The sequence below is a fragment of the Grampus griseus genome (assembly GCF_964374135.1).
Source record: "Grampus griseus genome assembly, chromosome: 16".
In the NCBI taxonomy this organism is placed as follows: domain Eukaryota; kingdom Metazoa; phylum Chordata; class Mammalia; order Artiodactyla; family Delphinidae; genus Grampus; species Grampus griseus.
Genome location: NC_139010.1, coordinates 40,536,133 through 40,678,898, shown reverse-complemented (window position 1 = coordinate 40,678,898; position 142,766 = coordinate 40,536,133). Strand labels below are relative to the sequence as shown.

Sequence of the window (142,766 nt, the reverse complement as noted above, 5' to 3'; positions counted from 1 at the left end):
TGGGGGACTTTAACACCCCACTTACATCAATGGACAGATCATCCAGACAGAAAGCCAATAAGGAAACACAGACCTTAAATGACACACTAGACCAGATGGACTTCACTGATATTTAGAGAGCATTCCATCTGAAAGCAGCAGAACATACATTCTTTTTAAGTGTGCATGGAACATTCTCCAGGATAGATAACATATTGGTCCACATAGTAAGCCTCAGTAAATTTAAGAAAACTGAAATCATATCAAGCATCTTTTCTGACCACAATGCTATGAGACTAGAAATCAACTACAAGAAAACAACTGCAAAAAACAAACACGTGGAGGCTAAATAATATGCTACTAAATAACTAATGGATCACTGAAGAAATCTAAGAGGAAATAAAAAAACACCAAGAGACAAATGAAAATGAAAACACAATTATCCAAAACCTATGGGATCCAGCAAAAGTAGTTCTAAGAGGGAAGTTGATAGTGATACAAACTTTCCTCAGGAAAGAAGAAAAATCTCAAATAAACAACCTAACCATATCCCTAAAGTAACAGAGAAAGAAAAACAAATAAAACCCAAAGTTAGTAGAAGGAAAGAAATCATAAATATCAGAGTAGAAATAAATGAAATAGAGACTAAGAAAACAATAGGAAACATCAATGAAACTAAAAGCTGGTTCTTTGAAAAAAACAAAATTGATAAATCTTTAGGCAGACTCATCAAGGAAAAAAAAGGGAGAGAGCCCAAATCAATAAAATCAGAGATGAAAAAGAAGTTACAATGGGCACCACAGAAATACAAAGGACCATAAGAAACTACGACAACCAACTATATGCCAATAAAATGGAAAACCTAGAAGAAATGGACAAATTCTTAGAAATGTACAATCTCCCAAAACTGAACCAGGAAGAAATAGAAAATATGAACAGACCAACTACAAGTATTGAAATTGAACTTGTGATTAAAAAACTCCCAACAAATCAAAGTCCAGGACCAGATGGCTTCACAGGCAAATTCTATCAAACATTCAGAGAAGAGTCAGCACCTATCCTTCTGAAACTATGCCAAAAAATTGCAGAGGAAGGAACACTTCCAAACTCATTCTATGAGGTCACCATCACCCTGATACCAAAACCGGACAAAGATACCACTCACACACAAAAAAAATTACAGGCCAGTATCACTGATAAACATAGATGCAAAAATCTTCAACAAAATACTAGCAAACCGAATCCAAAAATACATTAAAAAGAATCATACACCATGATCAAGTGGGGTTTATCCCAGGGATGCAAGGGTTTTTCAATATCCTGAAATCAATCAGTGTGATACACCACATTAACAAACTGGAGAATAAAAACCATATAATCATCTCAACACATGCAGAAAAAGCTTTTGATAAAACTCAACATCCATTTATGACAAAAACTCTCCAGAAAGTGGGCATACAGGGAACATACCTCAACATATAAAGGCCATATGTGACAAACCCACAGCTATCATAATCAATGGTGAAAAGCTGATTGTTTTTCTGTAATAGCTATTCTAGTGTGTGTGAAGTGGTATATCACTGTGATTTTGATTTTTAATTCTCTAATGACTAATGACGTTGAACATGTGCTTACTGGTCATTCCTGTATCTTCTTTTGAGAAATGTCTGTTCAAATCTTTTGATCATTTAAAAATTTTTTTAAATCTTGTCACTGAGTTGTAAAAGTAGTTTAAAATATTCCAAAAATAAGACTCTCATTGGATAAATTCCATACATATAAATATTTTCTCCCACTCTATGGGCTGTCTTCTCCATTTCTAGATGGTGCTGTTTAACTGCAAAATTTTAAATTTTGATTAAATTTATCCCTTTTTCTTTTATCATTTGTGTTTTTCTTTTAACATCTTTATTGGAGTATAATTGCTTTACAATGGTGTGTTAGTTTCTGCTTTATAACAAAGTGAATCAGTTATACATATACATATGTTCCCACATCTCTTCCCTCTTGCGTCTACCTCCCTCCCACCCTCCATATTCCACCCCACTAGGTGGTCACAAACCACGTAGCTGATCTCCCTGTGCTATGCGGCTACTTCCCACTAGCTATCTATTTTACGTTTGGTAGTGTATATATGTCTATGCCACTCTCTCACTTTGTCACAGCTTACCCTTCCCCCTCCCCATATCCTCAAGTCCATGCTCTAGTAGGTCTGTGTCTTTATTCCCGTCTTATCCCTAGGTTCTTCATGACCTTTTTTTTTTCTTAGATTCCATATATATGTGTTAGCATACAGTATTTGTTTTTCTTTCTGACTTACTTCACTCTGTATGACAGACTCTAGGTCCATCCACCTCACTACAAATAACTCAATTTCGTTTGTTTTTATGGCTGAGTAATATTCCATTGTATATATGTGCCACATCTTCTTTATCCATTCATCTGTTGATGGACACTTAGGTTGCTTCCATGTCCTGGCTATCGTAAATAGAGCTGCAATGAACATTTTGGTACATGACTCTTTTTGAATTATGGTTTTCTCAGGGTATATGCCCAATAGTGGGATTGCTGGGTCGTATGGTAGTTCTATTTTTACTTTTTAAGGAACCTCCATACTGTTCTCCATAGTGTCTGTATCAATTTACATTCCCACCAACAGTGCAAGAGGGTTCCCTTTTCTCCACATGCTGTCCAGCATTTATTGTTTGTAGATTTTTTTTTTTTTTTTGCAGTACGCGGACCTCTCACTGTTGAGGCCTCTCCTGTTGCGGAGCACAGGCTCCGGACGCGCAGGCTCAGCGGCCATGGCTCACGGGCCCAGCTGCTCCGCGGCATGTGGGATCTTCCTGGACCGGGGCACAAACCTGTGTCCCCTGCGACGGCAGGCGGACTCTCAACCACTGCGCCACCAGGAAAGCCCATATTGTTTGTAGATTTTTGATGATGGCCATTCTGACTGGTGTGAGATGATATCTCATTGTAGTTCTGATTTGCATTTCTCTAATGATTAATGATGTTGAGCATTCTTTCATGTGTTTGTTGGCAATCTGTATATCTTCTTCGGAGAAATGTCTGTTTAGGTGTTCTGCCCATTTTTGGATTGGGTTGTTTGTTTTTTTGATATTGAGCTGCGTGAGCTGCTTGTAAATTTTGGAGATTAATCCTTTGTCAGTTGCTTCATTTGCAAATATTTTCTCCCATTCTGAGGGTTGTCTTTTGGTCTTGTTTATGGTTTCCTTTGCTGTGCAATATCATTTGTGCTTTTGATGTTGCACGTAAGAAATAACTGCTTAACCCAAGATCACAAAGATTTACTCCTATGATTTCTTCTAAGAGTTATATCACTTACATTTAGGTCTGTGAGTCATTTTGAGTTAATTTTTGCATATGGAGTGAGTTAGGGAATCCAAATTCTTTTTTTTTTTTTGCATGTTGATATCCAGTTGTTCCAGCACCAACTGTTGATAACGAAGGAAGAGTTTCAGGCAGATCAAAAACCTTTGGGATAATTGTAGGTTATTCTGCAATTGTAGGTTATCCTACCGTTATCCCAAACCTCAAAGACTCATTTAAAATTAGTTACATGATAATTTTATTTTCCATCCAAAATATATGTGGTTTACAGTTGTCACTCTATATTTCTTGATTCATATGAAAGAATCTGTGTGAGAAAATCAGACAGAAGCATCAGATGCAATGTAGAAATCCAACACAAGGAAGCAAAGAGAGGTTATCGGAAATGAAACAGATGCAATGCTTGGGACATCTTGGTAACCTAAGGAAAAGATCAATGTAATTCTGAAAAGTCATAAACAACAACAAAAATCTATTCATGTAAGGCTACTACAAAGTTTGTCTTAGAACAAACTTTAGATTGTTACTGTTGATAATATTTCCTTTTCTCCCCTTAGTTTAAGGTATTATATTCTAGATATGTGGAAAGAAAAAAAAAAAGAGAGAGAAAACAACCCCCCCTCAGATATGTCCCACTTAAAGATGACAAACAAACTAAGGAATGGGTTAAGGGGTAAACTGGGATGGTTTGGGGAAAAACAAAAACCTTTGGTGGCTGCCATACTTAAAGAGAGACAGTAGAATTGCTGCATAGGTCTTTCAAGGCCTTCTTCACAGTTTGGCTCCAGCTTGCATCTTCTGATTTAACAATCTGTACTCCAGTTGCAAATGTTTCTTCAAATTCAAATTAATCCACTTACTCTTCTCTAAATACGTCTTCCTCTATACCTTTGTTTGGGCCCAATATATACAACCTCTTTTTTCCTTTCAACATTTATCTCCCTTTTAAACTTAGTGACATGTTTGGCTTTGCAAAGCTTTGCCTAACCTTTCTGTACCTTATCCCATAACTCCTTTCTGAGTCTTTATAGTAAGTATCATCTGAATACTATTTAGGCTGGTAAAACCTTTATCTCTCTAATTTTTTCCTATCGTCACTAACATTAAACAAACCAAAAAACCTCTCTTTTACTTAATTCTTCACTTGTTTGATTTAGCTCCCTGCTGGAGAGAGACCTCTTTAGAGCAGGACCTGGGTCCCTCATTGTTTCTCTTCCAGGATTTAGATCCACAGCATCTTTAATGAATAAGTGATAGATAGATGCTCACTGATCTACTATTACCAGTGTCTCAAGGAACCAAATGGATCCATAGATTTGCCTTTATGTGAAATACTCATTCATCTGTAAAATGGAGACATGAAAACTGTGTTCTGGAAAAACTACAAACTAAACATCTAAACAGATCATCTTAAGTGCATTTAAAAGCTGGATGTGGGGACTTCCCTGGTGGCACAGTAGTTAAGAATCTGCCTGCTTATGCGGGGGACATGGGTTCGATTCCTGGTCTGGGAAGATCCCACATGCCATGGAGCAACTAAGTCCGTATGCCACAACTATTGAGCCTGCGCTCCAAAACCTGCAAGCCACAACTACTGAGCCCACGTGCCACAACTACAGAAGCCCGTGTGCCTAGATCCCGTGCTCTGCAACAAGAGAAGCCACCACAATGAGAAGCCCAATCACCGCAACAAAGAGTAGCCCCCGCTCGCCACAACTAGAGAAAAGCCCGCACACAGCAACCAAGACCCAATGCAGGAAAAAAAAAAAAAAAAAAAAGCTGGATGTGTAAAACCTATGCTGAGGCTCTTGTACAGTGAAGTTTTTTAAAGGAAAACAATCATTATTATATATGCTTATATAATTTATAAATTTTATATAATTTAACAATCACTGTTCAATAATCTCTTATCTATGTGGAGTTTGTGTCTTCTGCTGTTCTGGTCAATCTTCCAGGCTAGACAAACTTGCAGGCTATTAGACACTTCTGAGTGACAGTGCAGTCTACTCCAGGAAGTGGGGGGCAGTGGACTGTGGTCAACAATAAGTCTGACGTAGACTTGAATCCAAGCTCTGCACATCCTGGCTATGGGATCCTAACAACCACCTTCACCGAGCCCCAGGTTCCTCCTTTGAAACTGGGCCCAAGGACAGCTATCTTGTAGGGCTATGGAACGAATAAGAGAGTGCTGTAAAGCATTCATCATGGTGCCAGCACCTAGTGGGTGCTGGTATAGGAGCCTCCACTTCTTTTTCCCCACTTCCGCACGTTGCAGCATGATTTTCTCCTCCCTGCTAATGCTCTGCTTTTTGCTTCTCACACACTTTACCCTCCAGTTAATAGTCCCAATGGCCCAAGGACTTTTGATACAATAAGGCACCTTTAGGTGCCAGGACAAGTTTATCTGTAAAAGTGAGAGGTGCCTGAATTATCCATACTAGATCTGATGCACTGTCTTATTTCACACACACAGGACCACTTAAGAAATCAATAATCATTATAATAGTAGAGTAGGACAAATGTTTTCTGCCACTTTTAAAAGCCCTGTGGGTTTCTCTGGCTCACCACTGAACGGATCCAGCCAGCTGGAAGACAAAGGAAGGCCTAGGACTGCACGACGACGGTAATCACACCCAGAGCCAGGATCCTGGGCAACGATTCAACATCCTGCTGGTCTGGCACACTGATCAACAGTCGTTATCAGAACACCAGACCGTTGATCCTGAGTTAGAACTGAGTTTTAGTTAAAGTGTGGCAGGTATTCTCTATCTGCCTTGGCTTTTCATGAGGATGTTTAAAAGATTAAACAGTTGCTACTCTGCCTCTAAGAAAAATTAATTTTCAGAAAAAAAAAAGTGCCCTTAGATTGAAATTTTCTTTTGTTTCCTTTCAAATTCATGGAAACTCCCACCCTTGGTGAGCAAACCTGGAGATCACTAGTCATCCCCAAAAACATATTTTCACTGTGAAAAAGGTCATCAGTAACTCTAATGTGCATTGAACACCCTGCCACTGATTAAACATCAGCATGGTGCCTGGAGAATATTCTCCCTCCTTCCTTGATTTCCATGCTTAGGAAACAAAGAAACATAAGTTCCTTAATATGGCAGATACTTACTGTCGAAATCAGATTCCAGCCTATGTTTCCAGTTCAGCCTCCCCTCTCAGTCAGCTACTTATTCATCCTACCGCTCCCTCTACTAGGAATTTCCTTCCCCCTCTTTTCAAACCAGTAAGTTCCTACTCATCTTTGAAGACCTGGCACAAACGTCACTTCCTCTGGGAAGCCTTCCCTGACCTTCTAAGCCAGTCAGTCCTTCTCCTCCTAACCCCATGCTACCCACAGCCCCTCACCACATGGGGCAGTGCTTCTAAAACGTTTGCGTTCCTATTGAAATGTAGATACTGATTCTGGAGCCAAGGACTGCGCATTTCTAACAAACACTCAGATGCTGCTGCTGCTGCTGGTCCACGGCAACGCTCCAAGTGGCAAGAATGTTCACAGCACAGGGTTTGGTTCTTACTTGTGTGTTATCTCCGTCTCCTCCTTCTGCTTTAGCAGGACAGTGACTGACTGTTTCATCTCTGAGTGTCCAGCAGTGAGTGCAAAGCCAACTGTGAAACTCTGAATATTTGTTGAAAGAGGATTCCTCCCCATCACCCTCACTGACATCAGCTTCCCCTCCTCCATCTACACAACCACTTCATAGATTTTTATGCTACTGTCTCTTCTTTTTCTTTTTGGCACATGTTTCATTGTTGGTGTTCTCTTTATTTTTAAGAGAGACACAGGCTGTTGGTTGCTTTTTAACTCAAGGAACAAAACAGATACTTAGAGAAAAAACACATGCACACAGCTCCACCCTCACCTGGTCTAGCTGGCTTTATTAAGGTGACGAGGCTAGCAGCTTCTTTCACTGAGATCCTTCAAGATTCCAGTGCCTTGTTTATGCACTCGATTCTCACTCCACATGCTTCATGTCTTGTGTCATTGCTTAGTGAGTGTGGCTCAGATCCAATGGAAGTGGGACTTCGATTTCATCCTCGTCAGATTCCAGTTAACTAATGCGCATCCTTGTTTTAGATGTTGTGCACTGAGGGTGATGGAAGAAGTATAAAATTTGTGAAGGATGAGTGGCCCTCATCCATTCCATCCCAGGACAGTATTGGGTTGCCTTGGCATGATAAGTAGTCAACAGTTAAAAGAGGTGTCATTTTCCACCCCAAGTCGCACACTCCCAGTCCATTCTCTTTTTTGTTTTTCTCTCTGGCTTACCCTTTTTTTTTTTTTCCACATCCACCCCCTTCATACTCTGCTGTTTACAATGGGTACACAAGCAAAACTAAATTATATCATAAAGTGATACAACAACATATACAGGGAGATAACCTGCAGTGAACATTTGCGGTGATGTAGTTTTGTACCACTTTCAAATATTAAGCAGCCATAGGATGGCCCACCCAGAAGAAAGCTTGCAGAGATCATCTGTTCTAAACCTATTTTCAGATAGGGAAACTGAGTCTGAGAAAATAGGCAGAGAGCATCCAAGCTAGGAGCAGAAACCAGGACTCCCACTAGCTCCTCTCTTGCATCTGGAAGCCCTTGCTCCTGAACGTGACAGTAAAGGCCAGCCCCCTGCAAAACACTTCTGGTGTACAGGGGACTCTGGGGTCCCTTCTGACCTCTGTGAGCTAATTTTTCTTCTTTAGGATACAAGTACTTCACTATTTACTATAGATTTCTGTTGTTCTTCTTCCTCTTGACTCATCTTATGGCAGCTCTAACTCCTGCATTAACTTCTCTCTTCTCAGGCCCTGGGCCCGGCACTTTCCACCAGATGTGGCTTATCACGCTGGGCCACAATTTCCTGTTTGCTTATGTGTCTCCACTGTACAGACTGTGAGCCTCTTGAGGGCAGGGGATCATGTCCTGTTCACTGTCCTTAGCACACTATCTGACACACAGTAGAGTCTCAGTGAAGTGAGAATCTACTCATCAGGAAAAAGAGAACAAGAGTACATTCAGGTGGCATTTACATTTTGTATGCGGGTCTCTGACAATCACTGACTAATGTCTGGCTGCAGGTTTGGCCTGGCCCTTTGGAGAAGGATGCTGGAAGGGGCTCTTCCATGATGACTCATGTATCTTGTAAACTGGTGTTCATGTTCAGACACAGCTAAGCTACAACATTCTCAGAAATAGCAAAGAAAACCACAATTCATCAAAGCAAAAGCCATCATACATCTACTACCCATTCACTGCAGAAGTGATCGGATCTTAATGACTAAAGATAGCATCTTGTAAGACCACTGCACAACTTTATCCCACTCCCTAGGCACAGAAAATACTTCACATTGGGTTGTTCCTTTCCACAGTTTATATTCTAGAGACTGTGACTTAACCAAGCTGACTCAGCGACAGTTCTGGGGCTTAGACTTAAGTCCTCAGTCACCTCCTTTATCATAGCTTTTCTCCTATGATAAAGCAATAGGGCACTGTGGTAAATGACTGGGCTTCCAGAAGTTTGGCGGTAATGAGTGCAGTATATCCTTAACTACCAAGGAATTAAAAGCACAGTTCCTCAGCCTCTCCAGAGATTTGTTTCTTCAGCCATGCCCTCAACAGGGGGACTGTCCACCTCCAACTGCAGCCTGGCCCCTCTCTCTGAGTTGGGGTCTGGTACATGATATCACCTTGAAAGGATGAGAAGCTGACGAGAAGAAACAGAGCCAGCCGTAAATGCTTAACAATAATAAAAGTTTTAAAAAATGTATATTGAAAATATGATTCAAACTTTCCTAAGGAGACATGGCTTGCCTATGAATCACACTCAGGCAAAGCCCTCACATTTTATATTTCTGTGAAATTCCAGAAAAGTCACAGTAGAGAACACTCCCCAGCAGCACTTGGGAGAAAAATAATCACCTCTTGGAAAGATGAAAAAGAAAGACATTCCCAGAGATTGGAATTCTTGAACATACAGTCATGATAGAGTTTTTATTTAATCTATTTAATAATCAAAAGTTAAGCCACAGCTTTCTGAACAAGGTGATGGAGTAGAATGACCTTGAGCTCACCTCCTCTCATGAACACACCAAAATTACAACTAACTGCTGAACAACCATTGATAAAAAAGACTGGAGTCTAACAAAAAAAGAAAGTCTACATCCAAAGACATAAAGAAGACCCCACAATGAGATGGTAGGAGGTGTGTGCTCGCGATATAGTCAAATCCCATACCCACCCCAGGAGGTGACCCACAAACTGGAAAATAATAATATCGCAGAAGTTCTCCCACAGGAGTCAGAGTTCTGAGCCCCACGTCAGGCTCCACAGCCTGAGGGTCTAGCATTGGCAGGAGGAGCCCCCAGAGCATTTGGCTTTGAAAGCCAGCAGGGCTTGATCGCAGGCACGCCACAGAACTGAGGGAGGCAGAGACTCCACTCTTGGAGGGTGAACGTGAGGTCTCATGTGCACTGGGACCCAGGGAAAGAGCGGTGACTTCATGGGAGCCTGGGCCAGACCTACCTGCTGGTCTTGGAGGGTCTCTGTGGGAGGCGAGGGGCTGCTGTGACTCACTCTGGGGACAAGGACCTGGTAGCAGAGGTATCAGGGAGTATTCATCAGTGTGAGCTCTCCTAGAGGCCGACATTTTGGCACCAAGACCTGGCCCCACCCAACAGCCTGTGGCTCCAGTGCTGGGACCAAACAATCAACAGGGCAGGAACACAGCCCCACCCACCAGCAGACAGGCTGCCTAAGGACTTCCTGAGCCCACAGCAACCTCTAGACACAGCAGTTGACACAGCCCTGCCCCACCAGATGGCCAAGACCCAGCTAAAACCAACAGTGGGCAGGCACTGGGCCCTCCCACCAGGAAGGCTGCACGAGCCTCTAGACCAGGCTCACCCACGAGGGGGCAGACAACAGAAGCAAGAAAACTACAGTCCTGCAGCCTGCGGACCTGAATACGCAAACACAGGTCAGACATTCCCCTGGGATCAGCTGGTCACTCGCCCTTGTGTGATGAGAGGGGAGTGTACTGCTGGGACACAGAGGAAATCCCCTATAGAAGGCCACTTCTCCAAAGTCGAGAAACATAACGAACCCGCTGCATACATAAAAATACAAGCAGTGGGACTTCCCTGGCAGTCCAGTGGTTAAGACTTCACCTTCCAATGCAGGGGGTGCAGGTTCCATCCATGGTTGGGGAACTAAGATCTCACACGCTTCACAGCCAAAAAAACCCCATAAAACAGAAGTAATACTATAACAATTCAATAAAGACTTTAAAAATGGTCCACAACAAAAAATCTTAAAAAAAAAAATACAAACAGAAATTTAGACAAGATGAGATGGCAGAGGACTATGTTCCAGACAAAGAAACAAGTTAAAACCCCAGTAGAATAACTACGTGAAGTGGAGATAGGCAAATCTACCCGAGAAAGAGTTCAGAGCAATGATCGTAGATGATCCAAGAACTCAGGAAAAGAATGGATGCAAAGAGTGAGAAGTTACAAGAAGTTTTTAACAAATAGTTAGAAAATATAAAGAACAGCCAGAATTAAAGAATATAGTAAGTGAAATGAAAAATACACTCGAAGGAATCAGTAGCAGAATAAATAAGGCAGAAGAACGAGTAAGTGAGCTGGAAGACAGAGTGGTAGAAATCACTGCCAAGGAACAGAATAAAGAAAAAAGAATGAAAAGAAATGAGGACATTTTAAGAGACCTCTGGGACAACATCAATCACAAATGACATCCACATTATAGGGGTCCCAGAAGGAAAAGAGAGAGAGAGGGCCTGAGAAAATAGTTTAAGAGATAATAGCTGAAAACTTCTCTGACCTGGGAAAGGAGACAGTCACCCACATCTGGAAAGTGCAGAGTCCCATACACGATTAACCGAAGGAGGAACACACCAAGACACATAGTAATCAAGTTGACAAAATTAAAAATAAAGAGAAAATATTAAAAGCAACAAGGGAAAAGCAACAAATGACATACAAGGGAATCCCTATAAGGCTATCAGCTGATTTTTTTAGCAGAAACTCTGTAGGCCAGAAGGGAGTGGCATGATATATTTAAAGTGATGAGGGAAAAACCTACAACCAAGAATCCTCTATCCAGCAAGGCTCTTGTTCAAATGTGACAGAGAAATCAAAACTTTTACAGGCAAGAAAAAGCTAAAAGAATTCAGCACCACCATACCAGCTTTACAACAAATGGTAAAGGAACTTCTCTAGGCAGAATAGAAAAGGCCACAACTAGAAACAAGAAAATTATGAAATGGGAAAGCTCACTGGTAAAGGCAAACATACAGTAAAGGTAGGAAATCACATCCACACATAAATATGATATCAAAACCGGTAATTGTGAAAGGAAGCAAGTACAAATGCAGGATACTTAAAATGCATTTGAAATTAGGAGATCAGCAAGTTAAAACAATCATGTTTACGTATAGACTGCTATATCAAAACCTCATGGTAACCACAAGCCAAAAATTTACAGCAGATATACACACAAAAAAGGAAAAGGAATCCAAGCACAACACTAAAGATAGTCATCAAATCACAAGAGAACAAAAGAGGAAAGGAAAAAGACCTACAAAAAAAAAAAACCAAAAAAATCAACAAAATGGCATACATATCTATAATTACCTTAAATGTAAACAGATTAAATGCTCCAACCAAAAGACACAGATGGGCTGAATGGACACAAAAACAGACCTGTATATATGCTGTCTACAAGAGACATACATAGACTGAAAGTGAGGGGATGGAAAAAGGTACTCCATGCAAATGGAAATCAAAAGAAAGCTGGAGTAGCAATACTCATATCAGACAAAATAGACTTTAAACAAAGACTGTTACAAAAGTCAAAGAAAGACACTACATAACCATCAAGGGATCAATCCAAGAAAAAGACATAATAATTGTAAATATATATGCACCCAACACAGAAGCACGTCAATATATAAGGCAAATGTTAACAGCCATAAAAGGAGAAATTGACAGTAACACAAAATAGTGGAGGACTTTAACACCCCAGTTACATCAATGGACAGATCAACCAGACTGAAAATCTACAAGGAAACACAGGCCTTAAAAGACACACTAGACCAGATGGACTTCACTGATATTTACAGAGCATTCCATCTAAGAGCAGCATATACACTTTCTTTTCAAGTACACATGGAACATTCTCCAGGATAGCTCACATGATGCAGGGCCACAAAGCAAGCCTCAATAAATTTAAGAAAACTGAAATCATATCAAGCATCCTTTCCAACCACAATCCTATGAGATCAGAAGTCAACCACAAGAAAAAAAACTGCAAAAATCACAAACACATGGAGACTAAACAATATGCTACTAAACAACCAATGGATCACTGAAGAAATAAAAGAGGAAACTAAAAAATATACCTAGAGACACAAGAAAATGAAAACACGATGATCCAAAACCTATGGGACATGGCAAAGGCAGTTCTAATAGGGAAGTTGACAGCGATACAAGCTTACCTCAAGACACAAGAAAAATCTCATATAAACAACCTAACCTTACACCAAAAGCAACTAAAGAAAGAAGAACGAATAAAACGCAAAGTTAGTAGAAAGAAATCAAAAAGATCAGAATAGAAATAAAGACTAAGAAAAGAGAAAGATCAATTAAACTAAAAGTTGGTACTTTGAAAAGATAAGCAAAACTGATAAACCTTTAGGCAGACTCATCAAGAAAAAGAAAGGGGGGACTTCCCTGGTGGCGCAGGGGATAAGAATCTGCCTGCCAGTGCAGGGGACACAGGTTCGATCCTTGGTCTGGGAAGATACCACATGCCACGGAGCAACTAAGCCCATGTGCCACAACTACTGAGCCTGCGCTCTAGAACCCAAAGCCCCAACTACTGAAGCCCATGTGCCTAGAGCCCATGCTCCACAACGACAAGCCACCGCAATGAAGAGTAGCTCCCACTTGCCACAACTAGAGAAAGCCCATGTGCAGCTTTTAATTTTTTAAAAAAGCCCAAATCAATAAAATTAGAGACAAAAAGAAGTTACAACGGACACCACAGAAATACAAAGGACCATAAGAGACTACTACAACCAACTATATGCCAATAAAATGGACAATCTAGAAGAAATGGACAAATTCTTAGAAAGGTACAACCTCCCAAAACTGAACTAGGAGAAATAGAAAATATGAACTGATCAATTACAGGTACTGAAATTGAATCTGTCACTAAAAACTCCCAACAAACAAAAGTCCAGGACCAGATGCCTTCACAGGCAAATTCTATCAAACATTCAGAGAAGAGTCAACACCTATCCTTCTGAAACTATTCCAAAACATTGCAGAGGAAGGAACACTTCCACTCTATGACGCCACCATCACCCTGATACAAAAACCAGACAAAGGTACCACAGAAAAGGAAAATTACAGGCCAATATCACTGATAAACATAGATGCAAAAATCTTCAACAAAATACTAGCAAACCGAATCCAACAATACATTAGAAGGATCATACACCATGATCAAGTGGGATTTATCCCAGGGATACAAGGATTTTTCAATATCCACCAATCAATCAGCGTGATACACCACATTAACAAATGGAAGAATAAAAACCATATGCTCATCTCAATAGATGCAGAAAAAGCTTTTGAAAAATCCAACCTCCATTTATGATAAAAAACTCTCCAGAGGGCTTCCCTGGTGGCGCAGTGGTTGGGAGTCTGCCTGCTAATGCAGGGGACACGGGTTCGAGCCCTGGTCTGGGAGGATACCACATGCCGCGGAGCGGCTAGCCCCATGAGCCACAATTACTGAGCCTGCGTGTCTGGAGCCTGTGCTCCGCAACGAAAGGCCGCGATAGTGAGAGGTCGGTGCACCACGATGAAGAGTGGCCCCTGCTCGCCGCAACTGGAGAAAGCCCTCGCACAGAAACGAAGACCCAACACAGCCATAAATTAATTAGTTAATTAATTATTTTTTAAAAAGGCAAAATTCCTAAAAAAAAAAAAAAAAACTCCCCAGAAAGTCAGCACAGAGGGAACACACCTCAACATAATAAAGGCCACATATGACAAACCCACAGCTAACATCATTCTCAACTGTGAAAAGCTGAAAGCATTTCCTCTAAGATCAGGAACAAGACAAGGATGTCCACTCTTGCCACTTTTATTCAACATAGTTTTGGAAGTTCTAGCCACACCAATCAGAGAAGAAAAAGAAACAAGAGGAATCCAAATTGGAAAAGAAGAAGTAAAACTGTCACTGTTTGCAGATGACATGATACTACAGAAAATACATAGAAAATCCTAAAGACTCTACCAGAAAACTACTAGGCCTCATCAATGAATTCAGTAAAGGTACAGGATACAAAATTAATACACAGAAATCTGTTGCATTTCTATACATTAACAACAAAAGATTAAGAAACAGAAATTAAGGAAACAATCCCACCTACCTTCACTTCAAAAAGAATAAAATAGGGCTTCCCTGGTGGCGCAGTGGTTGAGGGTCCACCTGCCGATGCAGGGGACATGGGTTTGTGCCCCGGTCCGGGAAGACCCCACACGCCGCGGAGCGCCTGGGCCCGTGGGCCGTGGCCACTCAGCCTGTGCGTCCAGAGCCTGTGCTCCGCAACGGGAGAGGCCACAACAGTGAGAGGCCCGCATACCACAAAAAAAAAAAATAACTAAGAATGAACCTACGTAAGGAGACAAAAGACCTGTACTCTGAAAACTATGAGACACTGATGAAAAAATTTAAAAATGACAAATGGAAAGATACACCATGTTCTTGGATTAGAAGAATTAATTTTGTCAAAATTACTATACTACCCAAGGCAATCCACAGACTCAATGCAATCCCTATCAAATTATCAATGGCATTTTTCACAGAACTAGAACACAAAATATTATAATTTATATGGAAACACAAAAGACCCCGAATAGCCAAAGCAATCTTGAGAAAGAGAAACGGAGCTGGAGGAATCAGGCTCCCTGACTTCAGACTATACTACAAACAACTACAGTCACAAAAACACCCTGGTACTGGCACAAAAACAGACACATAGATCAATGGAACAGGATAGAAAGCCCAGAGATAAACCCATGCACCTATGGTCAATTAATCTGTGACAAAGGAGGCAAGAATATACAGTGGAGAAAAGACAGTGTCTTCAATAAGTGGTGCTGAGAAAACGGGACAGCTACACATAAAAGAATGAAATTAGAATATTCTCTAACACCATAAAAAAAATATACCCAAAATGGATTAAAGACGTAAATGTAAGACCAAATACTATAAAACTCCTAGAGGAAAACATAGGCAGAATACTCTGACATAAATCGCAGCAATATCTTTTTGGATCTGTCTCCTAGAGTAATGGAAATAAAAACAAAAATAAATGAGACCTAATTAAGCTTAAAAGCTTTTGCACAGCAAAGGAAACCATAAACAAAATGGAAAAAGACAACCTACAGAATGGGAGAAAATATTTGTGAATGATGAGACTGACAAGGGATTAATCTCCAAAATATACAAACAGCTCTTCCAGCTCAATATCAAAAAAAAAAAACAACCTAATCAAAAAATGGACAGAAGATCTAAATAGACATTTCTCCAGAGAAGACATACAGATGGCCAAAATGCACATGAAAAGGTGCTCCACATCACAAATTATTAGAGAAATACAAATCAAAATCACGATGAGGTATCACCTCACACTGGTCTGAAAGGCCATCATAAAAAAGTCTACAACTAATAAATGCTGGAGAGGGTGTACAGAAAAAGGAACCCTCCTACACTGTTGGTGGGAATGTAAATTGGTGCAGCCACTATGAAAAACAGTGGAGGTCCCTTACAAAACTAAAAATAGAGCTACCCTATGATCCTGCAATCCCACTCCTGGGCATATACCCAGAGAAAACCATAATTCGAAAAGATACTTGCACCCCAACACTGCAGCACTATTTACAATAGCCAAGACATGGAAGCAACCTAAGTGTCCATCAACAGATGAATGTATAAAGAATACCTCTTTATCCAATATTCCATCATATATATGAATGAAATAATGCGATCTGCAGCAACATGGATGGACCTAGAGATTATCATACTAAGTGAAGTAAGCTAGACAGGGAAAGACAAATATCATATGACATCGCTTATATGTGGAATCTAAAAATATATACACAAATGAACTTACAGACAAAACAGAAATAGACCCACATAGAAAACACACTTATGGTTACCAAAGGAGAATGGGGGAAGGAGGCAGGGGAGGGATAAATCAGGAGTTTGGGATTAACAGATACACACTACTACATATAAAATAGATAACCAACAAGGACCTCCTGTATAGCACAGAGAAGTATACTCAACACTTGGTAATAATCTATAAGGGAAAAGAATTTGAAAAAAAAAGATATATGTATATGTACATATAACTCAATCACTTTGCTGTACACCCCAAACTAGCACAACACTGTATATCAACTATACTTCAGTTAAAAAGGAAAAGTTAAGCCACAAAGTTGGTCCCCTTTAAACATCCTTTTTATTGACAGCCTTACCCAGGGTCTAATTTTTCTGAAGGAAAAAAGCTGAAGGATTCTAGATGTTACAGAGAGCAGTGCTTCTCAAATTGAATGTGCATATCACCTGGGGATTCTTTAAATACAGATTCTGATTCAGTAGATCTGGGTAGGGGCTACTAATAAGCTCCCAGGTGATGCCAATAAGCTCCCAGGTGATGCCAATGGGTTTGCAGACCCCACCCTAAAGAGCAAGGACCCAGGCAATGATGGAGCCCAATTCCTGGAAGATGTTGAACACTTGTGCTCCTGGGTCTCTGAGCTCAAAACATAAGGCCTGTTCCTAAAGTTTCCTTAAAGGTCAGCAGAGCCCCTCTTTCTAGCTGTGATTCACAGTGTGAATAATGACAAATACCTCCTTCCCTCTCCTGGGTCAACCACTGAGAGTATGCTGCAAACTCTTTTTTTCTGGTGCAGTTTAAATAATGAGACAATGTCTCTCTCCAACCATGTCTCAATAGCTCAGTTCTTCCTTACGAGATCAATGTGAACACAACCTAGAATGGCACTGATTTTTCCCTAGGGTCACTCACCATCTCTAAACCACACACTTCATATGATACAAGACACTATCCCAATCTTATTAACTAACCTCAGCCCATACTTCATCCTTGCTTCCACTGGAAGTTATTTATACTGCTGTAGTTTCTAAGTCACTGTGCTTAGAGTTGCCCAAATCTTTTCCAGGAAAAAAAAACAAGGATTAATGAGCATTTGGAAGCCAGGTTTCTTAAATTCTGTTATAATGCAAAACACAAGTAAGCCAAGTGGCACTGCATTCATAATTTGTAGATTTACTGCAGTTTAGGCGTCAGGGATTAAGCTGAACCTGGCAGGCCAGGATTGGGGTGACCTGTTCAACCCTGCGATATTTAAGGTGACCTGGGAAAGTTTGTTATATAATGGGAAATGCCTTAGAGATATTCTTTTTGGGTTTTTTTTTTACCCGTCAAAGGAACAGATTTTTGAAAAGCAAAACAACAAAGTGTTATATACAACAGAATAAACCACAAAGATATATAACGTTGTGGATGAGACTAAGTGAAAAAATAAGTCCCAAAAGGTCTCATACTGCATGATAGCCTTTTCATAAAACTAAAATACCCTTCAAAAATTAAAATAAAAAATAAAAATATAAGGATTACATATAAATGCAGGAAAAAACCATAAAAAGAAAAACAAGGGAATTATGAAACATGGTTGAGCATAATAATTTTGGGAGTTGCAGAAACAGGGAGATAGGGTGAAGGAGGCAGAGACTATATGGTTAGAAATAAGTTTTTGTCAAGGTCTTAGCTTTTAGTTTGCTTTTCACAATGTTAAAAATAACTAAATTGGGACTTCTGTTGCGGTCCAGTGGTTAAGACTCTGCGCTTCCACTACCGGGGGCACAGGTTCAATCCCTGGTTGGGGAACTAAGATCCTGCATGACGTGTGGTATGGCCAAAAAGTAAAATAAAAATAACTAAATTAAATATCCAAACAAAGTGTTTGCCAAAATGAGACTGTGTTATGAACCAAGGATTGCGATTAATCCAGTTCTGTACACTTGAGGTCCAAATAAAATAGATAACCATTTATGATCCACATTAGGGAAACACACACACACACACACACACACACACACACACACACACACACACTAAACCTAAGTTCTTTAGGCCCACATTGTTTCTTTTTGCTTTTTTTCTTTCCAAGAAGAAGCCTAAATACTTCAGCATTTGGGAAGAATCCCTTAGTTAAAGATCTCACACATTTCACCCAGAAATTAGCTAAGAGTGCTGTATCTCCTTTTGCTATTATAAGCAGCTTATGAATAGCAAATAATGTGTCCTTTTGAAGATGAATTTTCAGCTAAAAACAAGATTAAATGGCAAGGTAGCATTGGAAACAATCAGTTGATCATAATGTACATTGAAAATTCATTCAGATCAATTGCATGGAGTAGATCAGTGTCTATCTGACATCTGGAAGCAGAACTTGGGTGATGTTGTCATGGCCAAATTGTCATCATTCTTTTTTTCTAATCGTGTTTGCATTGTATAAGGAGAGTCTCTTCTGTGTGTTCAGTAGCACAATTCCTGTTGGTTACTAGAGGTTTAAGAAAGTGAGAGCACTTTAATATTCAGATTCTACATAGAATGAGATGTTACCATTTAAAAGCCTTAAGAAATCTGTAGGTGGGGATTAAGGAAGCAACAAAACAAAGATCCCTTAGAGATATTCTTAAGTGAGAAGACACTGCAAGTTGTGAAGACAATCTAACCACAACTGTGTTAGAAGTTTGAAAACTATATAAGGAAGAAAGATAGAAAGGAAAACTGTAAATGATAAACGAAACTAAGTGGTTAAGTTTGAGTGAAAGGGTATGAATATTCTTCCTCTTATAATTTTTTGTGCTTTCAAACTTTTCTATAATGAGTATTTATTGACATCGCAATTAAAAAAAAAAATCTCGACTCTAAAATGCAACTCGGCTAAGAGTGCCTGCCTTCTAATTTGTTAACCACTTCAGTGTTACTTCTTTCTGTTTTATTCTTTTGGTTTCTCTGTTTTGCCTTCTCTGCATATTCAGGGCTGAGGGCTCCATGGACCTGCTGAGAGGGACCTATACATTCTGAAACCACCATGAAGGCAGGGACTGCTTGGGTCTCTCCTCCCACTGAGCTCATAGTAGTTCTCCAAGGGTAATGAGAAAACACAATTCTCTTGGCCTCAAAGAATATTATGGCCCAGAGGGGCATGAGGCAGGGCTTCCTAAGAGATGGTAACCGTCTCTCAGAGGCATGAGGGGACTTGGGGACACCTCCAGGGGCCTGGGATGCACACCTGACTCTTCAACACTATCCGCTGCCCGCAGACCAGCTGATCCCACTCCCATAATACTCTGCCACAGATAGCTCTTCCCGAGGCCCCACTGGTACAATTGCAGTTCACAGGCCTTACCGGTTCTCTCCTTGATTGGGGGGTTTTCTTCTTGCCTCTGCCTTGTTTCCTACCAGTCCTCCACCACCTTCCAGAACGATTTTTTTCTAGAAAAACTCTGACCACGTTCCCTACCTGAACCCTGAAGAGGCTCCACAGAGCTCTGAGGACTCAAGTATCAGCTAGAACCTTAGAGGCTGTTCCCTCGGGCCCGTCTGAGGTCTCCGTTCTGACTCCTGCTCTGGAGCACTAGATGCCCCACCGCGGAGCACCACCCCCCACCACCTCCCCAGACCTGCCCGACTCTTACTCGCCCTCCAAGCCTTTGCCCACAACACTCCCCTTCAGTCCAACATTCTTTCCTTCTTGTCCAGGAAGCCCTCCCTGATACATCCGTCCTCCACCCGAGTCCCCAGGAGGGCGAGCTTCACGGTCGGGCTGTTTTTCTCTCTGCCTGGGAGGGACCCGCATACGCAAGTGCTCACCTGGTGTGTGGGATTTCAAACTGCCTGTCTCCATTTTACAGGAAACTGTGGCCCCTCTTGAGAGAGAGTCGCGGCTTTCCCTCGGCGCTGGCCGTGTCTCCCCACATCAGGGGCCTGGACTGGATTTCCCCGGATACTCCTTGATGAAGTTCACCAGGAGTGGGCGCACGCCCGCCCCCCAGGCGCCCATTTCAGCAAAGGATTGGCGCCTTCCTGCCCCCACCTCCAAAGAGCTCGGCGCCCTACAGTTCAGAATAAGTGTGGCGCGGGGCCCGGCTCTGGCAGGAGAGACGTGAGGCTGCTTAGCCGAGCGTCTGCAGCAAAGCTGTGCCCGGGCTCAGAGCCTCCTTAGACGGGAGTTCTCGGCCCGGCGCGCTTGGTGTGGGCGGAGTGAGGAGGGGGAAGAGGCGGACACGGAAATGCCGAAAGGGTCTTTTATAGCCCAGACGTTGGGTCCTCCCCGAGGCGCACCGCGGGACGTCCCCGCCAGGGGGAGCCCGAGGCCGGCCCCACGCAGCGCCCCAACGGTCGTGCGGGACTCTGGCCCAGGTCCCCGCTGCTGGGTCCTCGTGCAGCTGTGTCCTGGATCGCGTCCCTCCACACGCGTGGGGAAGGGATGTCTGGCCCCAACCTGCCTTTGCAGCCTCCCCTCCCTTCTCTACCTTTTCCAGAACCCGCGCTCCAGAAAGCGACCCTGCATCCCTTAAACAACCAGGCAAGGTCGCCGCCCCGGCGCTTTCTCTCTTGTGGCTTCTTCTTGCTCACCAAGTCCAGGGTCTGTAAAACTGTTACTCATGGTTCTGGTTCCCCAGCCCAAAGGCCCTCTTACTTCCCCACCCCATCCCACGAGGGACTCCCCAAGCTCCCGCTTCCACCGACTGATATCGGCTGGCCCACTGAAGGCCAGCACGCAAGCGGCGTCCCTGAGGTCATCCGGAAAGACAGTGGTTTGCCTGCCAGAGGCCTACCAGGCGGAGTCTACACCCAGTATGGCAGGTGCGGTGATGATGAGTGGGTGGGCTGGGAGCCCAGCTGTCGGCACAGGCTCCCCATGCCCTCTGGACCCCCCCGCCCAGGAGGGGACTGTCACAGGACCTTGCCGAAAAGGACCCTGAGGAGCAGAAGCTCATCAGACCCGGAGAGCTGGGACAGAGGGACCTGAGGTGCAGATGCTGCCTGTGAGGTGACCGGACAGGTGTGCCTGAGCCAGGCACAGCGGCAGGTGTCAGAGCCTGGAGGGATAGCAATGCCTGGAACGGATGTTTCTGTCCTTCCAACAGCCAGGCTGTGATCTCCCAGGGGCTTGCTCTGGGAGGAGGGAGGCTTCCGATGCTGCTGGGAGGAGCCTGCATGGGTTTGGGGACTGAACTTGCATCTGCATCCAGCTGCTCCAAACAAAAGCCCAAATCACCCCAGTCTTTTTGCCCACTCCACCTGGCCTGGGTCAGAGTGTAAAGGGCCAGCTGGAGGAGGAACTGGTGGTAATGCAGAGGCTTGGCAGCAGCAGGTCCATCTTCCCAGGATGAAAACTCTGGCCTGTCCTCTGGAAGTTGGCAGCCAAGTCCCAATGCTGGGAGCAAGTAAGGTCTGTGGGAGGCAGCTGTGACTTGGGCAGCTTGTCGAAGTGCTTCTGGTGGAGCTGACCCCTCCAGGCCTATGATCAGACTACTGACACGTCACCGGCTTATCAGAGGAGGCCTGTTCTCCACTTTAGGGAACCCACAGACAATTTTTAGAAAGCCATAGGTCTTGGAACCATTTGTTTTTCTTAAGGTGGTAAAAGTTCCGCTTTTGGTTTCTTTTGGGGGTGACGAAATGTTCCAAAATTGATTGTGGTGATGGTTTGCACAACTCTGGGAATTTACTAAAAACCACTGAATGGTATATTTTAAATGGGTGAGTTGTATGGTATGGGAATTATATCTCAATAAAGCACAGCCCAGGGATAGAGCCATACAAACGTGCCTGACTGAGTTTGGACAGAGGTATAGAATCAATTCAATAGAGGGAGGATAGCCTTTTCAACAAATAGTGCAGGAGCAATTGGGCATCTGTAGGCAAAAAAAAAAAAAAAAAAAAAAATGAAGCTCAACCTAAGTTTCACCCCTTAAACAAAAATTAACTCAAAATGGATGATGGGCTTAAATGTAAAATGTAAAACCCAAAAACTCTGAAAAAAATATAGAGGAGAAAATCTTCAGGATCTAGGGCTAGGCAGAAAGTTCTTAGACTGAAAACCAAAGCACAAGCCATAAATGAAAAATTAATAAATTGGACTTCATCAGAATTGAAAACTTTAGTTCAATGTAAGATCCTGTTTTGAGGATGAAAAGAAACTACAGACTGGGAGGAAATATTTGCATACCACATATGCTCAAGGACTAGTATCTAGAATATATAAAGGACTCTCAAAACTCAACAGTTAAAAAAAAAAGCAATTCAATTAGAAAGGGGCTTTAAGACATGAACATTTCACTGAAGAAGATACACAGATGGAAACAAGCACATGAAAAGATAGATGTTCATTAGCTGTCAGAGAAATGCAAAATAAAACCATAATGAGATATCACTAGAAACCTATCAGAAAGACTAAAATTTCAACAACAAAAAAAGTGACAACACCAAATGTGGCTGTAAAAGGGTAACATAAGGGATTCTCCTGGTTTGACAGAAGATGTTGATACCCTGGTTATGATATTGGTTTGCAAGATGTTACCACTGGGGGAAACTGGGTGGAGTACACAGTATCTCTCTGTGTTATTTCTTACAACTGCAAATGAATATAGAATTATCTCAAAATAAGTTTAATTTAAATTGTTCCTTTTCCATATCACTGATTTTAATAAGTTTGCTATAAAACAACCATGTACAAAAAAAAACATGTACATAGATGGTTAAGGTTAATATGAATGTATCTTGAGAATGAATGATCCTACACTGTTTCTGAGCTATTGGAACCTGAATTAATGAAGCTTTCATCTATAATTCACCACCCACCAAGCGCCAAAAGGAGAGAGTTTGGAGAAGGTGGGAAGTTGAACTTCCCTGGGGTAGAGGCTTGTCTGGAGAAGTTCTTGGGAGCTGGGGCCTCCTGGATTGTGCCCTCTCTAGGAGAGGGTGTGAAGCATGTGAGAGGGCAGCCTGGGGCATGGAAAGAGCCAGAGTGAAGAGACAGGAGGCCAGGCTGTAGCCGGATAGGGTAGGGAGGTCCCTGGAGAAAGAGAACCAGGCATGGCTTTCTTGACATAAGAGTAGCTGTTTTAGGCTCAAGCCATTTTGTGATCTAAGCCTGGCCACAAGCTTGCCCTTGCAAAAGAATAGGCCTCGGTATTTAATGATTTTAAAGGAACAAAGAATGTAAGAATAAGCAGCTATTAGCAGACCAGGGAAATAACTTACCCATACTGGAGACAATAAATCAGTTGTAAAGGCTCCCAGTTCTGTTTCAAAGGTAAAGATTAGCCTGAAGCACATCCTTGAGCTATTTTGCAGGATCCAAGGATCCAAACCCCCTCAAGCACTCAACCAGCAGAATAACTAGACCCTAAGGAATGAAGATGCTGGCTTTTGCTGACCCTCGTGATGTCAATCAACTAGAGCCCAGACTCTGTTAAACTTTGCCTCAATTCTATGCTGAATTCTCTGCTCAATCCCCTTCATGAATATGTATGCCCTCCTAGCTTAAATCTTCCCCAGTTTTGCTGTTCTGGGAGACATAGCTTTGGCAAATATCCCTGGTGTTCTCCTTACTCATTACAAGTAATAAAATCCTTCCTTCCCCTGCTCTTTGGCTTGGTTGTGTCTTTTGGCTCCACATCCACCAAGAGGCAAACCCAGTTTTTGGGTAACAAGACTTCTTCATCTGGCTGTGTTCTGTGACCCTGTGCAAATATCAGCACCTCAATCAGTGTTCAGCCTTTAGTTCCACTGAATGAGTGTTGAGACTGGAGCTGGAAGTCTCAGAGTTCTACACTGATATTTCTTTATTGATACACAGAGTGTTACTCTGCCTCCATCTACATCTATAAGTGACCGCTGCAAGTGCCAGTTTCCTCATCTCTCAGTTGTTGGAAAGAATATATGGGATGGGGCTTCCCTGGTGGCAGAGTGGTTAAGAATCCACCTGCCAATGCAGGGGACACGGGTTTGAGCCCTGGTCCAGGAAGATCCCACATGCCGCGGAGCAACTAAGCCCGTGAGCCACAGCTACTGAGCCCACATGCCACAACTACTGAAGCCCACGTGCCTAGAGCCCATGCTCTGCAACAAGAGAAGCCACTGCAATGAGAAGCCCACGCACCACAACGAAGAGTAGCCCTTGCTCGCCGCAACTAGAGAAAGCCTGTGCTCAGCAACAAAGACCCAACACAGCCAAAAATAAATAAATTAAATAAATTAAAAAAAAAAGAATATATGGGATGACACCTGTTAAGTGCTTAGCACATAACCTGGCACTGTGGTGGGAGCAATAATCATGGTGGGAACAAAGCGAGCAGTGTGAAGTCTGGTCAGAGGCCACAGACAGAGAATGGCTTGTGTTGGAAAAAAAATCGTGCTAGAGGAAACACCCAAAAAAATATATCATTATATACTTGCAGTCATTAAAACCAGGTTTATAAATATTTTAAAACATGGGAAATGCTTAAGTTGTCCTGTTAAGTAAATAACATATTATCTCAACTGTGTTTGTAAAAGATGTATTTTTAAAAGTGAAGATAAAATCTACCCCAAAGCTAAGAGTATTTGCCTCTGAGTGATGATCTGTCCTTTCGGTATCTCTCTTCAAAATAATAATATAATGAGATGGGAGAGGAAAGAACAAAAGAAATGTACTTGTCAACTGTAAGCAGACTTTAGCGAGGAGCTGTATCAGAGGGTAAAATGGGGCCATCCCTACCCCACCTGGGGATAGAAGGAGCCCTGACCCAGGAGAAGCTGGAATTGAGGGAAAACCCTGGAGTCCTGAGTGGTTCTCAAATTAAGGAATGGAGCCTCCAAAAAGAGCACTGTATTCATTTCTAAGGCCACCGTAACAAAGTACCACAGACAGGGGAGCTTAAACAACAGAAATTCATTTTCTCACAGTTCTGGAGGCCAGAAGTCTAAGATCAAGGTGTCATCAGGGTTGGTTTTTTCTGAGGCCTCTCTCCTTGGCTTGCAGATGGCCACGTTCTCCCTCAGTTTTCACATGGTCTTACCTCTGTGTGTAAAGATGTCTGTGTCCAAATTTCTTTTCTTATAAGTACTTATACCCACCCTAACTACCTCATTTTAACTTAATAACCTCATTTTAACTTAATTAAGATCTTTAAAGATCTTATCTCCAAATATGATTATTATGATTCTGAGGACTGGGCGTTAGAACTTCAGCATATGAATTTGGTGGTAGGAGACACAATTCAGCCCATGACAAGTGTTAATTACCATATGGCTAAAACATCTATAAACAAAGTTAAAAGACAAGTGACAGACTGGGGGAGATAAATATTTTCAGTATTTATGACATACCAAAGTATTCTTATCCAGAATATATACAGAGTTTAGATGAATCAATAAGATGAAAACAACCCAATAGAAAAATGCGCAGAGAAAATGATTAGGCAATTCACAGAAGGGGAATACAAAATAAACATTAAAAGGTTCTCAACTGCACTTACCAGTTTTATACAAACTAAACAGTTGTTTTTCATCTATCATAGTGGCACAAATTAAAAAGACTGATAATAACAAGTCTTGGCAAGGATGTAAGAAAGTGGGAACTCTCAAATGTTAATGGGGACACATATTGGAATGGTCTTACTGAAGACAGTAACTATTAAAAATTAAAACATCCATTTCCCTTAACCCAGTGTTACACTTCTTCTAGGAATCAGTATTGCCAAAATAGTTGCACATGTGCTAAAGGATATACGTGGAAGGACTTCTTTTTTTTTTTTGCTGTAAATGTCTGTTCAATGCAAAAGAAGTTAAATATAATAATTACACACCCCTACAATGAATGCAATATACCCATTAAGAAATAGGTGATCCTACATGTACTGAAATTAAAATAAAGATCTTCAAGACAATTGAAAAAAGGAAGCAAATTGCAGAACTACAGTCTAGTGGATGCATTTTATGTTTTTATAAATGTGAATTTGTACAAGTAGACTTAAATAAATACATAGACACTTTTGTAAGGATGTTCACCCAGCTGTGGCCAGTAATTTCTGGAGGGGGAGAAAGGTGAAGCTGAGGCAGGTGGAAGGGAGATTTTCACACTTTGCTCTGTATCCTTCTGTATTATTTAAATTCTAAAGTCTATACAACCAGAATAAATACAAACTTGCATGCATGTTCTGTCAGAGAGAGAAGAAAAGGAAGGTTTCTGCTTCTGAAGATCTTTGCAGAGCCTATAGCCATGGCTCGAGGCTTCTCGAGGCTTCTCAGTCTTCTGAGAATGGCACACATCCTCGTGGGAGTCTTAATTGCCCCAAATGTTTGCTTTAATCAATGTAATTAGCAGAGCATCAATTAGGCTAAAAGGCTCCTACAGCAGCTGCTTCCGTTCACTGCCCCGCCCAGCCCCTTCAGCGACTCAGCTTCCCTCCATGGTGTGAGTCTCTCTCCATGGCTCTGTGTTTCCTCTCGTGACTCTGAAGACCACTGTGGGCAAATGGGAGGTTCTGAAGCCTATTGATTTGCTAGGGTTTTGTTCCTGCCTGCTGTTCTATGTCATACTCTTCATCTTTCTTAAGTGGCTCATTGGTGGCTCCAACGTGTATACTTTTTCTGTTGTTCTTCCCAACCTGCATCTCCTGTTTTGCAGCTCACTGAGAGGTTCCACTGTCCCCACAGTCACTAAAGCCAGAAATCTGTGAGTTATCGTTGCGCCCACCACTCATGCCTGGTCAACCGTTAAACCCTATGGAGCTGACTCCTAAATGTCTCTTAAATCTGTCCCTCACTCTCTACTTCTACTGCCAGCGAGTGCATTATTGCCTCTCACCTGGATATATTTTTGCTCTCACCTTTTACTACTCCATCTTCCCTCCAGTTGCCACAGAAATCATACTAAAAAGCAAATCTGACCATGCCCCTCACAGCTTAAAATCTTGCTGGTGTCCAATAGCCTACTGAATAGAGTCCAAACCCCTTGACATGGTAGACAAAGCCCAGTGTCACCTGGCCTAGGCCACCAGTTCCCTGTGTGCATCCAGGCAGTTACCATTCCTCTGGCCCTTCATCCAACTCTGCTTTTGCATATGGTGCTTTCCTGCTGGAGGTCTTCTGTGCACGTGTGCTGATTTGTTCTTTCCCAGCATCCACTCCTATTTCTTGTGCTACCTGCCTCCCATAAACCATCTGCCTTTCTTCTCAATCCATGTGTGTTTCATATGGGTGGCTCCAGGTCCCCTCTTCCCCCCTTCAGGCCAAGCCAGATCATTTAGCATCTCTCTTCTTGGAATTTGAATCTTGAACATCATAAGAGCCTTGAAGAGTCAGTCCATTTCTGGCTCAGCCCTGCTCCCTGAGACTAATTCTCCAGTTTTCCTGTGATTCTGAGTTGTCCTTTAGACAACCTTCCCATCAATTCCTTTTTCTTAAGCCAGCCAGATAATTTTCTGGTGCTTTTAATCAAAGAACTCCGAATGAACCCAGCCCTTCTGCATCAGAGAAACTCTTACTTATCCTTCAGGGTCCAAGTTAAGTGTCCACTTACTACTTCATTTATTCATTCAACAAATATTTACTGAAAACATGCTATGAGTTGGGCACTATGCTAAGTGCTGGGGATACAATAGAAAACAGATATGGTCCTTGGCCATATGGACTTTAAAATATCTCTAAATGAACAATTCTTTTGGAGGGGGGGGCTTTAGGTGCAGGATAAAGTTAATTATATTAGTCCATTCTGGCATCCTACCAGTACTGGTATGGACAATCATTTAATTACCCCATATCTGCATCCCTCAATCCCCTCCCCTAGGCAACCATATTAATGTGTTTGATATATATTTGAATGTGTTCAATATGTATTTGAATGAGTTCTTGTGAAATGTATGTTGTAGTTGTATGGGCCAGTGCTTTTAATTAACGCCAAGAGTATTACATTACATATTTCTTTTAGTTTTCTGATTTTCTTCATGAAGCATGGTAGCATGCACGAGATATTTGAAATGAGATAATGAGCCTTAGAAGCAAATGTTAGGATTTTGCCTTTTACTTTGAGTGAAGTCATTTCAGGGTTTTGAGCAGAGGGGCAACATGATTTGAATTGGTGTTCTACAAGGAAAACTCTAGTGTGTTGAGATTAAAATTCAGGGGTGCAAGTGTGGAAGCAAGAAGGCTGGTTAGGGGCTGTTGCAGTAATCCATGGGAAAGTAGATGGCGGTTTGAACCTCGGATGTATATGTTCCTCTTCCAGGAACTCTTGTATATAAACAAGAGAAAAATGCAAGACAAGTGCAGCAGGAAGCCCCCCAAACTAACAAACAACATGAGATACAAATCATTGATAAGCAGAGAAACGTGGATTAAAACAATGATATGACATTGCATCTGTTATTCTGGCAAAAATTACATGACCAGACACTGCCAAGAGTTGGCTGGGATATGAAGATTTAAAAATTCTCTTGCACGGTTTATGGGAATGGAGAATCAAGAAGCAATGTAACACTGCTGAGTCAAGTTAAGTATACACAAACCCATGACCCAGCAATTCAGCAGCCTGTTATATATTCCAGAAAAATTTCCACATAGGTTCTTAAGGGAATGTATAGGAAGGTGTTCATTGCAGCAACAAGGAGGTAAAGGCAGCCTAGGTCTCCATAATTTGGACAATGAATGAGTAAAATGTGTATCAGGTTTTGTGATAAGCACTTAATATGCATTATCTCATCTTTTCTTCAAGATAGCCCTAAGACTGGGATTTTTAATAGTATCTGTAAATACTGTTTACCGTCTGTAAAACGGAAACTATCCTTCCATACACACAAACGGCCGCTTTTTTTTTTTTTTTCCTGGTTCACTCTCCTTAGTGTTTGGACGAGGACCCCGTGGTTCAGGGGCTCAGCAGCGTGCCAGGTTTCCCAGACAGACGGGGTCATCTCTCCTTGAGGTCTGCAGGATCTTCACTCTTCCAGGCCCGGGAACCCTCATCCCTGGGCCTTCAGCACCGCGGACAGCGCCAACGGGGCAGGGCTGGGCGGGGCGTCCTCAGAGACGTCACGGCGCGCGGAGTCTCCCCGGCGCTCGCTCGCTGGCTGCTGGCGCCGCCACGTCACGTGACCCAGATAATTGGTACAGCTAGTCGCGCACCAACTGCTCGCCTCCCCTGACCTGCAGCCTCTGGACCTCACTGCCGCGCCGACCCCCCCACTGGCCCGGTGAGCGCGGCGGCCCCTCCCTTCCGGGTCCCTGCGCCTCCTCCTCTCCAGCTGTGTCGCGGGAGGCCCTTCTGCTCCAGTCTCCTGGGTCCCGGGGCGCCGCAGCCCTAAGCCTGGCCCGGGAGGTGGGAGGGGGAGTGAGCGTGACCTTGGCTTCGCCTTTGTTTGGCCGAGGCGTCCCCAGGGACCCTCAGCCCTTCGCGCGCATCCGACCCTGCGAGTGCAGTTCTTGTGAAGTGTTTTGCGTAAGGGAGCGAAGCTTTTAACGGTGGGGTTTCAGGCATCAGCGTGGGTTCTCCAGCCCAAAGACTACAGACTGTCCACGCCTTTCGTGGCCTGGGGAGGGGCCTGCTGCTCTTCGCCTTCTCAAGGAGCCCTGGCTGCGGAGGGCAGCGCTGGGGATGGGGATGGTCTAGCGTTATGTGCTTGGTGGGACAGGCAGGCAGCTTCGAAGTCTCAGGACCTCGTAGTGGGGGCAGGGGGCAGGGCCTTTACAGACGGTTTTAACCGGGTTTCCGCTCACAGATGGGGAGACTGAGGCCCTGAGGGAGGCAAGACTGACCTGAGGTGGCAGCCAGCCTGGGAAGTGCTTCTCCTTCCCTCAGGGAAATGTGCGGGGATGGGGTGACCCTGAGGTCCCAGCGGGGTGCCATGATGCCCCTCCACCATGGGCCCTAACCCATCCCTGCGCACCCTGCCCATATATCCTGTAGCATATTGGAACAGGCCCCTTTCACCTTTGTGCTTTCCCCACCTCTGGCCTTTAGCTCAGACCCTCCATCTCTGTCAAGGAAATAAGCACACCCCCTCCCTACCCTGCTTCCTACCTCGTAGTCTGCTTCCGTGGCTGCCTCTTGGGTTCAGTAAACTAGAGGTGGGGTTTATTCCTGAGAAAAGCCCACCCAGTTCCCAGCACGTGGGGCCATCGTAGGCCTGCGGGAGTGTGAGTCCAGGCTCTGCTGCTGCCCAGCTTCAAGGTCTTGGGATCTCTACAGTGGGCGTATTGCAGAGCAGCCCAGATAGGGCCTTGCGTGTGGGAGGCTTAGTGGCCAGGGATGTCTGTCGTCGTTATGCTTCTGAGGGTGGCGGTGGGGATGGTACTGACTTTATCCGTAGAGGGGAGGCCACCAAGAGCTGCCCAGAGCAACCTGCCTGTTAGTCCAGGGTGGGCTGGGCTGGTCAGGGGGTGTGCACAGTGCCTGACCCTAACTCTTCCCTTTCACCTGTGTGGGCAGGACCTGGCAGGGCAGGCTTGGGCTTTGGCTCCAGATACTGAGGTTGACTCTGTCCCCAGCCCTCTAGGGCTCCTGAGTCCTCAGGCCCTGCTGGGATTGGGGCAGGGGTGACTGGCTGGCTGTCCTTCCATCAGGCCGGGTGAAGGCCACAGCAGTGTCCAGCGGCTGCCCAGATTATTCAGTGTTTGTGAAACACAGTGTTCCTGCACTGGGCCAGGCTGGACACAGCCAGGCTTGTCACTACCCCCCCGAGCCATCCCATTCCCCTGCGGGGGTGGGTGCCAGCAGAGAGAGCAGCTCTGGCTGCAGCCGTTGGAAGGAGCGTTGGCATTAAGAGAAATCTGTGTTTACATCATGACTCTGCAGTGAGGAGGGCACAGGCTCCGGAACCACAGAGCCCTACCACTCACCAGCTTAGCCTCTCTATGCCTCAGTTTCCCTATTTGTAAAATGGGGCTAATCCAAGTGCCCACCTCTTGAGATTGTTGAGAGGGTTAGGTGAGCACAGTGCCTGCCCCCGAATCGGTGCTGACTAATTGTGCTCCTATTTTTATTCCCTCAGTGGATGATCTTGGTGTCTGCTTTCTTTGCCTTAGGATGGGGATGTTAGAGTTTCCCCATTGGGTTGTTTAGATTCTTCTCACATTCCAAGCCAGTAGCTCCTGGGCCCTATGGCCATCTGGGCCGGGGCAGCAACCCTGTATTTGGCCAGGTCTCAGGGACCATCAGAGGGAGAGCAGGGGTTGGGACCCCGGCCCTCTGACCCCAGAGCTCAGGCCTTGAGTCCCCACCCAGCACCTGGAGAGGTGCCACTCCAGGAAGAGCCAGCCCCTAGCAACCCTCAGTAGGGCCTGGTGTCACTGGCTGGCGGGACATGCAGCTGAGCATGTGGATAGGAAGCTTGGGGCACTTGAGGCTCAGGTTCCAGCTGAACCCACCTCCTTCCTCCCTGCAGTGCAGTATATTTTTGCTTTTTAATTTTCCTCTGTTCAGACTTGCTGCTGGTTGCCCTGAGGAGCCCACTGTCCCTCGCTCAAGGAGACCGCCTCCCTGCCCTTTGCCTCATGTAAGTTTGGAGGGAAAGAGGGAGCACGCGGGCTAGGGGGGCTGTGCCATGCCCTGCCTTGGGGCCTGACCCCTTGTAGAATAGAAGGTCCAGCCAGCTGGTTCTGGTGACTTGTTTGAGCTGGGGCGGGGTGTGTGCCCTGTGAGCTGGGCACATCTGGCCCCAGGAGCATTGACTCAGGCCCAGGCCCAGGCCCAGGCATAAAGGCACACTTTCTGGGACTGAGTTATGTGGGGGGAAGCAGGCCCTCCTGCCTGCATGGCCCCTGGTGGGGTGGCCCTGGTGCTGCACCCTACTCACAGGCTGGGATTCTCTGGGCAGAAGGGTGTTAGCAAGTATTCAGGGGGAGCCGTGTGTGTCCAGGCAATGCTGGGGAAGAGGAGGGGGCTCTGCTTACAGTTGTGTTGGGGGGTGATGTAGAGGAACAGAGGTTCTAAGAGGAGCCTCTTATCCGAGAACCTCTGTCTTCTGGGGGGAAGAGGAAGCCCCTCCCCCCCCACCTCTCCATATGTACACACGGATTCCTGAAAGCCCGTTGTTCGAGCATTTTCCCTGGGAAAGAGCAGATGAGATTGCGGGGGTGAGATGAGCTCCAGGTTCTTTTTCCTCTCCATCCTGAGTGGGCTTCCAGCCTGAATGTACCCCCTGAGCTGTTAGCTGTCCTGAGTGTAAGCTCTGGGCAGGGTATGGGAGCCAAAGAGGGCAGCTGCAACTGGGAGCTTGGCTGGGCAAGGCGCCTGCCTCTGGTCTGCCCTCCACTGTCCCCCAGTGCCCTTCCCTTCTCTGAGCCTCAGTCGTCCCCGATGTGAAGTGGGGCCATTGAAGCCCGTGTCATTGGCCTTCTGGCCTGGGAGGACATGCTGGGCCTATACTGCAGTCAGGGGAAGTCACTGGTCCCTTTTGGTCACAATGACTAGAGACCCAGCAGTGCCATGGGCCTCGAGATCGTGCAGCTCAGCCAGACGCCTTGCTTCCGGCCTTTTTCTGACCGGTCATGGAGCACCCAGTCCCTGGAGGACTCCGCTGCCTGAGTTCCGGGGTGTTCAGGAGGCCTGGCTGACTGTCCCTCTCACCTCTGTCTCGTCACTGCCTAGCCCAGGGCCACCTGCCCAGTAGGCCCAGCAAATGCCATATGAGTGGATGAGTGGCTGCCAGAGCCTCCTTCCTTCCATCCCAGTCCCGTGGTTTATGTCTCTCCCTTGTTGCCTGTGTCCAGAATGAGTCAGCTGAGGCTGCTGCCATCCCGGCTTGGGGCACAGGCCTCGAGGCTCCTGGCCGCACATGGCGTCCAAAGGTTCAGCTGGTACAGCAGGTCGTCTGGGCCACCGGCCACCTTCCCAAGCAGCAAAGTTGGAGGCGGCTCCAGTTACATGGAGGAGATGTACTTCGCCTGGTTGGAAAACCCCCAGAGTGTCCACAAGGTTGGCACCCCAACCCTGCCCTCTGTGCAGGAGAGAAGGTCCTGGGGCTGGGCTGTGGAGAGGGGAGTGGGGAGAAGCAACTTGCCTGCTGTGTGACCCCGGGCAGGTTTCTTTGTCTCTCAGGTCCTCCATCATCTTTGTGAAAGAGCTTGGTCCTCATATTGGGTGAGGAAAGTCCATTGCTGTCCTGTTGCTGGACCAGCCAGTGGGTGGTGGTCTGGCTTGAGAAGCTCTGATAATGCCGTGCTCAGTCACACCTGGTCTGAGGCCTGTCCCTGCCTCCTTTGTCATGCAGTGCCGTCTCCAGATGGCCTCTTGTTATATAGTTAGGAGCATAAGTGTTTACATATATAGTAAGCTGATAAAATAAGTACCCACTGATGGTAAAAAAAAAAAAAAAAAATCAAAATCAGATGCCAGGACAAAAGTGAAAAGCGTAGCTGCTCTCTCTCCTTCACTCACATGCCTCAGAGGAAAGTAATATGCTCACATGATCCAAAAACAAAAAGTATTAAGTTCTACAGTGAAAAACCTTCCTCCCATTCCATCCCATATCTGCTCAGCTCCTACCTGTCTGTTCCCCAGTCTATTCTTAATTTCTTCTGTATCCATTCAGATAAACTTATTGCAAACATAACTCTGGATTCTCCCCCTTTACACAAAAAGTAACATGTAACATCCACTCTTTTGCCCCAGGCTTTTTTCACTCAGCATACATCTCCAAGATTTTCCATGTCAGTACCTCAAGAGCCTCATTTTTCTTTTTCCCAGCTGTATAGTATTCCACTGTTTGGATGGATGTTCTACATTCATCCCCAGGGACAGGCATCTGCCTCATTTCCAGTCTCTGGCTGTCATGACGGGTGCTGTACTACATCATCTTGTACGTTCATCATCCTGCACGTGTGCAGCTAACTGTGGCATAAATTCCCCAAAGTGGAATTGTTGGGTTAGAGGGCATCTGTGTACATAATTTTGATGGGTGTTGCCAAATTGCTTTCCACACGGCTTGTACCACCTTATTCTCCTACCAGTACTGTATGAGAGGGCGTAGAGGAAAGCACTTTTGTATGTGTTCTGCTAGAATGTGGAGGTGCTGGTGCATGTGCCCATCTGCTTTTTGTTTCTGCACGAATAGTAGCAAAGCATACATCCTCTTCTGCTGTGTTCACTTTACAACATATCTTGGCAATATTCCACATCCACAATAATAAATGCGTCTTTTTAAAAAAGACTACATAATTTTCCGGAATCTAAATTTACCATCATTTATTTAACCAGTTTCCTATTGATCACTGCTTAGATTGTTTTTACGTTGTCATTTTTATAAACTCTCCTGCAGGGAACATCCTTGTACATGTAGGCACACCTGTCCAAGTACATCTGTAGAATAAATTGCTGGCAGTGGAATTGCTGGTTCAAAAGATACATGCATTGGAAATGTTGAGGGACTGCCTGCCCTTGACCTCCACAGAGCTGCCTCCAACCCACAGTGTGTGAGGGCATGTTTTGCCTATGGATAGAAGCCCGTTTCATACATAAAGCCCCTTGATCACAGCTTATAACCTCCCCCACACACTACCAAGCTGGGTCCTGGAGAGATCCAGAATTTGGGTGGGGGCCCTGGGCTGATTGAGAAGGGTATTGTCGGCAGGGTCCTGGGAGGGCCCTGAGAGCTATGGTGGTGAAGGAAGACTGATGTCCCCTAGGGCCCCAGCCTGGGCCACCCCGCGCTACTCCCAGGCCCTAACCTGGCTGTTTTCTTTCTTCTGCCCCTGCCCAGTCCTGGGACAGCTTCTTCCGGAAAGCCAGTGAGGAAGCCTCTTATGGTCCGGCTCAGCCCCGGCCCCTTTCTGTTGTCCCTGAGAGCAGGCCGGCAGTGTTGAGCCGGACCAAGACCAGTAAGCTGGTGGAGGACCACCTGGCTGTGCAGTCTCTGATCCGGGCCTACCAGGTGAGCGGCTGGGAGGGTACAGGCTCCTGGGGTGTGGCCAGGTGCTGACGGCAAGAAGACTGGCTCAGCTCCAGCGTCACTTTAGGGAGCTTGGTGGCTCTGACCCCTCCTCCTGCTCTTTGTCACGTTACCATTCACATCACTTACCACCCCCTGTATTTCTTGTGCAAAGTGGATTGTTTGTGGTCTTTCTCATCTGTCGCCCACACCACTCTGCCCCAGAACCTGGAGAAGTACTTAGTGAGTGATCAGTTTCAGTGAGTGTTGAATGAAAGGTGAGTAGATTGCCGCTTGTTAATGTCTGTTTTCTCTTGGCTGAGCATTCCAAGACGACAGGGGCTGATGTCCAGCAGGTGCTTAGTTAGTATTTGTGGAATGAATGAATAGTTCATTAAGCAGCTCTCCCCCATCAGCTGCTCTGTCCTGGAGACTTAGGCTCCCCTCTGCTGGGTTCCCAGGCTGGGCCCTTGCTATGTCAAAGAGTCCTGATGATGTTTCCTATTCTTGGTCTTGACCCAACAGGACTAACCGGAGGGCTGTACTGGGTGTTCACTCCATAAAAATGTAATCATTTGGGATCTGTCTGGGAATCAGTGGCAGGAGGTATTTCATAAGAGAAACTTGTCTTGAAGACATGCAGAAGGCAGGGTAGGGGCATCCTGCGGTCCTTGGTAGAGACTCCGTGGGAGGGTGCAGCCAGCCGCTGCAGGAACTCGGGGGAGAGGGAGGCCTTAGCAAATGGAAATGGCGCCTTGCCTCTGAACGATGCACTCTGTGTGGGATGGCAGCTGCCTGCCCAGGTGTGCTGGGGCGGAAGAGGAAAGGTGCACAGGACTGGGCTCCCTCACTGGCCTCAGGACCCATGGATCGTGGGCCACCTGCGAGGAAACAGCAGTGATTGTAATTATGTTTTTCTTGGTTGGCTGAAAGAGGCAGAAAGTGATCTGACTGTTGACTTTGAAAAAGGACAAGGAACATAAAACTCTGTATGAAACGTGGGGTAGCATTCAGAGTACGGCCTGAGGGCCTTATCTTCTAAGTACAGTCCCAGCTCTGCAGCAGCTCTTTGTTCTTTCACTGGCCAAGACCAAAGCATCCTTCCAGCAGGATGGTCTCTGGATTCAGGAATGTTACTCCATACTTGCATGATAAAAATCTGCCTGGTAGTGAGCACCTACTGGGTGGGCTGTAGCCCCTCACAGGTCACTTGGGGGCTGAGCTCTGGTTTGACTCATCTGCACATAGTACTGAAAAAAACCCCAGGCTGCTTCTTAATGCATGTTTTCAAGCATATAATAGGTAGAAGGATTATGTAGTGAACCCCCATCAATACAGGGCCAGTCTTGATTCACCTTACCCATCTCCGGCTCCACCCATAGGCCACTGATTATTTTGAAGCAAATCCCAGACTTCATATCATTTCATTCATTGAACGTTTCAGCATGTATTTCCAGAGGTAAAGCCTCCTTTAAAAATATTCAAATATGGGCTTCCCTGGTGGCGCAGTGGTTGAGAGTCCGCCTGCCGATGCAGGGGACACGGGTTCGTGCCCTGGTCCGGGAAGATCCCACGTGCCGCGGAGCAGCTGGGCCCGTGAGTGGTGGCCGCTGAGCCTGCGTGTCCGGAGCCTGTGCTCTGCAACGGGAGAGGCCACAGCAGTGAGAGGCCCGCGTACTGCAAAAAAAAAAAAAAAAAAAAAGAATTCAAATATACCGTGATAGTATTATCACACCTAAAAATAGTAATAATCCTTAATGTCACCAAATACCCAGTTGGTATTCATGTTTGCCTGTTTGTCCTAGGATTTCTTTTTACTGCTTGTTTGAATCAGGATCCAAATAAAGCCACAGGTTGTGATATGTTGACATGGCTTTTCAAGTCTCTTGTACTCTACTCTGCGGGTTCCTCTCCATTTCTTTTTGTGTTTCTTGCTCTGTGTGTGTGTGTGTGTGTGTGTGTATAAGAAACCAGGTTGCTTGTCCTATAGCGTTTTCTCGAGTGTGGATTTTGCTGATTGCATCCTCATGGTGTCACTTCATCTGTCCCTTTGTCCCATGTAATTTCTGTAAATTGGTAGTTAGATCTAGATGCTTGATCCAACATAGATTTGATTTTTTCTGTTGTTGCAAAATCAGCTTCCTGGTGGTGATGGGCACTTCATCAGTTAGCATCTAAAGATAATTATTTCCTGGACACATTAAGTCATTGGGAGTGGTAAAAGTGGTGATATTCTAATTCTTTCTTTCTTTGTTTATTACCTGAAATACTTCTCTCATGAGAACCTTCCCTTTGTCAGCTCTGTTTATCCTGAGGTACAAATGGTATAGGGAGGGCAGGATCAGTGCTTGACTTTTCCTTTTGCTGATGGATTTTCAAAATTATGACATGGTTTCCTAGCATCCTCCAAAGATGGCCAATACAGGTTTTTCTTCTTTTTCATAGTATGATATGAATGCATGAATTTAAACATATTTAATGAGTTTCAGTCTGCTATAGATATTATCCTTTTTGTTGCTCAAAATGTATCCTTATTCCCAGCCCCAGTAGTGTTTGAGCACCCCTTTGCTATCTGGTAGGACAAGATGCTTTGAGCTCATCTCGCACATTTCTGTCCAGCCAGTTCTCCAGGGAGTGAGCGAGTATTTACTGCTATTGGTTTGGTCATGACTTCTGGGTTCTTTTGATGGTTAGAGCCAGGAAATATGTATTTTTTTAAAAGATACCATACTTTATGGGTTTATACTGATGCTTCTATATACATCAAATGTAGGACTTAGTGTTTGTCCTTGACCTCATCAGTCTTATGTCACCATCTCCTTTTAAAGATACCAAAAATAGAGGTTCTCAAACACAGCAATACAATGACTTACTTGATTTTCCCACAATCCACACATGACAGTCTGAGAATACAATTCTAGTACTACCACTGCTGATTGGTACTGTAAATGAATTTATGATCTTTTTATTCCTGCAGTTCTGTTTGTCTTTGGGGAATATTCTGTTAGTCAGTTGGAATAGTTCCTCTCTATGTAGTTATGCCACCAAATGGATGCATTAATTCATTTGTTTTGTCTTACTTTCAATTTTTAAAACTTAATTTTGTTTTATAGTGATATAAAATACTTATAAGATTCCAAAGTCAAATCGTCAATGCAAGATATATTGTTAAAAGCCTAGCTTCTAGCCCTGCTGCTCTGCCCTATTTTGTCCTTTCCCTGTAGGTAATAATTTTCCTTATTTTATAGTTTTCTTATTTTACTGTATATTCTTCTAATGTATATATTTATTTGTAGACATGCAAATATATACAAATAAATGCAAATGCATGTGTTTACTTTTCTCTTCCCTTTCTTAGATACTGGGCAGTTTACCACACACACTTTTCTGTAATTTGCCCTTTTGCTTAATAATATTTTGTGGAGACAACCTCATAGTAGCAGTTAGGAATTTTCCTCATTCCTTTTAGCAGCTCTGTAGTATCCCCTGTGTGGATTTCCCATATCCATTTGCCAGTCTCCTGTTGATGGACATTTGGGAAGTTTTTAGAATTTTGCAATTACTAATAGTACCGTAGTAACTACTTTTGTGTACGCGTTCTTTCCTGTTTTTGAAAGCTGCATGTTGTACTTTGAAACAGAATTGAGCTCCTGCCACCTTAGTGGCTATGGTGGGGTCTCCTAGGCAACTGTTCAGTGGCTGGGTGCTGGAGATATGTGGAAACTTGAAATTCTGAAGGGGAACTTGAGGGGCCAGGGCCCAGAATCTCAGTCTTGGTGAGGGTCTGTCCAGCTGCGTTCCAGCTCCGCCCCGACCTTTTCCCCTTCTCCAGATCCGTGGCCACCATGTGGCCCAACTGGACCCCCTGGGCATTCTGGATGCAGACTTGGACTCCTTTGTGCCCTCAGACTTAATCACCACCATTGATAAATTGGGTGAGTCGGTACCCTTTCCTTTTGCCCTGGCGACACCAGAGCCAGCTGGTGCCTGTGCCCAGTGAGGGGCTCTGAGCCTACAGTGCCTCTGGGTCTTGGGTTTCAGCAAGCAGCCTGGGAGGCTTTCTTCTGACCCTTGCCCAGCTATGCATGATGTCCCTGCAAGGGAGGCCTCCCCGTCTTCCCTAGCTGGTGTGCCACGCTCAGCAAGCTTGAGACATCTGTCCAGGCCCACCCTTATGGCGGCAAGCTAGGCTCTGACTCATGCCCTGTGCCCTGCAGACAGAGGGCCTTTGAGCTTTAGGCTAGACATGGCGGGAGGGTCCTGGGGGCACTGTTGGGAGGTCTGGGGATACAGCTGGGCCCCACCTGGGCCTGACCTCCCTCTCTCCTCTCTGCTGCCCGGGCTCTGCCATATGTGCCTCCTAGCCTTCTACGACCTGCGGGAGGCTGACCTGGATAAGGAGTTCCAGCTGCCCACAACTACCTTTATTGGAGGCTCTGAAAACACCCTTTCTCTGCGGGAGATCATTCGGCGCCTGGAGGTGAGCACAGGCAGGTGTGTCGGGCACAGCTGATGAAGCTCTGGCGTGCGATAGAGGGAGGGAGGGCGCTGCCTTTTCTGTTCCAGATCCCAAGGCGGTCGGTCTTCTTCTTGGCTCCTCGTGGAGCGCTTCCCTTTCCCCCAGAACACATACTGCCAGCACATCGGTCTGGAGTTCATGTTCATCAATGACGTGGAGCAGTGTCAGTGGATCCGGCAGAAGTTCGAGACCCCTGGCGTGATGCAGTTCTCCAGCGAGGAGAAGCGGACCCTGCTGGCCCGGCTGGTGCGCTCTATGAGGTCAGGCTCCCAGCACCACCCCGGGCAGCCTGAGTGGCTGGGGGGCCTGCTCCAGGGCTGTATGAAATGTCCCAGGCCCTGGCTAAGAAACTAGGAGGGTGCCCGGTAAGAGAAGGCAGGGCTGGATGGTGCTCCAGGAGAACATGACACCGAATGAGGGTGGAAGTGGCAGAAAGACGTCCCTGTGTGGAGTGAGTGTAGCAGCGCCTTCCTGCAGGTGGGGCACTGCCTGGTTCTGCCCCTGAACTTCTCTGAAGCTGGGTCTTCCCAGGGCTACGGGGGCCTGGAGGAGCCCCTGGACCAGCTGCTAGGAGTAAAGTGGCTCCCTGAGCAGTGACGTGTGGGCTGGAATTTGAGTTGAGCCGTGAGGCATCTTTGGGGCATGAGGAGAGCGCCCCAGGGCACGTGTGTGCTGGAGGGCAGTGGTCTGGGAGCAGGGGAATGGCTAGTTGGAGCAGTGTGACTGGAAGGGGAAGAGAGGGTGGTAACTGGGAATTGATGGAGCCAGAGGTCTGTTGAAGTTGGGAGGACCCTCAGCCTCCCCGCCGACCTATGCTGCTTGCTGGTAGGAGCATCATGGTGTCTGTGCCAGGTCCTGGACTGCGCAGCGGGAGGTGGCTTTGCAGCTTCCTGTGTCCTGGCATCCTGCTCCGAGCCCTCATCAACAGCCCCCAGGAGCCCAGCCTCTCCACCCTTCCCCATCTCTCCCCAAGCAGGTTTGAAGATTTCCTGGCCCGGAAGTGGTCCTCAGAGAAGCGGTTTGGCCTGGAGGGCTGTGAGGTCATGATTCCTGCCCTCAAGACCATCATCGACAAATCCAGCGAGATGGGGATCGAGAATGTCATCCTGGGGATGCCACACAGGTGGGCGCTTCTCCTCCAGGCCCAGCAAGCTGAGGTGGATAGGAGGCTTTGAAAATCAGAGCAGGGGTGTTGGTGGGACCTGAGGATAGAGGCAGAGTGGTCTAGAAAGTTATCAGAGTCCCTGGGCCCTGGGCTGCTCATCACAGAAAGCATGTGGCCAAAGCCACATGGAACCAGGCTCTCTTAAACTGTTTCTCTCTCACCATGTTGCTGTTGTCCCCAGGAGTATTGAGGTTACAGAAGAGGGGTATATCACGCTACTTGAGGTTCCTGTGGACAAGGGGATGTGGAGGGGCACATCCCAGGGAAGTGAGGGCAGAGCCTGGGCAGGTGGCCTCAGGTTCGCATCCCCTGGTGGGAGGTCTCTGGAGGTGAGCCGAGGGTCTCTTTCCCCGGCTGCAAGCTGGCCACACATTTCCTGTGACTTTGATAAAGACTTGGAAGGCTGGTCTGGCCACTGGGCAGTTACCTCTGAGCTGGAGCCTGTGGGCTAATGAGGAATATGGCCAAGGTGGCCAGGGGTCCTGCTAAACGGGCTGGAAGAGGACTGCTGAGCAGTCTGGGGGGCAAAGCCCCTGCATTTCCTGTGCCTGTTTCCAGCTGCTCACAGGTGGGCCAGCCCCGGACTACATCCGCACCAGGGGCATCAGGATGCATTGTGAGGAGGGTCCCCACCCTGTGGGCTGGCCTCCCGGGAGCCCAAGCTTTGCCACACAGGCTCTGCGCTCTGGGGGCCCCAGAAATGCTTGGTGTCTGGTCAGAGGGTCGTGCAGAGCTGGCCCCGTGGTCCGAGGAGGCAGGGGCGTACGTGGCTTCAGTAGGACTGTGGGAGAGGATGGTGCTGGGCCGTCAGGCAGCTCTGGGGCTGGGTGGTGGTGCTGGCCAGGCTCCTGGCCTGAGGAAGGCTCCAGAGTCAAGGGCTGCCCTCGGCCAGGCCTCCGTGTTTGGGGAGGGGCCTTTGAGGCCGGAGGCTTTGCCCAGAGGGGCTGAGGGTTGTTCATATGGCTCCTGTGATCCCACAGCCCTGCCACCCCCGCAGAGCAGGAGAGGGGCCCGCTGGAGGAGCGCTGCCCTTCTGTCACTGGGCCGTGCGGGGCTGGAGGTCAGGGTGTGAGCAGGCCTGGGGCCGGCATCCGCTGGTAGTCTATGGGGAGCGGGCTCGGAGTCATGTCCTGTGCCCCCATCAGGCTGGTGCCCACCCCTGAATAGGTTGCCCCCGATGGGAAGCTCAGGCTGGACTGGAGAATCCCTGGGCCTGGCTGCTTTCCTCCCCCCACCCCTCAGTCCTCACTCAGCTCCTCTGGACAGGGCCTCTGGTGACTCCTGATCTTAGGGGCAGTCCAGTCCCCTCTTCCCTATCCTTATCACTTCCATGTCACTGGGCTGGGCTGGGGAGCCATGTGTGAGCAGCTGTGATTCGCTAGCAGCTTGGGGTCAAGGTGCTGGGTTGGGCTTAACTTTTGGTTGGGGAGAGGGGTGAGTAGACACCCTGCCATGAGGCTGGGTGGCTCCCTGCTCGCGAGGGCCTCCTGAATCTGAGTTGTAGCGGGGGATGCCTGCCTGCCCAGGGGGGCCGGCCAGCTGGACCCGCTCACACACCTTGTAGATTGAGGCGGGATGAGAGGGTGGGGCCTTCCAGACCCCATGCTAATTCTGATAGGTCCCAGGTGGGCAGGGAGCATGGTAAGAGCCCTGCCCCCTCTGGCTCCAGGGGCAGGCTGAACGTGCTGGCCAACGTCATCCGCAAGGACCTGGAGCAGATCTTCTGCCAGTTTGACCCCAAGCTGGAGGCGGCGGATGAGGTGGGTGCCAGGCCCAGGCCCCAGAGCCCCTGGAGAGCTGGGTATTTGGGACGTGGACTGGAGAGGGCCTGGGCCAGGAGCTTGCAGGCTCAGACAGACCTTGAGGTGGACGGACATGCAGAAGAGTGGGAGAGAGGCTGGGGGTGTCTGTGTGAGGCTCCTAAGGTGTTTTGGAGCCAAGTGCTATGATCTCCAACAGCTGGGAGAGCCCTCGGGTAATCTGGGCTAACCTCCCTGTTTCCAGCTGGGGGGACTGAGGCCCAGAGAGGTGTGCAGGGAAGTGCCTGAAGTTATTCAGTTCAGCTCATGTGGCCATACCTCTGTGCCCAGGGTCCTGTCTACCTTCCCTGAAGGGCTGCCTCACTCACTTGTTTGACCAGCACAGCATTGGGAGGTCAGGACGGTTTCCTGTGCCCACTGATGAGCAGAGAGAATATTTTTCTGCCCTCACCCCCTTCCTGGCACGTATACGTGTCATGTATGCCTCATACCCCACGCCTCTGCCCATGCTGGGCCCTCAGCCAGATGGCTTTCCTCTCTTCTGCTCTCTGCCTCTTTCCCAGCCCTACCCATCTCCTAGTGACTTTCCTGGTCCTCCAGGCAGCAATCCTGTCTCTCCCTCCTCTGTGCCTCCTTTCCCAGCAGGTCCGTCTCTACTCTGGCCTTCTCCATCATGCGCACGCACGTGCGTGCACGCGTGTGTGTGTGTGTATATGTCTGTTTTCCCTTCCAGGCTGGTAGCAGGGTGATGGCAGGGACCTCATTCCCGAAGCCCCAGCACTCAGCACAGGTGCATGGTTTGTTAAAATGAACCACATTAAATGACTGCTCCAAAATCATCCAGCACGTTAGGCCAGAGCAGGACTAGAATCCACATCTGCTGGCTCCCAATCCAGAATCTTCTCGCCATCATGTTCATTTTGCTCAAGCACTTTCATCTCTCTGAGCCTCAGTTTGCTTTTCTGTAAAATGGGGATAAAAGTTCCTGCCCCCAGAATGGTTGTGAGGAATCAGAGACAACATGTGAGTAAACTGTAAAACCTGGCCAAAGGACACTTTAAACAAATTTACTTTTTTTTAATAGAAAAAGTAATGTGAGCGTCGTTTGAAGAAAAGATTACACAATGAGTGTGTTTCCCTTCTGAGACCCCTTTCCTGCTCCCCATAGGCTCTGCTGTGGTCAGTTTTTGTGTTAAAGTGTGTACTTCCAGAAATGTTCCACGCAGTGCGAACACACGTATGTGTCCAGTACAGCTTTATTTGTAAAAAGCCAGGGGAGCAGCTCGTGATGCCGCTGGCCACCTTGCTGTTTTCACTTAACGAGCCGTCACTGTTTCAGAGCTGCACACAGAGCTCCCCGAGCTTCGAGTGCCCCTCTGCTTTCTGCTATCTCCTGTTGATGAGCATTAGGTGGTGGAATGAGTGTCTGCGCACACGTGTGCACTTTTAGACGGTATCCGAGAAATGCGGTGGCTGGAGCTGAGGAGGTAGGACTGAATTGCCTTCCAAAGAGCTTGCAGACAGCAGCGAGCCCACACGCTGTGTGCGAAGGTCCCAGGCCCCCGGCTTCCCTTACTCTGTCCAACCTTTCCATCTTTGCCAATGTTCTAGGTCCAAACGTCACTGCATTTGAACATATTTCTCTGTTTCGAATTTGAGCGTCTTTTCACATGTTTAAGTCATGGGTGCCTTTTTCTGTAAATTCCTTTTCCTGGCTTTTGCTCATTTTTCTATGGGTTTTTTGGGCTTTATCTCACCAGTTTGTAAAAGTGCCTTATGTATTGAAGGAGTTAGCCCTTTGCCTGCGTTTGTCTGATAAGTATTTTCCCAGCTTGATTTTTTTCCCCTGATACTTGCATGGATCTTCTTCCCACATGGCAAATATATTAGATTTTAGCTGTCTCATCCTTTATGGCTTCTGAGGTTTGTACATTGTTTAGAAAGACTTTCCCTACTCCAAGATCATAAAGTATGTCATGTTTTCCCCTGATACTATGGCTTTGTCTGTACATTTTTGGTTACTTTGGTGTAAGGAGTTAGGTACAGGTCCTGCTCCAATGTGTGCCCAGAGGCCTAGCCCGTGGTCTCAATGCCAATTAAGAGCCGCCCTTCATTTCTGTGCCTTCACTGCTGCTGGCTGGCCCCTTCCTACAGGTGCCTTACCCCTTCCCCACTCTGCCATCGTTAATGCGGAGAGGATGGTTGTTGGTAATGTGGAGGGGCCCCAAGAAGGGAGCCAAGGCCCAGGGAACCTGCCTACCTTTCTTAGGCCAGCCTGGAGGGCAAGAAGGGCGTTGTGCTGGGTTTGGGGGAAGGATGCAGGTGTGAGTCAGGGACAAAACAGCCTTCCCAGGGAGCAGAATCCCGGGAATGTCCCAGCGCCACTGTAAGCTTGCATGTCTGGGATAGGGTGGGGGGGGAGGTTCATCACAGGCCACGTCAACCTTCAGGGCTCCGGAGATGTCAAATATCACCTCGGCATGTACCATGAGAGGATCAACCGAGTCACAAACAGGAACATCACTCTGTCGCTCGTGGCCAACCCCTCCCACCTGGAAGCTGTGGACCCCGTGGTGCAGGGGAAGACGAAGGCAGAGCAGTTCTACCGCGGGGATGCTCAGGGCAAGAAGGTGAGCTTGCCTGGGCCCTGAGGTCCTGGGTTCTGAGGGGTAGGCTCTGAATCTCTGAAGTCCAGGAGCAGGGCTAGGCTGCACGGGCTGGGGCATGGGGGCCTCTCCTGGCTTATATCCTGCCCTGCAGGTCATGTCCATCCTGGTGCATGGGGATGCCGCCTTCGCTGGCCAGGGTGTGGTCTATGAGACCTTCCACCTGAGTGACCTGCCCTCTTACACCACCAACGGTACCGTGCACGTCGTCGTCAACAACCAGGTAAGGGCCTGGGCTGTGTGCTGGGCCCTGTCAGTGTCCTCCATCCCTGAATCCAGGCAGCACTTTGAGGGGACGAGTGAGGCATTTCTGCGTTTAACCCCCCCGCTCTGCTACTTACCAGAGTGTGATTTCAGGCAAGATGCCTGATCTCTCAGCCTCGGTTTCCTGGTCTGTGGAACTGGGAGGTGTATACATCTGTCTGTCTTTGTCTCTGTGTCTCTCTGTCCTTCTCTCTGCAGCCCCCTCCCCCCATATTATGTATGTGAGAAAGCAGTAAGGGCAGAGGAAGATGGGTATAACCAGCACCGAGGCTGAGCATGTAACTAGATGCTGCCTTGAGCTCCATGTGACCCAGGCAGTCTTCGAACACAACTCTCACAGCCTTTGCTTTTAAAAAAGGTAGCTGTGGTTAATAACAGCTCTTCTTCTGAGCCTGTAAAGCCCTGGGTTAACTACCTTATTCGCATATTAAGTCATTTAACCTTCACAGTATAACCCTGTGAGGTAGGAATTTAATGAGCCCTTTTAATCGATGAGGAAACAGGCTTTGGGAATTAAGTACCTGGCCCAAGGTTGTACAGTTAGTAACTGGTGAGACTGGGTTTTACCCCAACTTGCACTCCCCACTCCCACTGTATAAAAATGATTGCAGGAGAAAGAGCAGACACGATTCCCCTGGTGTTACCGCCATCCCCGTGGGACCCGCGGCTACGGCTGATTTCGAGGTCATTCACTGTTAGCCCATCATGTCCCCTGCACCTCCTGAGCACAACCGATGGACCTCGAGGCAAAGGCGCCTCTCCCCTGGCTCCCTGGCCCTCTGGTCTCCCAGGCGGCTGCTGCTGTCCAGCTCTCAGTGCCTCCTGCTTCTGCAGATTGGCTTCACCACGGACCCCCGGATGGCCCGCTCCTCACCATACCCCACCGACGTCGCCCGTGTAGTCAACGCGCCCATCTTCCATGTGAATGCAGACGACCCAGAGGCCGTGATGTATGTGTGCAGTGTGGCGGCCGAGTGGAGGAACACCTTCAATAAAGACGTCGTGGTGGACCTGGTGGGTCTGGGGAACTGAGGTGGAGGTGCTCAGACTGTCCCTGCCGTGGCAAGTGCGCCGGGTCTGCAACATCTTTGCTAGTCGGGGCTGAGCGGCAGGTTTAGAACCGCTGAGCACCATCTCTGCAGAGGCCTGGGGGTGGGGCATTTGGTGATGGGTTGTAGTGGGGGCTGGTGAGGCCTCACGGATGTGGCCTGCCAGGTGTGCCCCAGTTGTGCAGTGACTGCGCCAGCCACACCACCTGGGCGCGGGGACCCACCCTCTGTCCCTGCAGGTCTGTTACCGCCGGCGTGGCCACAACGAGATGGACGAGCCCATGTTCACGCAGCCGCTCATGTACAAGCAGATCCACAGGCAGGTGCCTGTGCTGAAGAAGTACGCAGACAAGCTCATCGCCGAGGGCACCGTGACCCTGCAGGAATTCGAGGTGGGCCGGTCAGCGCCTGGGATCAGCCTGAGGCGGCTGCTGATGTCATCAGCCCAGTGCTGGGCACTGGCGGTTTATAGAAGTAGCCAATATGGTCCTTGTCCCCACTAGCCCCCAGTTATCGAGGGGGACGGAGGACCAGAGACATTTACAGTCTGGTGGGGTACAGGGAACGCTGCGATGCATGGAAGCCCATCCTCAGGCCAGAGTCCAAGAAGGCTTCGTTGTAGGAGGTAGCCCTGAGCCGGGTTTGACCCCGTAGTTATCTGTGGATGTGCTTGCCCTCCCGCCTTCAGGGAGCTCTCAGAGCAAGGACTGTGAGTCTTTCCTGCGTTCCCCCAAGTCCCTTGCTGAGTGCAATCATCTGAACTCTTTCCAGGATCCCCCTGCACTCTGGGACTTTTATCTCTGGCCTTAAGGTCCCTGTGGGCCAGTGGGCAGACAGTTCCTCTAGAACGTGGTGAGAGGGACCAGGGTTTATGAGTCTGGGTTGACTCAGCCTCCGGCTGCCCAGGGCATCGTTGCCTCCATCCAGGCCTTCACCCTGATTTCAGGAAGAAATCGCCAAATATGACCGGATCTGTGAGGAGGCGTTTGGCAGGTCCAAGGATAAAAAGATCCTGCATATAAAGCACTGGCTGGACTCCCCCTGGCCTGGTGAGTGAGCAGCGTGTGGCTAAGAGTGATTTGCCTGGGCCCTGGGCTCTGGCACTGGGACCAGGACTGGAGTGATCCTGAATGAGGACAGTTGCTGCCCAGCCCAGAGGCTGTGGGCTTTGTCCCTGAGACCCCTGAGGCTGTGTGGGACTGCTTCCTGCAGGTGGGGTAGGCGGGAGTAGAGGGAGATAGTGCCGCCCTCGGGACACATGTGATGAGCTGCTTCCTGGAAAGGGCTGGGTCAGGGAGGGTGGACCGCAAAGTGGAGTGGGCCCTGGGGGAGGGGTGCTCAGCGGGCCTCTCTGGGGCAGAGCTAGATGGCTGTGACCCTGGGTCCAGGGAGGGGCCTCGCAGGTGCCGGAGGGGAGGATGTTAGGTGGGTGCTGTCAGCTGTCCCAGGTCCCCAGGATGGGCTCAGGGTTTGAGTGCCATTGGGGTTAAGGGAGTGATGGGCCCCTGAGTCCTGGGGAGACAGTCTGGCCAGGGGAGCTGAGGCCCCACTGCCACACACAAGTCACAGAGCCTCTGCCCTCTCAGGCTTCTTCACTGTGGACGGGGAGCCCAAGAGCATGACATGCCCAGCCACGGGTATTCCAGAGGACATGCTGACCCACATTGGTGAAGTGGCCAGCTCTGTGCCCCTGGAGGACTTTAAGATCCACACGGGTGAGGTTGCTGTGCAGGCTCCAGCATGGGCCACTGTCCCAGACATCGTGTCCCAAGGGAGATGGCGTCAGGAGTCAGGGAGGCCCGGCCCTCATCTTGACTTGGTCTTGGGTAGATCAGCGGAGCTCTCAGTGCCTCCCTTGTGCCCCATGAGGTGCCTGTGTTAACAGCTCCTCTCAGGGTGAGCAGGTGTGGATGCCACGCTCCCAGCTGGGTGCTGGTGACCAGGCTTCTGTGGGACACCTTGTATTTTCCCAGTGCCTTTGCCGGGGGCATCCCTGCATCAGGCAGAAGGAGAGCAGGGAAAGAAGGGCTTCCCATGGAGGGGGCGGTTGGGCCTAGAATGTTGGGCGGCAAGAGTGCTGGGCTGGGTGGATGACAGAGGGCGACCCTAGGCTAGTAGGTGGTCACTGGCTGCGCCTCTTGGCCACGATGGTGTCCATCGTGTCCTCTGCTCAGGCAGCCTGGAGGGCCCCCGCGATGGTAGTGGGGTCCCCGTGCACCCTCTGAGCAGCCTGTGGGCATTCCAAGAGGATTCCTCCACGTGCACGTGGAGGCCCAGGTGTCTTGGGGCACCGGCTCTGTGCAGTCACACAGGGTCTGTGTGGGTGTAGGGCTGATGGGAGCCCAGCCTGGACCGGGTGCCTGGGCTCAGATCCAAGCACCTTCATAGCTATGTGATCGTGAGTAAATGAATTCCTTCTTCTGAGCGTGTCTTCTCATCTAGGAGTGGGGGAGTTTGGTACCTCTCCCGTGGGCTTATGGGAAACGTCCCTGAATCAACGAATGCGGCGTATGCATGTGGCGGATGATCGCCTAACGGTGCCTGCTCCTTCCCGCAGGGAGGGAGGCTGGTGGGGATGTGGGCTCAGGCTGGCCCTGTGTGTTGGCTAGAGTGGTGATGCTGGAGGAGGGGCCTCCTGCATCCTGCCGGGGCCCTGCTCGGTGGGAGGGGTGTACACTGAGTATATACACACCCGGCCCAGGTCCCAGGGACTATGGCTGTCCCAGATGGGGTGGCCAAGCCCTGTGGCCCTCAGTCTGGCCCTCCCCTCCCGCAGGCCTCTCTCGTATCCTGCGGGGCCGTGCGGACATGACCAGGAAGAGGACAGTGGACTGGGCGCTGGCAGAGTACATGGCCTTTGGCTCCCTGCTCAAGGAAGGCATCCATGTGCGGCTCAGTGGGCAGGACGTGGAGAGGGGCACATTCAGGTGAGGGTGGGGGGCTCTGGGCCCTAGGCCCTATGGGCATTAGCCTTGTGCCTGGGGGGAGCTGAGAGCTCAGCTGCGCTGGGGATCTCTCACAGTCGGCCCAGGGCCTCTGGAGTGGAGTGGCCCTTCCTTCTCTTCCTAGACCTTGTCTGGGAAGCCAAGGAGGTGTTCTCAGGTAACTCTATCAGCACACTAACCCCCACCCTTGGGCCAAGCTGTCTGAGGGCTGCTAGGCTGCCTGCCTCTCTGTCCCCACGGGGCCAGCGTGCAGAGCTGACTGCTTGGCCCAAGCTCTTGGTTGATGTCAACCCTTGTGGTTATCTATGGTCCTCAAGATCCTTTGTTTCTCTTCTGTGAACTACTGTCAAGCCAGCTCCCTGCCATCATCTTGCTTGTTCGCAGTTCGGTTTTGAGTCCAGATGAGGGACTTTACACTTGCCGGTTGTCCTCATTACATTTCCTCTGTGTGGGACCCCAGATGTTTGGGATCTCAACTCTGTCTCTGCCATGTTAGTGAGTCCTGGAGTGTGGCTTCCAGTATTCGACAGGCCATCTTTCCCACGTCCCACTCCCTCATCACTGCTGGTCTTGCTCCAACCAGGGTACAGAGGGCCACTCCACTGCACCCTGAGTGGCATGTCAGTCCTCACAAGGCTTGGGGTTTGGCCAGGGGGGCCCCCCTTATGCACAGGAATTCCTGCCTCCTGTAAACCTGGACAGAGCAGGTGAGGTGGTAAAGGGGCTAGCAGGATGGGCAGGGAGATGGTGCCCCTGGGGTGTGGCCTCCTAGGGTCTCAGGCTCCACCCAGCATCTGGGAGGTCGGCAAGGCAGGTGTCATCGGATCCCTCCTTAGGGGAGAAGCTGAGCCTCTCACGCCTGTGCTCCAAGACCCCCGGGGCGTGTGTGAGGGCACCAGTGGGAGGGGCGGCTGCCCAGAGGAAGGACCAGATCGCTCTGGCTTTCCACGGCCTTCTTGATGTCGCCATCCTGTGGAACTTTGCCTGGTGTCCTGCTCAGTCCGCCCGCCTCCCCTCCCTTCCTGGTCTGTGTCTCTGCAGTCACCGGCACCACGTTCTCCATGACCAGGAAGTTGACCGGAGGACATGTGTCCCCATGAACCACCTCTGGCCTCACCAGGCCCCCTACACTGTGTGCAACAGCTCCCTCTCGGAGTACGGAGTTCTGGGTGGGTCAGAACTCTGCCTACAGGTCGGGCGGGCCCTGAGATGCTTGGGGACCAGAGAGGGTCTTGCACCTCAGGGTGTCTGTTTTTGTTGTTTTGACCGTGGTCTGGGGCTGGGTGGGGCCGAAGAGGCTCAGAGGCCCCTGGGTGGACCTGAGTCCTCGGACAGCCCTGAGGGACAGTGGTTGGGCTGCCCCCACCTGAGGCCACATCAGAGATGAGGTCCTGTCCCATCTGGCCCCTCAGAGAGCCCAGATGGGGGGTGGGGGTGCACTCTGGCCTGGGTGGGAGCTCTGGATACCAGAGCTTGTCCCTGGGCAACAGTGGGCCCAGACAGAAAACCCCATCGAGTCCACTGACTGCTGCTGCCACTGACCGGCCCTGAGCCTGGCCTGGCCACCTCCACGTTCCTGTCTGTCTTGCCCTCTGTGCCACCACACCCAGCAGCCCCGTCTCGAGGCCCCCTCCCTAGACTCTGGGCTCCCCAGACTGGCCCCCTGCACTCTCCCTTGGCTTGGCCTTTAGCTGGCCTGCTTCCTCCCAGAAACAGGAACCCACCGAGACTGGCCACCACTTCTGGGGAGCTGCCTCTGGGGCTGTTCCTGCCCGTTCCCCTCAGCAGCCCTGCCATATTTGGGGGGCCCCTTGGCAAATGGGCCCTGCTGCCTCCCCAGGGTGTCTTTGGAGTTGACTCCTGGCCTACATAAGGCTGAAGCTGGCTGTACGTGAGGTCAGGGCTGAGAGTGGCATCTCTGGGTGTGTTGCCGGCGGCCAGGAAGGGAGATCCTGATCTTTGGGCGCCAAGGAGTCCCCGGGCGCTTCTGTCCTGCTGGGAGGGACGGGCGGAGCAGGCAGCGCGTGGGAGGAAGGGCTGGGTCTGGCCGGAGCCACCACCACTTGGGGACCGTGTGTGACAGGCTCTGCCTCGGCGTCTCCCGTTTAGGCTTCGAGCTGGGCTACGCCATGGCCAGCCCCAACGCCCTGGTCCTCTGGGAGGCGCAGTTTGGTGACTTCCACAACACGGCCCAGTGCATCATCGACCAGTTCATCAGCACGGGCCAGGCCAAGTGGGTTCGGCACAATGGCGTCGTGCTGCTGCTGCCCCACGGCATGGAGGGCATGGTGAGGGCCGTGGGGGCGGGCCCTGGCCGGCCTGGGAGAGGATGGCTAGAACCTTGGCCACTTGCAGAGTTGAGGGGGGGGCATGTGCCTCCCAGTGCCCCGGAACCACATGGGTCTGCAGGGCGGGGCCTGCGTAGCTCTGTGTCACCGCTGCTGAAGTTGGTGATGCTACTGTTCAGCAGTAAACGGAACGGACATGCCTGAGTGCCTGCTTTGTGCCGGGACCTGTTCCCACTTTCCAGATGAGGAAACTGGGGCACAGAAAGGTGGAGTAGCTTGCCTAAGGTCACACAGCTAGTAGCTGAAATTTGAACCTATGTTGTCGGGGGAACCTCATGTGGGGGAGAAGAAGGATGTGCAGGCCCTCGGGGAGGGGAGGAGCACAGCATCAGGAGATGCCAGCCTGGTGAGTGTGTAGCCTGACCAGGTGGAGCGTGGGCAGGGCTGTGCTGGCTGCAGTGGATGGCCCCGAGGACCCACTCAGCTTGGACTGGTCACGTGGTCAGGGATTGATCAGTACTGCTCAGAGTCAGGTCTCCCTGTGCCGTGCACTTTACACGCCACGTATAATCCTGTGGCATCCTCACAGCTGGACCAGGCAGTCAGTTCTGTTCCTGTTTCACGTGCGAGGAGAGAAGGCCTGTGACTGCCCACGGTCTCCCAGCTGTAAAGGTGGCTGGCATCTCACTGGGTGGAGCGTGAGTCAGGCTGGTTGCGGAGGGTTGGGCCGGCCTGGCTGGTGCCTGTGGCCATGGGTCCTTGGGGCGTCCCCACTAAGAGAGGAGCAGGTCACCCCTGTCCCACGGAGAGCCAGCTTGGAGGACAGTGCGGGGGTCCTTGCTGCTCTTATGGAGCAGAGCAGCCCCGTGGGCCAGGGTAGGAGTAGGAGTCAGACCTGGGTTTGAATCTGTCCCTTTCTGGCTGAGTGACCTTGAGGTTGTTTCTTAATCTCTTTGTCCCTCGCCTTCCTCATCTCCATCACAGGGCTGCTTTCACAAGACGAGAGAATAATCTGTGTGGGGTCCGTAGAGCTATGTCTGGCGCACCACAGGCACATAGTAAACAGTCACTGCTGTAGGTCAGAACGTTCTAGAGAAAGAGCATCTTGGCCGTTTTGCTTTTTCCTTCTGCCCCACATGTTCACACATGGCTGTGGCCGGACCCTCATCTGAGGCTACCTCCCTCCTCTTGTCCCACATTCCTGGTGCTTTCCTGCGGTTGACACTCCGGAGTGAGGGCATCTCCTCCACGAAGCCCTTCAGACTCTCCCCCAGGCCCAGGGTCCCCGTCCAGTGTGACAGATCCCCAGTCCCCCCCAAACGCTGGCCAGCCTGGGCCATCTGGCATTTGCTTCCAGGGCCCGGAGCACTCGTCAGCCAGGCCCGAGAGGTTCCTGCAGATGAGCAATGATGACTCGGACGCCTACCCCGTGAGTATTGCCCGCCCTCCCCCAGGACAGGACTGCACGCTGCTGTGCCCAGCAAGGCCAGGGTGTGGATGCCACAGGCAGGCCACCTCCCAGCCGCACCCTGCCCCTCCAGGCGTTCACCCAGGACTTCGAGGTGAGACAGCTCTACGACTGCAACTGGATAGTGGTCAACTGCTCCACGCCGGCCAGCTACTTCCACGTGCTGCGCCGCCAGATCCTGCTGCCCTTCCGCAAGCCGGTGAGCCACCCGCCTGGTCGTCACCGGGACCGTACAGGGGCCGAGTGCAGGGCACCCTGGCCAAGCAGGGGCGGCTGGCAGCCAGGCACGTGTTTCCCTTCCAGCTGATCATCTTCACACCCAAATCTCTGCTGAGGCACCCAGAAGCCAAGTCCAGCTTTGACCAAATGGTTTCTGGTATGTGCCTGGGCGTGGGGGGGCGGCGGCTGATGGGGGCCCTGGTGGCCCACGTGTGGCCTCTGCTCCCGGGACTCTTCCGTGCTTGCCTCTGTCTGTGGCTCTGTTGGCCCTGAAGCAGCTTCTGGCATGATCCCCGCCAGCAGCTGCGTTGGGAGGTTGGTGCAGCGGCCGGGTGGCTGAACCCACATGGGTCACTTACGCGGAGCACCAGGGCCAGAGGAGTGCACTGGGACCCCGCAGCCTCCCAGCAGGGCCGGCCTGGCTGCACCAGAAGAGCTTAGAGGCAGGAGGCCTGGTAAAGGTCTGCTAGTTCGAGGGACACTGAGTATCAGTTCACTCATCCGTTGTTTTCTCTCATGAGCCAGACAGACATTTCTGGTCCTGGGGAGCCAGCGCCCCCTCCAAGAGCTCTCAGCCTCATTTAACTGGGAGTCGGAGGTCAGATAAAGCACCCGAAGGGCCAGGTTTTGGAAGTGAGACGTGACCCAGTGGAGGATCAGGGAGGAGCAGGTGTGGGGCCTTGAGGCTTGGCAGAGCAGAGCTGTCTGGGAAAACGGTCCTGGGTTGTAGGCGGAGGGGCAGGGGCTGGCCAGGAGGACCTCAGTGGCGTGGACAGGTGCTTGTTCTTCACGTGTGTGTGGGCATCCCCTCAGATGTGGCGGGCGGCTGAGCCAGCAGTGCAGAGCTCTGGCGTTGGGCTGGACCGCCTGGGCTGAGTGCCTAGTACTGGTGGGCCCTGGCAGCCAGTGACCCTCTCTGCCGCAGTGTCCTCATCTGGGTTGCGGGGACCCTGCAGTACCTTCCTCAGAGGTTTTTGTAGTATTTTTAGTCTGGTGCCTGGCACATGGCATGAGCTCAGGAAGGAAAAATGGATGGGACTTGGGGATGGAGGCTGGGCTCTGGGGCTGAGAGGGAGGACTGTGCAGGGTTCGCCTTCCAGCTTGGTGACGGGGTGGATTGAGTGTGCCTGGGAGGTAGGCATGGCTGGAAGGGGAGCAGGTTTGGGACAGTGACGCTGTCAGATGCGGGTGTGACATCATCACCTCTGTCCCCTTCAGGGGCTCTCCCCATCATCCCCAGCGCTCCCCCGCCCCATCACCTTATTGTTGATGCTCCCAAGGCTCTGCCCTTGGCTCCAGCCACTGTCTCCACCCTTGTCCCTGTCCCCTGCTCCATTGTTTGGCTCAAGAGGTTCCTATTGCAGCCACAGGTCTAAATCTGGGGCTTGTCTTAGTGGCCAGGGAGAGCCTGGAGGTGCCAGGGATGTGGACCTGATTCCCAAGCTGCTCTGGCCCCTCTGGGAGCAGACGCCCCTGCCATGCCCTATCGGTCCCCAGGGACCAGCTTCCAGCGGGTGATTCCTGAGGATGGGGCTGCGGCGCAGGCTCCCGGGCAGGTGCGGCGGCTCATCTTCTGCACGGGAAAGGTGTACTATGACCTGGTGAAGGAGCGGAGCAGCCAGGGCCTGGACGAACAAGTGGCTATCACACGCCTGGAGCAGGTGCGCCTGAGCCCCTCAACTGCTCAGAGTGACGAGCAAGGTCATATCGCCAGCCCCCTGGCCCTGGGCAGCGTGCCAGGGCTGGGGCCAGTGAGGGAAGCAGTGGCTGCTCTCCTGGGGGCCTGGCATGTGCATTTCCCCCTTCCCCTAGCTATTCCCTTCTTTCTCCCTGTCTGTCCCAGATCTCTCCATTCCCCTTCGACCTGATCAGGCGAGAGGCAGAGAAGTACCCGGGTGCAGAGCTGGTGTGGTGCCAGGAGGAGCACAAGAACATGGGCTACTACGACTACATCAGCCCGCGCTTCATGACCATCCTGGGCCGAGCGCGGCCCATATGGTACAAGGCTGGGTGCAAGGGGTTGCCCGCCGTTTACCCCTCACGTCTTCCAGGCCTGAGGCTCTGGGGGCTTGAGGCCCCATCCTGGCTCTGCCCACCCCATTTGCTGTGTGACCCAGCACTGGCCACTGCCCTTCTCTGGGCTGCATTGGAAACTGAGGAGTTGGGCCCCATAGTCCCTGCTGGCTCTGTGACTGTCAGTGACAGATCAGCTTCCCCATCAGGGATCCTCTTTAATACGGCCTTAGGGAGGGGAAACTTTTGTGTTTGTTCTGCAGCCAGAACTGAACTAGAGAACCTCCTGCGTGTCTCAAATCTCCTACCTTTGATCTTAGGCCAGTGACTTGGCCCCTTGGAACCTCAGGCTCTTCGTTTCTGCAGCTGGATTAGACCCGGTGCAGTCCTGGGGTAGCAGCAGGGCCGGGCTCAGCCCTCCGCTTAGCTTGACTCTCCTCCCCCAGGTATGTTGGCCGAGACCCAGCAGCTGCACCAGCCACAGGAAACAGGAACACTCACCTGGTGTCTCTGAAGAAGTTTCTGGATACTGCCTTCAATCTCCAGGCCTTTGAGGGCAAGACATTTTAGAGCCTGCCTGGGTCTTGCTGTGGGGTTGTTGAGGACGCTGGGGACATTAGGGACTGGCTGGCTCTTCTGCCCAGGAGAGGGACTGTCAGGGTCCCCAAGATAAAACATACCCATGCAGTGATTGAGGCCAAAGAGTAGGTACCGCTGGCTTCGGTATTATGCCACCTTGGGCCTTTGTGTTTATTTCAGAATCTCTTAGGGCTGAGAAAGCCAGAGGGGTCTGATAGATGGGCTGTAGTTGTAGAGTGTTTCCCCAGCTGCCCGGGTCTCTCTGGAGTGTTCGTGTGGCTTCTCCGTCTGTGTCGTTCATGTCTCTGCAGACAGCCAGCCACCCAGGAGCCCGTGTCTCTGGTCTCTCTGTCTCCCAGCCTGGTAGACTTGACTGCTGCTCACCCTGTCCTTGTTCGTCTGTGGATTCAAGAACTGTTCTCTTTTGTGCTCTTAGAAATAGAGATCTTAGCAATAACAACCAGGTGAAGCAAAACCATGCCAGGTGATTTATATGTGCTCTGTTTTATGGGGTGTGTCATAATAAAATATATGTCAGCTTCTGTGTGAAATACAGCCAAGGCTCACATGTACCAAAGTAGAAAACCAAATAACAGAGAAATTAGAAAATGCTTAAGGGAGACTTCCTGTTGTCACTTCATGTTGTAAAGTTGGGGGAAGAGGCAGATGGTTTAGAGACGGTGAGGGATGGGGGGAAAGAAAAACGAAACATGTAGGGGATAACTATCTGCCTCCTGTGGCCAGATTTTCCTTTGAGCACCAGGCGATGTTTGCAGATCTGTCGGCATTGCCAGTCTTTAGCCTTTCGTTGGTTTGCTTCCCTGCAAAGATGCTGGGGAAGCAGCAGCACAGGAGGGATGGTTTGCTTTCTGCAAATCATTTATTCCCCGCTCCCCTTCTCAGAGCACTTCCTCTGTGCTAGACGCTGGGACCCAGGGTGAAAGAAACGTGTGTCTTGGAGCCCAGCACGGGAGATGGGTAAACAGTTTTCAGTTGGCCCTCCGTATCCGTGGGGGTTCCACATCCACAGATGCAAAAATACTTGGGGAAGAAAATTCCAGAAAGTTCCAAAAAGCAAACTATGTTACGTGGTATTTACATTGTATTTACAACTATTTCCTGGCATTTATACTGTGTTCGGTATTGTAAGTAATCTAGAGATGAGTTAAAAGTACGTGGGAGGATGTGTGTAGGTTACATGCAAATGCTGTACCATTTTATACGAGGGACTCGAGCATCCGTGGAGTTCAGTATCTTCGGGGAGGTCCTGGAACCAATCCCCCATGGATACTGAGGGGCTGCTGTCATTCACTGAATTGTGGGTTATGTTGGAGGTAAGTGCAGAGGGCTGTGGAAGTCAGGGAAGTCTCCCTGGAGATGATGGTGTTTGAAGAAAAGAGTCCTACAGGACAGCTGGGAGACATGAGCCTCTTATAGAGCAGACCGGGAAATACTGATTGATCATGGGGTTAGAGTGGGGCACCCTAAAGAAAAACATCAACGTGAAGTTGGAGGATAGGGTGTTAAAATTCCATCTGCTCAAGTACAGCTTATTGGGGTACACGCTGAATCACACTGCAGGAGCGTTCTCGGTGACATAAAGTAAAAGTAATTAGAGCTGCCACTTATAGGATGTGTGTCCTGGGCCCTCTGCTGGATGTTTTGCATATATTACTAAATATTCTTTAACCTTCACCATGGCTTTGCATGCTGGGAATATACCCATTTTATAGATGAGGAAATCAAAGTTCACATGAATTTGCAAATAATTTCATGTGAACCTTGAAGTTGAGGGCCACTCGCCAAGTCGACTTGGCTTCTGTCTGTGAGGCTACACTGCTTCCCTTGGGAAATAACCTCTTCCCATAGCGTGTATTCCCGGCCCTGTGGAAATCTAGCAGTCTGGGGTCTCTCCCTGCAGCTGGGCTGTGGCAGTGAGTGGGGATGCCCTACTACACACTGCCCCTTCCTCACTCTCTGTGTAGGGAGGCTGCAGACAGGCTGGTGGGGACCAATTGCTGGGGTTGCCAAACTGAAGAAAACCAAACACATGAAACGAGGGCTCCAAACTCTACAAAGATAATAACTAACGCTGGGAAGTAAAATGGAGCTCATGGAACAAAGGCTTTATATGAACTGTAATAACTTCAGAGGGCAAGGGAGATCTTGCTTCTATGAAACAGTAATAGACTATTAAAAAAAATCAGATGTTTAGAAAATACCAAATATTGCCAAAACAAAGACATCAATAGATGGGCTGAATGAGTTCTTTCATTGTAAGCCACAGAAATGACCCCTGGAATTTGTATGTAGGAAGCCTGGGAGACAGCTCATGGGGTGGAGGGAAGTGACCCGAATAGATCTGGGGATCTGGGCAATAGAAACTAATGGAGAGCCTGGTCCGTGCTGTTCTGAAGTTGAATTCTTAGATTTCTAATCGTGTTCAATCATTTTTGTCACTATCCTTAAGAGTTAAATTCTAGGAAAGAATGTCTGATTGGCATTTCTCGGGCCACCCATATCTTTCTTGGAGTATTTTGACTGACAGCCTATCCAAGACTCTGTGCAACGAATGGAAGAGGAACTTGAAAATAAACTTGGGGTGTGGTTTCCAGGAGGTGAGAATATGGATGTTGGGCAGAACAAACTATAGGTGCCCACTCTACTTCCTCGGCCACGAGGTAGGTGTGAGAACAATAACAGCTGATATTTATCAAGTACTTACTATGTGCCAGTCGCTGTTCTTGGTCTCTTCCACCTAATTACACCTCTAAATTCTCACTGTGCCCCATGAGACATGTATTGCTTTCGTGCTACCCGTTAAGATGTTGAGGCTCAGAGAGGTTGAGTAATTTTCCTAAGGTCACATGGTTGGGATTCACATCCAGTTGGTTGGGGTCTAGTGTCCTTATCGTGAGCCTTTGAGCCGCAGTTACCTCTGGACTCAGGTGCTTCTTCATAAGGTCGATTGAGAGTTAAGTGAGGCAGTATGGACAGAGCACCAGACACAGTGGTCAGTCCATGACGGTTGTTCAGTGTCTAACCACGTTGGTCAGTGTGGGTCCAGCTGGGGTTCGTTGGCTTTTCTCCATATGTGGGGAGTGAGAGAAGGCGATGTGAGCTGTTTTTCCTTTGAATAACTAAGGAAACTTTCATAATAAGGCGGAATTCTCAAAAATTGGAGGCCAGAGTTGAATTGTGTTACAAATGATCTGTCTCCCATTCTGTTTGTCACCTCTCTTTCCAGCTGAAGTGCAAAGTGAAAATACTCTGCAGTCATTTCCTTCACAGAATTGCTGGACCCAAAAGAAAGGTCAAAGAAAACAGATGCTGCTTTACTGCAGAGGATCGTAAAAACCAAACTTCATCTTTTTCCTCATGGGAAAAGTAATATATGTCCTTTGCGTAATAAAGAAGCATTCCAGATAATAATAAAACATAATAACCCCTGATGTATTGACGGCTTCACAGTGCGCCAGGATCTGGGCTCTGCTCTGTATGTTCTTTCATTTTTATCCTCATAATAGTCACATGAGGAAGATGTTATTACCACCCCCATTTTATAGAGGAGAAAACTGAGAATTGTGAGGTGGAGTAATTTCTCGGCCACACAGATCCCAAGGGGGGGATTAGCATTTACACCCGGGCTCTGAATCTCCACCCTGAACTGTGCACATTGTGTTGGCGACAAAGAAAACAGCCATCTTTTTTTTTTTTTTTTTTCCTGTGTCCCCATTCCATAAGTTGACACACATACTTCACTTTGGCCAACCTTCAAAGCATTTTCTCGAACATACATGTGCCCAGGGTTGTCGTGTTCAGTAAAGGGATTGGGGGTGGGGGCATTTTTTGCTGGGATCTTACAGCCTGTAGAAATAAATATATGCTTGGACCACCAAGGGCGCCATCCGGGCTGCGTCTCTGCACGCCAGGGTGGGCATCACTCACGCTGCGAGCAAATCAAGCTGCCTGGAAAACAACAATCACCATGACAAACTGAACAAGTTGGGAGATGGAGTGATTTTCCCAAACATATCACTGTTGCGATCGTTTTTCTCAGGAAAGACTCCACAACGTATACTCCTCTTTCTTTGCCAGAAGCCCTAACATGTTCTGACAGCTTCACATCTGATGAAGTGAGTCCCAGTGTTCCCGACCACCTGTGCTGCCTCTCTCCCTTCCCCACCAGCACACAGCTCGGCCACGCTGTTTTCTGAGCTGCATCTGGGTCACGAAGGCAGACTGGGCTTGAGTCCTGACTGCCCAGCAGCCTTGTGGCCAGGGGCAAGTTGCTTCACTCTCTGGAACCGTTTTTGAGGCTCCAGATAGCAGGCTTGGTAGCCGGCAGTCTGTTGAGAGCTCATTAACATACATGAAGGGCGAGGCATAGTTTCCTAGCTCAGAACAGCTGACCCAGGGGCGCCCTGCAGCCTGCAGCCCATCTTTTGCCTGGAATTGAGACAAGGAAGAGGAGTTTGCTGCCCGAGGAGAAAACAGGAAAGTGTTTGCTTCTGCCAGGAGGGTGAGGTGTGGGGTGATGGCGAGGGCCGTGCAGACGAACGTGAGGAAGACTGAAATCCCTTCCTGGGAGTGTGTGATAGAAGCCCTCTCCCCTCTCCCGAGGGAAGCTTCCATAGATCCAACTTTGTGCGTGGCTGCCTCTAGGCAGGTGGGTTTATTTGGGGGCTCCCTGAGAGGAAGATGAGGTGAGTGCCAACAGTCAGCTCCTGCAGGGGTGAGGGTGGTGATTCAGGTCCCAGACTGGAGCGGGGGTCCCCGGAGCTGCAGCGAGCTGCCTCAGGTCCCAAAGGCCCTCCAGCTGCTCTGAGCCGTGGCTGGTTTAATCTTGGTGAGCACCCCTGTTGTGTTTGGTGGCTGATCTAGTGAAAAACGTTTTGGTTCTAGGTGACAGGAAACCTAACTCACACTGGCCTAAGAAAAGCCAATCACGCTCGCCTGGGTGGTGTCGTGCTCTGATTAGCCAGACACGAGTTTTCAGCTGCAGCAGAGCAGAGTTTGTCTTCCCAGTGGAACCAAGAGTAGGGGAGAGGTGGAGCCCTAGCGACAGGGCTGTTCCTGGAAGAAGGTGGAAGGGAAGCAGCAGAAGTGAACAGCCACTGCCCACCACAGTGGCCAAAGGAGAGAGCCAAGTCTTCTGTGCTCCACGGACCCAGAGGTTTTCCAGCTACCAAGAATCCAGGGAGACAGTTTTCTCTAGCAAGTCAACTGATCCCCAGAGGGAGATGCTAAGAAATTGTCAGCAACAGTTTGTACTAAGCATGTTTCTCCAAGGCATTTAAGCAATTTCCAACATGCTTTGTTAAGCGAGAATGCCACACTGCCCCTTCAGTAAGGGTTGATTGCTGGTATCTGAGCCTTCCATTGTCGACCAACGTGTCGTTGAGAGCTCACTGGGTGACGCTTGCTGTGCGCCAGGCTCTGGGGCAAGAGGCACAGAGACATGAAAGATGACATGGCTGCTGCTTTGAGGAGCTCTATGACCCTCTCAGGAGACAGACACACGCGGATACAAGGTGCCAGGCATTTGTTCAGAGCCAGTGGAGGATGAGGGCTGCAGGAGACTAGAGAAGGGAGCCCACCAGGCAGTCGGGAGAGACAGGGATGAGGAAAGGCGAGGAGCCTTTTGAGTCAGGCAGCACATTTACCAGGTGAAGTAGGGCATGACAGGAGTGCAAAGGCTTATAGACCGGGAGGGCCTGGTCTGGTCACTTAGGGCTGTGGAGCAGACAGTGGGCAAGTGGAGCGGTAAGTGAGGCCTATATCATAAAGGACCCTGATGCCCGGCTGAAGAGTTTAGGTTTTATCCTGAAGCCATGTAGGGATGTTTCAGTCTGGGTTCAAGCTGTGAGCCACAGAGCTGACTCTGGCTGAGACAGATTCAAAAGAAAATGTGAGAGGGGAAGCCAGGGAGCTCAAAGAATTGCCAGGAAGTCTGGGAACGCAGGCTGGACTAAAAACAGGGACAAGGGGACTTCCCTGGTGGCACAGTGGTTAAGAATCCACCTGCCAATGCAGGGGACACGGGTTCGAGCCCTTGTCCGGGAAGATCCCACATGCCGCGGAGCAACTAAGCCTGTGTGCCACAACTACTGAGCCTGCGCTCTAGAGCCAGTGAGCCACAACTACTGAGCCTGCGTGCTGCAACTACTGAAGCCCGCACACCTAGAGCCTGTGCTCTGCAACAAGAGAAGCCACCGCAATGAGAAGCCCACACACCACAACGAAGAGTAGCCCCTGCTCACGGCAACTAGAGAAAGCCCGTGCACAGCAACAAAGACCCAACACAGCCAAAAATGAATTAAAAAATAAATTTATAAAGAAGAAAGAAAAAACAGGGACAAGGGGAGCCAGAGGAGCACCTCAAGTCACACAACAAAACAGGCCTGGGAGGACCCCATGGCTGTGGCTGCTGAAATGGCAGCCCGCACCACATGCCTCATTGGATGCTGGATGCTGTGGTTGGCATGACTGCCTGGATGACTCCAGAAACTGGGCTAGCTGCCGCAGCTGGAGGCACAGAACACCTTATCCGTTCTCTCTTCAGCCTTGTGCCCAGAGCTCTAGAGTCAAGGTCTGGGGAAGGTGCAGCCAACTGCCCAAGCGTGAGTTCCTTGCCCATGTCAACACTCGGCTTCCACCAGGGCCCATAGGCGGAGAGACCCCCAAGCACACCATGATGTTGGACAGCCAAAAAAAATCCCACAAAACATGCACAGGGAAGAAACAGGGTCTGATTTATACTTTAGAAAGATTATTTCAGCAGCAATGGAGAGTGGTTTTCAGGAGGAGATAATGGAGACAGAATAACAAGATAAGAATCTAGTGAAATAGTCTAGGCAAGAGATGTTGAAATCCCAAACTAGGGCAGAAGCACTGGCATTGTTGAGGAAAGGACAGATTAGCGGCGTTTCAGGAGCAGAAACAAGTGAAGATGTTAAAAGGGTAATTGGCTGTCTCCAAGTTTCCAAATTAAGTAGGTTATTGATCATAACCTTAATTATCGAGAGGAATACAGTTGGAGAGATAGAGTTGGGGAGCAGATGTGTTAGGTTTACTGCAGGTTGTCTATGGACATCCCGTTGGAGATGTTCAGGAGATGTGGGACAACTATTTGTTTTTGTTTTTGTTTTAGCTACTCAGCTTCTATTTATTCTGGAAACAGATCCTCTATTTTCCTTTTGGGAAACTAACCTCTCTCCCACACAGTCCTTTTGGTTCCAATAGGATTGAGTCCCCCTCCTCTCAGTTCCAGAAGTGAGCATGACCAACCCAAGTCACAGTGATTGATTCAGAAATGGACACAGGACTCCACCTGAGCCAATGAGAGTCAAGCCCTGGGGCTTTTCCTGGCGCATTTGGGAAGGTAAAATTTTCTTCCTGCTAGGGCTGCTACGCTAGTGAAAGGTCAGCCTGAAGCAGCTTGGGTCCGCTTGCATGAGAATGAAGCCAATTCCAAGAGATGGAGACAGAGTCTGCTGTCACTGATTGAGCACTTGTATCCCACAAAGCTTGAAGCTGTATATAGTTTTCAGTTAGACGAACCAATGTACTTCCTATTTTCTTAAGCCAACTGTATTTGGCTTAAGACATTTGAAGGTAAAATTTCCTGACTAGACCACTGGGATTTGGCATGTGGCACTTAGCAAAGAAATCAGGACTGGGAAAGGTGTTGGGCAATTATAGCTGAAGCTGTGGATGTGACCTTAGAGAGTGAAGGGAGAAGAGGACCATGGACAGAATCATGGGGTGAGCCAATATGTGGGCGCTGGTACAGAAATACATTTAGAAACACTTGTAAATACCTTCGCAGTTATAAACAAACAAACAAGTAATACTAGGACCCTTGTTATAAAGTGCTAATGCTTGTAGCAAATTGAGAAAAGTTTTAAGACAGTTAAAAACACCACGCTAGTTTTTTTTTTTTTTTTTTTTTTTTATTTCTACAAGAAACTACTGAGACATGATTAGATGTTTTGGAAGCATTTTTCAAAACCAGGGAAAATAGATGTATCTCTCAGGACAGTTCCCAGGAAGGCATACCCTATTCAAATGCCACTGTGCTGCCTGGCATTAGTGCCAGCCCCCTCCTCACTTCAGGAAGTACAGTAATCAACAAGTAGTTTGGGATATTTTCCCGTTGTAAAGTGTGGTCTTTAGTTCATTTAACCCATTTCCCCAGTGACACTGAATTCCTAATGAATATTTAAACGACTGGAACATTTTAAAGACGAGAATCAGTCAAGCCTTGGAGCCAGATCACCGGCTGCTCTGAGCCTCCTTTGGTGTTATTTAGGCTCTTACTTAATTTTGGTGGACTTTGAAATTCGTTGCACAAACCTGGTTTATTTTATATGACACTTTAACTAGATTATTGTTGTCATCCATTGTTGTTGAAGTAGACTCAAAGGAGGTCGGTTTGGGGAAAATTACAAAAATAGCTCGAGTCTCATTCCAACAATGGGAGGGGCTGGAGCTGGAATGCTTAGGCTTAGGATGAGGGTTTAGCCCATAGAGGAGGGTTCAGCTTCCAGACTCAGCCACCTCTCAGCTGTGTGAGAGAGCCTGGTTGAGTCCCTCACCTCCTCTGAGACTCAGTCTTCCCCCCCAGTAAGAGAAAATACTGTGAAGGGCTGTATAAGAGTCTTTTGAGGATGAGATGAGATCAGGTACATCAGGAGGTCAGAACAGTATATGGCAGTTAGCAAGGGCTCAATAATTGATAGATGTCAGTAAAGGAGCTCAGTTTTTGCCTTTTCTTATTTTTTATCGTATACTAATAAAACAGCAAGTACTCATTTTTAAAAAATCAAATAACATAGAAGTATATAAAGTAAAAAGGAAAGTTCCCCTCCTATCTATGTGCCTTGATCACAGGTGACCCTGGGCAAGATTCCTGACATATTTTTACTTGTGCAAATGTGTACACACACTATACACAGACCGCACAATTGTTCACATGTATATGATGTGGACATCTTTACAAAACCAGCACCTATAGATAGATATAGATAGTATCTCATTCTTTTTAAAGTTGTTCAAATAGTTCAGAGAGAGCAGGTAACTGACTTTTGTTGGTAACGTTTTTATATATGTATAATTCACATGTCATACAATTCACTCATTTTAAAGTGTACAATTCAATTGTTTTTGGTATATTCACGGACTTGTATAGCCATCACCACAATCAATTACAGGACATTTTCATCATGTCAAAAAGAAACCCCATAGTCTATCAGCCCTTCAATTCTCCACCCACTTAGCCCCCCAAGTCCGATGCAACCATTAACCTGCTTTCTATCTCTATTTGCTTATTTGGACATTTCATACAAATTGAATCATATAATATGTGGTATTTTATAATTGGCTTACTTCACTTAGCATAAATGTTTTGAAGTTTCTTCCAAGTTGTAGCATGTACCAGTACTTCATTCCTTTTTATGACCAAACAATATTCCATTGTATGGATACATCACATTTTGTTTATCCACTTATCAGTTGATGGACATTTGGGTTGTTTCCAACTTTTGGCTATTATGAGTAAATGTTATGAATATTCATGTGCAACTTTTTTGTCAACATATGTTTTCATTGCTCTTGGGAGAGGAATTGCTGGGTAACTCTGTGTTTTAATTTTTTAGGAACTGTTTTCCAAAGTAGCTGCACCACTTTACTTTCCCACCAACAGGGTATGAGGGTTCTGATTTCTCTATATCCTTACCAAACTTGTTGACTTTTTGATAATAGCCACCCTAATGCGTGTGAATGATACTTCACTGTAGTTTTGATTTCCATTTCCCTGATGACTAATGGTGTTGAGCATCTTTTCATATGCTTGTGTCAGCCATTTGTATATCTTTGAAGAGGTGTCTGTTTAGATCCTTTCTCCATTTTAAAATTGGGTTACTTGGTTTCTTTTATTATTGAATTGTAAGAATTCTGTATGTATTCTAGATACGTGTTTTTGGTGTCATAGCTAAGAAACCATTGCCTTATCCAGGGTCATGTGTTTTCTTCTAAGAGTTTTATAGTTTTTGGCTCTTACATATGTATCTTTCATCTATTTTGAGTTATTTTTGTATACAGTGTGAAGTCAGGATCAAACTTCATTCTTTTGCTTGTGCTGTCCTGTTGTCCCAGCACCATCTCTTGAGGTAACTAATTTTTGGATCTTCCTCCATATACTGAATTCTCTCTTTAGTTCAGAGAGTCTTTCAGGTGATTCTTGTTTCTTGTGTTGTCAACAGCCCTCTGCTCTGCTGTGATCTGGTTTCTCTGTCAGTCTAAACCCGACTGCTTTATTTTTAAAATGTTATTTATGTGATTTTTATTTAATGTTATTATATAATAAAATATATACAAATTTAAATTTAAATACAAATTTAAAAGGTAAAAAGGGTGTCTAGTGAAGCAGTCTCCCTCTCACTGCTGTCCCTCTGCTACCCCAAGCGTGTTTCTTGGAATTTTATGCAGATTCAATGTACATACATATATTCTTTCTCTTTTTTTTCACAAATTGTAATAGTATGTACTTTTCTGAGTCATATTTTTCATGCTTCTTTGTACTTAAATAATATATCTTGGTGACCGTTTCATAACAGTGCTCCAAAAATATCTCTCGGTCTTTTTACAGGATGCACAGGTTTCCACTGCTTGAATGAACTGTGGTTTATTTAACCGATCCCTTGTTAGTGGATATGAGGCAGCTTCCAATCTTTTCTTATTACGAGACATGCTGTAAAGAATTTTTGTACATGTAGAAATTTGTATTTGCAGATGTATATCTTCAGGATAAGAGGAATCTATTGAATCAAAAGATATATGGTTTGGGCTTCCCTGGTGGTGCAGTGGTTGAGCGTCCGCTTGCCGATGCAGAGGACACGGGTTCGTGCCCCGGTCCGGGAGGATCCCACATGCCGCGGAGCGGCTGGGCCCGTGAGCCATGGCCGCTGAGCCTGCGCGTCCGGAGCCTGTGCTCTGCAATGGGAGAGGCCGCAACAGTGAGAGGCCCGTGTACCGCAAAAAAAAAAAAAAAGATATATGGTTTAAATTTTTGACAAATATTGCCAGATACCTCTGCAGACATTTTATCAATTTACACTGCTGCCAGCAACGCATGAGTGTCTATTTCCCACATCCTTGCCAACATGGAATGCTATCTCATTTTTTTGATTTAATATCTCATTTTTGATTTGCATTGATCTTATTATGAGTGAGGTTAAACATCTTTTCCTTGTTAAGGACCATTTATATTTCCTTTTTTTTTTTTTTTTTTTTTGCGGTAGGCGGGCCTCTCACTGTTGCGGCCTCTCCCGTTGCGGAGCACAGGCTCCGGACGCTCAGGCTCAGCGGCCATGGCTCACGGGCCCAGCTGCTCCGCAGCCATGTGGGATCTTCCCGGACCGGGGCACGAACCCGTGTCCCCTGCATCGACAGGAGGACTCTCAACCACTGCGCCACCAGGGAAGCCCCAGGGAGATATCTTTTTAAGAAGACGTAAGACAGAGGGAAGCAGAGGAGAAGGATGAGGGCATGTTTCTGTAGACCAAAAAATGATTACATTTCCAAAGACAAAGCTCTTCTTAATCAATGACAGAGAAGAGCTAGGTTATATAGACAGATGACCTCTATGCCGAATTCTTGATTTTATTTTAAATGTTTATTTGAAAAATACCCCCCTCCCGGACACACACACACACACACACACACACACACACACACACACACACTCACACTCATATGCAAAGTAAAAATCAATTCCACCAATGAGAACATTTACAAAAAGGAAGAAATGAGAGTCCTGCAGTCCTCCTCCCTCCACTCACCCCACCCACCTCTCCAAGCCTATAGCCCAGAGGTAACCCTGGGGCTTTTTCCAGTAGTGCTGATTCATACATCATTTCATCCTGATCTAACTTGGAACACAGCACCCTGGGCACAGGATCTCCCAGAAGCTTTCTGCACTTGGTTTTTTCTTAGAACCGTGTGCAACCTCCCCTTACCAGCCCTTCTGCTCTGGCCGTGGGGGAAAGGAGAGCAGGTTGGGTGTATGGGGGCGCTGTTCTGAGACAAAATACAGGCCAGGGTGGAGGGTGTGTCAGAGGAGGGCAAGGTGGCTGCAGGGTGGACCCTTTGTACCGGTTAACATTGGGGTCCTGGAGCCTGAGGAGCTGAAGTTACCGCACCAAATGTAGATGGGAAAGCCTGCAGTTGTATATCCCAGCAGAAAAGCTTTTGTCAATGAAAGTAGGAAGCACCATTCAAGCAGGAAGAAATTTCCCTGGTTCAAGATAGAATGCTTAGACAGTCAGCTAATGTTTTGGTCACATGGGAAGAGGTTCAACATAAAAGGTTAAGTTTAAAAAAAAGATACGTAATTGGATACATACGGCATGATCCCAAATTGGTGAAATCCATTTCTATGTATGTCTAGCTCTTAATGAACATTCAGATATACATGGAAGAAACCCCAACTGAAATAAACCAAAATGTTATCAAATTTATACTTTATCTTTACCTGTATTTTTTCATTTTACTGTAATGAAAATGTACTTCTTTTGTAGTGAAATGTTTGTACGAAAGCAAATAATAACTTAAACTGATCTTTGAGAAAAAGGGACTAAATCCAGGGTTACTAAAAACGTGTGAAAACCGGCACCAGACACCGGGAAGAAGATTTGTTTTTAGCCTCAGGTTCTCAGCAAAGATGATTAAATATTTCCAACATCCTAAGTGATTCGTAATCTCTGAATGAAATCTGATAAAGTGGAACTTGGGCTGAAAATGAAAATTCTATCCCCTATTTCATCACGTGCGGGAAAGAACTTGGCTAAGTGGTTTCATGGAGCACCAGATGCCTTTGCAGTTCTGGGGCGCAGGGGGGTTTGAGGTTCCCTGGAGCAAAGGGAAGGATGGCTCCCCAGGTGCAGTGAGGCTGCAGGGAGCAGGGTGGCCCCGCATCCCTGCAGGCTGTGCACCCAGAGCCAGCCGCTGCCTGTCACAGGCCCTGCAAGCCGTTCTCTTTCAACACAGCGCCCGGAGTCTTCTGTGAAGGAATCCAGCTTTCTTCTGTGATGCCTTCTTACCATGACCTCACAGTTAACATCATTAGATCAATACCTGCATTTCTCCCCTCTCCTTTACTCTACAGCTAAGAATGCATGCTACAGTTTGGTGCAAAGATCCTGAAAAGAAAATGAACGTCATTTTGACATGGCTGAGGTTGACACTGACCACAGCTAAAACACTTTTTAAACACCGCTGGCTGTGTTTTCCTCCAAGTGAGACAGGGAGCCACTTTCCCCTTCTGTCCCGGCCTCTTTCGGGCCCTCGTCAGACCAGCCTGTTGGATTGGCTAATGCAAAAGAATGCAGATCATTTTCTTGTGATCTGGAAAATAAATAAAGATTTATTTGAAAGAAAATAGATGAAGATTTGTCGTTAGGTAATTATATATTACAATGTTAAATATTATTCTGTTGGGAGCAAGAAGTAAACCTGTAAGAATAGACAGGTTTCCAAATACTGACATTAACTCCTGGTTCAGATTTTCAAAGCCCACTATTCTCCCTCCCACCACCCCCCTCCTGCCTTATCCTTAATTCTACCTCTTCCTAGCTCTTCACTGCTATACAGTGGAATCTCTGATGCTTCTGGCAACTTTGCGTTATTAGCAAGGGATGGCGCTTTGTTATTAGATTGCATTTTATTTCCTTCAAGCTCAATGTGTACCTGATATTGGAGGGCTCTCCCTATGGGTTGAGATTGAGAGATGCTGCAGATGGTGTGGTTTTATTACTTTTGCGGGCCCCGTTTCCTTGCAGCCAGGTGAGAAACCTGGCTGTGCAGGCTGAAGGACAGGGTGCGTTGCCTTGCCTGAGCCCAGCATCCACGGCCCGGAATGGCCGCTTTTGCTTGTACTGCAGAATGGCGGGAGGCACCTGCTCTTCTGCTGACTTCAGATGCCTGTTCCAATGAAGAGATCAGTAGGCATTTAGTACAGCTCTCCTGGCCTCTTTGCACCGTGGGTCTAGTTTACCATCGCCTCCTGGGGAAATAGGTATAATTTTCTTTTAGCCAGCTTTATATACCATGTCACGTTATATAAGACAAACATACGGCTTCCACTAGGAGAGCATTTCCAAAGGTCCCAGCCTTTGTAGAGTATTAGTGGATTGGGAAAGCTTTTACATTGAGCATACAGTGAGGCATGCATGATGCCAGCCTGCTGAGCCAGAAGCTCTCTGAGGCAAAGAAATCCATAGAACGTAGCTGATGATGCCATACACTGCCGGCATATCAACTCTGATCGTCTTAGCTAGCCTAGATAGAATAATCAAACAGAACAAAAACCATTTTCAAGGTAAATAATAATAAAACACACATTATTAAAATGAAAAACTACTAAACAACCTATTCTCCCTAAATTTGCACAGTCCCATTTGACGTCTAGAGCTAAAACTTCATTTTCTTTCCATCCCTCTTCTGTTTCCAGCGTTCTGGGAAGAAGCCCAGAGCATCAAGCACTTTACTGTGTATGGTTTAGGATGCGCTCATTCATGTGCCATAGAGCATGGGGCTTTGAGTAAGAATTTAAAACTCAGAAAGAAACCCAATTTGAATATGGGCAGGACACATCAACCACTTCAACTAGAAATGGAAATGCCCCAGAGAAGGCAAAATGCTGGTGGGAAGGGCTTCCCAAACTCCAAGCCTTTGATGTTGCAGTGGAAGACAACTTCTCTATTCACCACGAGTTCCACCACATTCCAGTCTTCTATCTTCTCTAGGATGGCCTGGTGTCCATCTTTAGCCAACACAGCTGGAAAAGATGGGGAAGGATGTGGGTGCCACGGGGACAGATGAACCTGATATGCAGGTGTCTTCATGGATGGCAGCGACTGGTCTGCTCTCCAGTTGTTCATGGCTGTAACTCAACATCCCTGGTGGGTGCCCACCTGGTACTGGCCCCGATGTGCCCTCCCCTTTGCTGGGAAGCACAGCCAGAGACCTGAAAAATTTTTGTTTTGGTTGTGATTTGCCCCAGAGCCATATGATCAGTGAAAATATGAGCTTTCTCTAGGAATAGTTTTGAGCCTTTCTTATAGAGGTGATGCTCAGTGTTGGAGGGGATTTACAGAATTAGGTAAAGTCTTACCCTGATGATGGAAATATAAACTGGTCACCTTTCTAGAGGGCAGTTTGGAAGTACATACCAAAAGCCTCAAATGCCTCACAAAAATTAGAATTAAAAAATGATTCTAATCTCTGGCCCAGGAAATTGCACTTATAAGAAAGCTCCCTAAGGAAAAAATCAGAAATACAGACTTTTGCAACAAGGCAGGCTTTTGCAACAAGATATTCCTTTCTGTACTATTATAATAGCAAAATACTGTGAATAACTTACATGCCCAATAATAAGAAGATGGTCAAGTAAATGGTGGCAAATGCATATGATGAGATTTTATTCGGACATTTCAAAAATGTTTATAAATTTTTAATAGCAAGAAAAATATTTGTAATATAAGCAAAAAATCAGGGTACATGTATAATATATATTAAAATGTGTATTCAGGAACTTCCCTGGTGGTCCAGTGGTTAAGAATCCACCTGCCAATGCAGGCGACACGGGTTTGATCCCTGGTCTGGGAAGATCCCATGTGCTGCGGAGCAACTAAGCCCGTGCGATACAACTACCAAAGCCAGTGCGCTCTAGAGCCCACGCGCCACAACTACTGAGCTTGTACTCCTAGAGCCCGTGCTCTGCCACAAGAGAAGTCACTGTAATGAGAAGCATGTGCACCTCAATGAAGAGTAGCCCTTGCTCACTGCAGCTAGAGAAAGCCCGCGCACAGCAATGAAGATCCAGTGCAGCCTAAATCAATCAATCAATAAATAAAAATATGTATTCAGTGCAATTCATGTGTATATATTAGGAAAAAAGAAAATATCCAGTGATTATCCCTCTGTGGTGAGATTATGAGAAACTTAAAAAAATTCTTTTAGCATATTCTAGATTTTCTATAAAAATCAGGGAAAAAAATTTTTTTAAAGCTAATGGACTAAATTTTTATTCTCCCCTTTGGAATCTGCATTTTGGTTATTACTTACATTCAACAGCTCCTTTCCTAGAGATCAGCTATGGGAAAATTGTTAGATTTATTCTCTATTGTGGAAATGCAAGGCTATATGGGTTTAGGAGAAATGATGTGCATGGGACAGCCTGGAGCTCTGTTTTCTCCAACACATTTCTCCCCACGTTTCCTGATATGTTCACCCTATAACCTCAGTGTTAGGGTTGGTTCACTAAATCACCACCTTTGGCAGTCTTCATTCGTTGGTGAGAATTGTGGTTAGAATGGAAAGAGAAATCAGATGGTGGGCATGTTTTTTAAAGTCTTAGCATTTCAATCAGTCCTATGTGGAGAAAAGCAGACAGCTATGTCAGTTAATTGCATTTAATTACAGAGACAATTGCTGTTTCAAAATGTTGCCATGTCCACTTCTTCTCTTTCAATCAGTTCAAGAACATCCAGCCCCAACTGTGAACATTTTAATTGCGTGATTTTAATTTCACTTCTGGAAAGGAACTTCAAAAAGCAACTCAGCGAGGATCTCCATTAACAAGATAGTGCTCCTTGGGTACCCAGTGGTGGCCCTAATTGTCCCTGTGACTGCTGCTAACACCTCTCTCTACAGAACACTGGCATCTTTTTCTCTGGCATATTTATGTTATTGTATCCTATTTAAGTGTCTTGTTCTTAAACATCTTTAGAGGAAGGCACTCAGTTTGGACCAGTGACTTGTTTAAATGAAGCAGTCCACCCAGTTTGGAATGGCCAGTGAATCGTCCGGGGAGGCATGAAGGTAGTTTGTGGGCAGAGAATTCTGGGGATCAGATACTCCCCCAGCAGCGCCCCCTCTGGAGAGGGGAGTTATAGCCAGAGAGGGAAAAGCTGCAAGCTGGTAGGTAGGAGGCGATTTGGCCTCCATGACCTTGGCGTTGCATTGTCTGAAGACGCTCCTGGGACATGTACTTCAATTTGATTGGGAGAAATCAGGAACAAAACAGCTTCTCCGTGCCCACCTTACACCCCACCTCTGGGGGCAAGGTGCTACCTCTATTCTGATAACACATAATACCAGCTCTCTAAATCCTGGGGGTTCTGGAGAGAAGGGGTGAAGGTTCCACCTGGGGCCGGTCCCTGTGACCGGGAGTGTAAGGGAGGAGGGGCTCTGTAGAAGGAGACCTGGGAAGGTGTGTACCCCACAACCTGCTATGGCCCTTTCCCTGCAGAGCACATCTCACCAAGCCTCATGTAACATCTGCGTTTGGAGTTTGTTTTATGAGAACAGCAGCACTATTTCGTGGCAAGGTTTACCTAAGAAATAAGGTTTAATCCACCGAATAACCCACCCTATGGAGGTGGCGGCAGTGCCAAAAATGGGAATATGCCTCAACATCTGAGCAAATGACGTCCCACAGGAAGAAGTCCTCCTCATCATACCATGTCAGTCCTCATTTTGCCTTACAAAGCCCCGTGTCTCCTTCACTGACCACAGTCCATCCTCCCCCCCGCCCCACCCTGGGCCTGGTGTTAATACAGCTTGTTGAATAAACAAGCTCCTAATGGCGCTGGGCACCTCCAACGATTCTTTTGGACCCCGAGTGACGTAAATCTGAGTCTCATCAAAGCGATAAGCCACCTCTGAGTCTACTTCATCTACTCATCCTCAGGATGCCTGTCCCCTTCTCACCACTCCAGGATGTGTTGAGCCCAGCTGCAGGGCGGCCAGTGCAGGCTTAAGGGATCAAACTCGGAGAAGCACCAGAATTCCTGCAGCTCATCCAAATGCCACCTCTCTATATGGAGGACACATTTTTTTCCTATGAGCTGCTATGGGTTGTCTATTCAAAGAAAGGTCAGATAAATATACTCCATGCAACAAAGTCTTTGCAAAGGCAGTGGCTAAACTCCAGCATAAATCAACCAGAAGCTGTAAGGCCACCCGCAGAAAACCTGACTCTTTGAAGTGGCATCTCATTCTTCAAGGGGGATCTGGGTGAACTGGAGGGTTATGGAAAAGCCTCCCTCTTCTCAGTACTGGTGGAATCGTGTGCCACCTGCAAATGATTTACATGTTCCTGGTTAGGAAGTCAAGGCAAACAGACAGGCATCTCCCCCTCCTCTGCTCGGCACAGATGCAAAGCCAATGACTATTAACGTGTGTAGCTAATGCATAGCTAGGGACAGGAGGATGGTACACAGAGCAACTTAGCTAAATAAGGATGGATTCTATTCTTATGAGTCTTTTCCTTTTTAGCAGGTCATTTGGCAGACTTAAGTACAGCAGGCAAGGCACAACCATGGCGAGGGAAATTAACACTTCTTGTTCAGCATTAGTTAGTTTAATTTCATCAGTATTGAGGCCATAGTCAGGACACTTTTGCTAAGCTATTATAATTCATGGGTAATAAAGAAAGAAATAAACTTTTCAGATTGCTTAAGGCATGGTAAATTCAGGAGAGATCAGGCATATTTCCAAAGCCAGCAGGGTTTCGGGAAATGATAAAAGGGCTATGATTTTTAAAGAAATGCACAGAACTCAGAGGCAGATTTTACAAATGAGAGCCTGCAAATGCACCACTCTGTGCTTGGTGTGATGTTAGTTGGGTCTAAAATGATGGGGGGAGTGTTGAACAGAGAAAGGGGAGCAGATGCTCCCTGCTTTGCTTCTGTTAACACCCCGGCATTTGTCACCAGCCCTCAGTAAATGTTGGCTGCCAGTATTATATGAACTACCATTCAGGGAGATACAAAGCTAACTTTAAAAATCAACCACCTGCTGATACCTTGCAATACTCAAGTCTCCTTCAATCATAAAAATTCTCCCCTTGATCCTCTTAAAATACGCCTTCCCCTCCCCTACTGTGGGAAGAGCTGCCTGGGCTCTTTATTTCCTCATCTCTACCACTCCTCTACCTCCTGCAGTTGGAGCCTCTGCCCACCTTCTCCTGAACTTGCATCGTCAGAGGCGAAGACCCATTAGCACATTCAGTGGCTCACCCAGTTCTCCCCCACCCTTCCAGCAGATTCATGCTCTGATCTATCTCCTTTCTTGCTTCTTAAAACACTTGTGCTGGTAAAAACATATTTTAAACTCTAAAACTTTATCAGATTATAAATGTAATGCAGACTGATGAGTTCTTAAAAACCTTAAAAATTACAGAAAAGGACACAGATTTAAAAATCGCCTATAATTCTTCCCCTCCCCCTCCTTTTGTCTTTTTCAGTGGAAGTGAGATCATAGTGTGCATAAAATTCCGGAATATGCTTTATTCCTTTAACACAATGGCTGTGGCAATCCAGCCCCATCAGTACACACAGATCTGCCGTGTTGCGTTTCATGTGACAGATGTACTGCGATATATCCAGTCATTCCTTTTTCCGGTCGTTTCCAATTTTTCAAGATGACCAAGGAATGCAGAAAATCTTCATGGGCATGTTTCCATGTACATGTGCGAGTTTTTATATATTTATGAAACTGAGAAATGGAGTAGCTGGATTCTACAGTATACAGTTAAATTTTAAGACACTGCCAGGTTGCCCCCCAAAGTTACTGTGCCAACTTCCCCTCCCATCACAGGTCTTTGGGAACACTCTATGTCCTTCATCAACCATGGATTTATCTTTTTCTAGAGATAACTCCTGCTAACAGTTTGGTGCCTATTAGCTATTTTCTTCTTGAACTCCTCATCTCACTTGCCTTCTGTACCTCCAGATTCTCTGCTACCGTTGCAGCCCTCAGAGGGACCACTGCCCATGTCCTGTGGTCTGCCTGGTTCTGACTTTCCTTGCTTCTTCCAGTCTCACCTTCTGTGGTTCCAGCGTTCGCTCCACGCAGGTTCATTTTAACTAGTATTTTTCAGTCCTTCAGATATGCCAGGCACAGTTCCAGACTCTGGAACAGAGCAGAGAACAGAACAGACAAGAATCCCTGAGCCCCTGAAGCATTCATCCCGGTAGGAGAGAAGGATAACAAGAGAAATAGGTGAAATATATGTTATGTTGGATACCAATGAGCGCTAGGAAGAAATAAAAGAGGAGGGAAGGGAGATAAGGAAGAGGGAGACTGAGGGAAGTGTCGACATTGTCAGTGGAGATGCTCAAGGAAGACCTGTCTGTGAAGGTGACTTTTGAGAAAGACCTGAAGGCTGAGAGAGTAAAGAGAAAAGACCAGGGACTTCCCTGGTGGCGCAGTGGTTAAGAATCTGCCTGCCAATGCAGGGGACACGGGTTCGAGCCCTGGTCCGAGAAGATAAGTAGCAACAGGGGGAGATGAGGTCAGAGAAGTCATCAGGAGCCTGGCAGGCCACTGTAGGAGCAACCAGAATGTTCTCGGAGGCAAGGGCCATGCTCTGACTCAGGTTTAATGGCATCACCTGGCTTTGAGAACATACTGCAGGGGACAAGGTGGTCGCAGGGGGCTCAGTGAGAAAGCCAGGGCGGTGATCCAAGCAAGAGATGACTGACGGTGGCTTGGACAAAGAGACTGAGGGTGGTGGCAGGGAGGTTAAGGCATGGTTGAATTCTGTCGGGATACTTTGAAGATAGAGCCAACAGAATGTGCTGCTAGACTAGATGGGGTGTGTGAGGGAAAGAGAGTAGAGAAAGATGCCTGCAAGGTTTTTGGCTTGAGTAAGTGAAAGAATGGCACTGCTATGAACCGAGATGGAAAAAATGCAGGAGGGACTGGTGAGTATTAGGAGTCTGGTTTAGATATTTTGGACATATTGGTCCGAGATGCCTATTAAGCATCCCAATGACAATGAGAGGTCCTGACTGCAGATATATGATCTGCAAATCTTTTCTCCCATTCTATAGATTGTCTTTTCACTTTTTTAGTAGTGTCCTTTGATGCACAAAAGTTTTTAACTGTAATGAATTTCAGTTGTTCTGATTTTTGTTTTGTTGCCTATGCTTTTGGTGTTCAAGACATACTTGCCAAATCTAAGGTCATTCAGAATTGCCCCTATGTTTCCTTCTAAGAGTTTTTTAGTTTCTAAATTTAGACCTCTGATCAATTTCGAGTTAATTTTTATATATGGTATAAGGGTCTAACTTCATTCAAAAGATATTCATGTAGATATCCACTTTCCCCAGGACAAATTGTTAAAGAGAATGTTCTTAATGCATTGAGCAGTCCTGACTCTCACGACAAAAGTCAATTGACTATAAAGGTGATGGTTTACTTCTAGACTCTCGATTCTATTCCATTGGTCTATATACTTATCCTTATGACAGTACCACACTATTTTGATTACTATAACTTTGAGTAAGTTATGAAATCAGCAAGTGTGATACCTCCAACTTTGTTCTTTCTTGAGATTGTTTGGGCTAGTCTCAGTCCCTTGAAATTACCTATGAATTTTAGGATGAGTTTTTCCATTTCTGCAAAAACACCACCATTGAGATTTTGATAGGAATTGCATTGAATCTGTATACTGCTTTGGGAAGTATTGTCATCTAACAATATTAAGTCTTTCAATCCATGCACATGGTATATTTTTCCATTTACTTAGGTTTTCTTTGATTTCTTTTAGCAATTTTTGTAGTTTTCAGTGTATAAGATTTGCACCTCCTTGGTTAGATCTGTTCATATGTGTTTTGTTCTTTTAGATGCTATTGTAAATGGAATTGTTAACTTCCTTTTGAGATGGTTCATTGTTAGTTACAGAATTACAATTGATTTTTGTGTGTTGATATTTTTAAATTAATTAATTACTTTTTGGCTGCATTGGGTCTTCGTTGCTGCGCGTGGGCTTTAGTTGTGGCGAGCGGGGGCTACTCTTTGTTGTGGAGCACGGGCTGTAGGCACGCAGGCTCAGTAGTTGTCGTGCACGGGCTTAGTTGCTCCGCAGCATGTGGGATCTTCCCGGACCAGGGCTTGAACCCGTGTCCCCTGCATTGGCAGACGGATTCTTAACCACTGCGCCACCAGGGAAGTCCTGTGTGTTGATTTTGTATAGTTAAACTGTGCTGATTTTTTTTATTAGTTCAAACAGTGTTTTTGTAAACTCTAGGGTTTTCTAGCCAGACACTGGATCTGGAGCACAGCCCCCTGAACCTCGCCTCCCATCTCCATCCTCTTAGGGAGTACTGTTACTTTTACTTTAATCCACTATCCCTTTAAGGCTGTCCTGGTCCAAGCTACTATCATCTCTCCCCTGGACCACCACAACCATCCCTTGTCTCCCTGCTTCCATTCTTGGCCCCCTCTAATCTGTTCTACTCACAGCAGCCACAGTTTATTTCCCCTGTCTAATACTACATAGCCCTGCAGGATCTGGTCCCTGTCCACCTCTCTAGCCTCATCTTCCCATCAGTTCAACAAATACATAGGTCATTTGTTCATGCTTCCAGCCTTTGCAGATATTAGTCCCCCTACCTGGAGTGCTCTTTCTTCCTTTACCTGGTTAGCTTCTCCTCATTCTTTAAAGCTCAACTCAGATGTAATTCAGGCAAGTAAACCTTTCCAGATCTCTGTCCTCTCCCCTCCAATTATGGCCAGTGGCAGGTCCCACTATGATTACGCTCCTGTGTCAGAGCCTTGGCACAGCTGTCAGTTAGCAGTCAACAATGACACAGTCACTTCAAGGACACGTATCATGTTCACCAGTGTGTCCCCAGTACCTGGAAGAGTGTCCAACACATATTACTTGCTCAGTGAAGGTTTGTTGCATGAATGGATGATCAAGGGACAGACTCTCTGCCATTTTTCAGCCACGTACCTTGGAAAAGTCACTTAATATTCCTGCTTCTCAGTTTCCCAATGTGTAAAGCAGGGTATGTAATATTTTCTATCCAGGTAATTTGCATTTACTACCCAGCACCCAGTGGGCTCACAGTGTATGTTTCTTCCTGCTCTAATATTGAGGCAGCAGAAGCCAGAAGAAGATGCTAAAACATCCTGCAGCTGTGGGGCTTAGGGCCGACTTTCCAGAGGAAGTGGCACTCGGTCTAGGTCTGAGGAATGAAGGAAGTCTAGGCAGAGGGCACAGCCGGCACAGATGCTCAGAGGCTGCGGTGTACCTGGGCGCACTCAACTGGGTGGCCCTTTGGCGCTCAGCTGCCTACCTAACAGGCCCTCCAAGCGGTAGGTGCGGTGCTCCACTGACAGGCCGACTGAGCTGTACGGCCCCTAGGGCATGATGACCAACGCGTTCCTGGGCGTGGCCGGGCCTCCTGCTGGGGTTACGGGGCAGTACACGCTGCTAGGTAACTGCTTTTCAGGCCCTTGGGAATGGGCGTGGTCGTGCGTGGGTGGGCAGGGCCACGAAGGGTGGGCATGGAGCTCGAAGATCCCCTGCACCCCAAGTCCTCTGCCAAGTGCCTGGCGTAGGGACTGGGGGTGAGGAGTCTCCCTTCTTGAATGCCTGCACCAACTACTGTATGCCCTCTGCTGGGGTGCAAAAAGGCCACTTGCTCTCGTCACTGGCGCAGCCCGGTAAACACGGAATTTCAACTTGGTACGGCAAGTGTTAATGATAAATAACAACAATAGCCAACGTTTACAGCTAGTTACAGAAAGTATGTGTCAGGCGACAAGCTAAGCACCTTCCGTGTTATCTCGTTTAATCATTTTACCGTTTCTATGAAATAGGCTGTAATTTGTATTTACAAAACTGAGCGTCAGAGGTGTCAAGTAACCTTCCCAGGCAAGTCAGGCGTGTGGCATGGACTGGAAACCTTTGTAAGGTTTACATAGGTGCCTTTTTATTGATCCTGCCTGGGGTTTGTTGGGACACTTAAAACTTTGAATTTAAATCCTTCACCTGTTTTCGGAAAATTTTGAGCCATTATCTCTTCACATATTGCTTCTGTCCCATTTTCTCACTTTTCAGGGACTCCAGTTAAATGTACGTAAGACTTTCTCAATGTATTCTCACTGTATTCCTGCTGTATTCTTCGCACAGTCTCTTCTCTCCTGTGTTTTTCTCTCTTTCTTTCTTCCGTGCTTCTTTTGGGATTGTGTGTATGTGTGTATTCATGGATTGATTGATTGATTCATTCATTCATTCATTTTTACCTGTAATCCATTTTACTAATTTTTCTGCAGTTGTGTCTTAAATACTATCAAAACCATTAATCTGGTTATTTCAGTTATTTATTTTTCAATTCAAGAATTTTAGTTTGGTCCCTTTTCAAATTTGCTGTGCCACTTTTTAGAGTTCAGTTTCTTGCCAAGTTTTTCAGTTTGGTTTTATCTTCTTGATCATAGTAAAAATACTTGTTTTATAGTCTGTGTTTGGGAATTCCATTCTCTAGAGACCCCATGTGTCTGTTTCTGTTGTTATTTCTGCTAGTTTCTGTCATTTTGTCTTGTCTCCTAGAGTGCTTGGTTTCCTTTAATTGTGTACTGGACATTGTACTAGAAAAATTATTTGTGGAAATAAGTTGAGGCCAAGAAAGATGTTATTTTCCTCTATAGATGACTTTATTTTTCACTTCTTGCCAGGTCCTAGTGGCACCAGCAACCCAGGATCATCTTAATACAATTTCAGGACTTGAGATTTTCTGAGCCATCCAGATGGCCTGAAACTGGGCTGCAGTCCATGTGGAGGTTGGTTTATTTATATTTTTTCCTCATTTCTGTGGTGCAGTCTTTTTGGATCCTAACCCAATGAGGATTGTAGATTACCAGGCTTCCCCCCCTTGGTGGTGTTAGACTCCAATTTTTGTTAAGCCTAACTCTGCAAACTCCAAATTGCATCTCATCTTCTAGGTTGCCTATTCAATATCACTAGATAGTTCCAGAGAAAAAGTATCTCCAGTGCTATGCTTACTCTCATCCTCTTCCTGATCTTAATCCAGTTAGCTCTTTTCTTGATTTTCAAGAAGATTTAAAAAAACATATGTGACAGATTTTTAAAGATGTCTTATGTAGGAAGCATAGTCTGAATTAAACTACTCTACCGTTATCAGAAACAGAAGTTCACCCATTGAATATTTCGCCGGAGTTGCATTGAATCTAGAAATCGATTTGGGGAAAACTGAATCTTTCTGACGCCTTCCTATTTATTATATTGAAATACCTCTCCTTTATTTAGATCTTCTTCAATGTCTTTAAGTATAGTTTATTATTATCTGTGCATGGCTCTGCATGTCTTTTGTTAAACTTATTGCAAGTTTCTATTGTAAGTTGTGTATTTCACATTGTGATTTTATTGCTGTATAAAATGAAGATGACTTTTATATATTGATTTTATATAAGCTACCTTGACCGTTTCTTATGATTTCTATTAATTGTAGATTCTTTTGAGTTTTCTATGTAGACAATCATACTGTCTACAAACAATGATAATTTTATTTACTTGAGTAAGCCTTTCTTTTTTCCTTCTTATTGGACAGGCTAGAACCTCTAGTGGAATGAAGAAAAGAAGTGATAATACTGCCTATCGTCTCCTTAACCCTGATTTTATTTTAGTTTTATTTTTTAAATATTTATTTATTTATTTTTGGCTGCGTCGGGTCTTAGCTGCGGCACGCGGGCTTCTCTCTAGTTGTGGCGCGCGGGCTCTAGAGCGCATGGGCTTAGTTGCCCCGCACATGTGGGATCTCAGTTCCCCGACCAGGGATTGAACCCGGGTCCCCTGCATTGGAAGGCAGATTCTTAACCACTGGACCGCCAGGGAAGTCCCCTTACCCTGATTTTAAAGGATAGAAAACATTTCCAACATTTACCTATTTAGGATGATGTATATTGTATGTTTTTGTAGATTTTTGTCAAGCTAAGTTCTTTTCTAATTCCATTTTACTATGAGTTTTTTAAAATTATGAATGACTGTTGAATTTTTTGAATGTATTTTAGTGATTTTAATGATTAGAATGATCCTATTATTTTTATTCTTTAGGCTGTTGATGAGTAAATGACATTTAGATATCTTCTAATATTAAAATACTTTGCATTCTTAGATAAACCTGAATTGATCATGGGTGTATTATTTCTTTTATATTCTGTTAGAATTTGTTTGCTAGTATTTCATTTAGGATTTTTGGATATATATGCATGAGTTAAATGGGCCTGTAGTTTTTTTTTTTTTTTTTTTTTTTCGGTACGTGGGCCTCTCACTGCTGTGGCCTCTCCCTTTGCGGAGCACAGGCTCCGGACGCGCAGCCTCAGCAGCCATGGCTCACGGGCCCAGCCGCTCCATGGCATGTGGGATCTTCCCAGACCGGGGCATGAACCCGTGTCCCCTGCATCAGCAGGCGGACTCTCAACCACTGCGCCACCAGGGAAGCCCGGGCCTGTAGTTTTTCTTTGTATGTCCTAGTCTGGTTTGGATATTAAAGTTACACTGGCTTCAGAGAATAAATAAGGGAGTATAGAAGAAGAGGGAATATCCCTTTATTTATTTTGTATACAACTGAAATGAGTACTTCTTAGAATGTTTGGTAAAACATGTCTATAAAATTTAATGTTCTTGACATCCCCCGTTTTTCCCCCGAGTGGGAAGACTTTAAATTATCACTTTGGTTTAAGATTTATAAGACTATCCAGAAATTTTATTTCTTCTTACATCAGTTTTAGTCAATTATATTTTTCTAAGAATTTTTCTGTTTTTAATCTGTTTTTAAATTTATTGCCATAAAGTGGTTGATGTGTTTTTGTTATCCTTTTATCATCTACTTTATTGTAGTTATGTCAGCTTTTTATTCATATTATTATTTATTTCTGACCTTCTCTTTTTATTTTATTGGTTTTACCAGAGACTTGTCTATTTTGTTAGTCTTTTCAAAGAATCAACTTTTCCTTTATTTAGCTTCTCTATTGTTTTTTGCTTTCTCTTTCACTGAGAGCTGTTTTTATCTTTATTACTTTCTTTGAGTTTACTGTTCCTTCTGCTTTCTTTGAGTCTATTGTTTGGTCCTTTTTTCTTACTTTTAAATTACACTTAGCTCATCAATCTTGAGTCTTTCCTCTTTTCTGATGTAAGTATAAATTTCCCTCAAAGCATCGCTTTTGCTGTATCCCAGAGGTTTTGATATGAAGTATCTTTATTATCATCCTGCTCTAAGTATTTTAAAATTTCCATTATTATCTCTTTTTTGACTATGAGTTTTAGAATGGTGTGTTTTCTGGATTTTGTAATATTCTTAACCATTTTCTCTTTGAATAGTGCTTTCCCCCCACTGTATCTAATCTCTCCTTTGTGAACTTCTATATGTATCTCTCCTGTACTTTTATTTTTTATATATTGTTAAACACATCTATTTCATGGCTTCTCTTTGAGTCATCTCTTTTCTCCAGCCTTTGTGATATTATTCACCTGTTTCTTTTATCCGCTGCTTTCCCTCCTGTGAGCCATCTCTTGTGCTGTTTGTATTTTTTGACTGTGAGCTCATTTTTAATGGAGTGTTTTCCCCCTGGGGGTTTGGTGTGTCCAGGGTTGTGGAGAGCGGTTTTATACTTGATTCTGCTGAGGCCCTTCGGATCTTACTAACCCAGGCAATTTAAATAAACTATTGGCTTGGAATTCCTGCTTTACAGATAAGGTGTATACATTCAGATTCTATATCCACATGTGGCATAAGCTTATAATTAGATTTCTCATGGATCTCTTTTTTCCACCATCTGCAGCCCTGAGTGAATGGCCTGGTTCCTTAATGCTCCCCTGGGCTGATGGGAAGAGTGTTTCTAGTCCTTTTTAGAAAAGTGTTGGGACACCCCTCTGAGGTTCCTTTTTTGTGAGGGGTGTTTAGCTGTATCTCCCACCTCGGCTGGGCTGAGGTTACGTCCTGTCAACTTGCAGGGGTGGAAAAGCCCACTGTCAACCACTGGAGTCTGTGTCTGGTCCGACATACCTTTAGCTCCCACTCACTGCTCTGTTTTGAACAGCCTTTTTTTTCTGGAATGTGGGGATTTCTTTTCTTTCTTTTGAACTTGACTCTATGTTTAAAATTTCCTTCCTCTTTGTGTGTATGTTTTTATAGGCAGAAGGGGCCCTTCTGTACCAGCTCAGCCTGCCATTTTGCAGGCTCCTTAAATATAAGAAATGGAGACCAAGGACAGAATCCTGGGGTCCAACGATATAAAAGGAACAGAAATAGAAAGTGAAATCCCACAAGGAGGTGGAAGAAGCAGAAAGAAAAGAACAAGGAGAGAGCTGGTCCTTAGGGAATGAGGGAGAACAGGGCTTTGAGAAAGATGAGGCCAGCTTTTCCCCCAGATGCCATACTATTCATCCTGCAGACTCAAGAGGCCTCTTTGGAAAGAAAACTCAGAGAAACATAAAAGCAGGGAGACTGCCTGAATTTATAAAGGGAAACCAAGGTACTGGTTTTGTCTCTACCCGCAAGAAGAACTGCTTAGGAGTAATTTGGAAACTCATGGCTGCTCTTGTGAACCTAGGAAGGACTCCTCCTTACATTTTTACCTGAATGTACCAATGGCTACCTCTCAGGACCTTCAGAGACAACAAGGAGGGGGTGGCATTATTTTGCATGTTGGGGGTTGGCTTGCCTGTTGGTACTCTTCTCTGTCACCTATATCTTGTTATTTTGGGGCCACGTGTGATATATGTGATCAATAAGAACAAACTCACATTACTTTCCTCCTGTTCCTTCCTATCCCCCCCCCATTGCTCCCGGAATATTCTTAGCCATTGTCTTTTTGGATAATGCTTTTCTGCATCCCAGTCACACAAATTCATACACTTTAAAGTTCGATTTGGGCTTCTATTTGAAGGAAGCTCAGTTCTGGTTCTGTGGATCCTTGGGGCTGTGGAGGGGATGTTGCAGCTGGGAATATACCTGTGCAGGGTGCAGGAACCTCTGTGCACATGTACCTGTGAGCCTGCAGGAAGGCTGTTAAGTTTTTACATCACTTTGAAGTTTTCGAACAGTGACCATCTTCTGTCATCTTGCTACAACCCTGGAAATGGGTAGTGCTGATATCAACATCCCCATTTTACAGGTGAGGGAACTGAGGGCTAGAGAGGTGAAAGTGACATCCCCAAAGTCACTCTGTCTCTAACAGCAAGCTAGAGACAGACCTGGGGCTCCAGTTTAGGCATCCCACCTCTGAGCTTGATGCTTTTCCCTCCACTTCATTCTGCTTATGCGTGTTCGTGCAGGCTTGAGTGGAAACACCCATCTCTACACCCAGGTTTCTGTCAACCTGATCACAAACATCCCATGAAGCCTCTCTGACCCTCACCCCCACCCCATGGTGGCATGCCACACACTAGGAGAGACTAAGTTCCTTCCCCCCTTTTCTCTCCCAACCCCTGTCTTTTAGACAGCTGCCACTGCTGCTGTCAGACCTCAGAGGCGAATGAATTGTTGACCCAGCTCACAGAATTTACTACAGGATTTTTATAGCATTTCTGGGTAGAAACAATAGCCAACACCATCTTTCTTGGCATTACATTTTATTGAATACAGACTTACAGTCTTTAAATTATTTGAATATAGTGCTTTCAATATACAGTTCTTTAGTCATACATATATTTCTTTAGAGCACAAAACTGTAACCTAAAATTGAAAGGCTATAAATACACATGTACATATCGCCATAAATCTAGAACTATTTTATAAAAATAGAACTCAAATATCAACTTTATATATTTTGAAACTTAGCAATATTGTAAGGTGGCCACATACATTTTTATTATGCATCACTGTCCCCCAAATGTCTGTCTCCAAGTTTCATTTTCCATCCCTTTGGGGACACTTGGAACAGTCTCCTTTACCAGGGTCCCCACAGAGATGCCCATGGCCATGGCTCAGCATTGCCTTTACATAAGGCTCAGTGCACCCACCAGTTCTTGGAGGGGGAAGACCAGCTTCCAGCCTCTTCCTCAGAGGGAGGAGGTGTTCCCTCCAGCCAAATGTCTGCCATCCACACATGGTTGATATCCGAATATACAGAGACAGGTTCCTTTCCCTATGCTCAGAGAACGGCAGATATGAGTTTGGTTCTGTCAAATCAGTGTAGAAAGGTTGAAACAAACATCACTTGAACAATACCTGCTGGGGTAACATCATCCTGACAGCAGGCACCAGTGCCCACCTGCTTGTGGAAAGCCCTTTACACACGTGCTATACAATCCTGACAACCTCACAAGGCCGGGACACTCTTTTCCCCATTTGATGTTGGAGGCAATTGAGTCTCTGGGCTTTTAAGTTTCTTGGCCAAGGTCAGTGGGTCTGCCTGATCCCCCAAACCAGAGTTCTCTGCCTGCCCAGAAATCCATGGAGAGAAACCAGAAGAGAACTCGGATCTTCACCGTGGTCATTTGATGAGAACAGATAAGTGGCTTTGGGTCAACCTACAGCAGGTGGACAGCAGTTCCCCAAACATTCCCAGAACTCTTGGGCTGCACCTTTCCAGGGGGAGCAGGAAGGTGGACGTGTGAGGGAAGGAGCATGGACCTGTAGACCAATAATTCTGAAGGGCAGTGCCAGAATCTCCCAGATCATCCAATAGAAATCTGCAATCTAAAACCAGGGGTTTAAGGAATTCACTACATTGGGCTGTTTGTGTTACAAAGAGCCCAGTAAAAGTTAAAATGCCCATCCCATCTCAGCCCTGCCGGCTTCCATACAGGTCAAAGTGCAGAGAGGTGGCGCAGTGGTCTGAAGAAGGGACACGTGCAGGGTCCCTGGGCCAGTGTGGAGGGCTCAGAGTGATACAGAGCAGGATGGGCAGGGGCAGGGAGGCTTTTCCAGAAAACCCCGCAGGGAGCATGGCAGAACTCAGTGTGATGGGAGCTCAGTTCTGCACCTCCTCTGGACAGAGGCAGGCTGCCTCAGCTTTTTGCAGTTTTGATTTTTCTGGTTGCTTTCCCATAAAAGTATGCCCCAGCAGAAAGTGCCTCTCACATCTCCTCCACGATCACAGCCTCCCCAGACAATCTCACCTCGGCTCTGTGGACTGTCTGCCCCTCTGTCAGGGCTGGCTCTTCATGTGGCCATTCCCTTCTCCCAACCCCTCTCTCTGCCAGCTGTGCCCTCAGCCCCCAGGCCAGTGGAGAGCCCTGCTCTGGGCTCCTCCACATGAGGTTTTAGGCAGAATCCCTAGATAACATCCTCCACATAAAGGAGCCCAGCTGTCCAAGGGTGCCCTGCTTAGGCCGCTGAGATCTGAAATTAACGTCACAGTGGTTTTCTTAAAAGCCTCTCTTAAGAATGAACAGAACAAAACAAATAAACAACAGCAGCAGAAAACCCCCGAAGCATCCCTCTCTCCTCTAAGAGACAGATCACCTATCAGGGCATGTTTCTTGTGAAGGCGGGTGGGAATGCAACCAGAAAAAATGCAAGTGGCAGGATCCCTGGGGAAGTGGCCCCTGCCACGTCCCCGGGGAAAGCAGGGAGCAGCAGCTACTCCAGGGCAACGGTAGACCATTTCTTTTCCCTTTTAGACTAGCTGGACCAGATTTTCTGAACTCAATGGAAGGCTGCTTCCGGGAGGCAAAAGGAGAAATGTGTCTGCAGGCCCAGATCATTATATTTTAAATTAACTTGTGCTCTGTGTGTGTGTGTGTGTGTGTGTGTGTGTGTGTGTGTGTGTATGTGTGTATGTCGGGGGGTGGGTTAGTGCTTACAGGCCTGTGTGTCTCGGGGCAGGTCATTCTGAATGCCGTGATCAGACTGCTTTGAATCTGAAAACAAAGCCCCCTACTCCTCCCAAAAAGACACAAGGTAATGACCTGGAGTTAGCCTCTTCCTTTGTGGTTCATTTGGGTACATTGCACATAATAAGGTGACTCTTTCGTTGGGCAGAAACATCACCTGGACACGCTAGGTCCTGCTGGGAAGCAAACCAATATTAAGCTTCCATGGCCATGGAGGGAAGTCAGTGGTGCCTTCCCCATCTCGCCCAGGCCACCTCTGGGCCAGGCTGGCTTTATATCCCAGTGCGCAGGCCTGAGGGCACCTTGATCAATGATGACGATTCCCATGCATCATGAGGGACGCTTTCCTCCTAACACTCCAGCTTTGTGTGATGCCTCAGTATGGGCTGTGTGTTGGGTCCATAGTTACAGGGGAGCTACAGAAAGCTGGGGTAAGGGTTGGGACAGGGGTTCGGCAGGGTCTGGCAGCTGCAGAATGCTGGGTTTGAGGAGGTGAAACCTAGTGGCAGCAGTTAAGGTTGGTGCCCCTGGCTGGGCCTTGTTACTTTTTCCTTTGTCACCAGTGGCTTGCCTGTGGCACACGGTGGCCGACTGCAGAGGCCTCTCATTTCAATGAGGCTTTCTTCCACAGCTTTTGCAAACTTGGTTGAAGAGGTCTCTTTGCAGCCATGGAAGCTGGAGATGCAGAAAAGGATGCTCTCTGGCTGGGGGTTGTAGCAGGCGCCGTAGCCATTAGGTACCACAGGACCATAGCAGCAAAACATCTCCATGGTGGTGGGCACCTGGAGGAGAGGACAGGTCAGAAGCTGCTTGTTCTGAAAGTCTGCTATAAAGCATGGCGTTCCAACAACCCGGGGGCCTCGATGGGATATTTGCTTCTTTTTGACTATTTTCCACCTGGGTGTTTGACTGAATTAACCCCATCAACTGATTGCTTCATCATGGATGGCCACAGCCAGAGTCGTCAAAACAAACCCATCTAACTGCATGAAATCAGAAGAAGAAGGGCCGTAAGGTCCTCCCTGGTGTGAAATCTGCTCTACTTGTGAAGTCAGAAGCTCCCAGAGTGACCTGGTGCTGGGTCTCAGCCGAGTCTCTCCTTCACCTGGGGGCTGTTTGAATCACCGAGGCAATCAGAGCAATTTACTAAATGGTACCCTGGTGGCACCCAACAGTTAGATGGCTTCCCAGAGGGAGTAATTTATGAACTGGAGGAAATCTGGCTCGTCTTCTCTGTCGATTTTTCCCACATCCTTAATTACTGTCAGTATTGCCTGGCTGGTCTGATTTTCTCCCCACAGCCTGGCCACGCACAATTACCCGGCACTGGGCGTTTCAGAGCTGGCCACCGACTGGAGTGTTAGTTATGTACCTGACATGTTTTGAATTCAGAGGGCAGAGATTTTGTAATTTGGATCACAAACCAAGGAAGTGTTTCTGAAGGCATTCAAGCCATACATGTTCATTCCAGTTGGAAAAATGAGTCACCACACCCTAAATTAATTTTATTAGCTGGCTTTAGAGGGAAAATAGAGCACATTCTTGAGCAGGTGCAGGGTGGGGTTTGCTTTAAACCCACAGGCTCTGTGTGCTCGAGCCTTCAGAAATGACACTGGCCATTTTAATGGGGCAGAACCAACCATTAGTCTTGCTAATAGAGTCACCTCATTGTCAGATAAATTTGCCGTGTAACAGCCGAAGGCCATAAAGGCGTTCCCAAGCACTTTTTGCCCATGGATGGTTTCCTGAAGAATTTATGTTGCTGTGTTCTGCCCTCGTTTATTCACGTCTGCAAGCTCACTGCCATAATGCCAAAATGAAATTACTGAGTGTGCTTTTATCCTCAAACACAACTTTATCAGCCCTTTTTATTGCCCGCGTCCAGCTTTTCGCAGATGAGGTGGAGTTTTAGTAAATTGACATTCGCGGGGGCGGGGGTGGGGGTAATAGGTAATTTCTCCCCTAAATGGCTACCTCTCTCTAATGGATTGCATTCTGTTTTTGTGTCAGTGGTCCTCCAACAGAACAAGCCTGTAGCACTGGTTAGGAGATGCTGGGCCAGCAGTGGCCCCTTAGAATAATGGCTGTGACCTGTTTGGAGGACCCTGTCTGTGCCAGCCGCTAGGCTGGGCTTTCCACTGATATTGTCACATCTGGTTGAGCCAGGACCTTGCTGTGGGCCTGTCGGGCTTCAGAGCCTGTGGTCACCATGGTGGAACACCACGTCTCAGGCAACATTGGAAGGAGTAAGCCTAATGGTTAGGACACCAGAATGGGTGTTCTCCCATCCTGCCCACCTCTGCTAAGGTGGCATTCATGATTATGCCCATTTAGAAGGTGGGGAGACCTGTACTCTGAGCATTCAGGTCCTTCCGTTGAAGGCCACGCAGCTCACTGGGAGCAGAGCCAGGACTTGCCTGACTCTAAGCAGTGGGCTGTAGACACCGAGCTCTTTAGAGAGCCCACTGCTTCCACTAAGTGGCTTCTTGGGTGTCGGCCGTGCTAGGGTTGTACCTGGCTGGTGGAGAGGATAAACCGGTTGCTCATCAGGTATGTTTCATCCGTGAACATCTCGGGCAGTTCCTTGCACACTTCCCGAGCCAGCTCCTGCAGCCCCAGCAGGTGGTTGTCAATGGCCATCCCCGTTATGGCCTGGGTAGTTGGGGACAAAGAACAGGACATGAGACATGGGCTCCCCCTCCTCCCCTCCTCTCTAGTCCGCAGTGCTAAAGGGGACTCTAACTGCTCTCGCCTACCCAGTACTTGCTGCAGACCACGTGTGTGGGTGACCGCCCAGGACCGACCACTGTACTACACGGTCTCTGCTCCTTGGGCCCTTGTGCATTTCTCCGTACACAGGATGAGCCAGAGCAGGTTGGGTTCTAACACGAGGATGCCTCCGTTAAAAGTCAGCGAGTCTGAGTCCTCCCAACAGCATGGTCCCTGCTGGCGTACACTGTGTATAACTACTCTGTGCTCTAAGTGGAAAGAGTGGGGTCGGCTGGGCCATCCCCAGTGCCTTCTCAGATAGGGCAGGAATCCGGGCAGGAGCACGGGTGCTGGGCCCCATCCAAGCATGGGGAGGGGTGCCCCGGGCTATCACTGGACAGACTCTCACCACAACCAACACTTCATACTCCAGCAGGAGCCCAAGGAAAGAGGGGTAGAGAGCACTGAGGTCTGTTCCTGAGTCTTGGCTGCTGTTTCGTAGGCTCAGAATCAATTCAACTAAACTGGGTTCGTAATCTAAGAATAATTTTGAGACAGGAACTAGACAGCTTAGCAGAGGCTCAGTTCACATTTTCAAGGGTTTTTGGATGAAGAAAGGGTTTTCCTTTTTGTCACAGGTATTTGAACTCTTATCAAAGGATAAGAGAGGGACTTTCATGGTGGTCCAGTGGTTAAGACTTTGCCTTCCAATGCAGGGGGTGCGGGTTCAATCCCTGGTCGGGGAGCTAAGATCCCACATGCCTCGTGGCCAAAAAACCAAAACATAAAACAGAAGCAATATTGTAACTAATTCAATAAAGACTAAAAATAGTCCATATCAAAAAAATCTTTTAAAAAAAGGGCGGGTGAGAGAATAGCAGTGGAAGCAGTGGTAAGAGAATTTCTGTGTAGGAGGAGCCCAGGGGTGGTGGTGGTGTGGCTGGAAGTGTGGCAGTGAGGCCAGGGCACTCATTCTTCATACTCCCAGCTGGAGGCTGCATGTGTAGCACGCACATGGGTTTTGCTTGGATTACATGCTTATTTGGGGCAATTCGGGGGGCTGATGGAGACATGGGGGCCACATCTGGTCTCTCGTATTAACCTCTGGATCAACAACAGGGTAATCGTGAGTAACTCTTGGGGGTTTCACGGTTACGTAAGATGGCCACTTAGCTGTTAACGCCCCACCTAGGAGGAAACCTCCCATCACAATGAACTTTGTTCAGGTTTACAAGTCACGTTTTGGAATTTGACAGCTGTTTTCTTTCAGTTGACAATGAATGCATAAAGATGACTCAGAGGCCCCAGTCTCTCCAAATGCCCCTAATTATGGGCTGAAAAGACATGTTATACAACCACCGCTCATTTTAGACGTGCCCCCTTAGGACAGAGGGGAAGAACTGTGAGACAGACCAGCTATGAAGTAGATGCACTTTTAATTTCTCTGGTTGCCTCTGTTTAATGACTGATTTGTGTAGATCTATCAAAGCAGCTATTCTGTGCAGCAGCCAATCCACCCCTGTTTTCACCATCTCTGAAGTCACTGTAGCAATTGGGGTTGATTTAACAGGTTGTTTGGATCAGAGCCATGAGTAGTAATGAGTAAAATGACTCAGCATTCAGTCTTTCGTTTCATTCAAGGGATCTTAATTGAGCACCTACTATGTGCCTGAGCAGCTGCTAGAGAACAAAGCAGTCACAGACTCAGCCTCACGGAGGCTGAGTGTGATGGGAGACAGATGTTAACCAACCATACAAATAAGCTTGTGATCATAAACCGAGTAAATGCTAGGAAGGAAAAGCATAAGGTGCTGTGAGAGTATGTGATAGCGAGTCTGGATCACTTTTGCTCCTTTCCCTGGAGTTTCCTTTCTCCACTACGACTACCAAATATACTTGCCAGATATCTGGAGGTCTCCTGGCTTCCTTCCTCTGTCCCTTACCCTGCACGGCCAACCAGGTACCAGATTTACCTACAAAGCATCTTTATAGCTCTCCTCTTCCCATCCCTCGTCTCTTTTACTTTGTCGTTTTCACCAACTTAAAATAGTTAAAACAACAGAAGCCTATGGCAATGCTTTGGAAGATATTTTTCTAAATTTTTCATAAAAATTTAAATTATTATCAAAGTTGTATATTTATAGTTAAAAAAAAAAAAACCCAAGTAAGCCAAAGGCTTATGTCACTTTGCCAGCACTGAGTCTCACTCCACAGAAGCAATCACTTGGAACCCTTTTAGCGACTGACTTTCTTAGTTCTAAACAACATGCTTAGATTGCCCTTACTGCATTTTTCAGTTTTCTTATTATAGAAGATGAAGCTTTGGTTCTTTTATATCCCCACTCCCCAAATACACTTCCACTCTCCTATGCTCCCAAATAGAGTTACATTTGAACTCCTTGTTGCTTGATCAATATTCAGTGTTTACATGGTTATAATTATACAGGTACTCACAGCTGAGTCCTGTAGTGTATTAGAATCAGATTTCCTTTCTTATTCAGTTTTTTGTTTTCCCTAGAAATGACAATTTGTAAATAATTAAACTATGATTTTCCCACTTGCTTACCTTTCTATGTATCTGTAACTAATTGATTCCTAAACCCTTAGCTCGAAGTGTAAAACTTCCCTTAGTACATTAAAATGTATCAGATAATTTATCAATTTAATTTCTCCTTTCACTTCTTGCTTCTCTGTGGACCATCTGTTCTCTGGGTCTGATGAACAGCTGTCAACATGGGATCTCCCTTTACTCTCATCCTCTTTCTCTACCTCTTTCTTGTGTTGAATCTTCTGATGTTTGAGCTTATGACTTTCCTTTTCGTGCTTTATTCTCTTACATTAGTGGTCTATATCCTCCAATAGTTTTACAAGAAAGAGAGCTTAATAAGTAAAAATTTTAAGACCTTATCTGTATAAAATGTCTTTATTCTAGCTTCAAATTTGATACTTTAGCTGGGTATAGAATATGCATTAAAAATCATTTTCCCTCAGAATTTGAAGGTATTGTTTCAGTATCTTCCACCTTCCAGTGATGTTAAGCCCAATTATGTTTTTATTCCTGATCTTTGTATTTGATTTTTTTCCTCTCAGACTTTTTTTTTTCATACCAAGGAAATTGGACAACACTAAGTTCAAAGGAGGAATTGAGGGGCTAACTGCTTCTCACATAGATCATCAGCGAATCCTCTTCTTTTCAGTCCCACATGCACTCCTACTTTTGGTGGAGCCTCCAACACCTGAGCCGTTCTGAGGTTCTGCAGTGCACTTCACTGGGCTCCTGGGTCTCCCTCACTGTCTGCTTGGGTTTTAGCTTTCTCTGGTCTGCTAAATCAGATGCCATCTGTTCTGCTTTCCAGCTCTGAAACTTTGTTGTCACCTCCTTTCCCATTCTCTTTGCTCTAGTGTATTTATGGCTTAAAAAAACCCCTTTGCTGATGTTTTTGAGGGTCTTAGAGGGAGTGACAGTAAACCCTTGTGTTCAGTTCACCGTGTTTGATCAGAAGTTTGTGTCTTCCTCTTCAACACCCCCCGCCCCTGCTCTACATCAGTCCTTTTACCAGCTCTCCCTAAACATTATCTAGGTCCCTAATTCTGTCTCTTGGCAGACCACCTACGCTCCAACCAGTCCTTCTACCTGGTCACCAGGGTAAGCTTTGTGACAGGGAAATCCAGCATCACGAGCTTTCCTGCTTTTCTGTCCTTTGCAAGCTGCACATATGGAACTACTTACTTTCCCTCCAATATGTCTTATTCTCTCAAGACTCTTTGCCATTGCACATGCTGTTCCCTTCTGGGGCCATCCTTCCCTTCTATACCCACCTGACAAGCACTTCTTCATGCTTCAAGTCTCATATTAAGCACCACTTCCTCTGAAAAGTCTTCCTGGCTTTCCCAAGCAGAAGAAGGAGCTTGCCACTCCATGTTCTCTGCTACTTCCTGAAGCATGTAAGACCTCTTCTCCCAACTACACGGTACACTCCCCAAGCATAGGGCTTCATTTTTTATTTCCTAGTACCCAGGGCCTTGCCTGGCATAAAGTGGGAAAACAAAGGCTACCCACTGAACACACGACAGTGAGCTTGATTTTCCCCAAACAGAACAAACACTTATCTATTCCGATGAATCAGGGACCTAGCAACTGAATTACAGAAAAGCCTACGTTGGCTAGTTCTAAAACCCAGATATGTGTTGTGCTTGCTTTCAAGTATATAGAGTGAAATCAGTCAACTCCTTTTCAGAGATTATATGATCCTTCAGAGACTGTATCAGAATGATTTGCAATTAATACATGGATCACCAGCCCAAGTAGTAGCTTATTCTCTGTTTGTATGCAAATGATGGCTTTGCAGTGCTAGAAAATATATTATTTCCCTAAACTAGGGAAACATTTCCCTTACAATTTCGATTTAACCGTTAACTTTCAGCAAATATATTTTTTAAATTCACAGGCAGTATAAATAAATACATGGAGAATAAGAAGACAAAACCAGTCCTGAGTGGGAATAAATACCGCCTCACCTGAGATTGTGCCAAGTGTGCAAACCACCACACATCTGACTCTCTTGTATAAATTGTAAAGTGCTATACATGTTGGTGTTATTATTATTGTTGTTGTTTCAAAGACCATTCATTGTATTCTTGTAAAATCTGTGTAAAAACCAGGAGTGGTGTGTTACCCAGGTTCTAAAAATAAGGAAGAGGAGGCTCTGAGAGGTGAGGTGCTCTCACCAAGTCGCTGCACAGGTGGTGGCCTGGCTGTCACCCAGAGCCCATGCCGAGGCCCCAGCACTGGGCACAGCCCACAGTCCTGAGCTGAAGCGAGGTCACTCACCATGACTGTGTACTCGGTCTGGGCTCGGATGGCATCCTTCAGGAGCAGTAGCTTCTCTGAATCCTGTAAATGGACCAGAGACAGAGCGCATGGGGCTTTAAGAGGGTGCTCAGTGGCAGACAAGCTAAAGGAGCTGGTTGTCTCGGGGCCGAGAGGACAGGCGGTCCCCCTGAGACTCCTCGGGCCAGCAGGACTTACCGGCACGGTGGCCGTGTGGTCAGTCATGGTTTTCACGAAACGCAGCACCTCCAGAGTGGCTGATCGAATGTTGTCCACCCGTCCCTCGCAGAACCGACGGATGGACGCGCTCTCGTAGGTGGGCACGAGTCTCCTGTGGAGCCTGCACAGGATGAAGGAGGAATGGCAGACGGTGCTGCCTTCTCAGGGAGTCATAAATGCTGAAATAGCCTTGGCTGCCCTTACTTTTACAATCCTGCCTTCGCTCTGCACAGTATTTCATTTTAACGCTAATAGAATTCTGGAGGAGATTCCCCAAAGATGAATGTCGGGGAGCCTCGGATACGAAGAGCTGAGCACACTTTCCTGCGTGGGTGATATTGTGTGGATATAAAATAAGGAAGACGTGACTGGTAGTTTTTTTAAAGTCCCAGTCTGGTGGGAAACCTAGAGTTTTCTGCGAGATCCAATTAGTGTTTGATTAATAGCACAGCATGGACTAATTCATCATTCGCACTCTTGAGGGAATCCTGTTTTATTTAGAAACAATTCAAGCATGATCTGTGGATGGAGGCAGGGAGGGGGCCTTAGTGGCCGTGGGTGTCAGCTGCTGCAGAGGCTCACCGTCCAGGGGCAACAGGGCTTCCAAACAGACCCATGGGGACAAGGGCTGTGCCTCTCCTCCCTCACGTCTGTGACCAGAAGAGCAGTGGCCGCTGTCCCGACCAGCCAGAGCAAGTCTCTTCCCCTTGCACACCAGGCTGGCACACGCCCTTCTCACCAGTCAGGAAAGTTGTTGGTGTTGGGGTCAGGGAGGGGAAAGACACAGAACTCAGAGAGGGGCAGTGACACCCCGAAGTCACACAGCAAGCTGGGGCCCTGTATCTTGGCCTTCTCAGGGCACGTCTCTCCCACCCTGGGTGAGCTCCAGGAGGAGGGAAGGCAGAGTCTGGTTTGGCACAGTGCTTGGCACTGTATGGCTTGCCAAGCGAATGACACTTTCTGTACACTTATGTCTCATTTCCCCAAGACTCTGGCAGGGAGCTCACTTCCTGTATCTCTCTAGCCCCTGGGGGCAAATGCCATGCCGAGCACAAAAGTAGACGCCATCACTGGCTGGTCGCTGATCAACCCCAATTTAGGTAGCTTCCAGGTTTCTGCTGAATGTAGGAGCAGATTAAAAACTGTCTGTTTTGTTACAGCTGAAACTCTGAAGAATGCATTCCACGGGCAGCAGGTCGTATTTTGCCTGTTCAATGAGCCCGGGAGCCTCTGGCCACATCTATTCCTGGCCATGTCCAGTGACAGCAAAGATCCCTGGAGGGTGGAGTTGGGAGGCTCTATGCAGTGTCCACCAGCCCCTCTGGGCTTTGGATCTGAAGCTCTGAAGTGCTTGCCAGGGGGGCACCAGTGCAGCAGTGTCCCCAGTTATGGCACCAGCAGAACACTGACCTCGTGGCCCATTTTAGCCACATACCATCTGAGTATCAGAACGGCATTGATTGCAGTTCCAGAGGCCAGGTCCTGCCGGTGAGGTCTCCACGTCCTGGTGACGAGCACAGTCCTTGTGTGGGGTGGCGTCAGCCTGACAGATGACAGAGTGGCTGCACTCCCTTCCCCATGAGTCACAGCCCCCTGCATGGGACACTGGGCTCTGGGATGCCGCCTGCTCGTTAGTGACACCTCCTTGCCCCGGCTTTCTCCAAGGTCGCTTTATGCCTCCCCGGCTGCAAACCGAAGGCAGGTTCTGGTGGGGGCATAGTGCTATTTACTGCCTGTGCCAGTTTATGAGCTATAGCTTCTGGAACGCTGACACCAACAGGGGCCAGCCCTGTCTTGAGGAAGATCTATTTTGCATTTCACTTTTCGCCTCCTATAAAAGACCAGTTAGGCTCCCAACCCTGCCTTCAACCCTTACCTCCCTACGCTGCATCCCTTCCCCAACACACAGCTACCATTATAGAGATTTTTCTAAACCACCACCTCACTGTGCCACCCTGGGCTAAAACTCCTTCTCATGTCTGTGACAGTCCCTGATGCCTACTCTGTCCCAGGTGTGCAAGATACCCAGAACATCATGCCTGGGGGAGACAGTCTAGAAAACAAAGTCAGCAAATCAATGAATAAGGGAGTCCACATGAATAACGACTGCCATGAAGGAAAAAGCACAATGTGCTGTGACAGAGAACTGGGGGGCAAGGAGCCCCGAGGTGGCCTCTGAGGGCTGACACCTGGGCTGAGACCTGAGCGGTGGGAAGGAGCTGGTACGTGAAGAGCAGTGGTGATGGGTGGGTGGGCAGAGGCAGAGCCAGAGCAAAGATCTGCAGGCGGAAGAGAGCTTGGGGGCAGGGCCCCAGGGAAGGCTGGTTCACAGGGAGCCCTTCAGGGAGCTGGACTTTGTTCTAAGCGTGAAGGGAAACATGGTAGGTGATAAAGACTGACTTGCATATTTCAAAGTTCATGCTTCATGAAGACAGGATTAGAGGGGACAAGAGTGGAAGCAGAGACCCCCCGGGGCATGCTACAGTTGACCAAGCACTAGATGATGGGGGCTTCGGAGGGGCCGATGGCAGTGGATGTGAAGGGAAGAGGATGGAAGGTAAACATTTGGAGGAGAATTGACACGGGAATGAGGGGAATGAGAGACAGAGAAAAATCAAGCCCCAAATCTTTGACTTGACCCCCTTTCCGGGGTGGGCAGGGTGGGGATGCTAGTTCTGTTTCCTTATCAAGGCCAGGAAAGGTGGAGAGGAACAGATCACAATTATACAGGGACCCAGGTGGGCTGGGTGAGATCAGCAGGAGAAGCAGCCTCCCTACCTGACGTCCTCATCACCTGCCTGGCCCTTGTGAGTTCTGCGTTCCTTCCCCGTGAGCTCTGTGCCCCTGGGCCATCGCTCGCCAGCTCCTTGACTGCAATATCCTTCTTTTCATTTCTGAGGTTGGACTCACACTTTGAAACCCAGTTAGGTGACATCTCCTTCCATGCAGCCTGCCCTGATCATACCCCCATCCTCTAGGCCCACAGAAAGTCATCTCTCCCTCCAAGATGATTCTAGACTCTAGAGTAGCTTGTCAGTCAGCCCACCTTAGCAGGCTGTACTTACCTATAGAAGGCCAGCTGGAGGGCCACCTGAATAAAGGCATCGGGGCTGCATTTCTGCTGCTTAATGAATGTTTTCCCATAGTCATCAAATTTGTAAACGGTGAAGTCGAGATTCTTTACTATTCTGTGGAAGAAAAAGAAAAGATGCATTCATCGCATGCAAGATAGAATGCACTCACCACAGGGTCTAAAGAAGTTTCTCGATCCTGGTCTACATCCCAGCACGCTAGATATCCAGTGCACTGTCAGAGACAGGCCTTGAGGTTTGGAAGTGCAGAAGGCATGCCAAGCAGGGTGACTCTGAGCTAAAGGTGAGGCTTGGCTGGGTAGTGGCCCTGCTCTGGGGGTAGGGGAGGTGGGCCTGGCTGCAGGGAAGGACGTGGAAGCACGAGGGACATTTGCATGGGCAGGGAGAACACTGCCCACAAACAAAGTCCTAAATTGCCCACAGAAGAAGGCCTGAAAGAGGCCATGCGTTCGATCTGTTTGGGAAGGTGTGCCTGGCATCCCCATGGACTCTAGGCGTCCCGACCATCCTGCCAGACCTGCAAACCCCCTATGTCCAGGGAAAAGCCCATTTCTCTGATGGCTGCAAGCAGCATCTCCTCACTGAGACTCGTCCCTGTCGTGCTATGGAAGAAAGGCCTGGAGCCTGGCCGCTGGTCAGGGTCCACAGCAAGAGCTGCTCATCTGGGCTTTGCTGGTGACTGAAAACCCATTTTACCCAGAAAGGGCTGCTGAGCCTCCCCTGACGTGCGTAGGTCTTTGCTGCTCACGAATCATTGTCAGAGCAGCAGGAAGAGTCCCTGAGTCCACACTGAGACCTTCCAGCGCCGGTCTCCCCCAAAGCCCACCCTCACATATTGACCAGTCTCCTCCTTCATAATGAGTCTGGGGTCCGGGCTGACTGCTGCCTGAAGCGACATCCAGCAAGGTCCTCGCCGCCCGTCCACCAGCCGCGCGTGTGTGCGCGTGCGCAGAGCCCTAGGTGGGCAGCCCTGACCCTCCTCCCACACTCCCTCAGGATTTTCTGTTCCCTGACTGCTTTGCCTTGAATTATCCCTCCAGCCATGTGAGCTCAGCTCTCGGTGGGCCATGCCAGGCTCCGGGGACCCATCAGGACTCGGAGAGGGCCCAGTGCTCATGGGAACTCACTGCTCAGTCGGGCCTGTTGACCCACCGTCCCCCAACAGGCTGAGCTTACAGTCACCACAGACACCTGGGAACCTCTTGTCCAAGCCCTGGCCATCAGACCCTACCTGCCTTACATGGCAGCTCAAGACCCCCCTCAGCTCCTGCTGCTTCCCCACCCACAGGCCTCTCTTGGCTTTTCTGGTCCTCCAGAAAGGGAAGCTGGGGGTCTCGGGACCGCGTGACTCCTGCTTGAATCCCTGAAAGTAAAGGGGCTCCTTCCCCGGCCCAGGGTTCACCAGCCCACCAGTTCACTCTCCTAACAGCCTGTGTGTCCCAAGAACAGCCCCGTAGGGTTGAGATACGAGCACAGCTTTACAGATGAACACCTGAGGCCTCTCCTCCTCCCCGTGGAAAGCCATTCAACCTCCCCAGCAGCTCACTGTGGGCTCATCCTCGCCATCCCTCGGCCTCTGAGCCCAGCCACGTTCTGTCCTGCTCACCTGTGCTATTCCCACGGTCTCCTCACTGGCTCCCCAAAACCCATGCACAAAATCCTCCAGGGGCTCCTCACTGCTACAGGACAGCTTCCAGTGCCCATAACCTAAGGACATGAAGTTCTTCACAATGTGACCCTGACTTCCCTTTATTGCCCCAACTCTGGCCATTCTCTCACTTGCTGGCCTCCAAACCAGCCTGATCTCTTATGAACCTATCTCTCCCCCAGCTGCTGGTACCACGAACTCTTAGTCATCCTTCAAGGCCCAACTCTGTAAAGCCCTCCCTCAGCATCCTGGCAGAACCCAGCTCCCGTGTCCTCTGTGTGTTCAGGTTCGAATGCCTCTCTCTGGTTTTGGTGCTCATTGCATCTGATATTTTTGTGTTGGGGGTCCACTTCCTCCACTAAAGTATGGAGGGCAGGCCCCGTGGCACATTGATCTCTGTGTCCCCAGAGCCCTACCAGAGGCCTGGCACACACCAGAGCTCTACACGTGTTTGATGAATGAATGAATGTAAGAATAAATCAATGTACTCATGCTCACTTATTGAATGAGGGAATGAACAGCCAAAGTCCAGCCCGTGGCTCCCAGCACACCTTGCCACTGTCAGCGAGGGCTCACATCCATCCCTGGCCCTCCTGCCTAGGTCCCATGAGGGCCAGCATGGCCCTTGGGAAAAAAGGCCCCTTGTCAAGTTGCAGTGTAAATTCAAGCAAATTGAAATAGCTTGGATTCAAATGACTTATTCAAACCAGTTGTTTATGACTCCCCCGAAAGCAGAGGATGATTTCCCCGCCTTGACTCTGCTCAGTCAGGTGAAACCTGCGGGGAAAAAAATAGCTCCACGTTTGCATTTTATGGAAATGATGGATACTTCAGCAAGGTTATTTCCCCAAGAGTTATAACTCCCCTTCTGTTTGACTACATTTCCATGAGGGGGTGGGCGGAGGCCGGTGAGAGGAGGCAGAGTGGCTGGGGTCTTTGGAAGCTTCCAGGGTGCCTTGGTAGCTGGAGGGGCGGGGGCGTTGTAGGGCGACCCCCAGAGCATCACCCACAAAGACCTGGGATTCTCCTTACTGTTGAAGTTTTTCTGCCGAGGAGGCTAAGAGGCCTTGAATTTCCGGAGAACATTTCCACCTCAGTCTCCTGGGTGCTGGGAGCTCTCTGACCGAGTCGGCTCGGACCATTCTCTTGCTGGTCTTCACCCTGCAGGACAAAGTGGTGACCTCCTGTGGCCTGCAAGCTGGGGGGCTGCGGGCAGCTTGTTTCTTTGTGCTGTAGTCATCTTAGCTGTTGGAGTTTGATTTGCCCCCCAAACCATGAAACAGAAGAGCAGACTGAAGCTGAGAGAGGCCACCTAAATTAGTGAGTGGCAGAGCTAGGATTCCATCCGGTTCCACCTGACTCCAAAGCCCAGTATTCCTTTTCACGTTTTCCATTTGACCACGCTACACCACTAACCCTTAAAAAACACTGGGGAGGGGGGGGCAAATGGAACAAGCAAATTGTGTTGTTCTGTTTACGAGGGCGGGTTTGGGTTTTCAGTGATCCTGAAGAGTTCCTGAATCATGGAAGAACTTATAGATTCAGGGAGAAGATCCTAGAAGGAGGGATGAGCAAAACTGTGAACGGAGGAAGGAACATGGTGTGTTTAAGGGACACAGAAGTACTCAGTCTGTGCAGGATGGGAGTTGGAGAGAGAGACCCAGCCCAAGGGAAAGGAAAGAGGCGCAGCTCAGAGACCTCCCCTCTGTGCTGGGTCAACAGCAGGCCCAGCCCTGACTCTGGACAAGCAAGACATCGACCTGGACTTCCCTGGACCAAAGCAGATGTTCCTTTAAAGCTGAGAATTCTTGGCCAAGCCTTGCCCTAACTGCCCCTAACCTGTCGCTCAGTCTGCCCCTAACCTGTCGCTCAGTCTGCCCCTAACCTGTCGCTCAGTCTGCCCCTAACCTGTCGCTCAGTCTGCCCCTTCTGTCCATGACCGATAGAGCCTATGACGCCTTGTTCAGGTTGGTTTTCAGATTCACCTTTTGCTAAGACACTTTCCCGACTAGTGCGGGCCCCCAGCGGCCGCCCACAGTTTCCTTGGCCTAGCTTGGAGGCTGCTTGGCAGTCTGGCTTTGCCTCCTCTGGCTGCTCGGGAGGGGCGCTGCTCCCAGACTCACATGTGCTTGAGCAGGTGCTCTGTGCATTGCACCAGGACGATGCCGTCGAAAGGGGAGTGTTCGCACACCACGCCACAGGTGCCGTCTCGTCCCACCACAAACTGCAATAGGAAAGAGAAGTGAGTGGACCTCTGGGACAGTCAATATTTCAAACCAGCACCTTGGCCCCAGGTCAGGAACCCCGCATTCTCCCTCTGCCCCCACCTCTCAGGGGGAAACTCTCCTCTAGGGACACCAAAGCACATCATTTCCTGAAAAGAACGCTGCATGCCATTGCCACGGCCTGAGAGTATGGGAGCCTCAAGACAGCTCTAAACTGTGTGACCTCCTTCCCAGAAATGCCCCAGGCAGTGAAGGTGGAGCCCAGAGCTCCCTGGCTCAAGCAGCCCAGCGATTCCTAAGAGCTCACGCCGAGGCTGTACACACTCTCCTCGGGTGCTGGGCAAGCTCCTTAGGCTCCTGTTAGCCCTGTTTCCCCTTCACGGTGCACATAAGGGCCACCATCCTGGTCTGCTTTGTGTGATTATGTGTCTGATGGACGCTGTGTGTTTGGCCACCCCTGATACTATTCCCAGGATCGCCCCATAGTAGGTGCTTCATAATTTTGTTAAATGAGTAACGAAAGATAATGATCCATTTTGGATGGTGTGCGGATTCCTAGGGAGAAATAAAATGTCCCTTGATGGGAGCGAAAGAAAGGTGAACGGAGGATGCCCCGTTAACTGCCGCCTGGGCTTCAAGTCAGGGACCCTGATTCCAGCTCTGTGGCTGCCGCCTGCCAGCTGGGAGAGCTTTGACAAGACACTTCAACTCTCTGGCTTCAGTTTGCTCTCATTTAAAATGGATCCAATAAGGCCCAGTTCACCAGATCGATGTGAGGATTAGAGAAAGCATATGAAAGGCCCACGGGAACTGTGAAGATTACTTATGATTTTTATGACTGTACAAAGGTTGGATTTAGTTGACTTGGAAAAGGGACATACTCAGTATGTACAAAAGGACTAGGAGAAAATAACAAGAAGAATGAGATCTGATTCTTAAAGCATAACGCGAATAAAGTGGGGCTGCCTTGAGGTCCACCTCAGCACAGCTTCACACTCAAGAGGTACTAGCCTGTCATCCATAAGCAAAACAAACCAACAAGCTATTGAAATCTTTATGAGACCTTCCAGGGAACTGTGGCACAGCACACCTCTGAGCTGTCTCCCTGTCTCCTCCAATCTCATAGCTGCCCGAACCTTTTCTCCCATTCTTCAAGCAAACACACTTCCCACAGAGTTTCTCTCAAGATTCATCCCTTGTAGGCTCTTTGCTCTCTCCCTTTGTGTCCCCTGCCTTTCTGTCCTGAGACTCACTCTTGAACCTTACAGTTCACATTCATGGAGCCTGTTTGGCTTTTCCGGCTCCCCTGATAATCTGTCCTGTCTGCAAAAAGAGCCCAGAGGTGGGCATGGTCATCCACGTGAGGCAGGAGGGGAGGGCTGTGCCCACTCACACATTAGTGCTTTTCTGTCCCTGTCGCTAAAAGAAAGGGAGGAAAATGGTATCTTTTAAAAACCACTACCAAGGCTTACTATATTTCAGGTCCTGTACATCCATTATATCATTTCAATCCCACAGCTGCTCCATGAAAGATTACAAGCCATTAGCACCACTGGTGGAGGCTAAGTAGCCAGCGCAGCAGGGAGAAAACTCAGCAGAAATAGCAGAATCAATATGCAAACCAATAAAAAGGCTAACCTGCAGAATGTAGGGTACAGAGAGGGAGAACAACGAGAGGCGGCCTAGAAATGCTTACCAGCGTGAGTGATGCTAAATCAAAGCATAAAGATGGCCGCGTGCTACTTAATATGGTCATTGTGAAAGTGCGGGGGCTTTACAAATAAGGTTAGATACAGGATTGGCGTGCTGGGGTAAAAGAATGGGGGACGGGAATGAATGGCCCAATCTTCGTCATCTGTGTGAGTATTTTTCTCCAGGCCAAAGTGAATGTCTTGTTTCTGGGCTGATGTCACGTGAATGAAAAATATATAAACAGGGACTTCCCTGGTGGCGCAGTGGTTAAGAATCTGCCTGCCGATGTAGGGGAAACGGGTTCGAGCCCTGGTCCGGGAAGATCCCACATGCCGCGGAACAACTAAGCCCATGCGCCACAACTACAGAGCCTGCGCTCTAGAGCCCACGAGCCACAACTACTGAAGCCCGTGCGCCTACAGCCCATGCTGTGCAACAAGTGAAGCCACCGCAATGAGAAGCCCACGCACCGCAACGAAGAGTACCCCCTGCTCGCCACAACTAGAGAAAGCCCGCGTGCAGCAACGAAGACCCAACACAGCCAAAAATAAAAATAAATTTAAAAAGTATATATATATGAATGGTTTTGTTTCATTTTATGACTTCTCTTCTGTGGAGATGCTGGGCTACCCTACTCCTCAGGGATGAAGGGAGGTATATCGACATGGCCAGGTCAGGGTGACGGACAAGATGTCAGGGTGCCTGACATCTTCAGGCATCAGACATGATTCTTTTTTTTTTTAAATTGGAGTATAGTTGCTTTACAATATTTTGTTAGTTCCCGCTGTACAGAGAAGTGAATCAGCTACATGTATACCGATAGCCCCTCTTTTTTGGATTTCCTTCCCATTTAGGTCACCACAGAGCACTGAGTAGAGTTTCCTGTGCTGTATGGTGGGTTTTCATTAGTTATCTGTTGTTGTTGTTGTTGTTTTGTGGTACGCGGGCCTCTCACTGTTGTGGCCTCTCCCACTGCGGAGCACAGGCTCCGGACGCGCAGGCTCAGTGGCCATGGCTCACGGGCCCAGCCGCTCCGCGGCATGTGGGATCTTCCCGGTCCGGGGCACGAACCCGTGTCCCCTGCATCAGCAGGCGGACTCCCAACCACTGTGCCACCAGGGAAGCCCTAGTTATCTGTTTTATACATAGTAGTGTATATATGTCAATCCCAATCTCCCAATTCATCCCACCCTCCCTTTCCCTCCCTTGGTGTCCATATGTTTGTTCTCTACGTCTGGGTCTCTATGTCTGCTTTGCAGATAGGTTCATCTGTACCATTTTTCTAGATTCCACATATATGCATTAATATACGATATTTGTTTTTTTCTTTCTGACCTACTTCACTTTGTACGACAGTCTCTAGGTCTATCCACGTCTCTACAAATGACCCAACTTTGTTTCTTTTTATGGCTGAGTAATATTTCATTGTATATATCAGCGGTCCCCAACCTTCTTGGGACTGGTTTCGTGGAAGACATTTTTTCCATGGACTGGGGGGAGAGGGGGATGGTTCAGGCGGTAATGGGAGCGAGGGGGAGCCACAGATGAAGCTTTGCTAGCTCCCCCGCCGCTCGCCTCCTGCTGTGCAGCTCGATTCTTAACAGGCCGCAGCCTGACACGGGTCCATGGCCCAACACCCTAGATGATATATGTGCCACATCTTCTTTATCCATTCATCTGTTGATAGACATTTAGGTTGCTTCCATGTTCTGGCTATTGTAAATAGTGCTGCAGTGAACATTGGGGTACATGTGTCTTTTTGAATTATGGTTTTCTCAGGGTATATGCCCAGTAGTGGGATTGCTGGATCATAAGGTAGTTCTATTTTTAGTTTTATTTATTTATTTATTGTTTTGCAGTACACGGACCTCTCACTGTTGTGGCCTCTCCTGTTGCGGAGCACAGGCTCCGGATGCGCAGGCTCAGCAGCCATGGCTCACGGGCCCAGCCGCTCCGCGGCATGTGGGATCTTCCCAGACCGGGGCACGAACCCGTGTCCCCTGCATTGGCAGGCAGACTCTCAACCACTGCGCCACCAGGGAAGCCCTATTTTTAGTCTTTTAAGGAACCTCCATACTGTTCTCCATAGTGTCTGTATCAATTTACATTCCCACCAGCAGTGCAAGAGGGTCCCCTTTTCTCCACACCCTCTCCAGCATTTATTGTTTGTAGATTTTTTGATGACGGCCATTCTGACTGGTGTGAGGTGATACCTTGTTGTAGTATTGATTTGCATTTCTCTAATAATTGGTGATATTGAGCATCTTTTCATGTGCCTTCTTGCTGAATGTGTTGAGGATTTGTTTGATGGGAGCCCCTGGTATGCCCCCACCTTACAGTGTGTGATGGAAGATGGGGAATGAGCCCCAGGCCTGACCCAGAGGCCCCTTAGGCTGGGCTGCAGGAAGGTTAGGGGGGTTGGAGCTGGGTTTGGCCGCTTGCTCCTGAGAAGAGTTCTGGCCAGTCTAGGACCTGACACCAATGGCACATGTCCTCCGCTCCCTCAGCCCCAGATGCAACCTCCCAGGCAGCAGAAGCCAGCAAGAGAGCCTGCTGGATGTAAGCACGAGGCAGCTCCGGCCACTGGCCCTGCCAGGGGGAGGCTTACCTGCAGGGACTTGTCGTACCAGCGGTTGGCCCCATTCTTGCTGCAGCCTCCGCCGTGGAGGAGCTGGAGCGCCCTGTTGGTGTCGCTGAGCTCCACGCCTCCCGGGGCATCCAGGCACACCAGGCAGATGCAGCGCTCGATCATATCCAGAGAGTCCCTGTTGGTGGAGTCTGCAGGGAAGGCAAGCACGGCCTTACTTAGCACCTGCCCTGCCCCAGGCCCGGGGTCCCCTCTGCAGAGCCCCACATGCCACAGGCGAACACACGTATGGACACCCAGATCTTGAGCCAGTCCTGAGTCCCCCACCACCCCAGGGGTTGGGCCGGGAAGTCAGTCTGACTGTCCTGAGCTTCTATGCTAACCCCAGGGGCCAGCTCACCGTCAGGGTCCCTGCAAGAGTCCTGCCCTTCAGCTGTAGCCAGTTCTGACCCCAGATGTGAGGTCACTGGTCCTGCCTGCCAGGATGAGAAGGGGTGGTGTGGGACCTTCCCCGTAAATGTTAGACCCTCGGGCCAGCCTGTGCCAGAGAAGGAGCTCCAATTCCCCCATCCAGCGGTACCCTCCACTCACACCCGAGGGCCATATCTGGCACATAGGCAAGTTCATTTGTCCTGAACTATAATTTTCAAACATTAGTTGCCAAAATATTTTAATTAGTCAATTTCACATGAAAATCGGAAGTAAGGGAGTGAGGGTGTTGTTCTCCCAGACCCCTCCCACCACCATCACCCCAGCTGTTGTTTCCACGCAGAGGGTAAGTGGAAGGGCCAGGTTGCCCCTTAACCTATATCCAGATGAGATCATTGGGGCAGTTTCAGACACGTAGAACTCATCTAAAAGCCACTGAGTTGTGCAGGAGACACGTCACCAAGGGAGCCTGACTCCTCCATGGGGGACACTGGGTATGGAGTTCCTCCAGGAATAGAGCTGGGCCAGCCAGATGGGCTGCCCCAGGCAGCTTCCTCCAATAAGCACAGGAAGATTCGCAAAGGCTGCCCAGTGGGACCTGACTGTGTGCTGCTGTGTATCCCTTCTCCCAGTCAGGAGTCTTTACTGTGGTGAAAGTACTCTTTTTCCACCATCCCACACAGGGTGTGCGGGCATCAGGACCCGATGGCGAGGGATGAACATCACCCAGACCTCCTGACCTCTGGGCTGGATGAGGTGCAGGGTTACAGTCCTCCTCCAGCCCCAGTGTGTTCTATGCATGAGAAGATAGGGTGCCTGTTATTTGGAAGCAAAGGGGCATTACGTGGCGTATTCCAATATCCATAACCCCTTTAGTCATCGAACTCCTGGTTTTTAGCTTGGCACAGGGACGAGCAGCACTACAGCTACATTTCCTGGCTCCTCTTACAGTTGGGGGAAATCCTGTGTTCAATTCTGCCAACAAAATCTAGAAACACTATATGACAGCTTCCAAGAAACCTCCTTACATACAACTAGCACATGCTCTTTGCCCTTCTTTCCACCTTCCTCCATCCTGCTGCCTGGAACACAGGTGTGATGGCCAGAGCTCTAGCCTCCGTTTTGGGCCAGGAGGCTGTGGGCCACACCCTTGGGGTGAGATGGAAGAATCCTAGCCACCTATCAGCTCTGGAGGGCTCAGTTCTCGTATATGTGAGAGAGAGAGGAAGAGAGAGAAATCTCTATTTTTTTTAAGCCGCTATTATTTTGGGTTTTCAGTCACATGTGGCCAAATCTAATACTAACTTATACAGTCTGGTTACACTGGATTCACATCTTCACACTGCAGGAATTAGCTGGAGCTGAGAAGCTGCGCCCTTGGTTTGTCCCAGTCCTCTCTCATTTATTTAACCCTCTTGTCCCTGCAGTTATTTAAGTACAAGATCCCTGTCCAGAATGCTATTCTCTGTGTCAGAGAGAAACACTCTGGGGGCTGAAGATCCCTCCAAGAAGGCAGTCGAGCCCCCTCCCAGCGCCCTCCTGTCTCAGCATTAATGCAGACCCTTGGGCAGCCCTGGTCCTGGGTGCTGGCTCTGCTCTTTCCTGCAGTCAGCTCTGTGCCCCTCGATTCTGAGCCTGGACACGCAGCCCTCTGCTTCTGCAGCCACAACTCCTCTCCCCTCCTGCCCCTCCCACTGGAACCCCAGGGACTGCTGAATCAGAACTTCTCTTTTCAGAGCTCTCACCCCCACCCCAGCCCCCAGCTCTGGAGCCTTCTTTCCTTCCAGAGCCTGAAGCCAAGAAATATACCCATCGTGTGTCATAGTCGTCTGGAATCTGCCTTCCTGAAGTCCAAGGAATGTGTGGGAGCAGGTACGGCTTCCACACCCTCAGGCTCAAGTCTCCCTGTGCTGTTCACCAGCCAGGTCCTGCCCATGGGTTGCGCTAGGCACAGCAGCACCTTCCCCGGTCAGTGGGAGGCTGAGTACACAGCTGATGCTGCCAGTGAGGACCACAGCCGGACTCGGCCCATCCTTTCCTCTGTCCAGTTAGGGGCCTGGAACGGCCATAGAGAAAGTCCTGTCTGCTCCTCCTTCCTCTTGGCCTCACCCCAGGCTCTCGGGGCTGCTTTCCTTCCTGGCATAGGCAGCCTCGAGTGAGGCAATCCCTGAGACCCTCCCCTGGGTCTCCTCAACACCTACTGGGCACACAGATGCTAAGGCCACCTGTGCAGTCCCCGCCACGCCAGGGCGATTTCTCCAGGTTCGTGAGAGGGGTCCACAGACGTCCTCGAGTGAAAGGAGTCTGCAGTCCCCATTATCCCTTTCCTCCCTCCTCTTGCAAATCCTGGGGGAAGGAGATGTCTCTCAGAGGAGACCTTCTAGTCTGCGAACGAGGCTAACCAGCAAGCCAGCCCACCCTCGGCTCTCCCTTCCCCACTTCCTGTCTAGAATATGGATTTGGGGAGCCCTGGGAGTTCAGGATCCCTCTTGACTCCTGTGGGTCCAGGATGACTCATCACCTTCCACATGGCCTCTTGGACTTTCCTGCCTCATCTGATCCACATCAAGGTTTTGGGCCATGACCTGGGGACTGAACAGCAAACGAGACACCATTGTGCTGGGGGTGGGCTGGGGGGTGGAGAACTCCCCTCTGCCCTTCCTTAAGTGTGATACAGTCACCACATCACCCTCTTCGACCTGAAACAACTTCTACGGCCCACAAGGAAGGATCCAAACTTCTCAGCGTGGCTCCTGGGCTCCACCGCTCGCGTCTGCTGCCCCTCCAGGTCGCCTGCCCTGAATCCCTGCATGGACCTCACAGGAGCCTCCTGTCACTCCCAGTCGCCTGCGCACATTCATCCCCTCACCATCGCGCAGGCTGCCCCCTGTATGGGGGCCCTTCTCCTTCTCTGCCTAGCAAAGCCCTACTGGTCAAATCCTCCCAAGTTCCCTAACCCTCTCATGGTACCGACCCTGCGCCCGGCGTGGGTGGGAGCAGCCCAGAGAGCTCCTGCCCTCCAGGACGCCTCACACCGGGAACAAGCCGGCTCGGCTGCGTGCTCAGGGCAGATGAGGACCCTCTGCTCGCTCCATGTAACCACCACCTCCTAGCGCTCTGTGCATGACCCTACAGTGCGTGACCCTGTCACGCCCCAAAACCCTGTCACCGACAGTCCAGCTCCAGGAGCCCTGATCTGGCCCCCTCTTCCCACGCCTTTGAGCTCACAGAGAGCAGGGCCTGGGTCCCCAGCCCAGGTGGGCACAGGAAAGTGTCTGTGGCTGGCAATGGACTTGAGTGTGCATGGATAGGTGAGGCTGAGATCTGTGGGCACAGCTCAGAGAGGGAGCTCAGAGGAGCCCAGCCAGCCCCTTGAAAGTCAGGAAACCACTACCTTTGGGGCATGGAGCTTCATGGGATGGAAGGGATGGGGGAGAGATGGAGACAGGAAAGGGATTCCTCACTCTCTGCAAAGCTTCCCACCCTGCCCCTCTCTGCTCCTATAGGAGTCCCTGCCAATGGCCATGGTGCCTGGCCCTGCACTGTGTGCTATTCTGGGGGTCCTTTGGGATCAGGGTGGCTGGGGGCTTCAAAGCATGGGAGGCCTCGGCTAGGCCTGGGTCTGATTCAAATAGGCGGAGAGGAAGGGAGATAACAGTGCTGGAAAAGGCTCTGAGGCTAGGCAGTAGACACCCAGGCTTGTGGGTGGAGCTTGTCAGTGATGCCTAGCCACTTGGGGAGGGCCTGGGCCTGGGGACCATGGGCAACCCCGATGTTACACACGTTGGTCCATGTCTCAGTGAGCTCTGAGAGCCCAGGCTTGGTATTTGCCTATGAAACAGCCCCAAGGCCAGTGTGGAGTGGGCAGGCTGCAGCTCCCCAGGAAGTCCACGGCAGGCCTGTCCATCTCAGAGGCTGGGGAGCAGGTCTGATGCCGCCTCTATGCAGAAGAGTGGGAGTTTGGCACTCTCCTTCCCAGCCGGGTGACTTGAGGCTGGCAGCAAAAAAGGCATCAGTGCCCCAGCCACCTCCAGGCAGGAGAGAGGGACCCCTGAGGAGGGGCTGAACTATCACCACTGCGTGCAGGTTGAGCAGGGCCCCAGAGCGCAGCACCAACCAACGGGAACTGGGTCCTAGCTCATTAGACAGAGTGAAATGGGAGCAGGACAGCAGAGCTGGGATGCCAGGTCGCCTTGCAAATGAACTCCCTGCATACAAGCAGCTGATCGGTCAAATGCTGACAAGTTTATCGTGTAAGGCAGAAAATGAACTACACCCAAACTCATTCACCATGACTCTGGCCCAAACGTAATGGAAACACGGGGCAGTGGGCTGGAGGCACACGGCAGGAGCCATTTGTCTTGTGACATCCTCATCGAGCACATGGAGGCTCGTTTAATGTGGTAAATCAATCTTCCTCAAGGAGCCCCTGCTTAATAGGTAGAAGTCGGAGTTGAGTAATAGGAGGAGCTGCCACCCACGCCTGGGGGGTTGACAGCTTCCGCGATGCAGAAATTCCAGAGGGCATGCGGCCTTGGAGGGCCCTGGAGCTTCTGTTAGAGGTTGAAAGCATCCAGACTGTGACTAAGGTGAGCAAAGATAAAATGAACACAGCACCTCTGCCTTTAGAGGGCTGCAGACCCCTCAGGTGTTGCTCCCCAACACATCCACCTGTGCACACGCACACACACAGATAGACACACAGCCCTCTGGGATCTATTCCCTGGGAATAGATAGTCTGGGAGATGGAGGCACTGGGTTCCTTCTCAGACACTTAGAGCTTCTAAATATTTGTCAATCACATCTGAGCATCTTTCCTCCGCAGATAAAGGAATCATAGCTCCTTTTGGGAGGGAAGTCTGCCATCACACCTCTCAAATTCTTCTCTACTCTATGGTTTATGGGGTGATCTTTATACTCCCAGCCCCTAGAGGCTATGAGGAGGCCAACAAAAAGTATGTCCAAGCTATATTCTATCTACAAGAAACTCACATCAAATATGATGATATAGGTTGGATGAAAGGAGATGGAAGAGGACATATCCAGCAAATATTAATGAAAAGAAAGCAGGAGTGGCTATATTAATATCAGATTAAGTAAACTTCAGAGCAAAGAAAATTACAAGAGATGTCGAGGGATATTACATAAAAAAAAAAAGGCCAATCTACCAAGAAGACATAGCAATCCTAAATGTGTATCTACCAAACATACCTCAAAATATGTGAAGCAAAAGCTAACAGAACTGAAGGAAAAAATGACAAATCCACAGTGTATTGGAGACTTCAACACCCCTCTCGTGCTACTTGACAGAACAGCTACAGAAAGTCAGCAAGGATATAAAAGAAATTAACAACACCATCGATCAACAGGATCTAGTGATAGAACACTTCACCCAACAACAGCAGAATGCACATTCTCTTCAAGTGCCCTTGGAATATATATGCCACAGTAGACCATATCCTAGGCCATAAAACACCCTCAACTAATTGAAAAGAATTGAAATCATACAAAATGTGTTCTCTGACCACTGGAATCAAGATTTTTAAAAACAGCAGAAAAATAAATGTTCCAAACATTTGGAAACTAAACAACACTCTTCCAAATAATCCATGGGTCAAAGAGGAAATCTTAAAGGAAATTAAAAAAAAAAAACATAGAAATAAATGAAAATAAAAATACACCATATCAAAATTTGTGAGACACAGCTAAAGCTTTGTTGAGAGGGAAATGTATAGCACAAATGCTGACATCAGAAAAGAGGAAAAGTCTCAAATGAATAATATAAGCTCTCAACTCAAAAACTTAGGGAAAAAAAACAAAATAAATCCAAAACAAGGAGGAGGAAAGAAATAACAAAGAGCAGAAATCAATGATATTGAAAACAGGGGAAAAAAGAAAGAAAATCAATGAAAAGAAAGCTGTTTCTTTTCAAAAATCAATCAAATCTCTAGCAAGACTAATGAAGAAAAACAAAAGAGATAAAAGACATAATATCAGGGATTAAACAGGCACATCACTATGGATCTTGCAGATATCAAAAAGACAACTTTTCAGAAATACTATGAACAACTCTACAGACATAAATTTGACAACTTAGATGAAATGGACCAATCCCTTAAAAAGTATAAACTACCACAATGCACCAAATCTGAAACAGACAATTTGGAGACCCTGTAATTATTAAGGAAATTGAATTTGTATGTTTAAACTTTCCCCTCCCTACCAAAATCTCCAAGCCCAGATGGTTCTAGAGAAGTCTACCAAACAGTTAGGGAAGAATTAACTTCAATCTACACAATTTCTTCCAGATAATATAAAAGGCGGGAACACTTCCCAATGTTACCCTGACACCAAAACCAGATAAAACAGTACACCACTGCCACCACCCCCAAACACATGAAAAAAAACAACCAACTACAAGACAAATAACCCTCATGAGTATAGATACAAAGATAGTTAACGATATATCAGCAAATAGAATTAAGCAACATATAAAAAGAATTATACACTGTGACTAAGTGAGGCTTATTCCAGGGATGCAAACCTGGTTCAATATTTGAAAATCAATTGATGTAATCCACTTTATTAACAGACTACAGAAAAATCACATGATCATATCAATTGATGAAGTGTAAGTGACAAAATTCAACATCTTGTCATGATAAAATCTCAGAAAACTAGGAATAGAAGGTAATTTCCTTAACTTCATAAACAGCATCTACAAAAAAAGCCTATAGCTAACATCATACTTAAGGGTGAAAAGACTGCATGCTTTGCCCCTACGATGAGGAACAAGAAAGAATACCCATTCTTACCACTGCTATTCAACATAGTACTGGAAGTTCTGGCCAGCACAAAAAGGCAAGAAAAGGGAATAAAAAAGAAACATACAAGAAAGAAAAAACAACTGCCTATTTTCATACTACATGATTTGTCTATGTAGAAAATTATAAGGAATCTACAAAAAAAAAACCCACGTAGAACTAATAAGTGAGTTAGAAGTTCACAAGGAACAAGATAAACATACAAAAATCAATTGTATTTCTGCATACCAGTGACAAGGCAGGAACACCAAAATTAAAAATACAATGTGATTTAAATCATGCAAAACAAATGAAATACTCCAGTGTAAATCTAACAAAACCATACAGGACTTGTATACTGAAACTACAAAACACTAATGCAAAACTTCAAAGATCTAAGTAAATGGAGAGACATACCGTATTCACACATTGGAACACTCAACAGGGTGAAGATGCCAATTCTCCCAAATTGATATACAAGCTTAACACAGCTCCCATCAAAATCTCAGAAGACTTTTTGTAGATATAGACAAGATTATTCTAAAATCTATGTGAAAAGGCAAAGGAACTAGAATAGCTAAAACAATTTTAAAAAACAATAAAGTTGGAGGAGTCAGTGTATCCAATTTAAAGACTTACCACATAGTTACATAGCCAAGAATGTGCGGTATTGGCAGAGAGATGAACACATAGATCAATGGAAGCAAACAGAAAACCCCAAAATAGACTAACACAAATATGTCCATTTGATTTTGACCAAGGTGCAAAAGTAATTCAGTGTAGGAAGAATGGCCTTTTCAACAAATATTATTGGAGTAATTGGACACTCATAGGCACCCCTCCTCAAAAAAGCTTGGATAAAAATCTCATATATTAATGCATATGTGTGGAATCTAGAAAAATGGTACAGATGAACTGGTTTGCAAGGCAGACATAGAGACACAGATGTAGTGAACAAACGTGTGGACACCAAGGGGGGAAAGCAGGGCGGGGGGGATAAACTGGGAGATTGGGATTGACATACATACACTAATATGTATGAAATAGATAACTAATAAGAACCTGCTGTACAGCACAGGGAACTCTACTTCGCTGTATAGGAGAAACTAGCACAGCACTGTAAAATAACTATACCCAAATAAAAAAAATATTTTTTAATCTCATATCTTATAAAAAAATTAATACAAAATGGATAGTCAACTTAAATGTAATATTATAAAACTTTTAGAAAAAAATAGGAGAAATTCATCTTTGGGATTTCAGGCTAGGCAAAGAATTCTTAGAGTTGATGTCAAATGTATGATCCATAAAAGAAAAAATTGATAAATTGGATTTCATCAAAACTAAAAACATTTCCTTAGTGAAACACCCTGTTAAGAAGATGAAAAGATAAGCTACATATTGGGAGAAAATATAAAGCCACATATCCAATAAAAGGCTAACAAAGAATATAGAAACAATTCTTAGAACTCACAGTAAAAAGAAAACCCCCAAACCCCAAACCTGAACCCCAAACAATCCAATTAGAAAATGAGCAGAAGACATGAAATGATATTTCCCAAAAGATGAGCTCTAGAGGGAAATTAGCCATGAAAAGACATTCAACATCATTAGTCATAAGAAAAATGTAAATTATAACTATAGTAAGATCACTACACATCTATCAGAAGGGTAAAAAAAAAAAATAGTGACAATCCCAAATGCTGGTAAGGATGCAGAGAAACTGGATCACTTATACGTTGCTGATGGGAATGTAAAATGGTACAGTCACTCTGAAGAACATTTTAGCAGTTTCTTGAAAAATTAAGCATGCAAATATCATATGACCTAGCAATTTCATTCCTGAACATTTTTTTCTGAAATGAAAACTTATGATCACACAAAAACCTATACATATATGTTCATAGTAGCTTTATTTGTAATAGCCAAAAAGTAGAAACAACTCAGATATCCTTCGATGGTTATATCACCCATTGTGATATACCCATACTGTGGAATGCAGTATGAACTATTCACATATGCAATAACTTGGATGAATCTCCAGAGAATTATACTGAGTGAAAAAGCCAATCTCCGAAGGTTACATACTGCATGACTCCATTTATATGACATTCTTGAAACAGCATCATAGAAATGAAGGATAGATTAGTGGTTGCTAGGGGTTAAGGAGGGATGGGGCTGGAAGGGAGGTGGGTGTGGCTATAAAGGGAACAGAGGGATCCTTGTGGGGATGGACATGTTCTGTATCTTGACTGTATCAATGTCAATGTCCTGGTTGTGATATTGTAAGATTTGCAAGATGTTACCATTCGGGGGGAAAATGGTACAGGCGAGTTTATTTCTTACAAGTGCATGTGCAATTATCTCCAAATATGTTTAATTTAATTTTTTTTTTAAGTCAGGAGCCAAGAATTTCTTTCCTCTGGGTTCTAGCCACCTTTCCCACAAAGGCAGATTTAAATAGCTATCATACTTCCAGAATATAGGGGAGAGGTGGTGAGTGGAGAAGGTCAGGAGATACAAAAAACCCCCAAAACCTCTTAGCTGCCTTGTAACCAAATATCATAGTGCTGGTCATGAAATGGACGGTGAGGGCCAGAGAGATGGCGCCCAGCGAGAAATGAAAGAGGACAGGTGTCTGGAGTGTGTGCACACAGAGCATGTGGTATGTGGGGAGCCTGGGGGAGGCAAAAGAGCACCCCAGAGTCAATAAGGGTTAGGGCTCCACACAAGGACTATAGGCCATTCGGTCTGAGGCCATGAGCCACTGTCACTGACTGCAAGGGCAGTGCCCATCAACAGGTGTCCATTTTCAGTTCACCAGATTTTTCCAGAGAGGCTGTGGGCTTGGGCAAAACATCCCCAATCTAATAAGAGTTATCCCTTAGCGATCACCCTCTGTGTGCCAGGCACCAGGCCACCAGCTTTGCATCCCCTTGGTCCTATCCACGGGTGGGGCTGCTATTTCCGCATCCTGGCCTAGGAAGCCAGGCTCCAGGGGCAGCAGTGAGGCACAGGTCAAGCTCAGGCCTCTTGCCTTGGACCACATGCCTCTCCCTGCCTGGATGCTCTCATCCATAAAAGCCTTCATGCTTCCACTGTGGGAGGGAGGGGTTGGCCCCAAGAAACAGCTTTCAGCCTCAAGAGACCAGGAGGTATTTCTGGGCCAGTTAAATCAGACATGCTGTGATTGCTAATGTGCAATTGTTTTTCAAATCAGCAGACTTGCCTATCTCTGGATGACAATATTTAAAGAGCGAAATGCCCCATTCCGAGCGGTTCTTGTAAACCACGACCGAGGAGGCCTTCTGCAGACACAGCTACCTTCTGTCAGCTCCCTCCTTGAAAGCAGTGGCTCAGCTCTAATTGGCTGCTGGGGATAAATATTTACGGGACTGCGTAAATGGCGGCATATGCCTCCGGAGTCTGCTTGCAGGTTCTCCACGGCAGCACCCAGGCGAGCCAGCGGGCTGCGGTGGGTGAGTGGGGTGGAGGTGTCTCCAGCTGGCTATCCTTTTCCTACAAATTGACAAGCACTGTAGTCTTCCAGACTCAGGGCTGGATGTCTAATTAAATTTCCAGACCAGGATAACGGTGTTGGCTCCTCCTGGCTTCGAGAAGGCCATAGCTTCGCGTTGGGCGGGGTGGGAGGTACTGAGAGAATGTGCACAGCCCTCCTGAGGCCTGAATCCCACCCCTGCCCACCGGGCCCCGCAGATCTCAGGCTGGGGAGACAGATGCTCCTTATTCAGTCCTGGCTCCACCGCCCACCACCTGTAAGGGTGGGGACTCCCTCAAACTGTGGCAGACAGCCTCCTCTACTCTGTGGGGATGAAACTCTCGCCTCATAGGCTATTATGAAGACTGATGGCAACAAGGGACAGAAAGCGCCCAGGACAGGGCTCAGCACCAAGGGGAACCTCCATGCACAGTAGCCGCTGATATCCGAATAAGTGGGTCCCAACCTGCGCTACACCTGAGGGTACTTTAAGAATACAAATCCCTTGGCCTCACTCCAGTCCCACTGGAAAATCACCAGCACCCAGGAATCTGGGTTTTCGGGGTTCTTTTTAGGAGCTCTCTAGGTGATCCTGATACTGTCAGCTAGCCCCAGTCCCACCCACCTCAACCCATCTGGGTTTACCTCTAGCCCCACTTGACACAGGAAAGCCTCCTGGGCTCTGACATGCAGAGGGGTCAGGCCTCCAAACGCCCGCAGGACTCCTGATGGAGACCCTCATTTGGTTTTATCCTGTCCACTCCTGCCCTCACGGTTCTGCTTATTCTGGTCTCCCCAGCAAGTTGGTAGGCCTCAGGGGCAGTCACGGTACCAGCAGGTCTTGTAGCCCTTGGCCTCCCCAGAGGGCACTCCATGTGGGCTGTGCCCCACTGGCAGTTACTGGACCTCCACGAGCTCCACCCTCTTGATGTCATGGCAGAGGGTCAGGGGCTGGGCAGCCTGGGGGTTCACAGAGGCGGCCATCCTGGTTGGGGGATCAAGGAACCATCTCTGGAAAGAGAGTGGGTTGATGAAATCAACTGCCCCTCTGGGTCTCAGCGGACCCTGTGAGAATTCAGGGGTGGATTTTGTCTGAGTTCAGGCTCCTTGGTCCAGGCCTCCATCAGGACGAGCGGAGCTCAGCATGGCTAAAGCCTCCTGCTGGACAGTGCCAGCCTGGGCCCAGTGCCCACTGACTGGGTCTCTGCCTGGGTCCCAGGAAGGGAGGTGGAGCCCTTGGGACTTCAGCTGAGATACCCCGGAAAGCTCAACCCATTTCACAGAATTAACTGTGGTTTTACTGTGAGCCAGAAAGACCCCCAAGCCTCACAACCACAGCCAGCAGCTGCTCCTGGAACCAGGAGAGAGGCTTCCCCGAGGTTAGGGCTTTGGGAGCATCATTTGCAACAATGACCACCATCCCTGGGTCTTCCCCTGGCACTCTCATCCCCTGCTGTTCCAGTGTCCCCTGTGTGGACACAGCCCTCCCCCCTCCCCCTCTCCTGCTTCCTGGACTCTTCACGGTGACTGATTGGCTATTCCCTGTGTTGTTAACCTCTTCTGAAAGTGTTCTATTCACCTTCTGCCTCAACTGGAGGGTGGCCCCCCGAGGGCCCACCTCCCTGAACCCCCTCCTAAGAGACTGTTGTGTCCCCTCACACTCACCAGGGGGCCAGGTTGGTAGGGGGCTTCCCCTTCTCTGTTCCTGCTCCTAAATGACTCCTCCTCCCTTTCCCTTTGGAGCTGCAGCTGTTGGGCGTCCACCCCTCCCATCACACCCTCCTCCTTGCTGCTGGGCTCCACTGACTTCTTCACAGTGCCCGGCCATGATGACCTGGGCTCCTGGCTCAGCTTCTTCCTCCCCATCAGCACTCTGGCCGTCCTTCCGGTAGCTTGGACGTCCCCGTGTGTGTGACCTGGCTGGCATACTCCTCTCTCAGCCCCTTGACTTCTCACTTTTGACAGTCTAACCTCAGTACCCACTCCCACCATCACATCTGGGGATGTACCTCTACCAGGAGCCAACCCCCTCTGAAGCCTAGTTCAAGCATGCCACACCCTGACCACACTCTTGACTCCTGCCTCACACTCTCTTACCTCCCACTGAAACACGTCTCACCTCTCTGACACCCCCAAAACCCTTGGGCCCCACTGCCTATTTCAACTCTCCACCACCCACCCCTGTCTTTCACTTCCGTCCTGTGATGGGCTGAACTATGTCCCCCCAAAATTCCCAAGTTGAAGTCCTAACCCCCTCTACCTCAGAATGGGACCGTATTTGGAGATGGGGATCTTTACAGAGGTAATTAAATTAAAATGAGGTCACTGGGGTTGGACCCTAGTCCAACATGACTGGTGTCCTTATAAGAAGAGGAGATGAGAACACAGACATCCACACACACAGAGGGAAGACGATGTGAAGACACAGGGAGAAGATGGCCATCCATGAGCCAAGGAGAGAGGCCTCAGAAGAAACCAACTCTGTTGACATCTTGATCTTGGACTTCTAGCCTCCTGAAGTGGGGGAAGATAAATGGCTGTTGTCTAAGCCCCCCAGTGTGTCGTACGCTGTTATGGCAGCCTGAGCAGACTAACGAATCTCCTTACTCAGTTCAGATTCCAACATTATAGTCATTCCCCTGCCACACCTGCCCCCCACTCCCTCCGTTATGCTCACCAACCTTGGATGAACCCAGCAACCCACCTTCTCCTCTCCTGAACCTCAGGACCTGAGCACTATGGGGGGGGAATGCAAAACAATGCTAATTAATTTCTTCTAAAATGTATGACCCCAAGCCCTCAAATACAGCTCGACATAGTCCATGAATCTTAGCAAGTTTCCTGAGTAGGCTGTCTTTTCCACTTTGCAAGAGGCTATTCCATGTATTCTCTTCTGCCTCCAGGGTCCCATCCTCGCCTCTCTTGGTGCATAGCCGTGGCTCTGCGGATCTGAAGCCAGACGCCTCTAGTGAGGAACCTCCTCTTATTCCTGCCACCACAGCCACATCCCCGTGGACCTCGGACCCAGCTCCTGTTTTCCCTGTACCAGTCAAAGGCCTCTGATTCTCTGGGTTCCATTTCCTTTTGCCTTTGCAAGAATTCCACCCCTCTGTTTGTCTCCTCTCTCCTCATTAACAATTTCACTTCCTGGATTACTTCCATGCACTTGCCTCTCCTACTAAAAACACTGCCCTTGAGCCCCATCCTCTTCTCACCACTCCCATTTTCCTGCTCCTTCTAGTACCAAAGTGTCTGAAAAGAACCACCCACCCTTCAAGATACTACTCAGTGACTGTCTCATCAACAATTCCCTCCTGCTATTGGATGGCTTCCATCAGCATACAACAATTCACCCTTCCTAGCACTCTAGTCTGACTTTGGTGAAGGTCACGGATGACTTAGGGTTGCTAAGCCCAGGGTTTCCTCTCTGTCTTGCTCTTCCGTGAGCTCTCAGCAGCATCCCACGTGGTCAGCGGCTCTCTCCTTCCCTCTTGGATTTTCGTGACTCATCTCCTGGTTTCCTCTTGACTTCACAGGCTGCTCTTTTGCAATCCCCTTTGCATCTTTCTCTACCTGACCTCCAAGGCCCCATTCTTCTGTTTCCAGATGATCTCATCCAAGTCCGTGACTTTAAATATCACTTCTGTGCTGATGGCTCTCAAATTTATATCTCTGTACCGACCTCTCCCTTGAGCACCAGACACATAGATCCAACTTGACTCAAGGCGTCTCAGCCCAAACATACTTGGAAAGGACTTCTCCATTCTGTTGCCACTTCCCTCACCTGGTTCTCATCTCAGTGAATGGTACCACCGTCTACTCAGTTGCTCACATCAAAAACCTAGGACACTTGCTCATTCCTCTTTTCCTTATTGTCACTTCTAGTTTGAAACATATCTAGACCCCATCTGTGTCTTTCCATCTTCACTCTCCACTCTAGCCCAAGCTGCCTTAATCTTTCATTTTTACACCAAAATTGTATCCAAGTGGTTTCCCTGTTTTCCTTCCATGGGAAGGGGCGCTCCAGAGAGGAGAGTTCTGTGAAAGATTGGCCTCCCGCTGTGCAGATGACACAGTCAGTGCTAACTAGATTAATTAGATTTCCAAAGGGAAGGCGTGTTTGCGCCCCCTCCTTTCTGCGGTGCTTCCTTTAGAAACAGCACTTCCATCCAGAAAGCCAGATCAAGTGCCATTAACAAATTAATTCCGATTAGCGCACCCAAGCACTCAAAGCCCAAGGCAGTCCCGGGCAGTTCTGCAGAGAGATGGCTTGGGCCTGGCCTGCTAATAAAGTGGGAACCGTACTGGAAGCAGAGGCGATTCTTTTGATGCCTGTCTCTTTCCCTGGAGGGGAGAAGAGTGGGATTTGATTACACCATGGTCTGCTGAGGGAATCAACTCACTTTCAAATCATAAGTTATTAATTCCCCCACTTGGCAGTGAGTTCGGTGAGAACAGGGTCAACTCTTACACCTCCCTGTGAACCATGCAGCCTCCGATCTAAGACCAAACACTTTAAAGTGCCCAAGAATCGAATGAAAGAAAAATTCATTGGTAAGTGGGAAATAAGTCTGGGGCCCAGTATCCTTAGTAGTCCTTCATTCTTTTTGTTTTTGTTTTTGTTATTTTGCGGTATGCGGGCCTCTCACTACTGTGGCCTCTCCCGTTGCGGAGCACAGGCTCCGGACGCGCAGGCGCAACGGCCATGGCTCACGGGCCCAGCCGCTCCGCGGCATGTGGGATCCTCCCGGAGAGGGGCACGAACCCGTGTCCCCTGCATCGGCAGGCGACTCTCAACCACTGCGCCACCAGGGAAGCCCAGTCCTTCATTCTTTTATTTAACAAATATAACTGGGGACCAGCTGTGTTTGGGACAGCAGATTCAGCAGTTAAACCAGGTAAGGCCCCTGTTCTCCTGGACCTTATAGACTTGGGGGGTGGGGCAGGACAGATAATCAGCACGAATCAAACAAATGAAAAGCTGACTTCAGAGGGTGAGAAATGCAATCAAGATGAGAAAACAGGACAAGGGGACAGAGTGAGCTGGGGAGAGCTGGGGGATACTCAAGGAGGGGCTAGGGTGGGGCACCTGAGCTGAGTTTGGGATGGTGCAAGGAGCCAGCCAGCCCTGGGGGAAGAACTTTCTAGGGAGAGGGAGGTGCCTGTGGCCATACATCCAAGCCCCACCACTTTCTCATTCTCTCAGTACATTTAGCATGGCCACCTTTGCCAGCCAGACTGCTCTCCTCATGGTACTGGCAGGTCAGACATGGCCCTGCTGGGCGGTCGACTTTGCCTGCAGTTGGTGTACTTGCCTGGACACTGTCCCTTCCTCCTGCCCCTCTCACTCATGTCAAGGGCTTTGCTCAATTCCCACCTCTTCCTACAAAGTCCTTCAAAAGCCTCCCAATTAGAAGGGCTCCCTCCCCTCTCTGAGGTCCTGGAGCATTTACTGGGCACCTGCTGGCTCTACTGCCTTACATGTGTAGACACTGCGTTACTATGTACTTATATCTGCTCCCTCATCTGTCATCCCTTCCCCGATTCCTCTCGAAGGGGCTGCTCAGGGCCAGGGGTTCATCCTTTCTGTCCCTTGCACTCCCTAGGCCTATCCCAGGTCCTCAGCTTACAGACACTCAGGGAGTCCGAATGGTCACCTGGCCGCATCAAAACCTGAGGGGCAGACAGAGGCTCACAGAAGCGTCACCCCTCATCTGGGACTCTCTAACGTAGACAAGAAAGGAAGGCTCTCCATCCGGTTTCTGGGAATAGGGCTCGCTTTGGGTTTGAAAAGTCGTTTCCAGAAGGATGATCTGAAAATTTTAAGGCTCTTCCTGGATTTCTGATGGGAACGCTCAGAAACTTTCATAAGAGCAGCAGCCTGAAGGATAAGGTCAGCTTGAAGGTGAAGAGTTCCGGGACCGTGAAATCACAGGAAGGAGGCAGCCAACCACCCTCCCAGAGGTGGGCTCCATCCCAGATCCCCACCTGACAGCTCTCCCAGTGACTCAGACTCTTGAAATGAGTACCATCCCTGCCCACCAGTAAAACACAACTGCTTCATTGCAGCTGGCCTTCATCCAGCTCATAACCTTCCCTCCCTCAATATTCCTGGACATCCTCAGATTCCAGGGCTAGTCAGCCTCACCCAGAAAGCTAGCACGCTGTCAGATGAATCACAAGGGCACAAAATGTGCCTTCAGTTTCAAGGCACCTCGGCTGGCAGTAGGACATGCCATCGGTCCTGGGCTGGAGGGAGGCCTGAGCTCCCCGTGCTATGGTAAATGAGGATGAGGCATGGCGCCCGACCCTGGAGGGAGGGGAGCCGATGGGTGTGAGGATGAGATGAGCGTGGAGACGCACTGGGCACTGCTGCTAACCTTTCACGAGGACCGTCCTGGCCTCAGCCCACTCGCTCCTCCCGTCTGACGTCAGCAGGCCGATTGGAGGTAAGCGTTCATCCTCGTTGGAAGCCATTCTGACTATCTTTCTCAACTGAGTGAACAGATCCCCCTCACTGAGACGGCGGAAATTAATCACAACATCCAAGACAAAGAACTGTGGGGGAAACAGGTCAAAGACGTCACTCAGGGCGGTCAGCCCAAGGCGTCGGGCCCTCCCTGAGCCTCCGCGTGGGGGCAGGGCGGGGATGCTCGGGCCCCTGGTTCCCAAGGTATGTGATGGTTCTGAAGAGTCATAATGTGGGGACCAGCCCAACACTGCTGACTGTGCTGGACTCCAAACTGCCCCAAATCAAAGAAGGTCAGATTAAACTTACTGAAGAAAGCTTGTTTCTGTAGTTCCTAGATTACATAAAACCATTATGTTTGTGGGGAATTGAGTAGAAACGGATACAACTGCTGTTGGAGGGCTGTGTCAATCAAAACTGAAAATGTGCATGCCCTATAATCCAGCAGTTGTTCTTATAAATACATACTCTAGCCTAAGGCTTAGAGAAACGTATACTCTTGTGCCCGGAAAGACATATAAAGGAATGTGCATATCAGCCTGTTTGCAACAGGAAAGCGGTACAGAGAGCCCAAATGTCCTCCAGCAGGGGAATGGTTAAGTAAATTGTGGTGTACTCATCCAGTGCATGACTATCCAGCAGTTAAAGGGAACGAACTAGCTCTAGGTACAGCTACGGGGATAGATCTCAAACACACTGGTGAGTGGAGAAAAAAGCAAGTCAGCGAATAATATGCAGAGGAAGGTTAAAATGGAGACACAACACACAAAATGCTCTACGCGTACGTGTACACAGATACCTGTGCACCTGCGTGTGCTCTGTGTGTAAGGCTTGTGAGCTGTCGTTCAGCAGTTTTGAAGCTAGAGCCTCGGGCATCGTAAAGGGTTTTATTCCCAGCCCCAGGTCAAGAACGCTTGTTAGCTGGTTGACGTGAGTGCCTGGTCCCACACGCTGGACAGCATACAGGTGGCCTGGCTCAGGGTGGGAGCCTGAGAGCGTTTCTGGAAGGGGTGGACGCTAGGGTGCGTGGGCGCTGGGAAATTCTGGGTTTGACTTTTGAACGAAGATGGAGAAAGGTCCTCGTTTTGTGGCCGGCCAGGCATCAGGTGGGCTTCGAACCTGGGAACGGCCATCCTCCGATGGCAGACTTTAGGGCTCCCGGCTTAGACTGAAAATGTCAGATAAGCCCAAGAAGAAAACACTGTAGAACATACCAGGGGAGTCCCCAGGGTGGGTGTCACACTTGGGTTTTGACAGAAAACAAAACAGCTTTTAGTCAGATGGAATATTTATGTGGAGCCTCAATATATAGAATATACTGTCTGTTGTCAGAAGTCCTCGTGCTCGCCCTGTCCCCTGGGCCCCCATGGACTCTTTTTTGTTCCCTGGAACCCAGTCTGAGGACCTTGTGGGCTTGTGACACTGGCAGACCTAGGAGGACTTCTCACCCTTGGACAAGCCACTTAACCTAAGTCTCGTTTCCTCATCTGTCAAATGGAGATTCCAAGGTCCCCTCTGCAGGGCCATCATAGTATCAGATGGGATGAACGGAAGTGCCAAGCCTATGGTCTGGACATGGAAGTCCTGACAGTCAGTCTGTAAGCTGTCTGTCTGTATGTATGTGGTCTCCAGGAAGGCCACAGCCTGGGTGACTGCATGTGGAAGGGCTAAGGACATGCTGGGTCTCATTAACGACTCTCAGTCCGTCCAGGCGGTTCTTTGAACCTGACCTGGCTGGTCAGGACTGAAATGGGAACCCACTGAAGGCATTCTCAATTGATGACTCTCCTCGTTCTTAAAATCCAACCAGCGGAGAGAAATGGGACTGACCAGGACTCAAGACACCCCACTTTGGGGCCACCCTGCCCCAGCTCACCGTGTGACTCCGGGAGGGGGTGGAACACCCTTGGAGAAGCAGGAATGGATGAACACACGTGCACCCCTCCCCAAGCCTGAGAGGCTGCAGCAGCAAGGGGCCGCCTACCTGGTCGCAGCAGGCCACGATGACGTGCTCAGGCTCTGGCATGACACTGCTCTTCTGGGCCACCAGCGTGTCCTGGGTGTGGCCAGGGAGCCGGTAGGAGGAGAAGAGCCCGTAGTACTGCTTCATACAGAGCTGCTGCCCTGACAGCTGGCCCTTGGCACAGTCAGTGGGGATGGAGTGGCTGGAGGGGAGGGAGGGGAGGGAGGCAGGGAATCAGAGTTGATTCTACTCTAACCTGATTAGGCAAAGTGGAGCAGAAACACCAGAACTGCATGACGATGGCTGTCAAAGAGCTCGATTTGCCACTTTCTAAAGCAGTGGAGTGCCCCGTGGAGCCCCTCGGGGTGTTCTCCGGCCTCCATTAGTCTGCCTTGCCCCGGCCTCATGCTGCATATGCACAGGTGCGGATCTGGCCATCTCAGCCCTCTGGGCCTTTGCTTCTGCTGCTCTGCTTGGCACACTTTCACCCTCACTCCTGCTCTCAACTAATGTATTTAGAAAACTTCCTCTACTCTTTTTTTTTTTTTTTTTGCGGTACGCGGGCCTCTCACTGTTGTGGCCTCTCCCGTTGCGGAGCACAGGCTCCGGACGCGCAGGCTCAGTGGCCATGGCTCACGGGCCCAGCCGCTCCGCGGCATGTGGGATCCTCCCGGACCGGGACACGAACCTGCGTCCCCTGCATCGGCAGGCGGACTCTCAACCGCTGCGCCACCTGGGAAGCCCCCCTCTACTCTTTTTAGAGCCTACTCCTTCATCACCTCTTCTAGAAACCTCCTCTGAGTTCAAGGTGGAAAGTTCTCTTTCTCCTGTGGTCTCAGCGTGTCTCGTGTACTTTCTTCCCTCCTTTTTTCTCCTCCTCCTTCCCTCTCACTTTCTCTCTTGCCCTGTCTTCCCTCCTTCTGTCTCCTCCTCCTCTCCCCCTTCTGCCTTCCCTTCCTTTTCCTCTTCCTCTTCCTCCTTTTTCTTCTCTCTCTTTCTGTCTCTTTCTCTCCTCCCTCCTTCCCTTCCTTCCTTCTTTCCTTTCTTCCTTCCCTCCTTCCTCCTTCCTTCCTTCCACCCCTTCAGCCAACAAATGTGACTGAGCACTCGCCGGGGCCAGGCACCAGCATCTGGGCATATAGCTGCAAACAAGACCTGAGTTTCCTGTTCTAATGGGGCGCAGGTCTGGGGTACGTAGTGGGGCAAAGACAGCAAGCAGGTAGTGAGACAGGGTGATGAGACAGTGACTGCTGGGGCAGAAGGAGCGACCAGGGACAGCCTCACTGTGGACCAGACCTGTGAGCTGAGCCCTGAGGGTAAGAAGCAGGCAGGAGGTGTGCTGGGTGGAGTGTCCCACGGCCCTGCTGCTCCGACTGTGGGTGTCGAACTGAACTGTAACAACCAGCTCACGACAGGGTGAGTGTGGGACTCCAGAAGCTTTCAGAAACTTGTAACAGGCTGACAGAGGACGTTTGTGTGTGTTGAATCTAACGATAAAACAAATGGTGTCGTATTTTGTACCTTTGGGCCATTTTTCTGCTAATTCATTTCTGCGGTGTTTTACAAACACTTTACTAAATTAAAAGAATATATTGGTCCTTCACCATAGATCATTTGAGGAACACTCGTCCAAGGTGAAAGGAAGCCAGTGCATTGAAACTGAGTAAAGAGGTGGGGAGACTTGTGAGTCTCCTTGGCAGTGGAAAGGTGGTACCGTTTCATTCTTGGGGCAGTGAAAGCCCCAGAAGGTGAGAGCTTTCAGGGGCAGGATTTGATCTGTTTTGCTTCTGTAATGGCCCTGGTTCTGTGTGGAGAATGGGTGGAAGTGGGTCAAAGGAAGAACCAGGAAGGAGGCTGTGGGCTGCTGGGAAGGTGATGGGCCTGGGGAGGGTGGTGGGAGGAGGGGAAGGGAGGCATGGGAATGGGTTCTGGAGGGAGAGTGATGCACCTGCACTTGGACTAGATGAGCAGGCGAGGGAGAAAGACACCTCAGGTGATTTCTAGGGTCCTGGATTCACCACTAGGGGTGTGTGGTGCATTTACTGAGATGGCAGGACAAGGTAAGGGTCCAGCTGGGGTGTGAGGAGGGACCCCAAGGGCCCACTGGGGATGACTCAGCTTGCAATGACCGGGAGGTGCCCTGGTGGGGACGTCAGGGGGTCAGATATTGGAGTGTGGGGCTCATGGGGACCGACACAGCTGTATTCTGTGCTGTTGAGGTGTCTGTCTTGCCAAACGGTCTGAGAACATTTCGAAGACAGGAATGGGGCCTTATTTCCCTTCACCTTCCCAACATCAATTTGCAAAGTGAGCAAATGAATAAATGAGTAAATGGAGCGTCTAAAACAGGCGCTTGGGCAATGGCATAAATTTCCAGCCTTATGACATTTACGGTGATCAGATGTGGGAACCTTCACTTGGATATGTACAGGTATGCATGTCTGTGTGAGTGTGCCCACATGCATGCGCACAAGCGCACGCACACACACGTGGGAGTCTGGGGTCTAGACTGTCAGCGATGGAAGGGTACAAGGTCGTGGGTGGTGCCCTTCCTCCTCTGCTGTCCAGCTGGACAAGGTAAGGGATGAAGCTCTCTGAAATCAGAGAGTTGAGTGTCAGTAGCACTGAGTTCTGGGGGATGGCAGAGCTCTCCCAGCGAGGAAGAGAGACACCAAAAAAACACCACGAGTAACAGTAGCAGGAAGGTCTGGTGACCCAGCGAGGGAATGGTACGGAGAGGAGTGAGCAGACAGAAGTCTAGGAGCGTTTGGTTCAGAAATGCATGAAGAGCCTGCTGTGTGCCTAACTTAGGGCTGAAAGCTTTGAAGGCATCATCTCATAGGACAGTTGCAGCAGCCCCAAGAGGCTGCTACTATTATTATTTCCATTTGACAGACAGGGGTATATAGCTAGGAGTGATTACTCACCCAAGATCGACACGTCCTGTGTTGTGGGTGTCAGAATTCAGACTCAGGTCTGCTGACCCCAAGGCCCAAGCCCTGAGCTACTCTGCACTTTGGGTCTGGGGGCCTGCCCCCTCCTCTCCAGAGGAAACAGCCCTACCCTGGAGGGGCTGTAGGTCTAAGCCTCTCCCACAATTCTGGGTAAGACTCAGTTGGATCAAGTTAAAGAGAAAGTGAAGTTTGCCCCTGTGCCTTCCTCACTCTGCCATCTCCTGGCTGTGTGACCACGGACAAGACCCTTAACCTCTCTGAGCCTCAGCTTCCCCGTCTGTGCAATGGACATTGCTTTGGACCCTTCTTTCTTTCCAGCATCTGATGCCCTTATATTTCCTGCCTCTGGGGACTCTGAGACCCTCTCATGGGGTCCCCCACGCCCTCTCACTCCCTCTGCTGCTCCTGGGCACCTGGTGCTTGGCTGGAAAAGGGACTTTCCTCCTAAAATCAGTGATGATCCACTGTGCTTATGCAGCTCTCTCCATCTGTCAGGACACCTTTGGGTCCACTGAGTCAGCTCACCCATTTCTCAAGTTTGATAGGGTTGAGGAAACAGGCTCAGAGTGGGGAGCCCATTCCTTTCACGTAGTGAGTAACAAGGCTGAACTCACCATCACCGCGCTCCAACAACTTTTCCTTCCCCACCTTTTGATATGCTCTCTATATTCCTGACACGCTGAATCATGGCATGTGTATATATAAGACGTATGGAGGGAGGGGGGCATTTTAAAGAGATCAAGGAGGGATCGTGCTTACCCCGGGCACAGTAACCATGAATGGCTAGGCCAGCTGGGGTAAAGGTCATTCTGATGCTCAGGAAGTTCAAGGGGGCTGTTTGCTCTGTGATGGGAGCCCAGAACACAGACCTGGAAAAAGGCAAGTTCTCTGCCCTCTGGGAGCTCCTTGGCTAGTGTGGTAGGGAGACAGATGGGTCAACAGACTGTGCCAGAACAGGGTACTACCCTTCTCAGGCTGGGCTCTGTCCTACCTGTCCAGCAGGGCCTTGTAGCTGAGCACACCGGAGATGAGGTTGGCTGCAAACCTGCAGAGAGAGATGAGGCCTTAGTATTTCCTCTCTAGGGCCCAGGCTCCCTCCCTCCCTCCATCCTTCAGCTCCCTTCCTCCCTCCCTCCCTTCTTCCTTCATTCCTTCTTACTTCTCTCTCCACCTCCCTCTGCCCCTCCCTCCCACCTCCACTCAGTCTCTCCCAAACTCATGGACCACCCACCAGATGTCTGGCTTTGATGGTACACTAATCAGGTGGGGTTCCTGCTGCCCCGCCCCTACCCCCATGCTGTTGGTCCTTCACAAACCTTTGGATTAAAAATGGTCCTGAGAAGAGAACTGGGGGGGAGGAGAGGAAACTGGAAGGTGACTGAAGAGGAGGAGGAGGAGGGAGAGGAAGCCAGGAGAGGCCACAGAGCAGGCAAGAGGGGGTTGGACAGTGAGGGATGGGGTTCTTCCAGGTGAAGGCCTGTGCTGGGGCTGGACTGGGCCAAAACCCTGGGGTTCTGGGAAATCCAATCTCCTGGGGAAAGTCAGTCATTTGGTCCCCTTAATGCTAATGAAAAGGAAAGTGGGTGCTGGCGTGGGGAAAAAAGGCACCAGACAACCTTACCACGGGCCCCTGTCATCTTTTTTTTTTTTTAATCTTTATTAGAGTATAATTGCTTTACAATGGTGTGTTAGTTTCTGCTTTATAACAAAGTGAATCAGTTATACATATACATATGTTCCCATATCTCTTCCCTCTTACGTCTCCCTCCCTCCCACCGTCCCTATCCCACCCCTCTAGGTGGACACAAAGCACCGAGCTGATCTCCCTGTGCTATGCAGCTACTTCCCACTAGCTATCTATTTTACGTTTGGTAGTGTATATATGTCTATGCCACTCTCTCACTTTGTCACAGCTCACCCTTCCCCCTCTCCATATCCTCAAGTCCATTCTCCAGTAGGTCTGTGTCTTTATTCCTGTCTTACCCCTAGGTTCTTCATGACTTTTTTCCCCCTTAAATCCCATATATATGTGTTAGCATACGGTATTTGTCTTTCTCATTCTAACTTACTTCACTCTGTATGACAGACTCTAGGTCTATCCACCTCATTACAAATAGCTCAATTTTGTTTCTTTTTACGGCTGAGTAATATTCCATTGTATATATGTGCCACATCTTCTTTATCCATTCATCTGATGATGGACACTTAGGTTGTTTCCATGTCCTAGCTATTGTAAATAGAGCTGCAATGAACATCTTGGTACATGACTCTTTTTGAATGATGGTTTTCTCAGGGTATATGCCCAGTAGTGGGATTGCTGGGTCGTATGGTAGTTCTATTCGTAGTTTTTTAAGGGAACCCTCTTGCACTGCTGGTGGGAATGTGAATTGGTGCAGCCACTATGGAGAACAGTATGGAGGTTCCTTAAAGGACTCTGTCATCTTAATGGCCCATGGGTGATGAGCCTGGCTTAATTGCATCAGGAGGAAAACGCCCCCTTCGATGCAATTTTGAGAACTGTTTCCGGAAGCTGTTCATCCATCCACACACTTCCTTCTGCCCAGGGAAGGCCTGGCTGCAGGGGAAGGGGGAAGACTGCCCCCGGCCAGCAGGTTGGCCGAGCTGGTCTTGGTGAAGAAGGAGGGGGGCAGGGGTCTTCCAGCATAGTTGAGCCCTGCTCAGAGGCCAAGGTGGGCCCTGCCTCTTGTTTTTTTTTCCTCCCTCTGAACTGTCCCCATGCTGTGCCACTTTTGGGTCTTGAGGCCAGAGACCTGGGTTTGGCTCTGAGAGACTCTGGCAGAGAGACCCTTCCTCCCGACCCGACCCTTGCGTAAACGGCCCCTCCGTTGTCATCAGTGGGCCCAGAGGCTGTTCCAGGGGCTCAGTGAGCTCTGAAATTGCAGCAGATCGCAGAGACTCTGGCAGTGGCTGGCGGGAAGAAACCATTTCCACTCCCTCAGAGCCTCTGTCCAGAGCTGGGGGCTGCAGGGCTGCAGAGGCCCTCTGAGATAGCCTGGGGCCGTGGGTCCCAGTAAGAAGCCCCAGCCTCAAGTGCTGGCAGGATCAGAGGCTACAGGCTTCCTCCCAGGGCCTCAACCAGGCCCAGACTGCCATGGGGACACCTGGGGGCCCGTGACCTCCCCACCCCACCCCAAATAGATACATTCTGAGGAAGACCCTGTGTTTGTTACCCACGTGCCACTTGCCTAACCCCCTTCTGACACCATGGCCTGGATGCCACTGTCTCAGGGCCATTCGGCCTCAGAAAGCTCAGCCGAGGCACGAGTTTCAACCTCTCCTTCCTGGTGCTGGTGCTAGGCCCCCTCCTCCAGGCAGACTGCCAAGCTGTGAGCCCAGGGTCACGGGGGCCTCACCTTAGCTGGTCACTGGTATCTTGGAAGTGCTGCCGGGCAAAGATCACAGCTGGGCTGGAGTTGACAGGCAGGGCCAGTCGGTTATTGAGATACATGTCATTCAGCCAGTACTCAGACACCTGCCAGGGAGGGTGGGGAAGGGTGCCATTACCCCCAGTGGCCACACACATCTCGCCTGTGGAGCGCACCAGTCCCATCCTGGCAGCCCCAGGGGAAAATGGGGACCCTTCAGTAGATCATGTACTTTTTTCATTCATTCATTCATTCCACAAACATTCGCTGAGCCCCATTTACGGGCTAGGGCCTGTGTGCTCCCCGTCTACCAGGCCTGTCCTTTAGCTTTGTCCCACACTATCTCCTTTCTTCCATCCCAGTGTTCATCCTGGTTGTTTACTGCTTCACCCATGCCCCCTGTCCTTTCTTATGAGTGTCTCATTCCTGCCTTTCACCCCTCTCTGCTCCCCTGACCTCACGCTATCCTCTACTGCTCCCATCCCTGTTACTCATCTGCCCCCCATTTCTGTCCCCCAACTGCCCCCATCTCTGTCCCTGTCTGTCTCCCATCCTTATCCCCATCTGTCCCCTCTCTGTCCCCAACCCCATCTTGTCTGTCCTTCACCCTTGCTCCTCACTATCGCTCTGTTGTCTCCCCCATGCCTGTCCCTCCATCTGCCCCATCTTTGTCACCTACCTGCCCCTCATCCAGATCCCTCTGTCTCCATGACTGCTTTCTGCCCCCTGACCCATGGGTTCCTTGTTTGCCCCCTCCCAGCAGCTCTTACCCAGTTGGCTGTCTTCTCCCGCCGTTCCAGAAGCTTCTGCTGCAGGGTCTCACCGAGGCCACCAGGAGCCCCAAACCGCTGCACAATGGCCTGGCTCCTCCTGAATTGCTCCTCAGGCACCAGATGCTGCATGCACCGCAGGTAGGTGGCCAGGGTCTGCTGCAGCGGGGGCACGGGGAGTTTGGGCAGCCCCTGGAAGAGAAGGATCACAGGCTTTGGTTCCTCTTCTCATGTGTGGCCCATGCCTGTCCCCAAATTGATCCCCTGTGTCTATTTCAATCTGCCCCATCTTTGTTCCCTATCCTGGGACTCATCTGTTTCCAGGGCTCAGCTCAGCAGAATTGTGAACTTAGGAAGCTCCTGTTAGCTTTCTCCCACGCCCCATCCTGGTCTCTAGGAGGGGATAAAGTGCAGAGGAAAAGACCTTGAGGCTGACACCAGACAGACATGGGTTCATGCCCCAACCCTGCTGCTGACCACCTGTGTGATCTTGAGCAAATCGCCCCTACCTCTGTGCCTCAGTTTCCTACCCTGTAAAACAGAAGTAATAACCTCTATCTCTCATAAGATCAAAGAGATCACGAATATGAAAGTGCCTACAAACCATAAAGAATGAGTGTAAGATGAAACGGTCCTGTTATTGATATTGACTGCTGGCCACTCTTAATTTAGGACTTGTTCCCAGCTGGGGCTCCACAATCCAGTTGATCTCCGGACCCAAAGGGTGTGACTTTAATGGAGAGATCTGGACAGTTGAAAGGTGGTGTGAGGTATAGTTCACTGCTTGCCCTAATGACCAGAATTCTGCATGATATTTCCTGGGAAGGTGACTCATGCACTGGTCTCCTTATTAAATCCCTCCCAGTTATGAAGCACAGGGAGGGGCATTTAGCTCCTTGTGGGTATGGGGTGCAGGTAGGGGGGAAATGCACTGGAAGTTTTTCCACTCTTAATCTCTCCAAACCTCAGCTTCCTCATTCATAGGACATAAATAACAATTCCTATGTGAGAGGGGCACAGAGAGAATTAAATAAGAGAAACAACTGGCCCCAATTAGGCACATCATAAAACGTTATGATATTACTATCCTTATCCCTCCAGATGGATTCCTAAGAGAAAACCCGTAATACCTGGGGGCCCCCAAAGTGTCTCAAGAATCTAAGTAGAACTCGCCACCCATGTCCTCCTGATCTGGGCTTCTCAGTTTACGAGCTCTGTCACCCTGGGATCTTGTGTGCGTTCAACAGTGTTATGGCTTAGCCTGGGAAGGAATTTTTGTCCCATTTTCAGATGAGGAAACTGAGGACCAGAGGGTGAAGAGGCTAGTCCAAAGTCATCCAGCCATTCTGTGGCAGAGCCAGGACCTGAAATCAGTCCCCGCCACCACCACACCCGCCCCCACCGACAGCCCTTCTGCTCCTTCCTCCTTGGGCGTTCTCTCCCTTGCTCCCTTTTCCATCCATCCTTTTCCCTCTTCCTCACTTAGCTGGTCACAATCGGAAACCAGGACTCTTCATGCTACTACTTAAACTTTACAAAGCTGGCCCATGGTGGGCTGCCTTCTTTTCAGGGGTCTCTCCTCTGTGGGGTGGTGGGGTCAGTGAATTTCCACCCCGGCCAGGCTGTGGAGTGAAGGGGGTCCATTGAATGCTTACCTGTGCTCCGCTCCTGCTGCTGCAGGGACTGAAGCGGACCCCCACCCGCATCCCCGGGAGCTCTGGGCAGGCAGACCCCAAGTGTGAGGACCCCAAGTGTGAGTGAACCGGAGCGCGTGCGCTGATGAGGGAAGGGGCTCTACCTGTCTCTAGAGTTCACTGCCCTAGGGGGAGGGAGGAGGGTGTCAGTGCCAACTACGGGCTGCTCCTGCCCTGGGTAACCCTTGAGGATGGGTCCGCGCAGCATTCCAGGTTGCTCCGCGCACTCCCAGAGAGCCAGGTCCAGCCTCCCCACCAAGCTGCTCTAGTTCCCTCTTCCTTCTCTTGGGGTCTTGGGGGTCTGTGTGGTGGGTGAGTGGGGAAGCATCTACAGAAAGCGCAGTGCAGCTGGTGGCTTGGCCAAGAGTGCCAGCAGATCTGGCTAGAGCCCCTGCTAGAAACAGGCTACCCTTCTTCGGAGCTCTGACAGTGACTCAGCCTGGGTCATGGGGGATCAGTGATGGGTAAGAAGGAGTGAAGCAGGAAATCTCTGCACAGATGTCTCAGCCCCTTGGGGCTCTTCCCAGACTCTCGTGGGCTTCTGGCCTTGCCTGGGTACAGAGGCAGGGACTTGTACAAATGAGGGTCTTTGGGCCCTGGGGTCTTAGATCAATAAACATTTCTGGGCAATTTATGTGAGCCAGGGCTCACATTTCTGGGCTGGTCTCAGGGACAATGGAGATACAGAGCCTGCTCTCAAGGCAGCCACAGTCCAAAGGGAGGGACGTGCCACGGACCAGAGGCAACAACAGAGGTGTTTGTCAGGCTGTTTGTCTGGACAATGTGGTGAGCAACTTCATGAGGAGAAGCCAGAAAGTTCTGATCAGGTTTTCAAATGAAGCCCTGGGGTTAGGGTTGGGGTAAAGAGGTGTCAAGAAGACAGGAACCGCCATGTGCAACAGCCTGAAGATCAGATGTGTCGCTCTATCACTCTGGAAGGTGGGTTGAGTGTGGTGGGGAAGGAGGATGCCTGCCCAGGGAAGGGTGGCATTGTCTCAAACCAGTGGGGAAAACGGCGTTTAAGGCTCCAGGGCTGACAGCACCTGGGGCTGGGATGTGACAAGGCTTAGAGTAGGGAATTCGGCCTCATCCTAAGGCAGTTCCACTGGGCTCACAGCCGTTGGAGGTGGAACTTGGAGAGAGGGGAGGCCCTGAGAGAAAAAAGAGTGCCCGGCTCAGGTCAAGGGCTCTCCCTGGCCTTGGAGGTTAGGAAGTGTGGCTGTCAGCATTCCCTCAGTATTCCCTGACGCCACTCCCAGCCCCTCCAGGCCTCCCCGGGCTCCTCAGCAAACTTGGGGCAGGGCTGCAGCCTGGGCCTCCTGCCCAGGAGAGCACAGGGCTAGGGGCCAGGCAAAAGTTGGGGGTCAGTCCCTCTCAGGACTGTTCTGGAAGCAAGAATTTGTGAGTGGGGAGAGAGGGATCCAAACGTCACTTACAGGCTCCTCCTCACTGCTGGGACTTTTTGCTGCCATCTTAGGGGGTGTTTTTTCGAGGATGGGCATCTTGGTGACTCCTGATTGGGGAAGCAGAGGTGTGGACCTGGGGACCGAGAAGCAGAGAGGCATCAATACAAGAGCCGCCTAGACCGGACCCTTCACTTCCCATAGCCTGGTACCCTGCCTCTGCCCTGTGAGGAGGCCAGAGCTGGGCAGTAGTGTTCACAGCCCTCCTTGTGGGCCTGGTCCCAAACTCCTGACCTCCAGACCAGTCCACACACTGATCACAGTGTCCTCTCATTCCAGATCCATGAGGGGTCACTGGCAGAGCACTTGCGTTGTTCCTGCCTGGGACCCGATAGATATGTGCTTTGCAGATTAAAACCTCTCTTTCCCACTAGACTGTGAGCTTCTCCAGGGCAAGACTACAGCTGCCGTGTTCAGTGCTTCACCTCTGAGCCGTAGCCCTGTGCCTGGCATGGAGTAAAATCAGTGTTGGGTAGCTGAGCACAAGGAATGCACGCGCACACGAATGAATACAAGCTCCTCTAAGGCTCTGGGCTCCAGGAGACGCTCGAGGCTTATCAGAGACTGGCCTGTGGCCAAGGCAGGGAGGACCCTGCTGGATGTGCTGTGACTTAGGCAGTCTCTGGTCGGCTGGCTGCCAGTGTAGGTGGCATGAGAATGCGGAGGGAGATGGTACAGGGAAGTTAGGCAGCCCAGGCCCCTAGGGGTCCCCTGAATAGGCCTGTAAGGAGGTGGATTAATTCTGAAGGTACAGTAGAAGTGAGCCAGGCCAAGAGGGGCAAAAGCCAGTTTTTAAGGTTACTGGGGCCCAACCTCTACCCTCAGGGCCCAACCTCTAACCCTAAGCCTGCATAAGGATGAGCACCCACCCATGCTTTCCACTCATCCATCCCCTATTCTCTCCCAAGAGCCTAAAGTTAAGACTTAGCCCCTTCTACCCCCAGGCAGACACAGTGGGAGAGGGGGGCTGGGTGCAAGGTACGGCTGACCCTAAGACACAGCATCCAGAAAGATAGGTAATCCCGGTCCAGGGGTGGAGGGGCCTGGGGTTGCCTGGTAGCGCTGGGCAGAGAAGGGAGAGTCCTTGCGGGCACTGTGCCCCCAGCACTCGGGAGTAGGTGGTCCCCAGACCGGCGAGCGCCGTGTAGCACAGGGGCTGCCACTACCCACTGCAAAGCAGAAGCAACGGCGTCCAGATGAGAGTCGACCCCAGAGCCACGGGAGTTTTGAGGGGGTGAGTAGGGCAAGGGCAAGGTGGTAAGGGCCCTATAGACAATGCAGCCAATACCTGCTCTTGCTCTGGCCCCCAGCCAGCCCATAGCGGGAAGATACTAGTCAAGCCTCAGAGACCCCACGTCTCAGAGAGGCACAGGAGATTGAAGTAGGATGGTTTCATGGGTGCCACATGGGAGGGCTTTGTTCCTGTCGGCCAGCTGCTCTTCCTCACTGGCCCTTGGGCTGGCGCCTAAAGGGTGTATTTGTGTCGCTATCTTTCTTTGTCAGTTTGGTGCCCTCCACTCCACACTCCCACCAGCCTGGCTTCTGAAGCCTGCCTGGAGGGGGCTCTGCTTTGCCCTGGAAGCCGAAGCCCAGCTCAGCCCGGGCACCACAGGCTGCCCGCGTGCTCCAGGGGCTACCTGTCACCCGGCTTATACTTGCCACTTGCGCCCACGCCTGCACCCCATCTCCCGCCTCCGCGAGAGAGTCGGAGAGAGGCAGGTGCATGCCAGCACTTCAGGGGGTTGGAGTGAGACCTGCAGACCCTCCAACTGGGCACGGAAAGTGCAGACCTTGGCACTTAGCAGATGGGGGTTCAGAAGTGTGGACACACACGTGAAGCCGCGAAGCTGACAGTCAAGCCTGTCCAAGCCCTTTCCCCCAACTTCGCACCATCCAGCTCCCCGTCCCCTGCCCCCACCCTCGGTGGAGAAACACCAGAGCCACAGAATCCCGCAGTCTCCTGGCCGTCCCCCGACGGCCGCTGCCCTTCGGGACTCGGAGGACTCCGCGGGTTCTGGGGCCTCCCGGCCCCGGCGCGGTCCCTGGACGGAGCCTCCCTGCGCTCCCGGCTCCCCGCGCTGTGCTCCGCCAGTCCAGCCCTACTCACCTGCTCTCCTCGTCTCTGCTGCCTCGGCCGCCGCTGCACCGCACCCAGCAGAACTAGGGGCTAGAATGTGAGCCGGAAGGGATTCGGGGGCGCGTCAGCAGTGCGGGGGTGGGGGCCACCGCCTCAGTCGGTGGCAGAGCCTCCGACGTCGCCGGGTCCCCAGGCCTCGCGACTGGCTGCGAGCGAGCCGGCCGCGCCAGTCGCCTCCCCTCTTTCCTCCTGTTCCTCCTCCCTCCCCTTTCTCCCTTTTCCTCCCTCCCCCCAGCCCCACCCCTACCTCTCACCCTCTCCATCCTTTGTCCCCCCCCCTCCACCCCGCCTCACCACTCCGCTGCCTTCCGGGATCCCACCTCCCGATCCCCATCCCGTGCTCTGACGGCTTCCCGGACGATCTCTAGCAAAGGCAGCGGAATCCAGGCCCGAGATGGGGGGTGCAGAACGTGGCCCCGCCCGTGCCCATCGCCCTCAGCTCAGCCTTCCCCAGTCCCTGCGCTCCCCTAACCCCTTTATCCTAGCCGTGGCTGCCTCTGCAGAACCCGGGGGAGGGTTGGGTCTGGGTAAATCTGTGCCCTCCCCACTGTCCAGGGCAGGCTCAAACCTTATTACAACTCCTCTTACAATATAATAATAATAATAATGAATAAAACAACCTGTTTATCGATCACTGCAGGTCCTTTTCTATTCCCACTCATCCCGGCTGGCACTACAGGGAATATGCAGGATACAGACCTGGGGATGCTTAGAGACACGCAGCCAGAGGCAGACATTCCTCCCAGACAATGCATTCCCCCCCCCACCCCATATAGATCCTTACACACGAGCACACACAGACAGACTCACAAAGAGAGACCCTGCTCAGACAGACACATACACAGCCAGACACACAGAGTCAGAACAGATGTGCACACACCAGCAGTACAGACCCCCACAGACGTTGTCTAATACACAGGCGTACCCCAACACGGCGACCTCTCCATGCCGGAATCCGAGGACTCTGCAGCCTTCAGGAGGCCGCAGGTTGCAGGACTGGGAGTGGTGCACACACGCTGGTCTGGGACTCTGGGGACCCCCACTCAAGGTGGGGAGACTTCTCTGGCAGCCCTGGGCGCTTGCTTGCACTCAGGACCGGGTAGGGTGGGGTTGGTATCAGCTCTCACACTATCATTCTCTCCAGCCCTGACTCAAGCCCGTATAGCTGGAACACAGCGGACACATCGACAACTGTTCCTCCACTCCTCGTAGGATAGAGTCCAGTGGTCTAACGAACACACAATCACACACACACTTCTCGAGAAATCAAGCCCTTAAGAATGCGGCCGGTTTTTTTTCAGCTGCCCATAACAGTTCCACCCCTATTCCCTTTCGGAGACTGGACGGGACAGGTTGCCAGGCTCGAAGGGAAGGGAAGCTTGGGCGCCTAAGAGCTCTGTCTTAGACTCAGGGTGTGTCCTCAAGGGGCGGGACCAGCGCACCCGGAGGGAGAGGGTCCTCAGGCTCCCCCGGGCGGCGCCCTGGGGCGCTGCGCTAGGCCTGCGTGAGGGAGGGGCTGTCGCGGGCTGAAGCCGGCCTAGGCACCAGGGTGTTTGTGGGTGGGAGCCCTTGTTGAGTTTGCTTCTTTCGTATCTCCTTTTCCAGGTAGCAAAAGAGCAACAGGCTTCCTGCATGCCCGCTGGACTGAGACCCGGATTTGGGTTAGACCCAGCTCACCCTCCCATTCTGCCCTGGCCCCTTGCCCGGCCGCCCACCCCATCAGTAAAGAGACTCGGTCTCGTACAGATATAGTTTATTGATTCGGCCCGGAGGCACCGCAGCACAGCGGGCCAAGTTGGCACTGGGAGGAACGGAAGGAAGGACAAACAGAGGCACGGCTCTACATCGGGGAGCCCCGAGGTGGCGACCCGCGCGCCTCTTCGTCTTTGCCAGGAGCACATAAGTTCACGTGCCTCGGTGCTCCATGCCCCATTGGAGGAAAGGGAGGAGGACACAGAAAGGGTCATAAAGAGGGGACTCGGGCAGGGGAAATCAAGACAGAGGAGGGGCTGGGGTACTCGCTGCAGGAGGCGGGACCTGAGCCTGAGCTGGCCAGTGTGCTCACAGAGCAGCCACCTTGACCCGGGGGTGGGGAGTGGGCGGGTGGCCTGGAGGAGAAGCGGGGCTGCTAGCTGCGGGTGTAGTAGTCGTAGTCGTCCTCACATGCGTCAAAGGGGCCTGGCGGGCTGCGAGGCGCGCCTTCCCGGTCGGACAGAGGGCGCTCCCGCAGGCGCACAGCATCGTATAGACCCTGCGGTGGCTCGTCCAGCAGCACATCGCGCTCGGAGCGGGAGCGCTTCAGGCGGCCCACGTTGCGCAGAAGCAGCAGGACGGGCGCATACAGCAGGTTGGCCAGGCCCATAACAAGGCTAAGCTGCTCAAAGCCAAGCGAGTGCACGATGTGGCCCGCCACTATGGGCCCGAGCGCATAGGCCACGCAATAGGATATGTCGGCAATGGCGTAGACGCTGCCATAGACCGAGACGTGGCGCACGTCCACAAGAAAGGCGAGCGTGGGCAGCAGCGCCGTGTCCACCAGCGCAATGCCGAAGCAGAGGCCGCAGAGCGAGACCACTAGTGGTGCAAAGGAGCGGCAGGCGGGCACCAAGCACGAGCTGGCGCCTATCACTGCCAGCCCGAAGGCGCCGTACAGCCACTGCAGGTGGGGGTAGCGCGCTGCCAGTCGCACTGTGAGGTACACGCCTAGCACGTGCGGCACGAAGGCCGGCAGCCAGGCTATGCCTGCGTCCCACTCGGACGCCGCCATCGTGTGCTCCATCCACGTGGCGATGGTAGGCTCGAGAAAGGCGAGCGGGATGTTGCAGGTGGTGAGCGCCCCTGCCACCACGGCGATGTAGGGGTCCAGCATGAGGCGGTGGATAGGCGTGCCCACTGGCAGGTTGGCCCGCGCCCGCGCCGCGGCGGAGAAGGGCTTGGCCACGACCAGCAGCAAAAGGGCGTCGAGCAGCGAAACCATGGCGAGCACCAGAAAGGGCGCGGTCTTGCCCACGAACTTGTGGAGGAACCCCCCGAAGGGCGGCGCCACTAGGCTGCCGAAGCTGATGAAGGCCAACGCCAAGCCCAGGGCACGACTGCGCTCCGGCTCCTCAGGATACTTGTCGGCGATCATGGCAATGCCAGACGTGTCCGCGAAGGCCGAGCCGAGACCCTGCAGGCTGCGCGCGGCGAAGAGCGTCGCGTAGTCCTCCGCAAAGGCAAACATCACTGTAGAGGCGAACAGTACGCCCAGGCCCATAAGCAGCGGCAAGTCATAGCTCATGCGGTCGATGAAGGTCCCGCTCAGGGGGTTCACCAGCAGCTGCAGGATGGCCTTGGAGGCAAACAGCACCCCGATCTTCACGTCCTCGTTGTCGGTGGGGTATTGGGGCTGCGCGGTAGACCTGGCCGGCATCGCGGCCGTCGAGGACTCCGAGGTGTTGACCGTGTCTGCACTGGCATTGGCCGGAGTGGGCGGCGGCAGGGTGGTCACACACACTTTGGAAGTCAGGGTGGGCTTCTCGCTGGCCGAGTGCACGTAGTAGGGCACGATGGGCACGATGACCATGTACAGCATGTTGTCCAGCAACAGCGCCACGCACACGATGACCAGCACCAGGCGCCGCTGCCGCCGGGGATCTTGCAGCGCCGCGCCCACCGCCTCCGACAGCTTGCTGGCTGCCGCCGGGGCCTGACCCGCCGGCGCCTCGGGTTCCATCACCCGCACCCCGCCGCTCTTCCGAGGACGCTTCGGCCGGGGCCGGGCGCGCGCGCCCTGCAGTGCAGAGACCAGGGCGCGGAACTTCGGGGAACCCTGCTCGCCGGGAAAGGCAAGGACCCTGTCCGGCGAGGCGCCGCCGCTGTCCGGAACCGAGCTCGGGACCCGCCGCCGCTGGGCTCAGGGGCGGTCAGGAAAGGCGGCCGTGCCAAGGCGCCGGAGCCGGAGACTGAGCGCTCTGAGGCTCGGGCGCGCAGGGAGCCACCCCCGCAGCGCTGAGAGGCCGCCTGAGCAGGCCGAGGGGCATGCTGCTGCCGCCCGCCCGCCGGCTCGCTCGCCCCGCCGCTCTCCCCTCCCCTCGCGTCGGCTCTTGCCTCCTCCGCCGCCGCCTACTCTTTTTTTCTTTTACACTCGGGGCTGTGACGCGGCGAGTCTCGGCCCCCGAGTGGTGCCCGGGCCACTTGCGTCGCTCATGCTAATGCGACGTCGGCGGGGCG

The 142,766-nt window shown here is 49.1% G+C and overlaps 4 protein-coding genes across 8 annotated transcripts; 1 reads left to right on the top strand and 3 right to left on the bottom strand.

Moving 5' to 3' along the window:
- Nucleotides 1–33,234: 33,234 nt before the first annotated feature.
- On the top strand, nucleotides 33,235–56,315 carry OGDHL (oxoglutarate dehydrogenase L; the record flags this gene model as incomplete). Of its 4 annotated transcripts, XM_082673888.1 has the most annotated exons (22): nucleotides 33,235–33,438; nucleotides 35,222–35,392; nucleotides 39,222–39,324; nucleotides 39,754–39,869; nucleotides 40,014–40,168; nucleotides 40,885–41,031; nucleotides 42,743–42,833; nucleotides 45,284–45,463; nucleotides 45,594–45,722; nucleotides 46,598–46,777; nucleotides 47,052–47,204; nucleotides 47,759–47,861; nucleotides 48,399–48,527; nucleotides 49,589–49,739; nucleotides 50,799–50,926; nucleotides 51,867–52,045; nucleotides 53,403–53,474; nucleotides 53,587–53,712; nucleotides 53,817–53,889; nucleotides 55,230–55,393; nucleotides 55,576–55,730; nucleotides 56,192–56,315. In XM_082673888.1, the coding sequence occupies 22 exons, from the start codon at nucleotides 33,235–33,237 to the stop codon at nucleotides 56,313–56,315; spliced, it is 3,033 nt and encodes a 1,010-aa protein (XP_082530014.1). The 4 variants fall into 4 exon arrangements, with proteins under 4 accessions (XP_082530014.1, XP_082530015.1, XP_082530016.1 ...); XM_082673889.1 differs by lacking the exon at nucleotides 35,222–35,392; XM_082673890.1 differs by lacking the exon at nucleotides 46,598–46,777.
- Nucleotides 56,316–70,324: 14,009 nt separating this feature from the next.
- On the bottom strand, nucleotides 70,325–84,206 carry LOC309834278 (UPF0728 protein C10orf53 homolog; the record flags this gene model as incomplete). The annotated part of the gene is made up of 4 exons (XM_082672948.1): nucleotides 70,325–70,389; nucleotides 71,044–71,163; nucleotides 79,481–79,544; nucleotides 84,120–84,206. The coding sequence occupies 4 exons, from the start codon at nucleotides 84,204–84,206 to the stop codon at nucleotides 70,325–70,327; spliced, it is 336 nt and encodes a 111-aa protein (XP_082529074.1).
- Nucleotides 84,207–88,496: 4,290 nt separating this feature from the next.
- On the bottom strand, nucleotides 88,497–138,561 carry CHAT (choline O-acetyltransferase; the record flags this gene model as incomplete). Of its 2 annotated transcripts, XM_082673627.1 has the most annotated exons (15): nucleotides 88,497–88,766; nucleotides 90,499–90,636; nucleotides 95,525–95,587; nucleotides 95,723–95,864; nucleotides 98,809–98,931; nucleotides 101,516–101,644; nucleotides 102,607–102,707; nucleotides 107,009–107,178; nucleotides 124,099–124,276; nucleotides 126,172–126,352; nucleotides 130,096–130,149; nucleotides 132,479–132,597; nucleotides 133,261–133,452; nucleotides 136,394–136,493; nucleotides 138,525–138,561. In XM_082673627.1, 14 exons carry the CDS (start codon nucleotides 136,454–136,456, stop codon nucleotides 88,497–88,499), a joined length of 1,923 nt encoding a protein of 640 aa, XP_082529753.1. The 2 variants fall into 2 exon arrangements, with proteins under 2 accessions (XP_082529753.1, XP_082529752.1); XM_082673626.1 differs by lacking the exon at nucleotides 138,525–138,561 and having other exon boundaries at nucleotides 136,391–136,456.
- Nucleotides 138,562–140,682: 2,121 nt separating this feature from the next.
- On the bottom strand, nucleotides 140,683–142,269 carry SLC18A3 (solute carrier family 18 member A3; the record flags this gene model as incomplete). The annotated part of the gene is made up of 1 exon (XM_082673015.1): nucleotides 140,683–142,269. One exon carries the CDS (start codon nucleotides 142,267–142,269, stop codon nucleotides 140,683–140,685), a length of 1,587 nt encoding a protein of 528 aa, XP_082529141.1.
- Nucleotides 142,270–142,766: the final 497 nt, after the last annotated feature.